This window comes from Geotrypetes seraphini, chromosome 4, assembly GCF_902459505.1.
Source record: "Geotrypetes seraphini chromosome 4, aGeoSer1.1, whole genome shotgun sequence".
Taxonomy (NCBI): domain Eukaryota; kingdom Metazoa; phylum Chordata; class Amphibia; order Gymnophiona; family Dermophiidae; genus Geotrypetes; species Geotrypetes seraphini.
In genome coordinates this window covers 7,904,565-8,026,460 of record NC_047087.1, presented here as the reverse complement: position 1 = coordinate 8,026,460, position 121,896 = coordinate 7,904,565, and the positions used below count along the sequence as shown (strand labels likewise).

The window sequence follows — 121,896 nt, the reverse complement described above, 5'->3', positions numbered from 1 at the left end:
TCTGCTGGTCCTGCTCTGCTCCGCCCCCTTAGCTCCCGGTGGATGCTGGGAGCGCGTCTGCTGCTGGTCCTCCTCTGCTCCGCCCCCTTCGTTCCCGGTGGATGCTGGGAGCGCGTCTGCTGCTGGTCCTGCTCTGCTCCGCCCCCTTCGTTCTCGGTGGATGTTGGGAGCGCGTCTGCTGCTGGTCCTCCTCTGCTCCGCCCCCTTCGTTCCCGGTGGATGCTGGGAGCGCGTCTGCTGCTGGTCCTGCTCTGCTCCGCCCCCTTAGTTCCCGGTGGATGCTGGGAGCGCGTCTGCTGCTGGTTCTCCTCTGCTCCGCCCCCTTAGTTCCCGGTGGATGCTGGGAGCGCGTCTGCTGCTGGTCCTCCTCTGCTCCGCCCCCTTAGCTCCCGGTGCATGCTGGGAGCGTGTCTTCCTCGGCTGTCCCGCCCACAGCCCCGGTGGACGCTGGGAGTCTGTTGCTGTCCCGGTGAGCGCGGGCAGGCGCAGTCGCTCCATGTCGCTCCTGGTGGCGCTTCGGCTCGCGGGTGCTGGGCTGCCGCTCTCCCGGCCCTGGCTGCGCTGCTGTTGCCGGGGGGCTGCGCTGAGGCCGCGCGGCGCTTTCCTGCAGGTAGGAGACGTCTGACGCTCGCGCTGAGCAGTCGCTGTCCTTGCTGTAACCAATAGAAACGTCCCGCTCCATGACGTCATCATTAAGTACAAAGTAGATGGTGCCATCGTCATCATCGTTGGACGGGAGCTGGTTCTAAGCAAGGCCAGGTCGTCTGACTTTCATATGTCTCATAGAAGCTGAACTTTTCTACTAGCTACATCTTACAGAGCTTGCATAGCAGTTTTTTTTTTTTTGTTTCTTTGTTTGTTTTATTGATTTTTTTTACAAAATCAGTTAGTAAAATTTACATAACAAGTGTTGTTAGAACGAGATAAACCTAAGACAATGTGGAAGACGTGAATGACACAAGGACACATTTGCCCCTCCCCCCCTTTTACAGGATTTGTCGCCTTCTCTCTCCATCCCTGCAAGCTCTGTCCTCATCTGCATAAGCCCTGGAACACTTTAAAATCATAGGTTTCTGTGGCTTGTGCAGATGGGGACAAAGCTCACAAGGATGGGGTAGGGATAGGGACAGAACTCGCAGGGACAAATTTGTCCCTGTGCCATTCTCTATATGTCCATATAAGTAGATAAAATAGACCATTTATTAGTGTTTTTGGAATGTAATAAGGAATTTTTTGTTAAGTAGGTTTCATATCTATAAAGTTAACCAAACTAAATTTCAGCATTGCATATAGTGTAATTTGGATAAATCTTAGTAGTTGCTATAGATGCTGAAACAGCTTTTGACCGGCTAAACTGGAAATATTTGTTTCACATTCTCCAAGTTTTTGATTTTCTTGAGACATACTGTATATAATTTTGGGCAAACTTTTATATACACTTCCCTCAGCAAGAATAGGTGCAAATGGTGAACTCATTTTTTCACTTTATATAGAGGTACCTGTCAAGGTTGCCCCATGTCTTCTTTACACTAGCTTTAGAACCTTTTCTGTTATTAGAAATTCTTCTCAAATTAAAGGCAAATAAATGAACTGTTTAGCATTCAAACTATCAGCATATGATATCTTACTCTCTCTATATAAGCTACAATATTCTATAATGGAGTTTGTCAAAGTAATTGCCCATTTTCCCAAATCTCTGGTTACAAGGTAAATTGGGATAAAGCAGAGTTAATACCATTAAATACTTTGTCTTCCATTTAGCATACCTAATTGTCCCTTTACATGGGTGAAAAATATTAAATACTTGGTCTCTGTTTCAATAATGATTTAATATCATAAGAACATAAGAATTGCCGCTGCTGGGTCAGACCAGTGGTCCATCATGCCCAGCAGTCCACTCATGCGGCGGCTCTCTGGTCTAAGACCAGCACCCTAACCGAGACTTCAAAATGGCTAAAATTACAGATAAAGTATGATCTATGACTGGTACATTGAGATTTTGCAAAAACTTGTTGCAGTTTAGAAAACTGCTTAAAACCTACCTCTTTGCACAGATGTTTTTCATCTAGGACAGTGCTATTAGTTTGAATTATATGCCCCTCTTTATGATGAATATGGTAAGGTGTCTTTAACCTTTGCCGTACCTTTGTCTGTTTTATATTCTGTTTGTTTTAACTGTATATGTTTAAAACTGTGTATGTAAATTGTAAGCCGCTTTGGTCTACTGCGGGTTATAAATGTTTTAAATAAATAAAGTGGTGATCAAGAGTTATTTATCGTGGTGAGAAAGATTAGACTCTTTAAAAATGACTATAATCCCCAAAATTCTATATATTCTGAATATGTTTCTAATATTATTTTCCTCTGCCTAATATAAATCCTTAGAAAAACTGATGATTAATTTTTTATCCTATATAATAAAAAGCTAGCCACGCATGCGCACTCCTATTTGTGTGTTCCGTGTGCTGTAGGTCTGTGGCCGCAGGAGTGCACATGCGCGAGTTCCCAGCCTTACTTCTCTCTGACTACGGACTAGAGAGCTGCACGGGAACGGGGATGACGGGAATCCCGCGGGGATCTCGCGGGTTCCCCCTTTGGGTCACGGGGATCCTGTGGGGACGCCCCCTAGGGTCGCGGGGATCCTGTGGGGACGCCCCCTAGGGTCGCGGGGATCCCGTGGGGACGCCTCCGAGGGTCGCGGGGTTCCTGCGGGGTTGGATCGCAGTGCACTCGAGCCGCGAGGGTAATCTCCTTCTCCTTACCTGCCCTGTCGCAGCACACAGCCGAACGGAAATCTTCCCAATGTCAGCGCTGACGTCGGAGGGAGGGCTTAAGCAAAGCCCTCCCTTCCTCCGACGTCAGCGCTGACATCAGGAAGACTTCCGGTCGGCTGTGTGCGGCAGGGCAGGTAGGGAGAAGGCAATGGCGTACGAAAGAGGGGGGAGGGGGCGGTCCGCCCCGGAGAATGTGCACAGCCGGTCAGGTCCCCCAATCGACCGACAACAGGCCCGGCCGACAAATCTCCCTGCCCTGTAGCCGCGAATCTAAATTACCTCTTACAGCAGCTTCACTACTCCAGCTGCTGTAAGAAGGTAATTTAGATTCGCGGCTACAGGACAGGGAGATTTGTTGTCGGTCGGGTGCAAAAGCGCCACAAAGGTGGAGGCAGGGAGGGAGGAAAGGTGGAGTGGAGAAGAAAAGACACTTAAGGGGGGAGAAGGCCGCTGAAAGCACTGGGGAAGACAAAGGGGTGGAGAATGCCACTGAAAGGACATGGGGAAAACAGGGGTGGAGAAGGCCGCTGAAAGGACATGGGGAAGACAGAGGGGGGAGAAGGCCGCTGAAAGGACATGGGGAAGACAGAGGGGGGAGAAGGCCGCTGAAAGCACTGGGGAAGACAAAGGGGTGGAAAAGAACGCTGAAAGGACATGGGGTAAACGGGAGGAGGGGGGGAAGGACCCTGAAAGCACTGGGGAAGACAAAGGGGTGGAGAATGCCACTGAAAGGACATGGGGAAAACAGGGGTGGAGAAGGCTGCTGAAAGGACATGGGGAAGACAGAGGGGGGAGAAGGCTGCTGAAAGGACATGGGGAAGGCAGAGGGGGGAGAAGGACGCTGAAAGGACATGGGGAAGTTGGTGGGGGAGAAGGACACTGAAAGGAAATGGGGAAGAGGAAATGGGAAGAAGACGCTGGCAGGGAAGAAGACAGAGGTGCCAGACTATGGGGGGAGCGGAGGGAAAAAGATGGGTGCCAGACCAATTTGGGAGGGGGGAGAAAGGGAGAGGCACAGTAACAGAGCAAATGGAAGACACAGAGAGAAGAGAGGCAGTGGATGGAAGGAATTGAATGAGAACATGAAGAAAGCAGAAACCAGGCAATAAAGGTAGGAAAAAAATTCTTTTTTTTTTGTTTTTGTTTAAGGATAAAGTAGTATATTAGTTGTGTTGATAAAAATTTATAAACATTAGAGGCTCTGGTAGAAACCCGTTTACAAAGTATGTATTCTTCCCAATTAATATTTCCAAATTAATAAAGTCTTTTTGCTTATTTTTAAATGGGTTTCTACCAGTAATTTAATTCAGTAGCATAATTAAATGAAATAACTATTTCTGTAGTTTATAGGGATGGGCGGGGACGTAGGGGATTCCTCGCGGGGACGTAGGGGGTTCCTCGCGGGGACGGGTGGGGACTCCTCGCGGGGACGGGTGGGAGTCCTCACGGGGACGGGTGGGGACGGGTGGGACTTTGGCGGGGACGGGTGGGATTTCAGTCCCCGCGCAACTCTCTACTACGGACCCACAAAGCCACCGCCGCGGCTCCTCTCTCATCTTCCGACGCAACTGCAGCGCATGAGAGGAGCCGCGGGGGCGCCTTTGAAAACGGCTCCCTTCTCCGAGTGCCCACCCCCTCCTCCTTTTTTTGCGATCCATCGAGCAGCTCCCCAGCCTTCTTCCACCACCTACCGAGCCCCCAGCCCTGTTTTCAGCTCCTCCTGCATGGGCCCAAACCAAAAAAGGAGCTGGGACTCTTCCCCACCCGAAACACTACTCCCGCTGCTCACAAAAACAAAACTCCCCCGACAGATATTCTCCGAGTGCCCACCCCCTTCTCCTTTTTTTGCGATCCATCCATAACCAGGTAACCGACAATAACCGACGCAACCGTCTGAAAGTCCAATTACACATTAAGACAGGGGAAACTCAGAAGAAAGCAGGTACAATTGAAAACATCAAGCGCTACTGTCCGACGAAACGATATAGCACTGTGTGTATTAAAGCCTGAAATGAGATACGATGATGTTTAATTAAAGATAGTATAATTAGCAGCTTTTTTTAAGGCCCTGGGGACTCAGTGTTCCCAAGAAGTTACATTACTTCTACGTTTCAAGTTGGGTTTTTTTTCCTCTTTCTTTATGCCACTTTGCTCTCTCTCTCTTTATTCTCACCTGTCAGCCCCCAGCTGCCTGAAATATCTTCGCCAGATGCTGCTGGGAGTTATTTATTTGCTCTTCTGCCTTCTCTGGAGCACCACCAGGATGGCTGGTGAGCGAGGCTTTGTCCAACCATCTCTTGAGATTAGACGCTGAAATGCTATTTTGTCTGCGACATGAAATCAGACGAGAAGGCCCCCAGTTCCCCCCACTTCCACTCCCAACCTTTTCTAATATAATAAAACGGTAAGCCGCGCATGCGCACTTCCTATGTGTGCGTCCGTTTTCCGTGAGCTGTAGCTAGGAAGTGCGCATGCGCAGCTTACGGTCTGGCCTTCCCTGCTCTCCACCTGCGGAGCAGCGGCTGCCGACCGCTAGCACCCCCTGCCCTCTCCGTCACCTGGCTCCCTTGCTGGGGTTTTTCGCGGTGGCGGCTCCTCTTGCGTCCGGCCCTGTGTACTTACCCGCCAAACAATTTCTGCCATTGCCGAAATTTGACCCACCGTTCCTTCCCTTACTCCATCAGGTACAGTTCAGCTCCGCCTATGTTAAAAGGAGCTGCTTTGAAATTGGAGTCCTGGCGCCACCGTAACACATTCCCTCTGCCACGGTCCCATATGTCAGAGAAGGGGCGAGACCAAGGCAGAGGGGAAAGTGCTACGGCAATGGCAGGCCTCCGATTTCGACACGGCTCCTTTTAACATTGGTGGAGCTGCACTGCACCTGATGGAGGGAGGGAAGGAAAGGTGGTTGTGCGCTGTTGAGGCCCTCTTTGCCCTCAGACCCTCTCCTAACTCACTATCTGCGCATTGTGGATGCTCCCTCCTGTCTCAGACCACTGGGGGGAGGTGCCTGTCTTCAGCTGCCGGGATGGATGGAGGGAAGAAGAAAGAAGGGGCCCTGGCAAGCGAGTTATCAAAAGCCAACCATAGCCTGGGACCCCTACATGATATGAATAATAACCAGACAACAAAAGGTAAGAAAAATAATTTTATTTTCTGTTTTGTGATTACAATATGTCAGATTTGAAATGTGTCTTGAGGGGGAGGGGCTGCCGCTGCGAAGGGCTTTGGTGGGTGAGCCAGCCAGACCGCGAGTGTGGGGCCGTTATAAGCGCGGATTGGTCAAGGAGCCGCCTGCAAACATCTTTGCTCTGGGGGGGGAGACAAAAGGGGCCATGGAGAGACAGGGAGAGGGTTAGGGGGGAGGGGTGTGCTGGGGGGGAGACAGAAGGGGCCATGGAGAGATAGGGAAAGGGGGCTGCTTTGGGGGGAGGGGTGCTGGGGACAGACAGCTTTGCTCGGGGGGGGGAAGACACAAGAGGGCCATGGAGAGACATTTGGGGGGGAGGTGGGTGCTGGGGGCAGACAGCTTTGCTCGGGGGGGAGGGGGAGACAGAAGGATACAGACAGCGGCCAAGGAGAGAGAGATAAAGAAATACAGACAGACAGACACATCTATTCTAGCACCCGTTAATGTAACGGGCTTAAAGACTAGTGGAACAATAAAACATCAAGAATATCCTTAATGAAACTGAAAAATTCAAAGTCGGTGGGTTGTTAATCTCCCCAACTTTCTTCAATATCACAAGGCCTATATATTAAGGCAAGTAGCAATATGGATTACATCTGCAAATAATGCTTCACTACAAAGATGGCTACAATTTGAACAATCGGTAATATTTCCTAAATCCTTATTCAGAATTCCAGGTATGAATCTACCATTACCATTTCTTATTAACCCCATACGTAAAGATACTTACAAAATACTTAGAGAGAGAGAATGATATATTGATTTAGACCAAGGAATTTGTAAAGTTTGATCTATCTAGCACAGGGGTGTCCAATGTCGGTCCTCGAGGGCCGCAGTCCAGTCGGATTTTCAGGATTTCCCCAATGAATATACATGAGGTCTATTTGCATGCACTGCTTTCATTGTATGCTAATAGATCTCATGCATATTCATTGGGGAAATCCTGAAAACCCGACTGGATTGCGGCCCTCGAGGACCGACATTGGACACCCCTGATCTAGCATAATCTTAATATACTAAGCCCCCCCTCCTCTTTTACAAAACCATAGCATGGTTTTTAGTTCCAGCCATGGCAGTAACAGCTCTGACGCTCATAGGAATTCTATGGCCATTGGAGTTGTTACCTCCGCATCCAGCGCTAAAAACGCTAGCGCTGTTTTGTAATTGGGGGGGGGGGGGTAATAGATTTTTTATAAAAATTCCTGGCTCATATGGCAATCCCATAATATATAGGACTTGAATGACCTACTTATTAAAAATTCTGCCACTAATACAAAACATGGAAATTTTTCGCTGACTTACGATCCAATTTCCAGTTTGCTTTGAATAAAAGTTTAACAGCTCTATTCTGAATAATTTGGAATCTTCTGAGTTCTTTTTGGCTTATTCTTTAATATAAGGCATTGCAGTAGTTCAGCTGAGAGATCACTAGAGAATGTATAAGGATATTTAAAGAAGAAGTTTCTAAGAGATAGTTGAAATCATACGAAGTCTATAGAAACCCTTAAGTTGTAATCCTGTTAGATTTTCAGAAAGTAAAGACTTCATTAACTTGTAAAATTGAGATGCTAAATGACCTGTAGCCATAAATTGTTTACAGTAAATGATTAATGAAGGAAAAGCGTATAAGGCTCTGATGCACCAAAGGTTTCCTTGCAAGTAAGATTGGTTTTAACCAGTCTTGTTTGCAAGGAAACTCTCCACCCATTAATACAAAATTCTCTGTGGCTGCCACCAAGAATCCTATGCAAATGCATTACAAAGAGCTCATTAGTATTTACTCCGTGTAACGGACAACAAGGTCTGAGCTGTCGTAGCCTTACTTTTCTGTCAATGCCTGAGCGCTGATTGGCTCAGGCACTGACAGGAAAGAGACAGCTGAACCTACTGCAGGCTTGAATTGGGTTTTCCTCTGTCATTTCCTGCTTTGGAGTTGGCAAGGGAATCTCCAAGCAGCTCAGTAGCCTCTCATTAGGAACTTTGTCAAAAGCTTTCTGAAAATCTAGATACTCTACATCAACTGCCTCACCTTTATCCACATGTTTATTCATATCTTCAAAGAAGTTAAGCAAATTGGTGAGACAAGATGGCCCTCGGCTGAACCCATCCTGACCATTAATCCTGATCCATTAAATCATGTTTGTCTAAGTAGTCCACAACTTTATTTTTTTCCCCTATTTTGCTGGCACTGAAGTCAAGCTTACCAGTCTTTAATTTCCCGGATCTCCCCTGAAACCCTTTTAAAAAAATTGCCATAACTTTGGCCACCCTCCAATCTTCAGGTACTACAGATGATTTTAGCGACAAGTTACAAATCACTAACAGCAGGTCAGCAATTTAACGTTTGAGTTCATTTAGTACCCTGGGATTTATCACTTTTTAACTTGTCAGTTTAGTATATCTTCCATATTCATCAAGATTTCTTTCAGGTCCTCGGCATCATCACCCTTGAAAACCATTTCTCGTTCAGTTAGATCTCTTACATCTTCTTCTATAAAGACCAAAGCACAGAATTCATCCAATCTCCCCGCTATGGCCTTATTCTCTCTGAGTGCCCCTTTTGCTCTTTGTTCATCCAGCGGTCTCATGGATTCCCTCACAGGTTTTCTGCTTTTGATGTACCTAAAAAAATTTTTTACCATGAGTTTTTGCCTCTTTGGTAAGTTTCTCATCATATTCTTTCTTAGCTTTCTTTACCAATGTTTTGCATCTAACTTACCAATATGTCTCTTCTTATTTTCTTCATTCGGATCCTTTTTCCATTCTTTAAAGGATGTTTTGTGGCTTTAACAGCCTCTTTCACCTCACCTTTTAAACATGTCAGCTATTTCATCAACTAATTTAATTATCTTACTAGTTTTGCCCATCCCTACATGATTGATAAATATGTTAAAAAGCAGCGGTCCCAGCACAGAACCCTGGTGAACCCTACTATTTATCTTTATCCCAGGACAAGCAGGCAGCATATTCTTAACGTATGGGTGACGTCACCGACGGAGCCCCGGTACGGACCTTTTTAACTAGAAAGTTCTAGTTGGCCGCACCGCGCATGCGCGAGTGCCTTCCCGCCCGACGGAGGAGTGCGTGGTCTCCAGTTTCTTCGTTTCCGCGGAGCGAAGAAGACGCATGTGGTATTCAACGGCTGTTGAACACTCCTTTTTTGCCTTCCCGCTCGCGTTATTCTGATTTTTTCTGCTTTTTTTCCTTCGGGTTTTTCTGTTTTCTTTCTAATCTAAAAAAAAAAAAAAAAAAAAACAACAAAACTTTATTTTTTCCTTTATTTTTCAACAGGCCCCGGCGGGGCCTGTTGCCATCATACAAGCCTCCGGCTTTGATTTCGCTGAGGCCGTATTCCCCTTCATGCCCCCTCAGCCGGGTTTTAAGAAGTGCCAGCGGTGTGCACGCCCGATTTCCCTTTCGGACCCACACAACTGGTGCCTACAGTGCTTGGGTCCGGAACATCGGGCTGACACCTGCACCCGCTGCGCGACTCTTCAAAAACGCACACTTAAAAATAGACAAATCCAGCAGAATCTCCTTTTCGGCACCGGTTCTGCTATGGATCCGACCCCGACGTCGACGGCACCGCCGAAATCGGCACCGTCAACATCGACACCACCTGATCCTTCTGCGGGGTCGATGGCGCCAGGTAAGCCGGCTAAGAAGCCTTCCACTTCCCTCGAGCGCCCTCCAGCCACGGCGGTGACACCGGTCCTTCCGACGTCCCGCAAGTCCCGTAAGCGCTCCGCTCCGATAACGGTGAGTGCCTCTTCATCGGCCTCCTCATCACCGGAGCGTAGAGCGGCACCTATGGTACCGAAGAAAAGTAAAACGGTACCGGTGCCCCCATTGGAGGACCGTATCTCGGCCATCCTCCAAACTAAATTACAGGAGCAACTCGAGCACCAGCTTCAGGAACTGCTTCCAACCCTGCTGGCACCACTCCTTCCGGTACCGGTCCGGCCCGAGCCTCGCACCACTACGCCAGTGGCCACCCCCTCGGTACCGATGAACACTTCGATGCCGGTCTTATCGGCACAGCCTACACTACAGACCTGCACGTCGGAGGACCCATCCCGTACCCAAGATCGACATCGATCGTCTCGGGACCGGGATCGACACCACTCCTCCCGGGACAGAGATCGGCACCGGTCTTCATCCCCCGGCACCGTATCCATGAGATCTGGCAAGTCCCTTTCTAAAACCCGCCATGCTGAGCCGGCCATCAGGGACCCTGACTTATGGGAGCAATCCCCACTCGGTACCGAGGAGGATGCCTCTTCCACTGATGAGGAACCCTCCATGGCTGAATCCACCTCCAAACCCGAGCAGTCCTCATTTACAAAATTCCTTCGGGAGATGTCTGGGGCTCTTTCCATCCCACTTGAGTCCGACTCCAAGAAGTCCCAGGCCTTTCTAGAAGCCTTGGATTTCGACCAACCCCCCAAGGAATTTCTCAAACTCCCCGTCCATGATATTCTGCGGGAGACGTTTTATAAAAACTTGGAGAACCCCCTTACTGTTCCAGGTGCCCCTAAGAAACTGGACAGTTTATACCGGGTCATCCCTATTCCGGGATTTGATAAACCCCAGTTGCCACATGAGAGCCTCCTGGTAGAATCCACTCTCAAGAAATCTCATGGTTCCAGTGTCTATGCCTCCACCCCTCCTGGCAGAGAGGGTAAAACAATGGATAAATTTGGAAAGCGCCTATACCAGAATGCCATGCTGGCTAGCAGAGCTAACAATTACTCATTTCATTTTTCTTTTTATATGAAATATCTGGTACAACAACTTTCTGCTCTGCAAAAGTACATCCCTGAACGCAAGGTCCCATTGTTTCAGCAACAAATTTCTACCCTCCTTCAGCTCAGGAAGTTCATGGTACGCTCAATCTATGACTCCTTCGAGCTCTCCTCCCGTGCCTCTGCTCTGGCAATTGCCATGCGACGCCTTGCCTGGCTGAGAGTATCTGACCTGGATGTCAACCACCAAGACCGCCTTGCCAACGCGCCCTGTCTTGGTGATGAACTTTTTGGGGAGTCTCTAGATACCACCACACAAAAACTTTCGGCTCATGAGACGAGATGGGACACCCTCATTAAGCCTAAAAAGAAGACTCCGCCGACACGACCATACAGACCTCAGTCTTCTTACCAACGTCGCTTTTCTGCTAGGCCACTGAATCCTCCTCAACAGCAATCTCGTCGGCCTCGCCAACAACAACAACAGCACTCTCAGGCTCGCTCGCAATCTCACCAGACAGCTAAGCCTCTCCCTCAAACTAAGCCTCCTCAGCCCTTTTGACTCCTTTCTCCAGGGCATAGCCAGTCTTCAACCCTCGCTGTCTCTGCCTCAACCTATCGGGGGCCGCCTCACCATCTTTCTACGGCGCTGGGAGGCCATCACATCAGACCTGTGGGTTCTAAACATCATCCGTCACGGATACTCACTAAGGTTTCAGACTCTTCCTCCAGATCATCCTCCCGTAGAGTCTGCTTCTCACTCCTCCCAGACTCCTCTCCTCCTCAGGGAGGTCCAATCCCTCCTCCTTCTCAATGCCATCGAAGAAGTTCCACCAGACCAAAGAGGTCAGGGATTTTACTCCCGCTACTTCTTGGTACCCAAGAAAACAGGGGATCTTCGTCCTATCCTCGATCTCAGGAACCTCAACAAGTGTTTGGTCAAGGAAAAATTCAGGATGCTCTCCCTTGCCACACTTTATCCTCTTCTGTCTCAACACGACTGGCTATGTTCCCTGGACCTCAAGGAGGCCTACACTCACATCCCAATCCATCAGGCCTCACGTCGCTACCTCCGATTCCAGATACTGAATCACCACTATCAGTACAAAGTGCTACCCTTTGGTCTCGCATCATCACCCAGGGTGTTCACCAAGTGCCTGATTGTGGTAGCGGCCTGTCTCAGGTCCCACAACCTTCAAGTGTTCCCCTACTTGGACGATTGGTTGGTGAAAGCAACAACCTCACCACTTGTGCTGCAATCAACTCACCACACCATCTCTTTCCTACATCTCTTGGGGTTCGAGATCAATTATCCCAAGTCGCATCTGATTCCCACGCAGCGCCTCCAGTTCATCGGAGCACTTCTCGATACCAACCTCATGAGAGCGTTCCTCCCTGCCGACCGGCACCGGACACTACTTCACCTCTGTCGACAGGTGCTCCTACAACCATCCATCCCTGCTCGCCAGATGATGATTCTTCTGGGTCACATGGCCTCGACAGTCCATGTAGTTCCTCTGGCGCGACTCCATCTGAGGATACCGCAATGGACCCTCGCCAACCAATGGTCACAGACCAGGGATCCTCTTTCTCATCCCATCTCTGTGACATCGTCTCTTCAGCAATCTCTTCAATGGTGGTTGAACTCCTCAAATCTTTCCAGGGGCCTCCTTTTGCATCCACCCCCTCATTCCATGATCATCACCACAGATGCCTCCCCCTATGCATGGGGAGCTCACATAGGGGATTTACGCACCCAGGGACTCTGGACCCCTCAGGAGCGCCAACATCACATCAATTTCCTGGAGCTCAGAGCCATGTTTTATGCTCTCAAAGCCTTCCAGCACCTTCTCTATCATAAGAACATAAGAACATAAGCAGTGCCTCTGCCGGTCAGACCATAGGTCCATCCTGCCCAGCAGTCCGCTCCCGCGGCGGCCCAAACAGGTCACGACCTGTCTGAATCACTAGAAGGGGCTCCCTTGCCACCTTGGTATCTCGTTTAAGTCCTGCCTTCCTATCGAAGTCCTAGCCCTCCAGTCTTGCGCATGCACGACCTGGTTGGTTTATACTCATTACCTGGTTAACATTCTATACTTGTGTTACATCCCAGCTCCTCCCTCAGTATCCCACGATCCCTTTATCCGTCAGGAATCCGTCCAATCCCTGTTTGAATCCCTGGACCGTACTCTGCTTGATCACTTCCTCTGGTAGTGCATTCCAAGTGTCCACGACCCTCTGGGTGAAAAAAAACTTCCTTGCATTTGTTTTGAACCTATCTCCCTTCAGTTTCTCAGAATGCCCCCTTGTATTTGCTGTCCCCTTTAGTCTGAAGAATCTGTCCCTATCCACCCTCTCTATGCCCCTCATGATCTTGAAGGTCTCTATCATATCTCCCCTGAGCCTCCTTTTCTCCAGAGAGAAGAGCCCCAGCCTTTCCAGCCTCTCGGCGTATGAGCAGTGTTCCAGCCCTCTTACCATTCTCGTTGCTCTCCTTTGGACTCTCTCAAGTACCGCCATGTCCTTCTTGAGGTGTGGCGACCAATACTGAACGCAGTATTCCAGATGCGGACGCACCATCGCTCGATACAATGGCATGATGACTTCCCGTGTTCTGGTTGTTATGCCCTTCTTTATGATGCCCAGCATCCTGTTGGCTTTTTTCGAGGCTGCTGCGCACTGTGCAGATGGCTTCAGTGATGCATCCACCAACACACCCAAGTCTCTCTCGAGTCTGCTGTCTCCCAACAATACCCCCCCCAATTTGTAGCTGAACAACGGGTTCTTTTTCCCTATATGCATGACCTTGCATTTGTCCACGTTGAAGCGCATTTGCCATTTGTTTGCCCAGTCTTCCAGCTTGTCCAGGTCCCTTTGTAGGTCCTCACACTCCTCCCTGGTCCTAACTCTGCCGCACAGTTTGGTATCGTCTGCAAATTTTATAACCTCACACTTTGCCTCCTTTTCCAGGTCATTTATGAATATGTTAAAAAGCAACGGCCCCAGCACCGATCCCTGTGGCACACCGCTCGTGACTCCCCGCCAGTCAGAAAATTGACCCTTTACTCCAACCCTCTGCAGTCTACCCGACAACCAGTGTTTGATCCATCTGTGCACATCCCCTCCCACCCCGTGGTTCCACAGCTTCTTAAGTAGCCTTTCATGTGGCACCTTGTCGAAAGCCTTCTGAAAATCAAGGTAAATGATGTCTATGGGCTCCCCATTGTCCACCCGACTGCTTATTCCCTCAAAGAAGTACAGAAGGTTCGTTAGGCACGACCTTCCCTTGCAGAATCCATGCTGGCTTGTTCTCAGTAGGCCATTCCTCTCGATGTGCTCGCAAATGGCGTCCTTGATCATAGCTTCCACCATCTTCCCTATAATTGAAGTTAGGCTCACCGGCCTGTAGTTCCCGGGGTCACCCCTCGATCCCTTCTTGAAGATGGGTGTGACATTTGCCAATTTCCAGTCCTCTGGTACCTCACCAGTTTTCAAGGATAGGTTGCAAACATGCTGGATTGTGCCCGCTATTTCCTGTCTTAGTTCCTTCAGAACCCTTGGGTGGATCCCGTCCGGGCCCGGTGATTTGCCACATTTTAACCTGTCTATCTGTTTGAGGGCATCCTCCTTACTTACCTCTATGTGCTCTAGTTTCTCAGCCTGTTCCCCACTCATGAGCTCCTCCGAGTCCGGTATATTAGATGTGTCTTCGCTCGTGAAAACCGACGAGAAGAACATGTTCAACCTCTCAGCTACCTCTTTATCCTCCTTAACCACTCCCTTCCTGTCCCCATCGTCCAACGGCCCCACTTCCTCTCTCGCTGGTCGCTTCCCCTTTACGTAACTGAAGAATGCCTTGAAGTTTTTCGCCTCCCTGGCCAGCCCCTCTTCGTATTTCCCCTTTGCTTTTCTAACCTCCCGGTGGCATTCCTTTTGGCATTTCTTGTGCGCCTGGTGATTTTCCTCTGTTGGATCCTTTTTCCATCTCCGGAAGGATACTTTTTTGTCCTTAATCGCCCTCTTTACTTCTATTGACATCCAAACCGGGTCTTTTGATCGCTTGTTCTTGCAGCCTTTCCTGAAATTGGGGACGTACATTCTCTGTGCTTCTTGCAGGGTGTCCCTGAATAGGGTCCAGGTGCTTTCCACAGTCTCCATCCTAAAGATGTTTCTTCTCCTGTGCACGGACAACCAGGTCGCCATGTACTACATCAACAAGCAAGGCGGCACCGGATCTCGTCTCCTTTGTCAGGAGGCCCTCCGAATTTGGACCTGGGCCACAGCCCGCAATCTTTACCTCAAAGCGGTCTATATCCAGGGCGAACAGAACTCCCTGGCCGACCAGCTCAGCCGCATCCTTCAACCTCACGAGTGGACCCTGGATCCTCCCACTCTCCACTCCATCTTTGCTCGCTGGGGCACTCCGCAAGTGGACCTCTTTGCAGCTCCTCACAACCATCAGCTGCCCCAGTTCTGCTCCAGACTCTTCTCTCCACATCGTCTGGCCCCGGATGCATTCCTGCTCGACTGGACGGATCGGTTCCTCTATGCCTTCCCTCCACTTCCTCTGATGTTGCGGACTCTGTTCAAACTCCGCAAGGACAGAGCCACCATGATTCTCATCGCCCCTCGGTGGCCCAGGCAACACTGGTTCTCCCTTCTACTTCAACTCAGCTCCAGGGAGCCCATTCCTCTTCCTGTATTTCCATCTCTGCTTACACAGCAACGTCAGTCTCTGCTACATCCCAATCTGTCTTCCCTCCACCTGACAGCTTGGTTTCTCTCGGGCTGACCTCTCCAGGAAACCTGTCTCAGCCTGTCCGTCGCATTTTGGAGGCCTCCAGGAAACCCTCCACACTCCAATGTTACCATCAGAAATGGACCCGGTTCTCCTCTTGGTGCCTCCTACATCATCACAATCCCACCTCATTGGCCGTGGAGACTGTACTGGACTATTTGCTCTCTCTGTCTAACGCTGGTCTCAAGTCTACCTCAATCAGAGTCCACCTCAGCGCTATCACTGCTTTTCACGAGCCTATCCTTGGAAAACCCCTCACGGCTCATCCTCTGGTTTCCCGGTTCATGAGAGGCCTCTTCAATATCAAACCACCTCTTCAGCCTCCCCCGGTTGTCTGGGACCTCAATGTGGTTTTGTCAGCCCTCATGAAACCCCCCTTTGAGCCGCTTGCTACTACCTCGCTCAAGCTTCTCACATGGAAGGTGCTTTTCCTCATTGCCATCACCTCTGCCAGGAGGGTTAGTGAGCTACATGCACTGGTCGCCGATCCACCGTTCACTGTCTTTCATCACGACAAGGTGGTTCTGCGTACCCATCCAAAATTCCTTCCTAAAGTGGTTTCAGCCTTTCACCTCAACCAGTCCATCGTGTTGCCTGTCTTCTTCCCTAAACCACATTCTCATCCTGGGGAACAGGCTCTGCACACGCTGGATTGTAAGCGTGCCCTGGCGTACTACCTTGACCGTACCAGGGCGCACCGCACCTCTCCTCAACTCTTTCTGACCTTCGATCCTAACCGTCGGGGTCACCCTGTATCTAAACGAACGCTGTCCAATTGGCTTGCTGCCTGTATTGCGTTCTGTTATGCTCGGGCCGGCCTGTCACTGGAAGGAGCTGTCACGGCCCATAAAGTCAGGGCTATGGCTGCCTCTGTGGCTTTCCTCCGTTCCACGCCCATTGAGGAAATCTGCAGGGCGGCCACTTGGTCTTCAGTTCACACATTCACTACTCACTACTGTCTGGATGCCTTCTCCAGACGGGATGGGCACTTCGGCCAATCTGTACTTCAGAATTTATTTTCCTAATGGCCAACCATCCCTCCTCCCTCTCTGTTAGCTTAGAGGTCACCCATACGTTAAGAATATGCTGCCTGCTTGTCCTGGGATAAAGCACAGTTACTTACCGTAACAGGTGTTATCCAGGGACAGCAGGCAGATATTCTTACGACCCACCCACCTCCCCGGGTTGGCTTCTTAGCTGGCTTATCCTAACTGGAGACCACGCACTCCTCCGTCGGGCGGGAAGGCACTCGCGCATGCGCGGTGCGGCCAACTAGAACTTTCTAGTTAAAAAGGTCCGTACCGGGGCTCCGTCGGTGACGTCACCCATACGTTAAGAATATCTGCCTGCTGTCCCTGGATAACACCTGTTACGGTAAGTAACTGTGCTTTCTCCATTGAGAACATTGACCATTTAAACCTATTGTCTGTTTTCTGTCTTTCAGTTGCCTCCTCTCCCATGACTTTCTAATTTCCTCAGAAGTCTTTCATGAGGTACTTGTCAAATGCCTTTTGAAAATCCAAATACACACTATCAACTGTACATGTTCATTCACCCCTTCAAGAAGTGCAGTAGATTGGTGAGGCAAGATTTCCATTGACTAAATTCATGCTTACGTATATGTTTTATCATGTTGTTCTTTATAATAGTCTCTACCGATCCCAGGGCAAGCAGTGACTTCTCCATGTCTGTCTCAATAGCAGACTTTGGACTTTTTCTTCAATAGCTTGTCCAACCCTTTTTTAGAACCAGCTATATTCCAGCTATATTAACCACTCTTACCACATCCTCTGGCAATGCTTTCCAGAGCTTAACTATTCTCTTGAGTGAAAAAATATTTCCTCATATTTGTTTTAAATGTTTTTCTCTGTAACTTCATTGAGTGTCCCCTAGTCTTTGTAATTTTTGGTGGAGTAGAAAATGGATTCACTTCATAGGCAGTGGAACCCTTTTTTTTTTTTGGGGGGGGGTCAAAAGCTCCACTCTAGACCTTTCTCTCCGGCTTCCAACTCCCCCACTTACCTCCTCCCCAGCTGCTGTCACCCCAAATCCTCAGGCAGCCATTAGCAGCAATGAGTGAGTCTGCTGATTCAAAATGACTCCAACTGGGGAGGAGGTGGCTGACCTCTGACCACAAAATTTTGGGGGGGCCATGGCTACCTCCGTTCCGACGACCATGCTCTTGTTAGATGAAAATGTACAAGTCATAGATCAAAGGAAGCGTTGTCAAGCTTTTTCCACCTTCATCCATCAATATGGGCTCTGCTTCTGCCACAATTTGACCAGTCTGTATGAGGCAATTGGAATCGCCTGTAACATGAAAGAGTGCTGTCTCTTCATTGACAGCTCATCCAGGAGCATCAAAGGCATGTTGCTCCATAATGGGAACAAATATCTGTCTCTTCCACGGACTCACTTAGTGCACCTCAAAAAGGATTATAACAGCATCTGAACCTTACTAGGTGCCTTGAAGTATGATGAGTAAGTTGATCATGAGCTCCTTCTGAATAAGCTTAGTGAGCTAGGTATTACTGGTACTGTTCCTAATTGGTTCCTAGAGTTCCTCATGAACAGAGAATACTGTGTCTACTTTGGAGGAAAGGCAGGAGACGGGAGATATGATAGAGATGTTTAAATACCTACATGGCATAAATGTGCATTAGATGAGCCTCCTGGAATGAGGGGGCATAGGATAAAGGTGAAATGTGATAGATTCAGAAGTAATGGTGAATACTTGGAATGGTCTCCCAGTGGAGGTGGTGGAGTGAATATCAATTCGAGACAGCTTGGGACAAATACGTTGGATCTCTAAAGGAGAGGAGGGAATAGTGACTGGTATGTTCGGGCAGACTAGATAAAGTAGGCCATATGGTCTTTATCTGTCTTCATTTTTCTCTGTTTCTATGGTGGGTTTTTAAAAAATAATTTTACATGTATTAATTTTAGATCTTGCTATTCATATGTTACATTACATTAGGGACTTCTATTCCGCCTATACCTTTCAGTTCAAGACGGATTACAAAAGAGCTAACTGGACATTTCCAGTGAAGTAACAACAGTTTTGGGGAGTTTTTTTTTTTGGTTACAAGGGAGGAGAGGTACCTGGATTAATTCCGGAAGAACTTGCAAATTGGATATTAAATTAACTGTACGTTACTGTGTGATATAACAAATAGATTACAGTTAGAGTACAATAAGATTACTAAACTAAACTAAACCTTGGGTTTATATACCGCACCATCTCCACGGATGCAGAGCTCGGCACGGTTTACAGGAAGAAGGATGAGAGGAACTACAGTGGAGAGATTAAGAGTTAGGTGTAAAAGGGTGGGGGAAGGGGGAGAGGCCTAAGAGGGGGGAAGTGTTACAGTTTTGAGAATAGCCAGGTTTTTAGGTGTTTACGGAAAAGTTGGAGGGAGCTTGAGGTTCGGAGCGGGGAGGTGAGGTTATTCCAGATCTCAGTGATTCTAAAGGGGAGGGATGAAATTACATTTCAGGGATCTGAATACTTGGTTGGTGTTTTGGGGAGGAAGAGATTATTTAAGTGGAGGTTTTGGGGGAGAATTTATCTAGGAGGAGGGGGAAGGGTTGGGTTAAGATATATGGATAAATTTTTTGAAAAGTAGGGTTTTGATTTCTTTTCGAAAAGTTTTGAAGTCGCCCGTTGCCATCAACAGGTTGGAGATGGAGTGGTTAAGTTTTGCTGCTTGCGTCGCCAGAAGGTTATCAAACATCTTTTTGCACTGAGTGCCCTTGAGTGGAAGGAAGGCAAAAGGGTTCGGAGTTCTTCTTTGTCTTGAGGTGAGGATCTGGTTTAGACGGTTGTTTAGATAGGGGGGGAGCCGTTTAATGCTTTGAATAATAGACAGTAGAATTTGAATTGAATTCATGCTTGCAGTGAGTAGCCAGTGAGAGTCTAGGAAGGCAGTTGTTATATGATCATATTTTCTCAGGGAGTAGATCAGTCTGAGGGCAGTGTTTTGTCATGTTGGCAGGACAAGGTAGATAGAGGGAATTGCAATAGTCCAGTAGACCTAAGACTAGGGATTGGACAATTAGTCTGAATTGTGCTGGGTCGAAGAATTTTCTTATTTTACGTAGATTTCTCATAATTAAAAAAGCTTTCTGGGATGTTTTATTGATTTGGGACTGCATAGTGCATTATCTGTCTATCGTTACTCCTAGGAGTTTGAGTTCGGGCTGTATTGGGTATTTGGTGTTTTTTAATTTTCAGTTCTGTAATGGTGGGAGTTTTGGCCTTTTCGAGCAGAAGGAATTTTGTTTTATCTGAGTTTAGTTTCAGTTTGTGGTCTACCATCCATTTTTCCACTGCATCTAGGGTTATTTCCAGTTTGTTACACATTTTGTAAAACTGCACTTTTGAGATAGTTTATCAATATTTTTTATTGTACAAATAAAACATACAACATCTCTACAAAAAATGTTCACATTTTGTACAGAATACTCATCTGATATGGTTTTAAACATCAGGGAAATAAGCACATTTGCCCACTCACTCCTTTAAAACCCAGCTCGAAACAAACATTTAGCTGACAGTTGTGTGTGCCTTGGGAAAGGTTTTTGAAGTGTACCTCTATTTCCATTGCAAGATTGCTAATACACACATTCTTTTGAAATCGGCCTAGAGCATGCTCCTTTGAAGTCTGTGTATGGTGTTAGCATGCTCATGTAATTATGGACTTTCCTAAAATTGTTGTTTACATATGTAAACCTGTTTTTCACATGTCTAACCCTTCTAATGTAAACTCTAAATTTCATTTGAGTAAATTCAATGCTATTTAAATACATTTTCCAGCAAGACTTGGGTGAGATTTATGCTGTGCTTTGGGCTCTTTTTCTATCAGTGTAGTAGGTAATATAACGCAGAGTAAAGACTGAAAATAAACATAGAAATATGATGGCAGATAAAAGCCAAATGGCCCATCCAGAGCATCCACTATCTCCTCCTCTCCTTATTGGCTAAGGCTCTTAACATTTGCATCTCCTCTTCCTATAGACTAAGGCTCTTTACACCTGCATTGTGAGGTCATAGAGCTTTATGGTTATAGAAATATGAAAGATAAAGGCCAAATGGCCCATCCACAGCATCCACTATCTCCTCCTCTCCCTATTGGCTAAGGCTCTTAACATTTGCATCTCCTCTTCCTATAGACTAAGGCTCTTTACACCTGCATTGTGAGGTCATAGAGCTTCTTGGTTATAGAAACATAGAAACATGATGGCAGATAAAGGCCAAATGGCCCATCCACAGCACCCACTATCTCCTCCTCTCCCTATTGGCTAAGGCTCTTTACACCTGCTTTGTGGCATCATAGAGCTTTATGGTTATAGAAACATGATGGCAGATAAAGGCCAAATGGCCCATCTGCAGCATCCACTATCTCCTCCTCTCCCTATTGGCTAAGGCTCTTAACATTTGCATCTCCTCTTCCTATAGACTAAGGCTCTTTACACCTGCATTGTGAGGTCATAGAGCTTCTTGGTTATAGAAACATAGAAACATGATGGCAGATAAAGGCTAAATGGCCCATCCACAGCATCCACTATCTCCTCCTCTCCCTATTGGCTAAGGCTCTTTACACCTGCTTTGTGGCATCATAGAGCTTTATGGTTATAGAAACATGATGGCAGATAAAGGCCAAATGGCCCATCTGCAGCATCCACTATCTCCTCCTCTCCCTATTGGCTAAGGCTCTTTACACCTGCTTTGTGGCATCATAGAGCTTTATGGTTATAGAAACATGATGGCAGATAAAGGCCAAATGGCCCATCCACAGCACCCACTATCTCCTCCTCTCCCTATTGGCTAAGGCTCTTTACACCTGCTTTGTGGCATCATAGAGCTTTATGGTTATAGAAACATGATGGCAGATAAAGGCCAAATGGCCCATCCACAGCACCCACTATCTCCTCCTCTCCCTATTGGCTAAGGCTCTTTACACCTGCTTTGTGGCATCATAGAGCTTTATGGTTATAGAAACATGATGGCAGATAAAGGCCAAATGGCCCATCTGCAGCATCCACTATCTCCTCCTCTCCCTATTGGCTAAGGCTCTTAACATTTGCATCTCCTCTTCCTATAGACTAAGGCTCTTTACACCTGCATTGTGAGGTCATAGAGCTTCTTGGTTATAGAAACATAGAAACATGATGGCAGATAAAGGCTAAATGGCCCATCCACAGCATCCACTATCTCCTCCTCTCCCTATTGGCTAAGGCTCTTTACACCTGCTTTGTGGCATCATAGAGCTTTATGGTTATAGAAACATGATGGCAGATAAAGGCCAAATGGCCCATCTGCAGCATCCACTATCTCCTCCTCTCCCTATTGGCTAAGGCTCTTAACATTTGCATCTCCTCTTCCTATAGACTAAGGCTCTTTACACCTGCATTGTGAGGTCATAGAGCTTCTTGGTTATAGAAACATAGAAACATGATGGCAGATAAAGGCCAAATGGCCCATCCACAGCACCCACTATCTCCTCCTCTCCCTATTGGCTAAGGCTCTTTACACCTGCATTGTGAGGTCATAGAGCTTTATGGTTATAGAAACATGATGGCAGATAAAGGCTAAATGGCCCATCCACAGCATCCACTATCTCCTCCTCTCCCTATTGGCTAAGGCTCTTTACACCTGCATTGTGAGGTCATAGAGCTTTATGGTTATAGAAACATGATGGCAGATAAAGGCTAAATGGCCCATCCACAGCATCCACTATCTCCTCCTCTCCCTATTGGCTAAGGCTCTTTACACCTGCATTGTGAGGTCATAGAGCTTTATGGTTATAGAAACATGATGGCAGATAAAGGCTAAATGGCCCATCCACAGCATCCACTATCTCCTCCTCTCCCTATTGGCTAAGGCTCTTTAACATTTGCATCTCCTCTTCCTATAGGCTAAGGCTCTTTACACCTGCATTGTGAGGTCATAGAGCTTTATGGTTATAGAAACATGATGGCAGATAAAGGCCAAAGGGCCCATCCAGAGCATCCACTATCTCCTCCTCTCCCTATTGGCTAAGGCTCTTAACATTTGCATCTCCTCTTCCTATAGACTAAGGCTCTTTACACCTGCATTGTGAGGTCATAGAGCTTCTTGGTTATAGAAACATAGAAACATGATGGCAGATAAAGGCCAAATGGCCCTTCCACAGCATCCACTATCTCCTCCTCTCCCTATTGGCTAAGGCTCTTAACATTTGCATCTCCTCTTCCTATAGGCTAAGGCTCTTTACACCTGCATTGTGGCATCATAGAGCTTTATGGTTATAGAAACATGATGGCAGATAAAGGCTAAATGGCCCATCCACAGCATCCACTATCTCCTCCTCTCCCTATTGGCTAAGGCTCTTAACAGTTGCATCTTCTCTTCCTATTAGCTAAGGCTCTTTACACCTGCATTGTGGCATCATAGAGCTTTATGGTTATAGAAACATGATGGCAGATAAAAGCCAAATGGCCCATCCGCAGCACCCACTATCTCCTCCTCTCCCTATTGGCTAAGGCTCTTTACACCTGCATTGTGAGGTCATAGAGCTTCTTGGTTATAGAAACATGATGGCAGATAATGGCCAAATGGCCCATCAAAGAGATCCCATGTGTCTGTCCCACACTTTCTTGAATTCAGACACCACCTCTATCATGAGACTATTCCACAAATTATCTACCCTTTCTGTATATTACTCCTGAGCCTGTCACCTCTTAACTTCATCCTATGCCTTCTCATTCTAGAGTTTTCCTTCATTTGAAAAAGACTCACCTCCTGTACTTTAATGCCACAGAGATATTTAAAATTCTCAATCATATCCCATCTCTCCTGCCTTTTTTCCAGAGTATACATATCGCGGCCTTTAAATGTCAGCAGTAGACAAAATGAAAAGAATTTTGGAACTGTAGCTAAAGTATCTTGATCCATTTTAGTTGTATTTTAGTTTCTTAGTACAGTAACTTATTTTAGAATATAAGGAGACCATAATTTTGAAAAATTTGGAAGACAGTGGATTTAGCTTAATTACAACTGTTTGATCTTCTTTTCACAGAACTTGCTGTCAAAACAGCTTTCTCCTACATTTCAAGGGTGTGGTACGCTGCTAATTAAACAGCATTTACTCCAGGACCCGGTTAGGCTATGGAGGATTCTGGGTATGTTTTTGTTTTCTAAAGTACAGTATAAGATTGTTAGACAGTTACCTTTCAGTTGAAATAATCAATCTTACCTTCCAAGAATTTTGAAGGAATGTTCCGACTACAGATTTGACAGTGTAGTGTCCAGTGCAAGGATAATCTTATGATTAAAAAAATCTGAATTCTGTATCTACTTTTGCTTTGGAGCTATAGCAGCTGATAAACTGGTCAAAATCTGTCACGGCAGATTGCGACAAGTTTTAAGGTACATTTTGAGCAAAAATTTTAAGCGGGCTTTTGCATCCATGATTCTCATACTAGCATCGTTGAAACTAGCGTAAGAAGTTGTGCTGGACTGCCAACAATTATTGTCAGCTTTATGAGCAGCTAAAAATGACATTTTATTAACTGATGTGCACGAGGGTCTAACTCATGGACTGTTGCAACTAAGGATCTGATATTTTGGGAAACTTTTTTTCAATGTTGTGCTGGTTCTGTATACAAATTTTGAACAAAATCTGAGACATATTGGTGGGGAGCTTTTTTTAAATTTTACACCATTTGTTATAGAATGACCCTGACATAACAATGAGCCAATGATGACCTCTTTGAACCTCTAACTATGACCCAACTGTATTAGTAACTGTTCTAGCAACTCTATTGAATGTCTGTGACAATCTGTCCATTGTAACTTCCTCGGTAACTGGCCCAACCTCTTGTAATGTAATCCAACCTTGAACTAAGAGCTAAATGCACTAAAGATACTGATTCGATTGCTATTGGTCGATTCTCTGGCCGATTCTCCAGCAGCGATATATGCGCTATCAAGTTTGCGTGCAAATCATTTACATGCAAATGCAACCGATCAATCGCTCAGCAATGTTTAACCATCTAGGAGAGAGTGATGAAATGGTTCCTTGATATTAAAACCAGGCAAGCACCCTATTAACTGTGGTTCACAAAGGCCTATCTCGCTGCTGGGGACAGATGATAAACTTTTTCACAAAAATTCTTGCGCATAGACTTCACCAGCACATGCCGCATCTGGTACGAGATGACCGGGGGACTTCATTGAGTGAAGACAGATTTTTGTCAATATTTGCAGGCTGTTACATTTAGGGCTTCTTTTACAAAGGTGCGTTAGGGCCTTAAAACGTAGAATAGCGCGCGCTAAATTGCCGCACGCTAGCCACTTGAGCAGGCGGTAGTTTTTTGGGTAGCACTAATCCGGTACGTGCGCTAAAAACGCTAGCGCACCTTTGTAAAAGGGAGCCCTTAATCTGGTCAAATCAAAAGGAGGGGTCTCCAGCTCTGCCACTGGGAACTGATGCGGAGAAAGCCTTCGACAGGGTGTATTGGCCATATTTGCTTAGCACTCTGTCGACCATGGGCATTGGAGGGTAGGTTTTCTCCTGGATAAAATTGTTATTTACTGAATATCAGGCTGCTCTATTGATCAATGGGGGGGGTTATACGGATAGTTTTGAATTAGGAAGGGGGACCAGACAGGGATGTGCCGTGTCCCCATTGCTCTAGCCATGGAGCCCTTTGCTCCCAACAGGGTTTTAATGGTATTGTTTGTGGGGAGACCTCTACTAAGCTACTGTTATTTGATGATGATGTCATACTCACGGTTACATGTCCTAGAACCTCTCTCCCGGTAATAATTGAGGAACTTGCCTGGTTTGGTCAGGCGTCTGGTTTAAGACCAACATGGACAAATCCGAGATACTAAATTTGTCAGTGAATCAGAGGGACAGCACTCGGTTAAAGAGTTGCTTTCCTTTTAAATGGGCAACTAATAGCATCAAATAACTGGACATTAACATTACAGCATGGCCTCAATCTTTATTTGAAAACAACGAACAGACTGCAGATAAAGTACAAGATGCAGGCGTTGTTTATTAGTAAATGCAGTAACATACACAACCTTATAGCCAACCAAGGGACCCGACACGGTCCGTGTTTCGGATAACACGCCTTCCTCAGGGGTCCTAATGAATTTAAGCATAAATACTTAAGATAATGTGTAAACATAAAAAGGTGAAGCAAGCAAATGGTAATATGACAAAGGTGATAGTGTCATACAAGAACTTATTAAAGAGAAATAAAGTGAAAATGTGCAAATAATATCGGGTGTCTCTAAGTGCGATTGAAATATATAATGATATAGTGCAAAAGGATGCAAAAAATTTTAATGACTAGAAAGCACAGTTACTTATCGTAACAGGTGTTATCCCAGGACAAGCAGGCAGGTATTCTCACTAGTGGGTGATGTCATCCGACAGAGCCCCGATACGGACGTCTCGCAAGCATGTCTTGCTTGAAGAAACTCAGAAGTTTCGAGATGCCCGCACCGCGCATGCGCCAGTGCCTTCCCGCCCGATGGTCCAGGCGTGTCTCCTCAGTTCTTTTTCTTCCGCGGAGCTGGGAAGTCTATCTTCAATTTGCGCCCATTGAATCTCTTTTTTGCCTTCTATTTTGCTGCGGGTTGAGTTCTTTTGGCTCTCCTGTGCATTTATTTCTTTCTTTGATTTCTTTTTTCAAAAAAAAAATTTTTCCTTCCGATACCGGGTCGGCCGCGGGGATGGGGCCCCGCGCCTTCAACCTTGTGGTGGAGCTTTTCCGGTCTATGTCCCGGCCGATTACCGGTTTTAAAAAGTGTAGCAAGTGCCAGCGCGCGATTTCGCTCACGGACCCTCATCGACGCTGCTTACAGTGTCTGGGACCGGATCACTTCCCGAAATTGTGCCGGCCTTGCTCCACTCTGACGGCGAGAGAGTTTAAGCGCCGCTGTCTACTGTGGGAGTCCATGTTCAAGATGGAAGCTTCATCGGATCCTGCAGCTTCGACATCGACATCGACGGGTGCTTCGACTCCTTCCGCGAAGCCCTCTGCCTCCCCGGCTGCTTCGGGCCTCCTGAAACCGGCATCGTTCACACCGGTTTCGGCCCCGGCTTCGGTGCCTTCCTCCGTCTCCTCGGAGCAGGTATCGACCCCGACAGTTCCACCGGTGGTGCTCAAGGTGCCGAAGACTGGCAAGCAGAAGCACGCAGCACCGAAGGAGTGCGGAGACCTTGCGGAAGGGCCCCCTTTTGGTGCGGATCCCTCCATATCGGCTTCATTGCGGTCCCTTCTGGAGGCTCAGTTCGTGGAGCTCATGCAGACCATGGGGCCTCGGCTGATTGCCACCATCCAGGGTGAATTCCCAGCTTCGGCTTCGAGGGGCGGACCGCCCCCTCCTCCTCCTCCTCGCCGCACGACCTCGTTGCTCGGCGAGGAGGAGCAGCGAGCGGTGTCCGGGTCCTCGAGGAGGTCCTCCGTTAGTGCTGTGCCTCCTTTGGAACCGATTCCCTCGAGGAGGGCCTCCCTTGGAGCCCATCCCCTCGAGGAAAGCCTCGTTTAGTGACCTGCCTCCCTTGGAACCGATTACTCCGCCCCATGACTCAGTGTGGCATCCACCTTCGGGGCCACCCAGTCCTGGGCATAGCAGGAAGCAGGACGAGTTCTTCCGAACCCCCTATCAAACCTGGGCGTCGTCGGGGGAGGCGCTGACTCTTCCGCCTCTTCGATCGACGGCATCGAGTCCGATCTGCTCCTTGGAGGCTTCTGACCCAGTTTCTCACAGACGGGCTCGATCCCCTTCCAGGCATCGATCCAGACACTCTTCGAGGCATTCCTCTCGACACTCAACCGTCTCGCCTCAGAAGAAATTGCCTCGGTTGGGGTATGCTGCTTCGACTGGGTCTCCTACTCCGGGCCCGGAGTTCGAGGACCCCGAGGTTTTCTACTCGTCCTGTTGCTCGCAGGCCTCTCTGGAGCCCGAAGCCTCTTCTTCTTCTAGCCCTTCTCGTAAACTGGCGACGGCGGACCAACTGTCTTTTTCCTCATTTCTCAGACAGATGGCGGATGACATGGACATTACTCTCGATGCTGGGTCTCGATACTCCAAGGAGTACCTCGACACCATGCACTTGCCTCGTCCTCCAGCCGAGTCCTTGCGCCTCCCTCTGCACAAGCTCCTCGACCAGACCTTCATGAGGTGCTTTGAGTCTCCTTACTCTATCCCTGCGGTCCCTGGAAAATTGGATGCTCGGTATCGCACGTTGCATCATAAGGGCTTCAAGGGTCCTCGGCTTTCTCACCAGTCCCTCCTGGTCGAATCCTCGCTCAAGCGGTCTCATTCTGACCAGGTCTATGCTTCAGTGCCTCCGGGACTCGAGGGCAGAACCATGGATAAGTTTGGTCGACGCATCTATCAGAATTCGATGATGATGTCCCGAGTCCTGAATTACAATTTCCACTTTGCTGCCTACTTGGAATTTTTTCTGCCTGTGCTTCGGAAATTCACACCATACATTGAGTCCCAGGCTCGGTTTGAGTTTGAGGAAGTGGTTGCTTTGCTGTCCCAGCTTCGTCTTCAGTTGATGCAATCTGCCTATGATGCTTTCGAGCTCTCGGCCCGAGCAGCGGCCTGCTCTGTGGCGATGCGCCGGTTGGCCTGGTTGCGGACCATTGACATGGATCCGAATCTTCAGGACCGCCTGGCAAACGTCCCGTGTGCTGGGGCGGATCTTTTTGACGAATCCATCGAGACAATCACGAAGAAATTGTCCGATCATGAAAAGTTCTTCCAGTCCATTCTTAGGCCGAAGCCTAAGCCTCAACAGTCTCGACCCTCTCGTCCATCGTTGATTTATCAGCGGCGTTATCAACCGAGGCAAACTCCGCCTGCGAGGCAACCGGCGAAGCGACAGCCTCCTCAGAAGGATCAGCCAAAGTCTCAGTCGCCTGCTGTCCCTAAGGCCACTCAGCCTTTTTGACTGTTTCGTCGGGGCATAACCATCCTCGTTCTGCCTCCCCCTGTTTTTCCCATCGGAGGGCGCCTCCATCATTTTTATCATCGCTGGGAGGCCATAACCTCCGACCTCTGGGTCCTTACTATCGTCAGGGAGGGATACTCTCTTCATTTCCATCGGGTCCCTACAGACCACCCTCCAAGAGAGTATCCTTCCAACTTGACACAGACTGCCCTTCTTCTTCAGGAAGCTCAGGCTTTGCTCCGGCTTCATGCCGTAGAGCTGGTCCCGTCGGACCAACTGAACCAGGGGTTTTACTCCCGGTACTTCCTTGTTCCGAAGAAGACGGGCGACCTGCAACCCATTTTGGACCTCAGTGTCCTCAACAAATTCCTAGTCAAAGAGAGGTTTCACATGCTGACGCTTGCTTCTCTCTACCCCTCCTCGAGCAGAACGACTGGTTATGCTCTCTGGATCTCAAGGAGGCCTACACTCATATTCCCATTCATCCGGCCTCTCGCAAATTCCTCGGATTTCGGGTGGGACATCTCCATCTACAGTATCGAGTGCTTCCATTCGGCCTGTCTTCGTCCCCCAGAGTCTTCACGAAGTGTCTGGTAGTAGTGGCCGCGGCACTCCAGAACCAAGGTCTTCAGGTATTCCCCTACCTCGACGACTGACTGATAAAGGCTCCCTCGGCCTCAGGGGTCATCTCGGCGACCCTGTCCACGATTCTGTTCCTGCAGAGCTTGGGATTCGAGATCAACTTTCCCAAATCTCATCTACAGCCTACACAGTCGCTCCCCTTCATCGGGGCGATCTTGGATACCATACGTCTCAGAGCATTCCTTCCTTCTCAGCGCATGGATGCTCTTCTTCATCTCTGCCAGTCTGTATCTTCTCGCCAGTCCATCACAGCGAGACACATGATGGTCCTCCTGGGCCACATGGCCTCTACAGTTCATGTGACGCCTTTGGCCAGACTCCATCTCAGAATTCCTCAGTGGACTCTGGCTTCTCAGTGGACTCAGGTGTCGGATCCGTTGACTCGACACGTCCTCGTCACTCCTGCCCTTCGGCAATCTCTGCTTTGATGGATGACCTCTTCAAATCTATCCAGAGGTTTGCTGTTTCACACTCCTCCCCACCAGAAGGTTCTCACAACCGATTCCTCAACCTATGCCTGGGGAGTGCATCTGGATGGGCTTCGCACTCAGGGATTCTGGACCAGTGCGGACCGACTCCATCAAATCAATCTTCTGGAGCTCAGAACCATATTCAATGCTCTTCACGCTTTTCAACATCTGCTTCACGACATGGTGGTCCTCATTCGCACCGACAATCAGGTCGCCGTGTATTATGTCAACAAGCAGGGGGGCACGGGCTCGGCCTCCCTCTGCCAGGAAGCTCTCAGAGTCTGGGATTGGGCAGTTCACCACAACACCTTCCTCAAAGCTGTCTATATTCAGGGGAGGGACAATGTCCTAGTGGACAACTTGAGTCGTCTCCTCCAGCCTCACGAATGGACTCTCCATTCCAACTCCCTTCATCAGATCTTTGCAAAATGGGGGACGCCTCAGATAGACCTCTTTGCGGCTCCCCACAACTTCAAACTGCCTCAGTTTTGCTCTAGGATCTACACTCCTCATCGCCTCGAGGCAGATGCCTTTCTACTGGATTGGGGGAATCGCTTCCTGTATGCGTTTCCCCCATTTCCTCTCATTCAAAAGACTCTGGTCAAGTTGAGATCAGACCATGCCACCATGATTCTGATTGCTCCTCGGTAGCCCAGACAACCTTTGTTCTCCCTTCTACTTCAACTCAGCAGCAGGGAGCCGGTGTTTCTTCCAGTGTTTCCATCACTACTTACTCAACATCAAGGTTCACTGCTTCATCCCAACCTACAGTCTCTCCACCTGACAGCTTGGTTCCTCTCAACGTAACCCCTCACCAGTTTTCCCAGGAGGTGAGGGATGTCTTGGAGGCTTCCAGGAAGCCTGCTACTCGTCAATGCTACTCCCAGAAGTGGACTAGATTTTCTTCTTGGTGTGTTTCCAATTCTAAGGAGCCTCAACGAGCCTCTCTATCCTCTGTATTGGACTATCTTCTACACCTGTCTCAGTCTGGTCTCAAGTCGACATCTATACGAGTCCACCTGAGTGCTATTGCGGCTTTTCATCAGCCTCTACAAGGGAAACCTCTCTCCTCTCATTCTGTGGTTTCCAGATTTATGAAAGGACTTTTTCATGTCAATCCTCCTCTCAAACCGCCTCCAGTGGTTTGGGATCTCAATGTTGTCCTTTCTCAGCTTATGAAACCTCCTTTTGAGTCTCTGAGAAAGGCTCCACTAAAGTTTCTCACTTGGAAAGTGGTTTTTCTGGTGGCCCTCACATCTGCTCGCAGGGTCAGTGAGCTTCAGGCCTTGGTGGCGGACCCACCTTTCACTGTATTCCATCATGACAAGGTGGTTCTCCGCACTCATCCGAAATTCCTACCTAAAGTGGTTTCTGAATTTCATCTCAACCAATCTATTGTACTTCCAGTGTTTTTTCCAAAGCCTCATTCTCATCCTGGAGAATCAGCTCTTCATACTCTGGACTGTAAACGTGCTTTGGCTTTCTACCTGGATCGCACCAAACCACACAGAACTGCTCCTCAACTTTTCGTCTCCTTTGATCCAAACAAGTTGGGACGACCTGTATCGAAGCGCACCATCTCCAACTGGATGGCGGCTTGTATCTCTTTCTGCTATGCCCAGGCTGGATTACCCCTTCCCTGTAGGGTCACAGCCCATAGGGTCAGAGCAATGGCAGCCTCTGTAGCCTTCCTCAGATCGACACCGATTGAGGAGATTTGTAAGGCTGCCACTTGGTCCTCGGTTCATACATTCACCTCTCATTATTGTCTGGATACTTTCTCCAGAAGGGATGGACAGTTTGGCCAAACAGTGTTACAAAATTTATTCTCCTAAGTTGCCAACTCTCCCTCCATCCCATTGAGGTTAGCTTGGAGGTCACCCACTAGTGACCGCGTAAGGGATCTCCAAGTTCCGAATGAAAGTCTGACGGAGCACCGGGTTCAAGGGAAGCCGAAGGGACTCCCGGGGCGGAGACGGGATGTCGAGCTCCTCTAGAAACTCCTTAGTATACTTGGAGTCGCTCTGGAGGTCCAGACGGAGGGCCCGCCCCATGTCCTGCACGTACCTCGTGAAAGAGGACAGACGAGTGGCACCCTGATCCTCAGGCGGGGTGGCTGAATGGGACCGCCGTGCGGCGGAAAAGGAGGGAAAAGCCTCCCTAGAATAGCGAGGTTCCCTCTCAGCTCCCCCGAACCCCAGGACACCGCACTCAGAGAGCGAGGCGGGGTCGAGGACCGACGGCGCCTCGAAGAGCTCCTCGGGGAAGACCCCGGTGTGCGAGGCACCGAAGACATCCGACGGCTCGGAGATGGGTCCGGGACCCCTCCGGAGAGCCGTGATGAGGTAGACCTCCCCGGCCCAGAGCCCTGGACTGAGAAGGAGTCAGCAGCAACTTGGGGTTGGAGAGAGACAACTCCGAAACCCGTAGAGGCCCCGCGGTGCATGCCGCTGGGGAATGACCCCGTCTCGAGGGAGAATCCCGGTTGCGCTTAGCCAGCCGCCTGGACGGGGTCGACGCAGGCTATGACCGCGCTTCGACCCCGGGCGTCCCGAGGGTGAGGAACGTCTCGAGGCCCGGGGCGAAGAATCCGAGGAGGAGAGACGCCGGGAACGCCTAACAGTTAATAAAACCCTAACTAAAATGTAATATACGAATGTTAAAATATTAAAATACATTACTGTATGTTAATGACAAAAAATGATTAAAAGACTTTATTAGAAAACAATGTTAAACAACAATAAGAAGAAAGTATATTAAAAACAATGTAAAAAATGATATTAAAACAATATATAAAAAAATCATAAAATATTGTTTGCTAAAACTTAAACCTGTTGCATGCCATGGACATACCATGGGTTCAATGTGAGTAGGTGGCAACCACAGAATTATAAGAAAAGACGATTAGCAGAGTAATGACTGAGTGCACAAAGCAAAGGTGGCCTAGATACTCTCTAACAATAGCTAAGAGCAAATAAATAAGCCTAACAGCGTTAGAACTGAAGATTAGATTATGTACTCAAACATACCATTCAGACATAAAAATACCATATATTTAAAAAAGGGGGGAGAGTAATGCACATGAGATATGAATCAAAACCAGCTATACTCTTGTGACAATGATGAGCATAAATAATACATGAACAAGGTAAAATAAATCATCGTGGATCTAAAATATGGAAATCTTTACTTACCACACGCCAATCACGATCAAATGGGGTCAAGCAAGTCTTGCACAATGGCAAAAAAGGTTATTATGAAGTGGGCTGAAGGCTGAAATAGAAATCTACCAGCGATGTGGGCGTAGCCGATTGGTTGGTGTGCTCAGAAACATGGCTGTAGCCGATTGGTGGATATGCTTAGGTGGAAATGCTAAACAAGCAAACGAATGAATAGTGGAATGAAAATGAGGCTTGGATTAGGCTGGAACTAAGGAAACCAAAAATGTGAAAAACTTGATGTGCTCATTAGGTTGGTGTGCTCAGAAACTGTCTAGGAAAATATTTGGAAGAGTAGGCCCCCGAGGGTACAGAGAAGTGTGCAGTACCAATTCCGTGGTCAGGGCAGTTCCTTATCTTAAGCGTTATTATATAGCGGTCCAACTAAAGTCCTTCCTGTCTTGGTGTAAAGATTGCTTTAAAAGTTGTGTCAAGCTTGAACAGCCGCATATAATTGATATTATCCCAGGACAAGCAGGCATGATATTCTCACATGTGGGTGACGTCATCTACGGAGCCCCAGCGCGGACAGCTTTTCAAGCAAACTTGATTGAAGTTTCAAGTTTGCTACACTGCACCACGCATGTGCATGCCTTCATGCCCACTAGAGGGCGCATCCCCACCTCGTGGTCCTCAGTTCAGTTTTTTCCGCGGAGCCAGAAGCCCTGTGGAAATTGAGCTCTGATAGCTTTGCCTTCTGACACTGCGTCTGGGTTATTTAGCTCGGTCGCTGTGCTTTATTTGTTGTTTTTCCTTCTTAGTCCGTCGTTTATCGTCGAAAAAAAAAAAAAAAAAGCTTTGTTTCTCCGTTCGGCTCCTGGGGCTCCCGGGAGCCACGGCCGCGGGATGTCGTTCGTTCCCGGCCCCTTTTCTTTTTCATGTCCCGTCCCTTGACGGGCTTTAAAAAATGCACCCGGTGTGATCGGTTGCTGTCAATTACCGATCCGCACCGGTGGTGCTTGATTTGCTTAGGTCCGGAGCACCCTACTGACTCCTGTGAGAGGTGCTCCACTTTTCAATCCAGAGCGCTCCGCCGACGCTGTGCCCGGATGGCGGAGCTCTTCTCTGTGGACCCCGCAGCGGGGAAGGCCTCGACGTCGGCCGCGGCTTCGGCCTCGGCCTCGGGTCCCTCGACCTCGCCGCGACCCTTTACTTCCTCGAAGCCTGCCGCCTCAACCAAGCCTGCCTCGGGTAAGTCCTCGCTTCCGTCCTCGACTCCAGGGTCAGCGAAGAAGCCATCCTCGGGCTCCTCAACAACGGGGGGGGGGGGGGGTCGTCTTCGGCCCCGCCCCGAGTGTCGAAGCCTGGTGCCCCGAGGGAATACTCGAGACCGAGGTCGCCCTCTAGGGGGCACCCCCCGGCCTCAGACCTACCGGCCATGATGGGGATTCCGACCTTCCAGGACTTGCTCCGAGCCCTCATTACCTCGGAGCTGTCCGGGGCCATTGAACACCTGCAGCAGGCCTCGGCCTCGTCTGCTCCGGCCTCAACTGCCCCGGCGTCGGCGGCCTCGGTCTCGGTGCCCTCGGCTTTGGCCCCCGGGGTGCTTCCAACCTCGACCCCGACCTTGCCCTCGGCCTCGACCTCGGTTGACCAGCCTGAGAGAAGTGTACGGCCTCGGGACAAGGTGCGTCGGGTTCGGAGGATCTCTTCCACGTCCTCTTCCTCGAGATCCTCCCGGGGCTCCTCGCCCTCGGGTCGGCCTCGGGCGAGGCGTCGGCCAAGGAAGCCCAAGCGTTCTCGGGGTTCTCCTCGGAGACGCGGTCGCTCCTCGCCGAGTGGAGGTGAGACGTTGCGTGTCTCGGAGCTCCGCCTTGACAATCCGAGGCTTTTCCGGTCCTCCGTTGGACGGGGTTCGAGAGACTCCTCGCCGAGACGTAGGGGGCGTGCCTCGGTGCCTCGTACCCCGGGGACTTCCCCTAAGGGCTCCTCGGGGCATAGGCGGTCCCCGACCCCTTCGAGGTCGCTGGGTGTGGCCTCTTGGGGATCGGGGTCTGGTAGGGAGCCTCGGTATTCCCGCGAGGCTTCCCCCTTCTGCTCGGCGGGGAGGTCTTCCCGGACTCCTTCCCCGCTTTCCCGGCCCTCTTCCTTCTCGAACTTCGTGCAGGATATGGCACGGGCTTTGGACCTGGACTTACTTGCTGGGTCTCAGTATACGAAGGAGTTTTTGGAGGAGCAAGACTTGCCCAATCCCCCGAGAGAAACTCCTCGTCTGCCTCTCAATAAGGTCCTTCACCAGACCTTCCTGAGAAATCTGGACTCCCCTCTTACAGTCACAGCGGTGCCATCTAAGATGGAGTCCAAGTACCGGACCATTCCATGTAAGGGCTTCGAGAAAGCACAACTGTCTCACCAGTCGTTGCTCGTGGAGTCGGCGCTCAAGAAGTCGCAGCCCTCCAAGGTCTCGGCGGCGGTCCCGCCCGGACGGAAGGGGCGGACCCTGGACAAGTTTGGTCGTCGCCTCTATTCCAATTCATTGATGGCTACCAGGGTCCTTAATTATGCCTTTACGTTTTCCTCCTATCTTCGAAGCATGGTCAAGGACTTGCCTCGATATCAAGGGGTCATGCCGGATTCCCATAAGGAGGGTTTTGCCACGTTCATGTCCAACCTCTCTCAGTTGCGTCTGTACCTGTTCCACGCAGTTTACGACGCATTTGAACTGGCCTCCAGGGTATCCGCCTTTGCAGTGGCAATGCGCCGGCTGGCATGGCTCCGTACACTTGATATGGACCCTAACTTGCAGGAACGTCTGGCCAATCTACCCTGTGTTGGCTCTGAATTATTTGACGAGTCCCTGGAGGCGGCGACCAAACGTTTGTCGGAACAGGAGCGCTCCCTTGCCTCCTTGGTCCGTTCTAAACCTCGGGCCCCGCTGCAGAAACCGTTTAGGCCTCCCCCGCGAAGATATCCGCAGAAGTCCACACCGGCCTTCTCTAGGCCCCCGCCGCAGCAGGGGAGAGGAGCCCAACAAAAACCGCAGGCGCCGGGGGCGTCCAAGCCGTCGCCGTCTTTTTGACGTGATGTGCGGATGGGGGCGGGCCCCCTCCGCACTCTCGCCGGACCCCCTTCCTATCGGGGGTCGACTCCGGGCCTTTTATCCGGCCTGGACCGGGATCACATCAGATACTTGGGTGCTCCGGATTATCTCCGAGGGCTACTCTCTAAATTTCTCAGCTACGCCGCCGGATCTTCCGCCGGGAGCTTGCCCATGCGACCGGACCCAGCTTCCCCTTCTCCTCGCGGAAGCCAGGGCCTTGTTGACCCTTCGGGCGGTGGAACCTGTACCCCCCGACCAGCGGGGACGGGGGTTTTACTCCCGTTACTTTTTGGTCCCAAAGAAGACCGGGGACTTACGCCCCATTTTGGACCTCAGAAAGCTCAACAAATTCCTGGTCCGGGAGAAGTTTCGTATGTTATCGCTTCCGGTTTTGTACCCTCTGTTGGAGGAAGGGGACTGGATGTGCTCCCTAGACTTGAAGGAAGCATATACTCATGTTCCGGTGCATCCCGCCTTCCGCAAATTCCTACGGTTTCAGGTGGGGGAGTTGCACCTCCAATATCGGGTCCTCCCCTTCGGACTGGCTTCGTCCCCTCGAGTCTTCACGAAGTGTATGGTGGTGGTCGCTGCAGCCCTGCGATCTCGGGGGTTGCAGGTCTTTCCCTATCTGGACGATTGGCTGATCAAGTCCCCGACCAGGGAGGGGGTTATCTCAGCGACCCGACAGACTATCACCTTCCTTCAACGTCTGGGGTTCGAAGTGAACTTCCCCAAGTCTCAGTTGTGTCCGGCTCAATCCCTTCAGTTTATAGGAGCCGTGCTGGACACGGTTCGCCTTCGTTCGTTCCTCCCTCCTCCTCGGTTGAAGGCTCTGCTTCGGTTGAGTCGCCAGGTTTCTCTCCTGCCCGCAGTATCGGCGCAGCGCATGATGATGCTTCTGGGCCATATGGCATCGACGGTCCATGTCACTCTGTTCGCCCGGTTGCACCTGAGGCTTCCTCAGTGGACCTTGGCCTCTCAGTGGCGCCAGGATTGCGATCCAGTCTCTTGTCCGATAACGGTGACTCCTTCTTTGAGACGCTCGCTCCGTTGGTGGACAAACTCTTCCAATCTTTCAGGGGGTTTGCTCTTTCTCGTTCCTCTGCACCGCAAGGTCCTGACCACGAACTCCTCGGAGTACGCGTGGGGGGCTCATCTCGACGGTCTGCGGACCCAGGGTCTATGGTCGGCAGAGGACCGCCTTTGTCACATCAATGTGTTGGAGCTTCGTGCCATTTTTCGGGCGGCTCGAGCGTTCGGCCACCTGCTCCACGATCAGGTAGTCCTCGTGCGAACGGACAACCAGGTGGCAATGTATTATGTGAACAAACAAGGGGGAACGGGTTCTTGGGCCCTGTGCCAGGAAGCCCTGCGCCTTTGGGAATGGGCGGTTTCCCAGAACATTTTCCTACGTGCGGTTTACATCCAGGGAGAGAAGAATTGCCTAGCGGACAAACTCAGTCGTCTTCTCCAGCTGCACGAGTGGTCGTTGAACTCCCGAGTTCTGCGCGAGGTCTTCGACCGCTGGGGGACGCCCCAGGTGGATCTGTTTGCCTCACCGGAGACCCGCAAACTACCTCTTTATTGTTCACGGATCTACTCCCCGGACCGTCTCGAGGCAGATGCCTTTCTTCTCGACTGGGGAGGGAGGTTCCTTTATGCGTTTCCTCCTTTTCCTCTGATCTTGAGGACGCTGGTGCATCTCAAATCGACCGGAGCCGCTATGATTCTCATTGCGCCTCGTTGGCCTCGTCAACATTGGTTCTCCCTATTCCTTCAACTCAGTGTCAGGGAACCTCTGCTTCTGCCTGTTTTTCCCTCTCTGCTGTCTCAGAGTCGGGGCTCGCTGTTACATCCCAATCTTCAGTCTTTACATCTGACCGCTTGGTTCCTTTCCCCTTGACTTCGGTTCCTGTTTCTCAGTCGGTGAGGGAGATTTTGGAAGCCTCGTGCAAGGTCTCGACTAGGCTTTGTTATTCCCAGAAGTGGACCAGATTCTCATTCTGGTGTTCCTCGAACCATCTGGACCCGAGTTCAGTTCCAGTGTCTTCGGTGCTGGAATATTTGTTGCATCTGTCTAAGTCTGGACTGAAGACGACTTCCATTCGGGTGCATCTCAGTGCCATTGCGGCATTCCATCGGCATCTCGAGGGTCGGTCTCTCTCTCTTCATCCTCTGGTAACTCGTTTCATGAGGGGTCTCGTGAATGTCCATCCTCCTCTGAAACCTCCTCCTGTAGTTTGGGATCTTAATGTGGTCTTAGCTCAACTGATGAAGCCTCCTTTTGAGCCTATCGACAAATCTCATCTTAAGTTTCTCACTTGGAAGGTGGTCTTTTTGATTGCGCTCACATCCGCTCGTCGGATTAGCGAGCTGCAGGCTTTGGTTGCGGATCCACCTTTTACTGTGTTTCATCATGACAAGGTGGTTCTTCGCACCCATTCTAAATTTTTGCCTAAGGTTGTGTCTGATTTCCACCTCAATCAGTCCATTGTTCTTCCGGTGTTCTTCCTGAAGCCCCACTCTCATCCTGGTGAGACGGCGCTTCACACGCTTGACTGTAAGAGGGCGTTGGCCTTTTATCTCCAACGTACCAAGTCTCATCGGAAGGTTCCTCAATTGTTTTTGTCCTTTGATCCTAATTGGTTGGGACATCCTGTTTCCAAGCGCACCTTGTCCAACTGGTTGGCTGCTTGTATTTCTTTTTGCTATGCTCATGCTGGTCTCACGCTCCATGGTCGAGTCACGGGGCATAAGGTCCGGGCTATGGCAGCTTCTGTTGCTTTCCTCCGGTCTACTCCTGTGGAGGACATATGTAAAGCTGCCACTTGGTCTTCAGTTCATACGTTCACCTCCCACTACTGTCTGGACACTTTGTCCAGAAGCGACGGCCGGTTTGGCCAGTCGGTGTTACGTAACCTGTTTTCCTAAATTGCCATCCTCCCACCTGCCCTTTGTTGGTTAGCTTGGAGGTCACCCACATGTGAGAATATCATGCCTGCTTGTCCTGGGATAAAGCACAGTTACTTACCGTAACAGGTGTTATCCAGGGACAGCAGGCATATATTCTCACAACCCGCCCTCCTCCCCGGGGATGGCTTCTTTGCTGGTTATGGAACTGAGGACCACGAGGTGGGGATGCGCCCTCTAGTGGGCATGAAGGCATGCACTTACGTGGTGCAGTGTAGCAAACTTGAAACTTCAATCAAGTTTGCTTGAAAAGCTGTCCGCGCTGGGGCTCTGTAGATGACGTCACCCACATGTGAGAATATATGCCTGCTGTCCCTGGATAACACCTGTTACGGTAAGTAACTGTGCTATTTGTGCCGAGTTCTCCCCTGGTTACCCTTAACAGAAGCACAGAGCCTAATGAAAGGCACTAATCCCTACTTGTATCATACTTATAATCTTTGGACTAGTTCTCGTTTACTTTGTAACAGACATTATTTCTTGAGCATACCATTGTGGGTGGCAGAGGGCTTTTTGCCGGGTAGGCTAGATCCCTTCTATAAGACTTGGGCACAGCAGGGTCTCATTGATTTGGGAGATTTTATCAAGGAGGGTAAGCTTCTACCCTCTTCTGATCTATTGGAGGCTTATGACTTGGAGGCCCTTGACTATTTCCATTTTAGGCAAGTACATGATTTTATTAAGCGTAAACTATTGGCAAGTTTCGACTACTGGAAACTCCGCTAGAGTGGGCCATAAGTGGTAACAGTGGTAGAGGATGCATTACCCGATTTTATAAGGCACATTCAACAAACTGCAAGCCCAATCAGATATATAAACATATGGGAGACCTTGTTGGGACAAGTTCAATCAACTCGGTGTTGGGAGAAACAGTTTCAGAATTAACTATACATATCTATTTTGAGCTCCTAGGTGGAAAACAGATATAAAATGCTATATCAGTACGATTACATAGAATATATCCACAGACCTCCAACTTGTGCTGGAGGCAGTGTGTGCAACAGGGCACATTTTTACATATATGGTGGGATTGCCCAAAAGTCATCCCCTATTGGGATATGGTATTTGAGGCACTATCTGATATTTTGCAAAAATGTGGGGACTGTTCTGTTACATATATTTTATGGGGTGCTGCCTCGCAGATCCCAGAAACTGGCTTTTCATGTGTTCACGACCAGCAGACTTTTGCTGGCAGCACACTGGAAACAGATTCGGCAACAATTTCTTGGTAAGCTAGACTTTATTTTTCGGATGTCTTAAGTTAACCGCAATGAGGCAAAATCGATTGTAACTATTCCTTAAAGTTTGGAACCCTTATACACTTACTTATTATTGATGGTTAGCTGGGGGGGGGGGGGTAGTCCATTGGGTTGAAATCTATGGCCTTACTGAAGAATTACGGTACAACCTATTGATTGTGCGGGACTGTGGGGGTTATGGCTGTTGTATATTTGCTTGCTTGTTTTGCTCTGTTCTTGACCTTTGGAAAAAACTAAATAAAAAATTATACCAGTAGGGTTTGGGTTTGCACTCTGTGGGTTCAAATCCCACACTGCTCCTTGTGACCCTGGGCAAGTCACTTAATCCCCCAGTGCCCCAGGTACATTAGATAGAGTGTGAGCCTGCCAGGACAGATAGGGTAAAATGCTTGAGTACCTGAATGTAAACCACTTAGACTATAAGTGGTATATAAATGCTTAAATAAAATAAATAAATATTTTGGAAGTGGCATATTGAAGCACCAGCATCTTTATATTGGTGATGTTATTGGAAAAGATCCGTTTCTCTACCTCCATCCGTAGACAGAGATAATAACCCAATTGTTTTGCCAGACGAAAGGAAAGGAACATCAAACTCCCAAGTACAGTATTTTAGATTAATGCTTTCTTCAGCTTTTCATTTAACCATCAACAACACTAAATTCACAGAAAACATATGGAAAATATAATGTGCATGGTGAAATTTAAATTGACCTGTTCTTTTCCTTTTTTTTTTTGTAGGTGGTACTTACTTTTTTAGTTCTTCTAGATCTCAGTGGAAGAGTAATAAAAATGAAGGTGCCAAAGGGAAACCAACTGAGGAGGATGATGGTATGATTGCTTTTTGTAAGGAGCTCATTCATAGCTGTTTATGCACATGACATCAGTGTTTTCCAGCTTTAGATTCCTTTAAAGGGAATTAATCTTTTATTTTGTTTGGCACCTTTCTCTTGCTCTTTTGGGCTTCCATCCCTACTTTCATTCATGGCAGCATTCCCTTCCATCAATTCTAGCCTGTTCAAGGGAAGCTGGGGCTTCCTCTCTACCTGAAACGGTGATTCAAGAGGTTGTAAAAGGTGACATTTTTCAACAGAAACTGGTATGATTTGAAAAAACGGGGGTGGGTGGCTCATTCTCTTTACGGGTCTTTTAATAAGTGTAAGAGTTCAGAGTCTTACTTCCTCCTTGAACTTTTATGAATAGCTGTTTGTTAGTACAGAGTACATTCAAGTTTCAAGTTTAATATATCTCTTGATTGATCGCTTAGTCAGATTTCAAAGCGATTAACAATTTAAAATACATTCATTAGCAATATAAACAATACAATACAAACTTTGAATACTGACATTAAGTTAAAAACTAAAACATCATTTAGGAAACATAGGGAAGAAAGGGATAGCAAAATACAACTAGGAATAGTAAAGCAATACAAGGAAAAGTATAAAAGGAAGATAAATTAAAACATAATTTAATAATATGTAATCTGTGGCCTAGGGGCTACTAAAAGCATCTTTAAAAAGGAAGGTTTTTAAATTACTTTTAAATTTACCAAGGTCCTGCTCCATACGTAAGTAAATTGGGAGAGAATTCCATGTCTGTGGGGCGGTCACAGAAAAGATGAATTGCCGTCTGGTATTAATGATTTTAAGCGATGGAATGGTTAAAAGATGTTGCTCATTGGATCTTAATGTTCTAGATGGATGGTACGGAATTAATGATTTATATATAAATGCTGGGGTTTTGTATAAAAGAGTTTTAAAGGTAAGTAAACAGAGTTTGTATGTTATCCAGTGATTGACTGGGAGCCAGTGCGCATTTTTCAGAAGTGGTGTAACGTGGTCCAATTTTTTTTGATTTGGTTATGAGTTTAATAGAGATATTTTGGATAATTTGAAGACGTTTAATTTCATTTAATGATATTCCTTTAAAAAGAGAGTTACAGTAATCTATTTTTGAAATCACCAGAGAATGAATAAGAATATTTAGTGATTTTGGGCATAAGAATTTTGAAATGGATCGAATCCTGCGAAATCTATAAAAAGTAGATTTAACAATGTTACTGATGTGGTCGTGAAAATTTAGTTTATTATCGAAAGTGACTCCTAGAATTTTTGTATTTTTAACTATTTGAAGGGGGACATTTTGATGCCAGATGAAGACCTGTGTGGTCCGTCCGGTCTGCCCAAACAGTCACATTCATTCTCAAGGCAACAAACTACTACTAATGACATATCACTTAGAGAGTGCTGAAAGGCGTACACAGCGCTATACATGTTGTCATTTACTGACGCTCCAGAAATTACCCATTTCACTTGCTAAGTTTCATTCTAAGATGTTTCCCCCTCCCCTCCACCAGAGATAGATAAGACCTGCACCCAGATGATTTGAATGTGGTATAAATGATAATTGCTCTTGAACCTCTTTGCTGCATATGGGACGTAGAAGTCTGTACGGCATCGGTTGCACTGCCCCATGTCTGGAGTTGCCGTAACGGCTAACTCCAGCCCCTCCCACCCCCCAATCTGTCTTGCTATATATGGGACACAGATTGAAGAAGTCCTTTTGGCATCATCTTCCTTCCCCACTGCTGGGCTTCATAAATGAAGATATAAAAGAGAAGCAAAATAGTTCTGTTTCATTCACCTCTTAAGTCACCACACATCCTTAAAATTACCGGTATTTCTCTGTCCCCAGTGGATGCTCACAGTAGTGCTGCCTGATTCAGGAAAAAAAAATTCGATTCAATTCGATTCAATCGATTTTCCAATTCGATTCGATTTTCCTGCCCAATTGGGTGTTTTTTTTAAATATCCTGGTGGGTTTATTTTATAGCCTCTTCACCCCCTTTGCCCTCTCCTAATCACACTGGTGCTGTGGTGTAAAAAAAATAAACAAATAAAAAAGACTTTTCCTCTCTGTTAAATCCTAACTCATGTTCACGGTCTAACACCAGCTCTGGCAGGATACACATTTCAAATCTGACATATTGTAATCACAAAACAGAAAATAAAATTAGTTTTTCTACCTTTTGTTGTCTGGTCATTATTCAAATCTTGTTGGTCCCAGGCTCTGGTTGCCTTCTGATAACTTGCTTGCTAGGGTCTCCTTCTTTCTTCTTTCTCCGTGCTAACCATCAATCTTCCATCTGTGTCCTCCCCTTCCATTTCCCTTCCCTCTCCCAGAGGTCTGGCATCTTTCCTTTTTTTCATCTCCATCCACAGATCCACCTTCTCTCAACTACCCTTTCATCCAGCATCGTTCCTTCCTTCCCCACCACCCCAGGGTCCACCATCTCTCCCTTTCTGTTCCTTTCATCCCTAAATCCCATTGTCCACCATATCTTTCCCTCTCCTCTGTTTTAGACCCATTATTTCTTCCCCCCAAAGTCCAGCATATTACATTACATTACATTAGGGATTTCTATTCCGCCTGTGCCTTGCGGTTCTAGGCGGATATGCACTTCTCTTTAAACCCCCCTTCCCTTCCTCCCTCCCTTCGTGTACTTCTACACCAGGGCCCCCTCCCCTGAATATCTGCACCCCCCAGAAGGCCTATACCCCACCCCTGAAGGCCTGCATGTCCCCCCCTGAAGGCCTACACCCCACCCTTGAAGACCAGCCTGTCCCCCCTGAAGGCCTGCATCTCCCCTGCACCTCCCCCCCCAGAAGGCATGTACCACCCCCCTGAAGGCCTACACCCCACCCTTGAAGACCAGCCTGTCCCCCCTGAAGGCCTGCACCCACCCTGGAAGGCATGTACCACCCCACCCCTGAAGGCCTGCATGTCCCCCCCTGAAAGCCTACACCCCACCCCTGAAGACCAGCCTGCATCCCCCCTGGAAGGCCTGCACCTCCCCCCCACGAAGGACTACACATCCCCTCCCCCCTGGAAGGCCTGCACCCCCCCCAAGAAGGACTACAACCCCCCACCCCCCCCTGAAGGCCTGCGTGTTTAATTTACCAAAATTCAGCAACCTTTCCCTGCAGAAGAAGATCCCTGGCTCTAGCGATCTTTGTAAGCTGCATAGATTGCCCAAGTTGTCTTCTCTCTGCCGCGGTCCCGCCCCTTCTCTGACGTCAGGGTTGGGAACCACTGGTGTACATTGTCAATTTGTTTAGGAGCCACCTGGACTTGAAAGAAGGGTTTCCTAGTTCAGGGGTAGGCAATTCCAGTCCTCGAGAGCCAGAGCCAGGTCAGGTTTTCAGGATATCCATAATAAATATGCATGAGATAGATTTGCATCTCAAGGAGGCAGTGCATGCAAATCCATCTCATACATATTCATGGTGGAGATCCTGAAAACCTGACCTGGCGCCGGCTCTCGAGGACTGGAATTGCCTACCCCTGTCCTAATTCTTAAATAGGGTATCTCTCATGACCCTATGTAAAGTCACCTTGATACAGTCATTTGATGGTGATTCATAACTCAAAAAGTTCTGAATAAGGTTCTTCCTCTATCTCCATTTTGATAGGAAGAGCTTGACCTATTTGTTTTACAAAGCCAGTAAAGGATATGCTCTCTGGAGTAGACTTACAGCTTTGAGGCAGAAGGGAAGGATCAGAGGGTATACCATAGGATTCTTCTGCTGACTACTTTGGTAAATCCTCATTTGAGTGATTTGAGGTATCTGAATCAGACTCCTCAAAACATTCCCTTCTAAGTGAATCATGGAGTGTGTGTTGAGGCATGGGTTGGTGCTTTAACCCAGAAGATAGCTCCTCTACTGATGACGACACATGTATCAAATGGGTCCGTGCCAACCCCTTGACATTGAGCAGAGTTGTGTGATCTTGACCACCACATAACCTTGGGCTGAGACTGGTATGGACGCCTTTAAAGCCTGTGTGGCACCAAAAGCTCTTGTTTGAGCAGAGCCCAGATGTCCTCCTGAAGAGTTGTCATTGCACTGAAAGAGACATTGGCATGGAAGCAGTCTCTGGTGTATGCTGTCTGGGCATGGGAGACTTCGATGTCAAGACGTGATCTGAAGCTTACTATGGGTTGAGGAGGTGGACACCTGGGATAATGCCTTGAAGGGGAAGAATGTTTATACTTCTTAGTTTTCTTAAGTGCTGTCTCCCCTGATGGGTAAGGCATGGAAGAAGACAACTATGAGTCCTGTATTTGATGCCAGTGTCGGTGCAGGATTTGTGTCGAGCCCCATATCTCCTGCTTTGTTCGATGTCTATGGCAAACAAAAAAATCTTTCACACTAACGTTGTCTGGCTTTACGTGACCTCTTTTTTACATATGTAGGTAGAGGTCATGATGAATGTCCCAATGATCATGGCTAGACTTTGAACACACCAATTATGGGTGTCAGAGCCAGAAATGGTTCAATTACATCAAATAATTTCTTGAAGCTGCTCAGCATCCTATTTGACATGGAAGGAAAAATGGCCAATGCAAAGTCAAAAGACTTGGCAGCTCGATTGAAAAGTATGCCGAAAACTGTTGTTGCTCCCTGGGGTGAAAAAGACCTCAAATGACCTGAATACAAAAAAATGAAAAACATTTAACCAAATTTGAGGGATTGACTAAAAAAAGAGAAAAATGAAGAATTATGAAGAAAACTACAATAAAACAAAAAACGGGAAGGCAGAAAAAGATTTCTAAAGGCTCCTTTTACAAAGCCGCGGTAGAGGTTTCTACTACGGGCTAGCGAAATAAATGCTCTGATGCTGATAGGAATTCTATGAGTGTCTGTACGTTTACCTTGCTGGCCTTTGGTAAAATCCTCTACTGCGGCTTTGTAAAAGTCAGTATAAGTTTGATGCATTGAAGATACAATTTCTTTGCTTCACGGAAAACTAAGAACTGATGGTCCTGTGAGTTGACATTGGGTGGGAAGGCACTCGCATTCTTGCAGTATGGGTACTGCCTAAAGATTTAAAGTGTTACAGAGACGCCGACACTGGAAGGCAATGCTGAGGAAGGCAATGCTGTCGTCGAAACTGGGTCCTAGTTGGGATTTCGTATGTTGTATGATTGGGATTTTGCATATTTTATGATTTTACTTCAATAAAGATTTGAGTCCCTACGCTGGTTGTGATGTCTCCAGTACCTCTTCTTGCCATTGCTCTACAGCACTTCGAGGCCTTGTCTCTTCTTTTTTGGTTCTTTGCTTGTTCTTGGATAAATATTTTTTTCCTAATTTTTTTGAAAAGTATTACTATGTACCGTATTTTCGCGGATATAACGCGCACCTGTGTAAAACGCGCACAGGGGTATAGCGCGCAGAAATCACGATGATATGTACCAAAACTTTTCTATACCGCGCTCAGGCATATAACGCGCATGATGCCCGACGCTCCTTTCGCCCGCCCTGACTTTCCGTGCGCTGTCCCGACTCTCCGTTCACCCCCCCTGACTTCCGTGCACTGTCCCCCCTTGAAGTCCTGTCCCCCCTTGAAGGTCTGTCCCCATCCTGAAAGCCTGATGCCCCCCCCGACGTCCGATACATCCCCCCCCCCCGGCAGGACCACTCGCACCCTCACCCCGAAGGACCGCCGACTCCCCAACAATATCGGGCCAGGAGGGAGCCCAAACCCTCCTGGCCACGGCGACCCCCTAACCCCACCCCGCACTACATTACGGGCAGGAGGGATCCCAGGCCCTCCTGCCCTCGACGCAAACCCCCCCCCCCCCCCCAACGACCGCCCCCCCCAAGAACCTCCGCCCGTCCCCCAGCCGACCCGCGACCCCCCTGGCCGACCCCCACGACCCCCCCACCCCCCTTCCCCGTACCTTTGGAAGTTGGCCGGACAGACGGGAGCCAAACCCGCCTGTCCGGCAGGCAGCCAACGAAGGAATGAGGCCGGATTGGCCCATCCGTCCTAAAGCTCCGCCTACTGGTGGGGCCTAAGGCGCGTGGGCCAATCAGAATAGGCCCTGGAGCCTTAGGTCCCACCTGGGGGCGCGGCCTGAGGCACATGGGCCAAACCCGACCATGTGTCTCAGGCCGCGCCCCCAGGTGGGACCTAAGGCTCCAGGGCCTATTCTGATTGGCCCACGCGCCTTAGGCCCCACCAGTAGGCGGAGCTTTAGGACGGATGGGCCAATCCGGCCTCATTCCTTCGTTGGCTGCCTGCCGGACAGGCGGGTTTGGCTCCCGTCTGTCCGGCCAACTTCCAAAGGTACGGGGAAGGGGGGTGGAGGGGTCGTGGGGGTCGGCCAGGGGGGTCGCGGGTCGGCTGGGGGGGCGGTCGGAGGTTCTTGGGGGGGGGCGGTCGTTGGAGGGAGGGGGGTTTGCGTCGAGGGCAGGAGGGCCTGGGATCCCTCCTGCCCGTAATGTAGTGCGGGGTGGGGGTAGGGGGTCGCCGTGGCCAGGAGGGTTTGGGCTCCCTCCTGGCCCGATATTGTCGGGAAGTCGGCGGTCCTTCGGGGGGGGGGGGGTGTATCGGACGTCGGGGAGTCGGCCGGGCAAGAGGGCTTGGGCTCCCTCTTGCTCCGATCGTGGATGCGGGTGCGGGTGGGAGCGCGTGCGAGCGGTCGTTCGGGGTGGGGGTGCGAGCGGTCCTGCTGGGGGGGTGAATCGTGCGTCGGGCGGGGTGGGAACTATGTTTAAAAACTTTTCTATACCGCGCTCAGGCATATAACGCGCGAGGGGTATGCGCGGTAGGTAAAATCGCGTATAACGCGCGCGTTATATCCGCGAAAATACGGTAATTTCATGGAGCGTCCCCTTGTCTTTGGAACATAACCAATCGAGTCATGTCCACCCGCTCAACTCAACTCAGAATTTTGTAAACCTTTATCTTATACTTCCTCAATCTTCTCTTCTTCAAGCTGAAAAGCCATAATCTTTTAAGCCTTTCCTCAAATGAGAGATGTTCCAACCCCATAATCATTTTGGTTGCCCTTCTTTGAGCCTTTTCTAATTCTGTGTATCGTTTTTAAGATATGGTAACTAGAATTGCACACGATATTCAAGGAAATTAACAGAAGAATGGCCAGAAAAGGAGGTAGATGTGTGGAATAGTCTTTTATAGAAGTGGTGGAGACAAAGACTGTGTCTAAATTCAAGAAAGCGTGGGACAGGCATGTGGGATCTCTTAGGGTAGAGGAGGAGATAGTGGAGGCTGTGGATGGGCCATTTGGACTTGATCTGCCATCATGTTTCTATGTTTCTAGTTAAAAAAGAGATATTGATGCCCTATATAAGATTTTGGTGAGACGTCATTTAGAATATTGTGTACAATTCTGGAGACTGCACCTTCAAAAAGATATAAACAGAATGGAGTCTGTATAGAGGAAGGCTACTAAAATGGTCTGTGGTCTTCGTCATAAGGCATGTGGGGACAGACTTAAAGATCTCAATCTGTATACTTTGGAGGAAAGGCAGGAAAGGGAAGATATGAAAGAGATGTTCAAATATTCCTGTGTATGTGACGTTCTCTTTTTCTTTGTTGTAAACCGTACAGAACTGCGAGGTTGTTACGGTATATAAGCCTATTGTTATGTTAGGTTACAAGGCAAATCTCGTTCAACTGAAAGGAAGCTCCAGAGTAAGAGGACATAGGATGACGTTAAAAGGTGATATACTTTTTTTTACACAAAGGGAGGTAGATGCATGGAATAGTCTCCAGGAGAGGTAGTGGAGACAAAGACTGTGTCTGAATTCAAGAACGTGTGGGACCTCTTAGGGAGAAGAGGAGATGGTAGATGCTGTGGATGTGCCATTTGGCCTTTATATATATAGTGCTCATAGATGTGTGCAGCGCTTTACACATTCTCTGTCCCTAGTGGGAGGGTTAAGTGACTTGGCCAGGGTCACAATTTGCTGCAGGGGGAATTGAACCCAGTTCATCAGGATCATAGTCCACTGCATTAACCATTAGGCTATTCCTCCACATACACAGACAGATATGTAAACACACCTCTCAACTTGAGCAGATAACCACATTTCTTGCAATTTGATTGAATAAACAAAAACATAATTAACTAGCATTTTTACAGCAAAAGTAAAATCAAGAAAAGAAAAGCCAAGGGACTAAAATCTAATCTACCCTCTTTACTTTCAGCATTGATGAACACTAAGAACATAAGAAGTTGCCTCCACTGGGTCAGACCAGAGGTCCATCTCGCCCAGCGGTCCGCTCCTGCAGCGGCCCATCAGGTCTATGACCTGTGAAGTGGTTTCTGACCACTTCTATAACCTACCTCTGGTTCTATCTGTACCCCTCAATCCCCTTATCCTCCAGGAACCTATCCAAACCTTTCTTGAACCCCTGTAAAGTGCTCTGGCCTATCACATCCTCTGGAAGCGTGTTCCATGTGTCCACCACCCTCTGGGTAAAAAAGAACTTCCTAGCATTTGTTCTAAACCTGTCCCCTTTCAATTTCTCCGAGTGACCCCTAGTGGTTGTGGGTCCCCACAGTTTGAAGAATCTGTCCTTATTCACTTTCTCAATGCCCTTTAGGATTTTGAAGGTTTCTGTCATGTCCCCTCTAAGTCTCCTCTTCTCTAGGGAGAACAGCCCCAGCATTTTTAACCTGTCAGCGTATGCAAAATTTTTCATACCTCTTATCAGTTTAGTCGCTCTTCTCTAGAGAATGGCACGGTGGTTGGTATCCGCAGCTTGTTGCGGATAACCACGGGTAACCCGCCGAAATGGGGGAGAGAAAAGAAGTGGTTGCCGCAGGTATGGGGAGAAGGCCATTCACCGCCCCATGGAGTAGTGAATGGCCTTGTCTCTGCAGTGAAGGGAGGGAACGCACACAGTCACCGATCGCACTCCCTCCCTCTATACTGATAGCCTCCGCCCGATTGCCACCGCCCTAGCATCTCCCTCCCTCCCTCCTGATCACCGCCTGAGCCCAATTGCCACCACCTGAGCATCTTTCTCTCTATTCCTTATCTTCGCGGCAGGCAATTTCTCTAGAAGTGCTTCCCACCAGCAGCCAGAGTGTTGAAATCACGTGTGGCCGCTGTAAAAGTCATCTCTGACACAACCGGAAGTTGCATCAGAGATGACCTTTCCTGCAGCTACACGCGATTTCAGCGCTCCAGCATTGCCTGCTGCGAAGGTAAGGAGCTGGGAGGGAGAAAAGGAGGAAAGTTGGGGTGGAAAGAACAGACGGTGAAGGGACCTGGGGAAAGTGGGGTGGGGAGGAACAGACGCTGAAGGGAACTGGAGAAGGTGGGGTGGAGAGGAACAGACACTGAAGGGAACTGGGGAAGGTAGGGTGCGGAGGAACAGGCGCTGAAGGGAACTGGGGAAGGTGGGGTGCGGAGGAACAGATGCTGAAGGGAAATGGAGAAGAGAGGGATTCCAGACTGAGGGGAGTGGAGGGAAGAAGATGGGTGGCAGACCAATTGGGAGGGGGGTTGGAGGGAGAAATGGAAGGGAGAGAGAAGGCAGACAGTGGATGGAAGGAAATGAATAAGGAGAAGATGAGGAAAGCACAAACCAGATAACAAAGGTAAAAAAAAAATTTATATTTATTTTATTTGTTTTAGGATAAAGTAGTATATTAGTTGTGTTGATAAAAATTTATAAACAAAGCCCTGCCAGCTGAACATCTCTTTCTCTAGTTCAGCAGCTAGAACTTTGATTTATAAGGAAGGAATAAGCTAAATATTGCAGTACTGAGGCTTGTATGGAGGGGATACGGCAGGGAGAGTGGTCGCAGGGATGGGGCAGTGACGGGGACAAATGTCATTCTCTAATGAACACCACACGTTTTCTTTTTCTACACTTCTAGAAACATTATTATTAAATCAATATACCTAATTACATTTTTTTTTGGGGGGGGGGTAGGAGGCAGGGAAAAATTATTCCTTAAGGATACACATTTGACAGCTGCCTGTATCTAAGGCCCTTTTCCTGAGAGCAGGTGCTTGGGTTGGTTTTTTTTTGGGGGGAAAGGGGGTTTACTTCATCTTTGTCTTAGAGATTGTGGAGCATGCTCCTCATCACCGACATCCCATGCCTACCTTTTGGACTATGGCCCAAACCTGCAGATAGATACCAGAAGCTGGATCTCAACAGGACAATTCTAAATAACAATGCACAATCAGAAAAGAAAAGGCCCAAGTACGCTAGCAGGCCATGGGCTTAATGTTAGCTCAGCTGGTTAATCTATTTAAGGAGTAAGCCCAAAAAGCTCAAACCTCACCCAACTCCTCGGGCTCCCTATCGCCTGCAGCCACTCCAGGGCTCAAACCAAACTAACAAAATGGTGATACCACCAGCGAGAAAGAGCTTGATCTGCCTTCATGTTTCTTCATGTTCAAGAAATTCAAACAAATGCTCAATCTCAGCAGAGAGCAGCAGCTTCAACAATAAAAAATGATGAAGCATATTAAATAAAACTAAATTTGAGTAGCCTTATGGTTAGAGCGGCAGGTTGTGAGCCAGAGAGACCAGGGTTTGAATCCCATGATACGTCTTGGGGCCTTGATCAAGCCCCTGAACTGTTCTTTTCTTCAGATACAAACTTAGATTGAAAGCTTTCCGGGACAGGGAAAGGTAATTTGCCTGGAACGACAGGAGCCAAATACTAAATAATAGTCCAACCCTGGTAACCCTAATCAATCCCACTTCACTTCTGCTACTCACCCCCCCAAAGAACTAAACCAGCCCCTAAAACATGAAGGAATCAAATGGCCAATCAGTTTACAAAATGGACCCAGTGGCCAACCCGGCTTGCAAGATTAGTGTTTTATTAACCTGCTAATTGTTACTGAATTTGTAAGAATTCAAATGCATTTTTCAGCAATTCTTCAGTCACATAGCTCACACATGCTATAGACTTCTATCTTCTAAAGAAATAATATTCTTGCATCTGTTTCCTTTTTAATTTAATTATCCTCTGTGCCATTTCTTCATGGTTATTGTGTTGGGTACATTTTAACTGGATTGTAGGTATTTCTTTAATTCATTTTTTTATCCCGTTCTCCCCAAAGAGCTCAGAAAGGGTTATAGAGTTATCAGATTACAATTTGCCATAGTTACGATACAAATTTTTATCCTAATTGAGCATATACTAAGGAACTAATACCTCTATGTACAGTTTAGGGTTTTTCAATACAAGTAAAGATGAGAACCTTGTATAATGCTGCTTCTAAAACGGTTTCCATTGTTTGTCCTTGCAGAAGAAAAAAAGCGTAAGGAACGGGAAGATCAGATGTACCGGGAGCGTCTGCGCACTCTTTTTATCATTGCTGTGGTGATGAGTCTGCTCAATTCCCTTAGTAGCAGCGGTGGGAACATCTCCTGGACTGACTTTGTGAATGAAATGCTGGCCAAGGGTGAAGTGCAGCGAGTTCAGGTGGTCCCAGAAAGTGATATTGTAGAGATCTACCTACACCCTGGAGCTGTTGTATTTGGGCGACCAGTGAGTGGCTTTGTTTCTGGATAGTAAGTGTGCCTCTGGGACCTGCCTAGGGAATCTTAAGTTCTGTTAGTGATTACCCTGTTTGGTCTCTCACTTCCTCACTGTCCCTCCATACTAGAGATGTGTACGGTTATGGGGATAAACAAAAGTCATTATGACTATGGGATGGATTGGAAGTGAATGGGAAGACCACATTATGTCCTCGTGCACACTTTGACTCGGAAACTTGACACCAGCATCTCGGATTAAAATAAAAACATTTGAAAGAGGAGTTCACACCTCTCACACCAAGCAGCATTATGGGGTAAAGATCTAGAACAATTGCTCACGCCTTCCACTTATTTAGGACACGCCTAAAAACATATCTGCTCCTGAAGTATCTAGACAACTGACCCGTTCAATTCTTCCTCTTGAACTATTAACCACTATCTTTGACCTCTGTTAAGTTCATTCAATTTGTACCATCTTTTAATCTTTGTAAACCGCATAGAACTTCACGGTCCTGCGGTACATAAAAAACTGTTATTATTATTCACCTTGATTCGAAGCATGTATTCAGCAATTTTGGTAGTGAGAGCGACCACTGATAAACTGGTGTCAATATTTGTTGATTGTTTCAAGCATTTGGGCAGCTATTTCATCAGTGTGACTGATATAATGCTGCTTTCCTATTAGCTTCCTTTTGAGATGAGGTCTGGATAGGTTGTGCAAGTCATAATCTCTCATCAAAAATGGAAGTTGTCTCACCTATCCTGAAGAAGCTTCACTAGCTGCCAGTTCAGGCTCTTCTCACTTTAAACTTTTGTATTGGATTATGTCCTGATTATTTAATTTCCCTATTTTCTTTTCCTTTGTCCCCTTGAACTAGAGAATTCTGTTTGATTTATTTACATGTTTTGTTAGTGAAATACAAAAAAACTCTATGACTACATCTTTTTCTTACCAAACTGTTACAGCCTGGATTTCTGTCATTTTGAAAGGCTTTAAAACTTGCTTGTTTAAAAACACTTACATTTTTGAGTAAGGGGTTGGAGGCAGAAGTAATAAATTAGGAGCTTCTGTTATTTATTGGAAGTCACTCTCTCTCCTGTGAGCCAAAATGTTTTGTTAGCTAAACTTGTAAGGTAAAAACTGCACACATAGAACTTTTAAACTACCAAATACACTGGCAGTGCAATTAAGGTTTAAAATTTCAAGTTTTTCAGTTAGACATGGGCAAGAAAAAAAAAAACCCTGAAAAATAAAACAAAGTTTACTGGATAGGTCGGGACTCTGACTGTGAAACAGCCTCTTTTGACCCAGCCTTGAAATAACAGGTTAGCACTAAAAGGACTGTGAATAATCCAGGGACAAGGTAGACACTTACCCTAAGAAGATAATGTATTTGGGATCTGAAGCTAGGCTGGCATCGATTGTTAGAGAGAGGAGCTGCGGGTTCAGCTGGGCTCTTGCCTCCTGGAGTTTGACTTAAAGTTTCAATTCCACAGCAGCCCATTGAGAAGCAATACAAGCCTGCCTGCCTGCACTGCAGCACGCACACCGTAGCCGACCGGAAGTGTTCCCCTGACATCAAAGCCGACGTCAGAAGAAAGGCTTCACGTCGGTCATATGCAGCGTGCATGTGACTGACGCCAAGCTTCCCCTCTGACGTCGGGGAACACTTCCGGTCGGCTACATGTGTGTGCTGCAGTGCAGGAAAAGAAGATGAGCCTCTCGGCTCGAGCTGCCTCCAACCCCGCGGGATCCCCAAGACCACGAGGGCCGTCCCCATGGGATCCCCGTGACCCTAGGGGCCGTCCCCACGGGATTCCCGCAACCCGAAGGGGGAACCCGCGGGATCCCCGTCGTCCCCATTCCCGTGCCAGCTCTTTACTTTGAACCTTGCTTGGGGAGTTGCAGAATACAAGCACCATTTCCACTGATTCAAATGACCTCTTCAGTGAGGAAAGCAAGCTTATGAAAACCGAAGGTCAACAATAGCCAATCCACTTTGCAAGTACCTGGCAAGATCCCAAAAGAGTACAACAGATTTTATTCTGCTTATCCTAGGAAAAGAACAGTGCATTTTCCCAAGTCTATCTTAATAATAGCTTATAAGAAATTATCCACACCCTGCTAAGCTAACTGCTTTCACTGTGTTCTCTGGTAATGAGTTCTAGAATTTAGTTAGACACTGAACGATGAAATGTTTCTATGTTTTGTTTTATGTTCAATCTGTTTTATTAAATTCAAGGAACAGATATGATATACAACAAAATATTGTAAGATCTGTTTATACAAATCAAGAAAGGAACCTACAAAACTCCCCTCCCCCCAATAACTTTTCCCTGTATCTGAACAACGGACAATTTGCCAGAGCATAAATAAAGTACATAAAGCTGACCATCAACAATGTATATAAAATAGTATAATTGACCTCCCTAATGCTCAATATGCACCACTTATATCTGCTTCTATCTCCTGGAGGGATTCGTTCCCTCCTGGAGATGTTTGTGTTTGAACTACCTTCAATAATACCTGTTTCTTTTTTATTAGGAATCTTTAATTTGGTTTTGGAGTGGGGGTGGGGATGGGTGAGGTTTTTCTTTAGGGAGATTCTGGGGGACGTAGAGGTAGGCGAGTTTCATTGGGCCCTATGCTGAAGAGTTACAGTGTATCTTTTGTTTGGTTGCTTCTCCCTTGAGGTTGCATCCTTGGGAATCGATTTGTATTGACTGTTGGTTTGTTTATTTGATAATACTAATAAAATCCATCTCCATGTTAATGCTCGATATGCACCACTAACAACAAAGACAAGAAATAAATGACAATAACAGTTATGGGTTAAATGTAATAACTCGTCTCAGTAAAACTGTCCCCAGCCAACTCCCAATGAACAACACAAAAAAGAAAACCATGAACACATGTCCACGACCAAGTACAGCTTAGCAATCCTTAGTTTGAAGGAGAACACTGAAAGCCTGAAGACTTCTAGCCCTCGAGGATAGAGATTGGATAGATTGCGAGAAATCGTTCTTTCCCCCTAGGAGAGGAACTTGCTTTATTGCTTTGCCCCCTAGTCCTGGGAAAGAGTAAAGAAGCAAAGGGTTTTGGAGATCTTATGGGATTCCGACATGGAAGTTTGTATAGATTGGACATTTCAGTGTCGTCGTAGATAACAATCATCGTCTGAGTCATGAGGGAAGACTGCAAAATAACTGATAAGTTTGATTGATTCTTCCTTCCTTTCAATTTTGGGAATTTTTTTGTTTTGTTCTTAGTGACTATGACATTTTGAATTTTTTGTTCTTCAGTATTGACTTGTTTTTTTGACTGGGAATGTTTTCTTCCTGTTGGGAGTTTTTTTCAGATGGCAACATGCTATCTGGCCTTTTTCTGGCTTTGGCCAATGAGAATATTTGTGACTCCTTTGAGAGACTGGAATACCTGATCCTCATGGAGCTTTGAGGCCTGTTTATTAATATTTTTAAAATGTTGTTCATGGTCACTAACTGCAAACCATATTTTTGGTACTAGATAAATTTTATACATGCTGTGAATTGTAGTTTACTAATTCTTTTGATATAAACTGAACAGAATTCAGTGTTGCTTGTGGTGCTTCTGATGTTCCCATTGAACATGGGTAGAAGATGATACATTTTTAAATCTTAATAATTCTATTTCTTCCTTATAGAGATTGGCTCTTATGTATAGAATGCAAGTAGCCAACATTGACAAGTTTGAAGAGAAGCTGCGAGCAGCAGAAGACGAGTTGAAGATTGATGGGAAGGACCGGATCCCTGTCTCCTACAAACGCACTGGCTTCTTTGGAAAGTACGGTTTATGGAGCTCTGAACACTTAAAAAAATTCTATAGCCTGCTGGTTGGGGGTGAGCAACACAGGCCGTTAAAATTTCCAGTGCAGTTATATTGTGATGACAACATGCTATCAGGCAAGAGAACAGATAAACACCAAATGCCACAATATAAAGATAGATAGATAGATATAGGATTTCTATGCCACTGAATAGTATACATAGCTGATCAACACACAGATTGTCATTTCTGTCCAGGAACTTAGAAAGGCTGGCTACCAAAAGACTGACAGAACAAATGAGTCTTAAGTGTCTTTTTGAATTCAGATAAAGTAGGAAGATGCCATATGTGCAGGGGAAGATGGTTCCAGAGTTTGGGTCCTATATAATGAATACCAATAACTGAGATGAATTTCAGATAAAGGTGGCAAAGACAGAAGGTTGTTATCAGCAGACTGGAGAACCCAAAGAGGAGTATATGGAATAATAAGTTTACTGAGGTATAAAAGGATGTGTGAAATATGAGATTTGTAGACCAGGGTCAGAGTTTGAAAGTGATATGTGCAGAGAATGGAAACCAGTGTTAAAATTTTAGAGGAGTTAATGATTGAATTGTTGCGCTGAGTGAAGTAATTTAACTGCAGTGGATTGTACAAATTGCAGTCTTTTTAGTGTGGTTAAGTAGAAGTCTGGCTTATAATAAGTTGCAGTAGTCCAGATAAGAGATCACCAAGGCATGAACCAGGGGCCAGAGCAGTGTAGGTGATAACAGAAACTGAACAGACCTGATACGCTGTAAAGCAAAAAAGGAAGAGTGAATGACCGAGTTAATTAGTTTATTGTCAAAGATTACACCCAGAATTTTGATAGAACATAAGCACACCCACCAGACATAGCCCTGAGCACAGGGAAAACAAGAGGAGGAGAGGTGCCGATGCCAGAAATGACACTCGGTATACGTCATGGGGCTCATAATCGAAAGAGAAAAACGTCCAAGCGCCAATAATCAAACCGGGTTTTGGACGTATTTCTAAATGACTTAGGCCCTCATAGTGCCACTCAACGTCCAAAGCTAAACGGGCCATTTCAGGAGTCGTGTTGAGGGCGAGACGTGGGCCAGCTTAGACTTAGTCGTACAGCATGTATAACCAAAAGTGATACAGCCCACGATCGACGGAACTTGGACGTTGTGACTTAGACCAGTGTTCTTCAACCTTTTTACACCTGTGGACCGGCGGAAATAAAATAATGATTTCGTGGACCGGCAAACTAATAAGACTGAAATTTTTAAAAACCCCATTGCCGCCCCATCCCCGCGAGCTTGGTCCCGTTAACCATCTGATCCCATCCGCACAAGCCTCGAATAGTTATGATTTTATATTGAACATATTTTATTAAAGTATAAAAAGAAACAATATTCTGTACAATTGTCATTTTATAAATATAAATAATACAGGGCAAGGATCAACAAAACCCCCATCTCCCCTCCCCTTCACATATATCCCCTCTACTATCAACAAAACTGAATAAGCCAAATTATTACAGAATGCTACACAAATATCATGCTAACAGAATACCATAGTCACACATGGCAGGAATGGTGTTAGGGGAGTGGAACTAGGGCAACTGCCTCCTGGTCAGAGAGAGCCCTAAGCCAGCTGGAAGCTAAAGACACACTGCCTGGGCTTTGCACTCCCCAGTTATGTCTAACATCAGCTCTAGCAAGATACATATTTTAAATCTGATATATTCTAATCACAAGATAGAAATAAAATTATTTTTTTCTACCTTTTGTCGTCTCTGGTTTCTGCTTTCAACTTCTTTTCATTCTCTTCCATCCACTGTCTGCCCTCTACCCCTCCCCCTTCCATATGGTATCTGCGTTCTTTCTATGCCCCTCTCTCCTACACCAGATCTAGCATCTTTGTCCCTCTTTCCTTATTTTTCATCTGATCCCCCTTCCCAGCATAAATCTCTTTCTACTTTGTCATTCCTCTGTCTCTCCCCTTTCCCTCATCTGATCTCTCCATTCCATTCTGACTCCTTCCCCTCCTCTAATCTCCCTGCCAGCTGTTTCTTTCCAGTGTTCCTCCTCCCCTGTCCAGCAGTACCTTCTCCCTTTCCTCCTCCTCCTCTTATCCAATAGTAACTCTCGTCTTTCCCTTTCCCTTCTCCCCTGTCAGCAGTAGCCCCTTCCCCTCCCTTGCCCCTTCTCCCTTCCTTCCTTCCCTCTCCAGCAAATGTTTCCTCTATGTAGGCTAGCAGCAGCTCTGTGTGCTTTTAACTTCGGCACACAACTGCCCCTAAGCAGTATTTTAGCCGCGGTTTCATGAGGCAGCCTCATGAAACCGCGGTTAAAATACTGCTTAGGGGCAGTTGTGTGCCGAAGTTAAAAGCACACAGAGCTGCCCCTGCTTGTCTGGGGGTGCGGAAACATACGCGGCAGGAGTAGGAGGTGGAAGGCAGGAGTGCCGGCATAGCGACGGCAACAGGAAGTTGCACGTCAGCTGACGCCGGCGGTTGAAGAACTGTGACTTAGACCATTTGAAACATGGTCTGAGTCACAAAAACCCACCTAAACTCACCAGATATGCACTGAAAACACATAAAACAGACCCCCCACACACTACCCCAGTGGTCACCCCCCCCCCATCCCTATAATAATTTTAATCACAACTTTAAAATTCAGCCTCCAGATCATCATCACCTGGCATAGAAAAGCCTAGTTGTCCAGCACAGAGGCAGCTTAAGTCGTCTTGTGGCTGGGTTAGGGTCCCATAGAGAGGAGAACCCATACCCATGAGCCCCTGTAATCACTGCATTGATACTTAAACATGTGCACTGCCCTATACACCCCCAAAACCCTTTTTTACTGGCATATAAGTGGCTCCTGCAGCCATAGGGGCTATTGGGGTGGTAGATAAGTGGGTCTAGGGGATTCTGGAGGTGGTTTGGGGGGCTCACCATCACCTATAAGGGAGCTGTAGTGAGGAGAAGCCATGGCACTCTATTTGTGCAGTTCACAGCAGTGCCCTGTAAGGTACCCCACTATTTAGGTGCCCTGTCTGGGTGTTCTGTCCATCACTTTGCAGGCCCCTCCCACGTCCAACAGGGCTTGTTCTAGACGTTTGAACTTGGACGGACAGTTGGACGAAAATGTGCTTAAAAGATCGACGTTTTAGCGGCTTGGACGATCAGATCTTCAGGACGTATAATTGGACGATTTTCGAAAGTCAAAAGACGTTGGACGTCTCTTTCGAAAATGGGACTTAGGCTCTTTTTGACTTTGGACGACTTGCGAAATGGACGTAAACGGACTTAGATGTCCCTTTTGATTATGCCCCTCCACGTGTTCAATCCTGGCAGCACACTTGGAATCTTGCATACCGCAGCACACAGTTTGCAATTCACTGCACTAAAAGAAAGCAAATTAGCAGGTAAGACCTAATCTACCCATTGGTTAACTGGACTGTAGAGACCCTTAGAGTGATACTTTATACCAGTCATTCGCAGTCTCCACCTGCAGGTAAGAGAGTGTAAATTCACATGTCTGGAGGGTCTCAGAAAGAAAATTAGCAGGTAAGCCCTACTTTCTTCAGACTTTTTCCTTCATGAGATTACTACCACTACTAGTATTTATTATTTCTATAGTGCTGAAAAGGTGTACGCAGCACTGTACATTTTGACATACAATAGACAGTCCCTGCTCAGAAGAGCTTGCAATCTAATTTAGACAGGACATTACAGGGTTGGGGAGATTATGGTAGAGGAAATGATACAGTGGGTATCCAGTTGTTGAGATGTTGAGTGAAGACAAACACATCTGTGAGGGCAGAGACTCACTGTTCTAGATGATCCATATACTTTTTAAAATGTGGTAGGCTGAGGATTTTACAGTGATTTTTGGTTGCACAGTATATGGTGACCTCTTTGCTTTTGTTTTGATTTGTAGTGCCCTTTACGCCCTGGGAATGGCAGCTGTGGGAGTAGCTATTCTGTGGTACATCTTCCGTCTGGCTGGAATGGCAGGAAGAGAAGGTGGCTTTAGCGCCTTTGTAAGTTGCGTCAGATTTGTTTCCTCTTTCCCTGGTGTGCAGTAACAGAGCTGCTGAGCTGGATAATCTGCAGCTAATCTTCCTTTCCAAATCTCTGAGTAAAGAAAATATACAGAATCATAAACGAGAATAAACAAGTTTCAAGTTTATTTATGGCTTGATATACCAACCATTCAATATAATTAGGGAGATAACCAATGTAACTCTGTGATGAATAACTCAAATCTTATTTACTTAATCACAGCTCTTAAATTAACTAATACTAGTATACATAATAAGTTTCATAAAAATTAGTGAAGTGCTCAGACCATATAACCAATGATTCAGTGTTGACACCAAACTGTGGTTAATAAAGGGACCATCATTGCCTTCACTGTCCCTCACCCAACCATTGAATCTTCTTAATAGTAATAATTAAATGAATCCTAAGTCTTATCTGAAATGGCTGGGAAGATGGATATTCAGTAACCAGAGCTGTATTAAAGTGTAGTGCTCTAGTGTGCTAAAACTTGCATGAAATATCAACTGTATCGCCATATTATAATCCCTGAACCCCCGACTCGAGTTTCGGCTCTTCATCAGGAGGGGACACTGTTAAAACAATCAAATATATGAAAAACGAAATAAATCATATAACTGAATCCTCTATCTTGTGACCTTTCTTATCTTATTCTAATTGTCTACTTAATCTCTTATAACATATCTATAATCCTCAATCTTTAACCTGTTATTGGCATTCTATGTCCAGAAGGCAGCGGAAATATGGCGATATAATGTCTCTAAGACCAGTCTTTGGTTTTTTATTCATAAATCCAGATATCAGTTTATACCACTGTGCGGCCTGGTGTCCCAAGAAACCTGCCTGAAAGCATAAGAATTCCAGACTATACTGATTGCTAAGATTTTTCCATTCAGGGAACCCCTCCTGAATAGCCTGCTTCAGCTGCAACCATTTAAAACTTTGTGATTTATTTAAACCATATTTATGTTGCAACTGTGACAAATCAAGCAGTTTACCATTTGAAATAACATCACCTAAGGTCCGTATACCTGCAAGAATCCAATGCTTCCATACGATTTTAAATCCGCCAATTTGAATCTTGGAGTTTAGCCAAATAGATTGATTTGTTGATTTGTGTATTGGGTTAGGTGTTAAATTACTTACATAACGTAATGTTTTCCATGTATCCATCAATATTCTGTTCTCTTTTTATATTCTAGGCATTTTTACACTGAGAACATGAGATAAATGTAAAGGAAACATGAGTCGCCATTCCAAATACAACCAATCTGGGGTATTTTCCATGAGCTCTGGGAGGACCCAATACATACCCTGACGTAAAATATAGGCTTTATGATACCAATAAAAGTTTGGAAAATTTACCCCACCCTCCGCAATTGGTTTTTGTAAAGATACTAAAGCAATTCTAGGCATTTTACCCAGCCAAACAAATTTTGTAAGACTACCATTAGCTTTTTATAAAAGGACCCTCATTCTCATTTGATAACAAACCACAGGCAACGGTAAAATCGTCCAACCCAGGCGACCTACCAAGCTTCATAGAACACAGCGCTCCACGAGCCTCAACCAACGTAAGAGGGCGGTCTAACCGTTCTACATCTGCCTGTGCAATCTGGGGCAACTCTGCAGAAGCTAGATAAGCGTCCTGGTCCTGTGAGGGCCCTGGTGCCTCCGGAGTGTAGAGTTGGGAATAATATTCCACAAAACGGGCGCGAATAGCATCTTCAGTCTGCAACAATTCCCCAGAGGCCGCCCGAAGCGCAAGAATCTGATTACGTGTCTGTCGCACCTTAAGACGATGGGCAACCAATCGACTAGCTTTGTTAGAAAACTCAAAATATCTCTGTTGGAGAAGCTGTAAGTTATGGTGTAATCTGTCCAAGTCTAAAGCCTGGAGATCCCGACGTACCTGAAATAATCTCTCCCGCAGCTCCGCATCCCAGGGACGACGCTTATGCATACACTCCAACCTACCAATCACACCCAACAGGGCCGCCGCATCCTCCCGTCGTTTACGCTGCCGGGCCGACGACAGGGCAATCAATCTGCCCCTAAGGGTAGCCTTCAACCCCTCCCAGACCGCCTCTAACGAGGCTCCACACTCCACATTCACACCCAAATATTCTTGTATCCACCCTTCAATCTGTGCTCCCACCTCCGGATCATCTAGCAGACTATCATTGAAACGCCAGAATTTCTGTCCCGAGCCTCCACCCACCCCCTGGATCCGCAACCACACCGGGGCATGGTCCGACCACGTGAGGGATTCAATCCCCGCAGACTCCACCCTCCGAAGTAATCCCCGCTCCACATAAACATAATCAATTCTAGAATATGAGGAATGTACTCCCGAAAAATAAGTATAGTCCTTAACCGAAGGGTGTAGCCACCTCCAGCAGTCCACCACATTCAGAGTAGCCAATGCCTCACGCAACAGTTTACGATCCCTTTTTCCATATTGATTCGCCCTCCCTGAGTTATCCAAATGAGGGGTCACTGTAAGATTAAAATCCCCACCAAAAACCAGGGCTCCCCCCTTAAATTTGAGGATACGAGGGACCAACTCACGGAAGAAGGTCCCCTGACCCTCATTAGGGGCATATACATTTACCAGGGAATACAAGACCCCCTCAATCAGAGCATCCAACATGATGTATCTGCCCTGAGGATCCCGCACCACCCTACGTACCTCACAATGAATCCCCTTACGAATAAGGATTCCCACCCCACCCCTCTTAGAAGTGCCCACCCGGGAAGCCCAAAAGGCCTGCGGGAACCTATGATCCCCGACCAAGGATTCATGGGACTGGAGTAGATGTGTTTCCTGGACAAAACAGACATCAGCTCTCAAACGGAGCAATTCCCTATAGAAAGCCCTTCTCTTATTGGGGGAATTGAGACCCCTAATATTATAGGAGACCAATCTAAACGCCCCCATATTCCAGATTAAACAAGAACCACACAGGCCCAACCCTAGCAAACATGTCCACACGTCCCCCCCTCTTCCCCCCATCCCTCCCCTCCACCCCACCTCCCCCAAAGTGAGAGTCCTCAGATCTCCCACCAGCATACAAAGAAGTGAACCATCCCCATGGCCTCTTACACACATCCCACAATCAAACATCAACTATCAAGTACAGTGCGTACAACAATCCCCCTTACCCCACCCACCAACCTCCCAAACTCCCACACCACAGGTCACAATCTCCCCTCCCCCATGCTTCAATACCCCCCATAGAACACCAACACAAAACTTTCAACTTCCCCCTCCCACCACATCCCAAACCTGACAGTGTGTTACCCCCACAAAACACCCTCCCAAGAAGCAAAATCCAACAATCCATTCCCAGGGAGGGGAGTCCAAAGACCCCCCACCGAGACATAAAAATGACAGTGGAAATAGGGAAGAAACAAGTACAGTCAATCAGCTCTCAGGGGGGAGCACTTGAAGAAGAAGCAGTGGCCTGAAGAGGGGGTCCGCCCCCTCGGCCACCCCTCCCGCTCCGGGATCTGTTCTCCACTCGTTGCCAGCGGGAGGAGGCAGGGCGCCCCACTTGGTTAGGCATCACACCCCCCGCCGGAGCAGCCTCCTCAGGAATCTCAATTCCCGCTTGTTGCAACAGCCCACGGGCCTCTCGAACAGTGGTAACTCTTGTGTGGACTCCATTGATGGTAATAACTCCAAAAGGGTAAGTCCAGCAATAGCGTATATTGCTGCGCTGCAAAGCCTTAGTCACTTCTTTGAACACCCGACGTTTCTGGAGCGTGCCAGCAGCTAGATCCTGATAAAACTCCAGCCGGTGACCCTCCCAGGTGACCGTGCCCATCTCCCGGGCTCTGCGGAAGATCCGCTCTTTAATAACAAAGCTCTGGAGGCACAACACTATATCTTTAGGTTGATCCAGTGTCCGGGGTCCCAGAGCACGATGAGCCCGTTCCAATCCCGGCTCCAGTGTATCATCCTGCAGGAGCCACCTGATCAGCTTGATTGTAGTAGCACGGACATCTTTAAACTCAGGCAGGTCCGGTAGGCCCCGCACCCTCAAATTATTACGCCGGGTGCGATTCTCCAGGTCCTCGACCTTATCCAGAAGAAGTTGGAAATCCGCAGACACCGTCTCCAGTGATCTCTGCATTCCAGTTACACTATCCTCACAACTATCCAAGCGCATCTCCACCACCTCGACCCTCGTGCCCACCTCCACCAGGTCAGTGCGTAGCTCCTGCACCGCCCCCCGTACCTGCACAGCCACCGCAGAGATATCAGATTTTACCTCTGCAATCCAGCGCTGCATATCCGCTTTAGTGAGCGGGTCCAGCGATGCGCTCTCCGGCACCGGGTCCACAACCATGTCCACCACAGCCGCTGGGGCTCCGCTCGATTTCGCCGCCTCCCCACTGCTCGGCTCGGGGCCCATACTGCCACGTGCAGCCCGGCTCAGCGCTTGTTCCAGCGTGCGCTGGCCGGGTTTGTCGCCAGGCAACTTTTTCCACGTTGCCATAGTGTGCACCGTAGCTTCACCCCCGGGGACAAAAAATTTGCGCCGTTTACACACCGAAATGATAGTTATTTCGCAGGCCCGAACGGAGCTCTCAGTTCAAGCTCCCATCTGCGGCGATGACGTCACTTCCTTCCCGATAAATTATTATTAATATACAATCTTGCAGAAGGGGAGCTATACAACGTCTGAATCATTTGTATAAATCCTGAACCTATACCAAACCAATCTAATGCTTGATACATGAAAGTCCATTCAACCCGATCAAAGGCTTTCTCCGCATCCAAAGAGACAGAGAAAGCCGGATCTTTTATGGCTTTTGTTAAATTTAACATATGAAAAGCCAATCTGGTATTATTAGAGAAATGTCTTTTAGCAACAAATCCCGTTTGGTGCATATCAATAATAAAAGGGAGAGCCTTAGCCAAGCGTAAAGCCAAAGTCTTAGCTAAAAGTTTTCCATCAACATTGATAAGCAAGATAGGCCTGTAGTTTGAAACCAAAGTGAAATCCTTGTTTGGCTTTGGCAAAACAATTGTTAATGATTCTGCCATAGTACATGTAATACAACCCTTAGTAAGTTGGGACTGATATAAATTTAATAAATGAGGCAATAGGGTAATTTGAAATGATTTATAAAACTCTACTATGTATACTATTATTAGTTAATTTAAGAGCTGTGATTAAGTAAATAAGATTTGATATACCAGCCATTACATGTATCTGGATGGTTTACAATATTAAAAATTAGAAAAATCTAATAAAATGTAATTGAAGTAAAATAAGAGGAGGGTAAAACTAAAACTATGACAAATTAAGACTTATTAGAAGCGAAAGGTACTAAGGGATAGGGAAGTTTTAATTACAATATGTAAATAAAAAGGAAGGATAGAGGAATAGGGAATAACGAGAGGAAGACAGGGATGGCGCACACAGTTTCAGAAAACAAAAGCCATCTCAGTTTTAAAATGAGGATCTTGTCAAACATAGTTTTATCAATACTAAGATGTGAATAAACGTGGATAAAGGTGAGCCAGAGCCGGCTGATGTAGTGTAGCTCGACGTTCAGAAAGCTTTTGACAAAGTTCCTCATGAGAGGCTCCTGAGAAAATTAAAGAGTTATAGGGTAGGAGGCAATGTTCAGTTGTGGATTAGGAACTGGTTATAGAAAACCGAGGGGAGGGTTAAATGGCCATTTTTCTCAACGGAGGAGGGTAAATAGTGGAGTGCTGCAGGGTTCTGTACTGGGACTGGTGCTATTTAACTTATTTATAAATGATCTGGAAATTAGAATGACGAGTGAGGTGATTAAATTTACAGAAGCCACTAGACAGGTCAAAGTTGTGAAATGCATGCAGATTGTGAAAAATTGCAGACAGACATTAGGAAATTGGAAGACTGGACGTCCAAGTGGCAGATGAAATTTAATGTGGACAAATGCAAAGTAATGCATTTTGGGAAGAATAATCCAAACTATAGTTACCAGGTGCTAGGGTTCACCTTGGGCATTAGTGCCTAAGAAAAGGATCTGGGTGTCATCATAGACAATATGATGAAACCTTCCGCCCAATGTGCGGCTGCGGCCAAAAAAGCAAATAGGATGCTAGGAATTATTAAAAAAGGGATGGTTGGTGTGACCTCACCTTGAGTATTTCGTTCAATTCTAATCGCCTTATCTCAAAAAATATAGTGGAACTAGAAAAGGTTCAAAGAGCAACCAAGATGATAAAAGAGATGGAACTCCTCCCGTATGAGGAAAAACTAAAAAGGTTAGGGCTCTTCAGCTTGGAAAAGAGACGGATGAGGGGAGATTTGATTGAAGTCTATAAAATCATAAGAATTGCTGCTGCTGGGTCAGACCAGTGGTCCATCATGCCCAGCAGTCCGCTCACGCGGCGGCTCTCTGGTCTAAGACCAGCGTCATAGCCGAGACTAGCCCTATCAGCGTGTGTCCTTGTTCAGCAGGAACTTGTCTAACTTTGTCTTGAATCCCTGGAGGGTGTTTTCCCCTATAACAGCCTCCGAAAGAGCGTTCCAGTTTTCTACCACTCTGGGTGAAGAACTTCCGTTTGTACGGAATCTATTCCTTTTTAACTTTAGAGAATGCCCTCTCGTTCTCCCTACCTTGGAGAGGGTGAACAACCTGTCTTTATCTACTAAGTCTATTCCCTTCAGTACCTTGAATGTTTCGATCATGTCCCCTCTCAGTCTCCTCTGTTTGAGGGAGAAGAGGTTCCACTGTATATATATTTTTAATAAACTTTTATAGTTTTATGCTTTTACTTTCCTTTGTCACCCTTGTACTGCGCTTACACGACTATTTTGTTTTGGACCATTTTTACTCCTTTGCTGTTTTTTGAACTCAGGTCAATGCCATAGATGTTGACTTTATTTATGTTTCTTCCTTGAAGGAGCATCTCCATAGCCCCTTGTTCATTGTTCCCACAGAACCAGTTGAAGATGGCTCGTTTCACAGTTGTCGATGGGAAATCTGGTAAAGGGATCAGCTTCAAGGATGTGGCTGGGATGTATGAAGCTAAAATGGAGGTCAAGGAATTTGTGGATTATCTGAAGGTAAAAGCACAAATGTGGTGAATATTAATAGAGAAGCACTGTGTGAGTTGTGTAAGCCATTGTAGGCTCGCTCTGAGTTGGGATAACAGATTCAGCATCAGGAATGTATTTTCAACCTCTGCCTGTGCCAGAATTTGTGGCGGCTTGTACGAGAGTGAAGGGGACATTGCTGTGGTCTTAGTGTCCCCCATGTAGTGTTTCACAGATCTTTGGCTGAAGTTGGAATCGGAATGACCATTAGAAGACCAAGTTGACCCAAATGAATAGACTGTTACCAAAATCTAAAACTATGCTTACAGCTCCCTATTGCACTCTGGGGGGAAAAAAGGCAGCAGCACCACATCAAAAAGAGAGGCAGGGCCAGCTTAACACTATCCCCCTCTTTTACAAAACCGCAAAAACGTTTTTTAGTGCAGAGCATTCAGCACGCCAGCCTGCGCTAAAAACCGCTATCACGGTTAGACACTAGGCAAACATATATTTGTGAGCCCCTCTCATCCTCCCTCTTAGTGGTAGAGGGGAAAAGTATTGAATCTAGTTGTGGGTCCAGAGGTGATAAAGACAGGTTGTTCACCCTCTCCAAGGTAGAGAGAACGAGAGGGCACTCTCTAAAGTTAAAAGGGGATAGATTCCATACAAACGTAAGGAAGTTCTTCTTCACCCAGAGAGTGGTGGAAATCTGAAATGCTCTTCCGGAGGCTGTTATTAGGGAATACACCCTCCAGGGATTCAAGACAACGTTAGACAAGTTCCTGCTAAACCGGAACGTACATAGGTAGGGCTAGTCTTAGTTAGGGCACTGGTCTTTGACCTAGGAGTTGCCACGTGAGCGGACTGCTGGACTCGATGGACCACTGGTCTGACCCAGCAGCAGCAATTCTTATGTTCTTAATAGTTTGTTTGGGAGTGAGCATGGGGACTAGGCTTTAAATGAAGTGACTTGATAGAGCTGCTAAGTTAACCAATTACAGGAGGAAGATTTTAGGCCAGTCCTGGATGTTTGACATCTTCATCATGATGCATTATGTGACCTGTAGTTCTGATTTCAGTGGGTAGAATCAGGGACCACAAGTAGTTCACTGAATTAGGATGCAAGTTCAACCTCCAGACTAGCCAAAGTGTTTCCCTCCTGAAACTGGATAACTTGGCAGCTTTGTAGTAATAGGCCTCTAGTTCAAACCAGAAATGCCAAAAGTAGACTGAAATGTTCTAAGGGAAGCTCTGTTTATATGTGACTTCCCACCAGAGCCACAGAAATGTACACAAATGCAGAAACATCCCCTCCCCGCTTTTATCAGGTACACACATGTACAGTCTGTCGCTTTCCAGAAAGGACCATGCCCTACTGGTGCTGTACTGCTTCTATAAGTCGGTGCCCTCCATCCACAACTAAGTCTGTCCATCATGTCCAGTTCTTGTATTTGCTGCCAGTTTTTTCTCAGCTTGCAATAGTCTTCTCACATTCCCCCCACCCTATTCTTGTTACATTTTTAGTCTTTCTCAATAGCCCTACTCATCCCTCCAAGATATTCAGTTGCTCTACTGCTGTCCTCCAAGGCCCTGTGTAGAGCTCGGTTCTCCCCACAGCACCTGTACCTCAGTTCCTACTTCCTGTGATTAGAGCAGCCTTTACATTACTTGGATTATACCAGTCTCTGCACTGCAAGGTTGAGAGCTAAACTGAAAAAATATCCAGATACTTTAGCTTTCATTCTGGCTTTGAGACAGTAAAGAGAGAAATTTTATAGTATCCTAAAAAAAAAAAAAAAAGTCCAGACAATTATGTTAAGAAGCCTAAGAAGCCTAGGATTGGCATCTAACAGGGTCCCCCTAAATTCTTGGGCCCCTTAACATGGTCCTGGAAATAATATTCCTTCTTAATCCTTGTTCCTTCCTATTTCAGTGAAGAGAAGTTAGCTTCTATAGCCCTATGTAAATACCCATATGTCTCGTTCTTTTCTGCTTCCAGAGCCCAGAACGCTATCTCCAGCTTGGTGCCAGAGTCCCTAAAGGAGCACTGTTACTGGGACCGCCAGGCTGTGGAAAGACTTTGTTAGCCAAGGCAGTGGCTACAGAAGCTCAGGTTCCATTCCTGGCCATGGCTGGCTCCGAATTTGTGGAGGTGATAGGAGGTATGTAGTAGAGAATGACATGGTGCCGGTTACCCGCGGCTAGCCGCGTTTAGCCGCAGGTAACCTGCCAAAACGGTGACCAAAAAAAATGGTCACCGCAAATTCGAGGACAAGGCCATTCACCGCCCCGTGGAGCGGTGAATGGTAGCACCGGGCGGTGAACAATCTTGAACGCGCGGTGACCGAGCGTTCGAACCGGCAGCCCACTCTCTCCCACTGGCCATCCATATATCTTCCTCCCTCCTTTTCCCTTACCTTTTCTTCTTAAAATGGCGATTTCTATAAGGCTACGAGCTGTATTACAGCCGGAGCCTTGAAGTCGCGTTGCGTTGCCTGCTGGTAAAAGTCTCCTCTGACGCAACTTCCTGTTTCTGGTTGCATCGGAGGAGACTTCTAGCAGGCAACCCGATGCGGCTTCAAGGCTCCGGCTGTAATACAGCTCGTAGCCTTATAGAAATCGCCAGTTTCAAGAAGAAAAGGTAAGGGAAAAGGAGGGAGGGAGGGAAATGCACGGCTTGCCAGCGGGAGGGAACTGCTGGACCGCATGAAGGGTGCTTGGGGTTGGGGGATGGAGAGGAGAAAACGCTGAAGACGGGGATGGTGCTGGGGCGGGTGAAAGAGACAGCGGGGTGGTGAAGGGGACGGGGCGGTGCAGAGGATGGTGGTCCAGGGACGGGGCAGTGACGGGGACAGAATTTTTCCCCGTGTCATTCTCTAGTATGTAGGATACTACATCCTCTCTTTCCTTACTCCATCAGTCTTCTACTGCATTTTGTGTGTCATTGGGATTACAGGGTGTCCCAGTTTACCTTGGAATTAAGATTCAGTGCTATTCTTTTCCAGGCCTCGGAGCTGCACGGGTACGTAGCCTTTTCAAAGAAGCCCGAACCAGGGCCCCCTGTATTGTCTACATTGATGAGATTGATGCTGTGGGCAAGAAACGGTCTACAAATATGTCCGGCTTCTCTAATACTGAGGAGGAGCAGACACTGAATCAGCTGCTGGTGGAAATGGATGGTGAATACATACAGTGATAGCTGCCTTCTGTTGCTCTTGCTTTCTGCCTCTGCCTCTGCTCATAGAGCCAGGGGGGAGATGCTGAGGCCAAGGACATGGTAACATTTCTCTATCTCTTCCCTTGATATGAAGAGAGGAGGTTTCAGTCATTCTATCATGACTTCAGTTTCTGTGATCATAATGTTGTCCCTGTGATCCTTGCAGGGATGGGGACTACGGACCATGTCATTGTACTGGCCTCCACCAACCGTGCTGATATCTTGGATAATGCACTAATGAGACCAGGAAGGCTTGACAGACACATCTTTATTGATCTCCCCACTCTGCAGGTAGGAGCACAATATATGAACAGAATAGATGGTAGAAATAGAGCCTGCACAACCTCAGCACCCTGGGCAAGTCATTTAATCCCTTCATTGCCCCAGGTACATTAGGTGATTATGAGCCCGCCGGGACAGACAGAAAAATGCTTGAGTACCTGAATAAATTCATGTAAACCGTTCTGAGCTCCTTTGGGAGAGCGGTATAGAAAATTGAATGAATAATTAAATAGATAACATGCATAAGAATAGCCTTACTGGGTCATACCAATGGATAAGATGTACAAGTGGTTAAATCTATGTTATTGTGTTGCAATTTTTGTACACTTGATGAAAGTTTTAAAATGAATAAAGAATTAAAAAAAAAAAAAAAGCCCAGTAGCCCGTTCTCATTGTGGCCAATCCAAGTCACTAGTACCTGGCCAAAACCCAAGTTGTAGCAATATTCCATGCTACTGATACAGGGCAGGCAGCTAGGATCAGCCCTTCGAAGATTCAAGTCACCAAGGTGGGTTGGACACAAGAAACCGCACTTAATCCAAATACTCCCTCTCCCACCTTATAGCTTAGAGAAGCTGTTGCTCAAACTGCTGGCTCCTTATCTGTTTGGTTTCTGGAACGTTGCAGCCTCTTGGTACTAAGCTGGCTTCTCCATGGCCTGAAGTATCATTGAGGCCATGGAAAAGCCTCAGCTTGTCCTTTCACCTCTCCCTTGTCTCGGCTCTTGAGGGAGTGAGTGGTAGGCTGTTTGCAATCCTTCAACCTCCCGATTCCTTCTACTCATAGAATATGGCCCATCTAGTCTGTCTCACCTTACTCCTAGTGCAACAACATAAGCCCCAGTGATGCCCAGCACATAAGGACTGTCCACCTATGCTAATTTAGTTAAAACGCTCTTTCATACAAGCTGAACGTTTAGCAGATTGTGTCATTATAATCAAGACAAATTTGTTTTCTCTCTCTGGTTCTCTACTGGAAGAATGGAAAGTGTTTCTGTAAAAGTTACAATATATTTGCAAATTGTTTTTCTAGAGATGTGCTCTGAGTTGTTCATAAGAATAGCCTTACTGGGTCAGACCAGTGGTCCATCAAGCCCAGTAGCCTTCTCTCACTGTGGACAATCCAGGTCCCTAGTACCTGACCAAAAACCAAGGAGTAGCAAAATTCCATCCAGAATCTCAAAGAATAGCAAGATTCCGGAATCCCAGAGAGTAACAAGATTCTAGGATCCCAAAGAGTAGCAACATTCCAGAATCTCAGAGTAGCAAGATTCCAGAACTCCAAATAGTAGCAACATTCTATGCAGAATCCCCAAAGAGTAGCAACATTCCATGCTACCGATCCAGGGCAAGCAGTGGCTTCCCCCCATGTTTTTCTCAAAAACAGACGATGAACTTTTCTTCCAGGAAATTGTCCAAACCTTTCTTAAAACCAGCAACGCTATCCGCTCTTACCATAACCTCTGGCAACACGTTCCAAAGCTTAACTATTCTGGAACACATTGCCAGAGGTTCTGGTAAGAGCATTTGCTTTCTGTGTGCAATCTTCAGTCTCTTCACTTGGCACTGATCTGTTTTCATATTATTGAGAGTTGTTCTTTAGAGTTCTGGGTAGACTGAGGACTTCAGGATCTAGTGCTCTGCAGTCAACAGAGAGGATGTGGTGTTGAATAGAGAATGACAAGGGGGGGGTGGTGGAATTTGTCCCCTTCCCTGTGAGCTCGGTCCCCTCCCCCACAAACCATCTGATCCCATCCATACAAGCCTCAAATAGTTTTGTACTGAACTTATTTTATTAAAGTATAAAAAGAAACAATATTCTATACAATTGTCATTTTATAAATCAAAGTTCTCTGGCTGCCGAACTAGAGGCAGAGATTTTCAGCTGGCAGGGCTTTGTTTATAAATGTTTATCAACACAACTAATATACTACTTTATCCTAAAGCAAAAAAAAGATAAATAAATATAATTTTTTTTCTACCTTTGTTGTCTGGTTTCTACTCCTCATTCAATTCCTTTCATCCACCGTCTGCCTTCTCTCTCCCTTCCATCTCTCCCTCCACACCTCCCCCTCCTATTGGTCTGACACCCATCTTCTTCCCTCCGCTCCCCCCATAGTCTGGCATCTCTCTCTTCTCCATTTCCTTTCAGCGTCTTCTCACCACTCTCTCTTTCCCAGTTCCCTTCAACGTCTTCTCCCCTCTCTCTCTTCCCCAGTTCCCTTCAGCGTCTTTCTCCTCTCTCTCTTCCCCAGTTCCCTTCAACGTCTTCTCCCCTCTCTCTCTTCCCCAGTTCCCTTCAGCGTCTTCTCCCCTCTCTCTCTTCCCCAGTTCCCTTCACCGTCTTTCTCCTCTCTCTCTTCCCCAGTTCCCTTCAACGTCTTCTCCCCTCTCTCTCTTCCCCAGTTCCCTTCAGCATCTTCTCACCACTCTCTCTTCCCCAGATCCCTTCAGTGTCCTCCTCTCCCCCCCTCCCCCTCCCCGCACACTTCGCACGGTCCAGCATCTCCCTCCCTCCCTTCCCCTTACCGTCGTAGCAATTTCTAATTTTGTTTCTACAAGCAGCTGGAGCCTTGAAGTTGCGTGTGGCTGCTGGAAAGTTCTCTGATGCAACCGAAAACAGGAAGTTGCATTAAAGGAGAATTTTCCGGCAGCCACATGCAACTTCAAGGCTCCCGGCTGCTTGTAGAAACAAAATTGAAATCACCATGAAGGTAAGGGGAAGGGAGGGAGATGCCCGAACAGATGGCAGCATCAATCGGTAGTAAGTCAGGGGGAGCTGCTGGACTGCACGCACTCCATCCCTTAACTGCGGAGATAAGCCCATTCACCACTCCATGGGGCGGTGAATGGCTTTCTCCCCGTACCCACGGCAACCTTTTTTTTTTTTTCCCACCATTTTGGCAGGTTACCCGCAGCTAGCCCCAGGTAACAGCCACTGTGTCATTCTCTAGTGTTGAAAACAATGAGCCCCTGTGAGCACTGGAAAGTCCCTTCCCGTGTTTCTCATTTCTGTTCTAGGAAAGAAGTGAGATCTATGAACAGCACTTGAAGAGCCTGAAACTGACACAGCCCAGTGGCGCTTATTCACAGCGAATGGCAGAGCTTACACCTGGATTTAGCGGTATGAGAAGCTGGTGTGAGGAGTTTTTGGTTTGTGGGTCAACTTCTTTCTTCCCGACTCCCTCAATGTCTGTCTGTTCTATAATATTCTTTCCCAGTACCCATTGCCAGTCAGGATTTCAGGATATCCACAATGAATATGCATGAACTTGATTTGCAAGCACTGCCTCCATTATATGCAAATCTTTCATGCATATTCATTGTGGATATTGTGAAAACCTGATTGGGAAAGGGCTCCTTCAGGGCCAACTTAGCAAACACTGCCCTGTAATATTTGGGTCTTGGGACTGTGCATCTGGTAGAGTTTTGCAATCATGAAACATTTCATTATTCTCACAGCTGAAATGCTCCTTATGCCTCATAATAGAGAACTGAGACGTTATGAAGCCATGATCAGGTCTTTTCTGGTTTCCCCTGTGGTTTTACATTTAGGTCAGAACAATTTACTTCTCTTGGGTGACCTTTTTTATTGTGCCTTCTGCTTTAATAGGAGTACAGTGGAATGCCGATTATCCAAACTCTAATTATCCAGATTGCTTTGGGGTGGGGGGGAAGTCTCAGTTTATATTTGAGTTTCTCCCAAAGTACTATTCCTATCACTCTTCCTCCCACTAGTGTTCCTTCTCCTGCCACTGCTACCGTCAGCCCAGCACCCCACCCCCTCCTCTCCCTGAACTGGAAAACTTTCTCCCACTGTCAGAACGCCCCCTGCAATGATTGGATGTTAATTTTTTTTCTTTTGTTTTTAATACAAAATATCTTCAGTTAGGCCTGAGGTCTTTCCTGTGGGTCTGGGAGGGGGTTGGCGGTACCTGTTCAGAGAGGGAGGGGGAATGCTGCCTTTTCTTGTTGGGGGAGTGCACTGAAGGTATTTTTTTATTAGAAACAAAAGAACAAAAATTAACATCCAATTATCTGGATATTTGATTATCCAGACTACCCTCTTCCAAGGATAGTCTGGATAATTGGCGTTCCTCTGAAGTTGCTTGAACATCCCCTGTATCCTGGGACTCAGAAGTGATGCTGCCATTGTAAGAATGATCCTCTCATGGCCTCCTTTGACAGTTTTGACTTTGAGGAAGTCAAAACCCCTTGTCTGGCACCACTAATAGAGGAAAAGGTGTTTCCTCCTCCCAGGCCTGGCAGAAGCTTGACTGTCTTTCCCTTATAACTCCACTTTGTGAGAGTCCAGCTGTAGCTCTGATCCTGGTTTCTCTCTGCAGGAGCTGACATTGCTAACCTCTGTAATGAAGCTGCTTTACATGCTGCCAGGGAGGGCCACAAATCTATCGATACGTCAAGCTTTGAGTATGCGGTGGAACGAGTTATTGCAGGTAAGCTGTACATTGACAGGTCCAGCTGGATCAGTGATCTCCAACTCAAACCCTTTGCAGGGCCACCTTTTGGATTTGTAGGTACTTGGAGGGCCTCAGAAAAAAAATAGTTAATGTCTTATTAAAGAAATGACAATTTTGCATGAGGTAAAACTCTTTATAGTTTATAAATCTTTCCTTTTGGCTAAGTCTTAATAATAATATTGTCATTTATAGCTGAAGAGACATATGATCAAGAAACTGTTTTTTCTTTAGCACTCTCCAGACCAGTAGAGGTTAATCTTTACGAATGGGTATATATCCAATCATGACCAGCAGGTGGAGACTGAAAACAAAACCATGGGACAGTATATAATATACTCCCTTCTCTATTTACATCAGTCTGTCTTCTTTCAGTCTCCAGCAGGTGTTGAGTGATCTGTACCCATCTCCCTTGGTAGGGCTGTTGGAATTTGTTTAGGGGGTTTATAATCCCTGTTTTTGGCCGGACGGAGCTTGGGCGGGCCTTGTTTGGGGGTCCGTCCGACCTCGGGGGGGTGTCATACCCGGCGGGTCTCGAGCGGGGTCCCTCCCCCCACTTCCTCCACCTCCCCACATTTTTTTAGAGGAGCCTCAGCAGTAAGCCTTGCCCCCTAAATCAAGCAAGGCATATTGCTTCGAGAGCCTGTGGAGTCTGTTTTGTAAAAAAAAAACAAAAAAAAACCTGAGGTAGTGCTGGTCTGGAGGGTTGTTTCCCTTTAAGAAAACTGTATTTTACTGTATTTTTTCATCTAACCGGCACTTTTTTATAGCTAGGTCGTGTATGGAGCAATTGTGCCCTTCTCCGGGGGAGTGGGACACAATTAGGTCCAGCTGCGAGGCACTCGCGGCCGGACTGAAATCGGTAGTTTGGCCCGGTGAGGTGGTGGAGCTCCGTCGGCAGCGGCTGCAGGCGCCCAGAGCTCCCCGCCGATGGTGCCTCGCGAGTCGGCTGGGAGCAGTGGGGAAGCCCGGTCTTCCCCAACAGCCCACGGAGGGATTCCCCGAAGGATTCCCTCTCAGCTGATTTTTTGACAGCTGATGCTGACTTGCCTGTTTTAGCGGCTGGGACTGTTCAACCTTCTCAGCCGCTACAGGCCATGGAGGGATCATTTTTGGCGGGAACTTCGCCATTTTCTCTGTCTGGCCCCTCCATTTTGTCTGCAACCTCAGGTGACCTTCCCCCTGTATTGCAAACACAGGGGCAGGTTTCAGCAGGGACCCCTGCTGGGGCAGGGAGTCCCTGGGGACCCCCAGGGGTTTTTTGTCCCCAATTTAATTTCTTTCTTTGTGCAGACAATTGGGGGTCCCACGTGCACCTGGGGGGTTTCGGGGGTGGTTTCCCTCTGCGCCCCCTATGGCTTTGCCTCCCTCTTTTCGTTTGGCGTCCCCTCTTCCTCCTCCCTCATCCAAGCGCCCGCGGGGGGGCTTGGGTTGCGATTGGTGGTCGGAGGAGCGTGTTGGCATGGTTGAGGACCTGGCTGCTTTGGCGGGCTTCCAGGATCCTCTAGAGGGGATGCCCGCTGGCAGCGGGGTGGCGGGTTTCCCGTCTTCCAGAGCAGATGCGTCCGTGGTGCACTTTTTATTCAGAGGGATGAGCTTTTAGACCTGATGTAGCAGGTCTCCTTGGTGCTGCATTTTTGAAGTTGCGCCACCGGAGACCCCGCGTATGGGGGCCCCTCTGCTTCAGGGGGTCTGTCCTGTTTCCCGCTCTTTTCCTGTGCGTCAGGATTTTCGGGATTTTGTGTTGGCGCAGTGGCCTACGGGCGCAGTTTCGTTTGGTGGGCACCTTGGCTCATGGGTATCCCATCCCGGAGGGGGATAGGGCTACCTTAATTTCGCCAATGGGGGATGCGGTGGTCTCGGCACTTCCTAAGCGGCATACCGTGCCTGTTATGGACGGTTCTGCTCTTAGGGTCTCTGAGGAGCGTACGTTAGAGACACTTCTTAAGTATAATTTTGATGTCTCTGCCTTGGGGGTCCCGGCAGCTATTTGTGTGGGGCTGGTGGCTCGCACCGTGTTTCGGTGGTCTGAGCATGTCCTGGATCGTGAGTCTGATGACTGGTCCTTAGTGGATCAGGAGGTGGTGAAGTTTGAGATGACTGCCTCGTTCCTCTCGGTTGTTCTTTGTGACTTGGTGCTGCTAAGTCTGGGACTTTTGGGGGCCGCACGCTGTACCTTGTGCTTCACGCTTGGTCGGCGGTTGCCGCGTCCAAAACTGAACTTCCCAAAATTTTCCTTTCGGGGGTTGTTTTTTGTTTAGAGAGGACTTAGATCCGGTGATTCAGACTCTGACGGACTCTGAGGTGCCCCGTCTGCCTGAGGACCGTGCCCGCCTGGCATCTCGGGTTGGCATTGCCCGGGGGCGTCTGCGGGAATTTCGCAAGTTTCGCCTGGGGCATGGGACTGCTTCTTTCCAGGCTTCCGGTTTTTCCCCGGGGTCGGTTGGCTTAGCGCATGCAGTCTTTTCAGGGGGCCCGTCGGGGGGCTGGGAGTTCCCCCCCCCGGTTCCCCTGCTGCCCGTTCTGCGCGATGTCTCTTTGCCGGCGCCCCCTTTGGTTCCCGTGGGTGCCCGGCTTCGCAACTTGTTTCCCAAGTGGGCCAAGATCACGTCCGATCAGTGGGTCCTGGTGGTGGTGCGGGACGGTTATGTACTTGAATTTTGCCCGCTCTCTGCCGGATCATATCTAGCCTCTCCATGTCAGGTGGCATGGGAGACGCTAGGCTTTCGCCAGACCCTTCAGCGCTTGCTAGATCTCAAAGCAGTTGTCCAGTATCCCCTCAGGAGTGCGGTATCGGCTGGTATGCCATTTCCTTTATGGAGCCCTAAAGGGAGGGGACCTTTCGGCCCATCCTTGGTTTAAACTGAGGTCAACAGGACTCTCGGAATTCCCTTTTATTCGCATGGACACACTGCAGTCTGTCCTTCTGGCGGTTCAGCCGGGGGAGTTCCTGACTTCTCTCGCTCTGGTGGAGGCCTACTTGCCTGTTTCCATTCGGGCCTCTCCTCAGCTCTTTCTTTGCTTTGCGATATTGGGTCTTCACTATCAGTTCTGTGTGCTTCCCTTGGGCCTGGCCACGACTCCCCGGACGTTCGCCAAGATGATGGTGGTCGTCACGGCGGCATTGCAGTCAGAGGGCATTCTGGTGCACCCCTTCTGGGATGACTGGTTGTTTCGGGCGAAGTCGTTGCAGGAGAGCGCCCGAGTTACGGCTCGGGTGGTTGAGTTTCTCCAGTCACTGGGCTGGGTGGTCAACCTTTCCAAGAGTCGGTTGGTCCCCGCTCAGCATCTGGAGTACCTTGGGGTTCTGTTCGACACCTCCTTGGGGAAGGTCTTCCTTCCAGAGGCCCGGGTAAGCAAATTGCAATCTCAGATTCGCCTTCTTTTGGCGTCCCGGTGTCCTCGGGCGCAGGATTTCCTCCAAGTCTTGGGGTCGATGGCAGCGTTCCTGGATGTTGTGAGGTGGGCGCGGGCCCACATGTGTCTCTTCAGTATGCTCTGCTCCGTAGATGGTCACCCCAGAGTCTCAGTTTGGAGGTCCCTGTACCTCTGTGAGGCTTGGCGCGCTGCAGTCTTCTTTGGTGGCTCCAGACCTCTCATCTGGTCCAGAGGATGAGTCTGGATCTATCGCAGTGGACGGTGCTTCTCACGGATGCCAGTCTCCTCGGTTGGGGGGGCTCAGTGTCTAGGTCACTCAGCTCAGGGCACCTGGTTCATGGAGGAGGCGTCCTGGTCGATCAACATGTTGGAGACCAGAGCCGTCCCTCTGGCGCTGTTAGCCTTCCACTCCTTCTTGATGGGCAAGTCGGTCAGAGTCCGGTCTGACAATGCCACAGCGGTGGCTTATGTCAATCGTTGAGGCACCAAGAGCGCTCAGGTGGCGGAGGAGGCGGCTCGGCTCATGCTTTGGGGCGGAGTCACGCCTTCTGGACCTCTCGGCCTCTCACATGGCCGGGGTGGAGAATGTTCAGGCGAACTTCCTCAGTCACATCTTAGATCACAGAGAGTGGTGTCTCAGCCCTGTGGCTTTTCAGTTGATAATGCAGGCTTGGGGTCAGTCCCTGATGGACCTGACGGCCACGAGTGGCAAGGCCGAGGTGTTCCGCTTCTTCAGTCGTCGCAGGGATGGACTGGACGAGGGTCTGGATGCTCTGGTTCAACCATGGCCAACAGAGGGGCTGTTGTGCATGTTCCCTCCGTGGCCATTAGTGGGCAGAGTTCTTCTCCGCATTGTTCGCCATCCGGGTCTGGTGGTTCTGGTGGCTCCAGATTGGCCTCGACATCCGTGATATGCAGATCTGGTGACACTCTGGTGGCGGATCCTCTTCCTCTGCCTCCCTTGGACGACCTTCTGACGCAGGGTCCCATTCCCATGTTCGACCCGTCTCCCTTCTGTCTTACGGCTTGGCTTTTGAAAGGGGTCGCCTTGGTAAGAAGGGGTATTCAGATAGGGTGATTTCTACACTCTTGGGGTCCTGGAGGCTTTCTACCTCTCAGGCTTCTGTGTGGATTTGGCACTTCTTTGAGGGGTGGTGCTAGGTGCGGGGAGTGGTCTCTCTTCGCGTTTCTGTGCCTAACATCCTAGAGTTCTTGCAAGATGGCCTGGATAGAGGCCTGGCTTCGGCTTCTCTCCGGGTTCAGCTTGTGGCCTTGTCAGCCTTTTGGGGGTTTGTGACGGGTCAGCGTTTGACAGCCATTCCTGATGTGATTCGCTTTTTGCGGGCGGCCAAGGTGCTCAGGCCTCCCGTGCAGTCCTCTATTCCCTCTTGGAATCTCAGTCTGGTTCTCTCTATTCTGATGCACCCGCCCTTCGAACCGTTGGGCGGCTGCTCTTTGAAGGATCTTACTCTGAAGACGGTCTTTTTGGTGGACATTTCTTCCACTAGGCGTGTTTCTGAGCTACAGGTTTTCTCTTGTAGGACTCCCTTCTTGGAGTTTTCTAGGGAGCAGGTTGTCTTGAGGCCTGTTCCTTCCTTTTCTGCCAAAAGTAGTTTTTCCTTTTCATGTCAATCAATCTGTGGTCCTCCCGGTCTTGGGTAGTTGGGAGGGCTCTTCTGAGCAAAGACAGCTGAGCAAGTTGGATGTTGGTCGGGTCCTTCGCTCTTATGTGCAACGGACCCAGGAGATCAGGAAATAAAATCATCTCTTTGTCCTTCTGACTGGTTCTCTTAGGGGGGCTGGCGCTTCTAGGGCTACTATTGCATGCTAGATCAAGGAGACTATTGCTTCCGCTTCTCTTCTGGGGCAGCAGCCTGTTCCGGAGTTTCTCAAAGCTCATTCTACTCGGGGTCAGGCGGCTTCTTGGGCTGAGTCGTCGCTCGTGCCTCCAGTGGACATTTGTAAGGCTGCGGTTTGGTCTTCCTTGTATTCCTTTGTCAGACTCTTTCGGGTAGATGTTCTGGCGCGTCAGGACGCGGTGTTCGGTGTGTGTGTTCTGGTGTCAGCCCTTCGGGGGTCCCGCCCATGTGAGGGACTGCTTTGGTACGTCCCATTCGTAAAGATTAACCTCTACTGGTCTGGAGAGTGCTAAAGAAGGAGAAATTAGGTTCTTACCTGCTAATTTACTTTCTTTTAGCTTCTCCAGACCAGTAGAGGTCCCCACCCTGTCTGTTGTTGTTGTTGTTGTTGGGGCTGTTTCGCGGGCAGTTTTTGTTTTTTGCTGCGGGTTCTAGTATTTTTCTAGGGCCGGGGAGAATTAAAGAACAGCGGCTGTGGCTCGGCTGGCTTAGCTGGCGAGCTGTGGGGACATTTTCCTTCTGGTATTTCTCCTCTGCATTTTCCAACAGCATTTGGGTATGTTATTTGTTACTCCTGTTCGGAGTATTGTTTTCTTTCTGTTTTCCAGTTCTTAGTTCTGCTTGGCTATTCGGCAGACTGATGTAAATAGAGAAGGGAGTATATTATATACTGTCCCACAGTTTTGTTTTCAGTCTCCACCTGCTGGTCATGATTGGATATATACCCATTCGTAAAGATTAACCTCTACTGGTCTGGAGAAGCTAAAAGAAAGTAAATTAGCAGGTAAGAACCTAATTTCTCCATTTTACTTTTGTGATTATGATAAACATACCGAGGGCCTCAAAATAGTACCTTGCGACCTGTGAGTTTGAGAACACTGAGCTGGATGGCCTGGCTGCTCCTGAGTTCATGTGCTCTGTGACCTTGGGCAAGTCACATTAACCCCTGCTAACTCGGTTTCCACACAGGAGTGGGGGAATCGTACATTTATGCTCTTCAGTTTGTGTTCTAATTCAGTCCTTAATGAATAAATCAGAAGCACCCAACTGTTATCCCTTATCAGCAGCAAATGAATCCAGAGACTTGTAGGTTATGATCATCTCCCAGCAGGTGGCGATAGAGAGCACTAAACTGAACTCTCCCTTATAGGACAGAATGCTCCTGAGCCAGTCAGTCTTTTCTCTGATCTCCAGCAGGTGGTGAACGGTCTCTCACAGTCTCCTGACTACTTCTGCTGTTTAAGCTCCTGTTCTGGGTTTCCCAGTTTAGTGCAGCACTTGGATGTGTAGGCTGATAGGTGCTTACTTTAGGGCTACACATGGTGGTGCCAGATCCCTTCCCTCTTCTCCTTCCTCACAGGAGTTAAAAAAAAAAAAAGGAGGGGGGTGCAAGTGGAAACACTTCGCCAAATATGTAACCTATCCTTAAAAACTGGGGAGATCCCAGAGGACTGGAAAATAGCAAATGTCACGCCTATCTTTAAGAAGGGATCAAGGGGGGACCCGGGAAACTACAGGCCGGTGAGCTTGACTTCAGTCCCAGGAAAAATGATGGAAGCACTGATCAAGGACACAATCTGCGAACACATAGAAAGCAAGGGACAACTGAAGACGAGCCAGCATGGCTTCTGCAAGGGAAGGTCGTGCCTCACGAACTTACTGTACTTCTTTGAAGGAATAAACAGCCAGATGGATAAGGGGGAATCCATAGACATCATTTACCTTGACTTTCAAAAAGCCTTCGACAAGGTACCTCACGAACGGCTACTTAAGAAGCTGTGGAGCCACGGGGTGCAAGGGGATGTCCACCGATGGATCAAACACTAGCTGGCAGGCAGGAAACAGAGGGTTGGAGTAAAGGGTCATTACTCAGACTGGCAATGGGTCACGAGTGGAGTTCCGCAGGGGTCGGTGCTGGGACCGCTCCTGTTCAATATATTTATCAACGACCTGGAGACGGGGACGAAATGTGAGGTTATCAAATTTGCTGATGACACCAAACTCTGCAGCAGGGTTAGAAACACGGAAGACTGTGAAGACCTGCAAAGGGACCTAACGAGACTGGAAGAATGGGCAAGAAAGTGGCAAATGAGCTTTAACATAGAGAAATGCAAGGTCATGCATGTAGGGAAAAAGAACCCGATGTTCAGCTACAAAATGGGGGGGATCATTGCTAGGGGTGAGCAACCTTGAAAGAGATCTGGGGGTGATGGTGGACTCAACATTGAAAGCATCGGCACAGTGTGCGACAGCATCTAAAAAAGCGAACAGAATGTTGGGTATCATTAAAAAGGGTATCACAACCAGGACGAAGGAAGTCATCATGCCGCTGAATCGTGCAATGGTGCGCCCACATCTGTAATATTGTGTCCAGTACTGGTCGCCGCACCTCAAGAAGGACATGGCAGTACTTGAGGGGGTCCAGAGAAGAGCGACTAAACTGATAAAAGGTATGGAAAACTTTTCATACGCTGACAGATTGAAAATGCTGGGGCTGTTCTCCTTGGAAAAGCGGAGACATGATAGAAACCTTCAAGATCCTGAAGGGCATAGAGAAGGTAGACAGGGACAGATTCTTCAGTCTGTGGGGAACCTCAGGTACTAGGGGTCACTCAGAGAAACTGAAAGGGGACAAGTTTAAAACAAATGCCAGGAAGTTCTTTTTTACCCAGAGGGTGGTGGACACATGGAACGCGCTTCCGGAGGTTGTGATAGGCCAGAACACGGTACAGGGGTTCAAGGAAGGTTTGGATAGGTTCCTAAAGGTTAAGGGGATTGAGGGGTACAGATAGAAGTAGAGGTAGGTTATAAAATGGTCAGGAACTACTTCACAGGTCATGGACCTGATGGGCCGTTGCGTGAGCGGACTGCTGGGCGCGATGGACCTCTGGTCTGACCCAGTGGAGGCAACTTCTTATGTTCTTATGCTATTGGTGTGGTTTCACCTCAGGAAGGGTTTCACTAAGTCAAACACATCTACAAAGGTACTTAACTTTAAGGGCACAAACTTCAAGAGCATGGGAGATTTTGTCTATGAGGCACTGCAAAACCGAGACAGAACATATAGTGTGGAGGTACTGTGGTCAGCTCTGAAATCTACCCTACAGGAAGCAACCAACCTCTATATAAAAACAATGAGTAAACAACGGAGAAATAATAAACCCCAGCGGTTCTCCGCGGAGATCTTGGAACTCGTAAAACAGAAGAAGAGAGCATTTGTATCCTACAAACAATCACAACGACTGGAAGCTAAAGAAGCCTATCTGGTGAAATCCAGAAATGTTAAAACAACAGTCAGAGATGCCAAACTCCGGATGGAAGAAAAAGAGGATAAATCCTTTTTCAGGTATGTTAGTGACAGAAAAAGGAATACAGATGGGATAGTGCGCCTAAGGAAACCCGACGGTAACTATGTAGAATCGGACTCCGATAAAGCTGAAGTACTCAATAAATACTTCTGTCCGCTTATGATAAGTTTTCCATACCCTTTATGAGTCCAGAGAAGAGCGACTAAACTGATAAAGGATATGGAAAACTTCTCATATGCGAACAGGTTGAAAAAGCTGGGGCTATTCTCCCTGGAAAAGCGGAGACTTAGAGGAGACATGATAGAAGCCTTCAAAATCCTGAAGGGCATAGAAAAGGTAGACAGGGCAGATTCTTCACACTGTGGGGAACCACAAGTACAAGGGGGCACTCAGAGAAATTAAAAGGGGGCAGGTTTAAAACAAACACTAGGTGTTTATTTGCACCAGCGGTAAAAAAGAAGGCAGGAGTTGCAATATTGATTAATAAAAAATGTCCAGCAACATTTAATATGGTTAAGGCAGATCCTCAAGGAAGGTGGTTACTTGTTGACATGAGCATGGGCAGTAATACAATGGCGTTACTAAATATATATGCACCTAATTTGAATCAAGTGAATTCTTTAAATCTCTACAACAATTAGTTTTACCACTGGCTACTACTAATTTAGTGGTGGCTGGGGATTTCAATGCTGTTATAGATCCAATAATGGATAAAAAGCCTAGTAGAATAATGAAATCAATGGGATTAGATAATTTGGTACAAGTATGTAATTTAAAAGATATATGGCGTATTCTTCATTTTAATGATCGGGAATTTACATTTTGTTCACATGTTCATCAATCGTTCTCAAGAATTGATTATATTTTTGTTTCAGATCAGATGGTACAGCAAGTTATAAAAGCTGACATAGAACCAATAGTAATATCTGATCATGGTGGTATATGGATAGAAGTTAATTTAGTAGATCCAGATAATTCCAAACCTGTATGGAGGTTTGATAATACATTGCTTGCTGATTCTAAATTTTGCACAGAATTTCAAAATAAAATAAATGAATATTTTAGACTTAATGGTTTAGAGGAAATTTCGATTGGAATTTTATGGGATGCTTTCAAAGCAACTATGAGAGGACAAATTATATCATATTCTGCATATAAAAAGAAACTGTTAAGAAAACAATGTGAATTTGGAAAAAGAAATTAAGAATTTGGAATTAAAATTGGTTAATAAATGGGAACAGGAGACATTTCAAATATTGTTAAAAATAAATGTGAATATAATGAAATTTCCTCTGGGTTGGTAAGGAAAGATATTTTTGCTCAGCAGGTGGTGTATTATGGTAGTGCAAATAAGGCTGGAAGATTATTGGCAAATTATTTAAAAGCAAAGAAAAGGAAGGAGAAAATAAGCATAATTAAAGATGAGTTAGGAAATTCTCATTCTCAAATTGGAAATATATTAAAACAATTTTTAAAATATTATAAGTCATTGTATTCTTCGGAGTCTTATTTAAATAAAGAGAAAGATGGGATGGATTTTTTGAGTTTAGTTGAAGGTCCTAAGGTTCCTGATCATATAAAAAGAAGTTTAGATAAACCTATATCATTAAAAGAGTTACAAATGGCATTGAAATCCCTTAGAGTTGGGACCGCTCCAGGTGGAGATGGATTTACAGTAGAGTTTTATAAAGAATTTCAAATTTCCCTATTACCGTATTTATTAAAATTATATCAGGATCAACTGAATAAAGGTTGTATATCAGGCACTATGGCAGAATCTTTAACTATTGTTTTGCCAAAGCCAAATAAAGATCCAACATTGGTTTCAAACTACAGGCCTATATCTTTAATAAATGTAGATGGTAAATTATTAGCTAAGATTTTAGCATTAAGATTGGCTAAAGCTCTTCCGCATATAATAGGAATGAATCAAACTGGATTTGTTGCTCAAAGACACTCTTCTAATAATACTAGACTGGCATTTCAGATGTATTATTTAACAAAACAAATTAATGATCCGGCTTTTTCGGTTTCACTAGATGCTGAGAAGGCTTTTGATCGTGTAGAATGGAGTTTCATGTATCAAGCTATGGAATGGTTTGGTATTGGATCCGGATTTATACAAATGATACAAGCATTGTACAGCTCCCCAACTGCTCGCTTATATATAAATAATAATTTTTCGGATGCTTTTAAGTTGCAGAGGGGAGTTAGACAAGGTTGTCCATTATCTCCTTTGCTCTTTGATATAGTTCTTGAACCCTTATTATTAGCTATTCGACAGGCAAAGGACATACAGGGTATTCCATGTGCTGGAGTGGAATATAAAGTATCTGCTTATGCAGATGACATCTTGCTTCATTTGAGGAATCCGGAAACAACAATCCCATGTCTACTGAAGGTCATAGATACATTTGGAAAATTCTCAGGATACAAAATAAATTGGACTAAATCAGAGATTTTACCTTTAAATGTGCATTGTACAAAAGGTATACTTAATTCTTTCCCTTTTATATGGAAAGAGGATGGAATAAAGTACTTAGGTATTTGGCTGAATAAAACACTTGAAGAGACAATGAGAATAAATGAAAAATTTTTATTACAAAAAGTTACAGAGTTGTGTGAGCAATGGAATCCTTTACATTTGTCATGGTGGGGAAGAGTTCAAACTGTTAAAATGATGATTTTGCCTGTGGTTTGCTATCAATTGGGAATGATACCAGTGTTTTTTCAGGGGTCTTTCTATAAAAAATTAAATAGTATTCTGGTTAAATTTATTTGGCTGGGTAAAATTGCAAGAGTGGCTTTAGTGTCTTTGCAAAGACCAATTGAGGAGGGTGGGGTAAATTTTCCCAATTTTTATAGGTATCATCAGGCCTATATCATGCGCCAAGGTATGTATTGGATCCTCCCAGAGCTTTTGGAACAATTACCAGAGTGGTTAAGGGTGGAGAGATCACTTATCTTTCCACTTAAGCTTGATCTTTTGCTTGGTATAAAAGTGCAATAGAGTATTAATGGATACTTGGAAAACATTAAGGTTTATAGACAAATTAACTACTGATTCTATTTTAAAATCAAAACAACAGACTATTTGGGTAAACTCCAAGATACAAATAGGCGGGTTTAAGGTTGTCTGGAAAGATTGGATTAAAGCAGGTATAAGATCATTAACGGAAGTAATTGATAATGGTAAGCTGCTTGAATTTTCACAATTGCAACATAAATATGGTCTGAATAAAAAACAAAGTTATAAGTGGTTGCAATTGAAGCAGGCTATTCAGGTGGGGTTCCCTGAATGGAAATCTTTAAATGATCATTACAGCTTAGAATTCTTATGTTTCCAGGCAGATTTTCTGGGTCACCGGGCCGCAAAGTGGTATAAAATTATATCTAATTATTTGAATAAAAAGCCTAAAAATGGATTAAGAGATATTTGGAGCATTGAGATTAAGCATCAGATTAATGCATCTCAATGGCCACGTATTTGGTCTTGGAGAATTAAAGGTACGATGTCAGCATCTATTAGGCAAACATGGTTCTTTTTGTTGCATAGAGCATTCTGGACCCCTACTAGATTACAAAAATTAGATTGCTCTAAGTCTAATAGATGCTGGCATTGTAAAATTGAAGTTGGAACGCTAGACCATCTTTTATTTTATTGTCCATGTATTCAGGCATTTTGGATATCAATATGGGATCAAGTTAATATGTTGATGGAGAGTCATGTGGCTTTATCCTATGACACAGTGATTTTTGGAATGTGTATGAGGGCCAAATGCCAAATATCTGCAGCAAACAATAAATTATTGTTGATTCTTACGGGAGTGAGAATTCAACAGATAACAACTAATTGGAAAGACTGTTCTAGATTGAATTGTAATTTTTGGTGGAACTCAGTTTGTCATATGTATAAGATGAAAAGATTTCTTGCGATACAGAGGGGGTATTTTAAAAGATTTCAAGAGGTTGGAGGCCATTAATTGAATATTATAACGAGTAAAGTTTATTCTTTTTCCTTAGGGGATAATATATAGAAATGGGATGGGATGGGAGGAATAGGAAGGGAAAAATATTGGAAATATGTTGTTATGAAAAATAAGGAGATATATGTAATATGATGGGATATTTATTGTTGTGCATTACTGGGTATAATAAAATGTTTAAAGTGTTTGAGGAAGAAGGATGGGGGGAGGGACAGATTTCATGTCAGATTAATTGTATTATGTTTAATAATCTTTATTCATTTTCTTTTGTTACAACAAGTGTTTCAAATATACTTATTAGAAATTTAAACATGTACACTTGATAAACACACTTATTATTATCAAGTTTAACATTTTTTAGAAAATTGATTTTATACAAAATTTATAATATTATGCAGTAATTCTAAATTTTTATCATTTCTTTTAAATGTATTAATCCCCCTTCCCTCCCTCCCGTTCAATCAATAATATTTAAAAACAACTTTATTGTAAATTCATTCAACATTGATATAGTGTGTAAAAACCAAAAATAAAATCCCACCCCATTCCCTTCTAATCAAATTTTTATCTTGGGAAAAGTTAATTATTCATTACAAAAATCTGTTAATGGTCTCCATATCTTTTGAAATTTATTAATATATCCTTTTTGTGTTGCTATGGTAAGTTCCATTTTATATATATGACAAACAGAATTCCACCAGAAAGTGTAATTTAATCTGTCATGTCTTTTCCAATTAAATGTAATTTGTTGTATTGCTATTCCAGTTAAAATAAACAATAGTTTGTTATTATTTGATGATATTTGACTTTTTTTTCTCATTGTTGTTCCAAATAATATAGTATCATATGTCAATGCTATTGGGTTTTCTAACATCCTATTAATTTGAGGCCAAATTGATTTCCAGAATTTTAAGATGAGTGGACAAAAGAATAAAAGATGGTCTAATGTCCCAATTTCAACATGACAGTGCCAGCATCTATTAGATTTAGAGCTATCAATTCTATGTAAACGTGTAGGGGTCCATAAAGCTCTATGTAAAAGAAAAAACCAAGTTTGTCTCATAGATGCTGACACTGTACATTTTAACCTCCAAGACCAAAGTCGTGGCCATTGAGATGCACTAATTTGGTGCTTTATCTCAATGCTCCAAATGTCTCTAAGACCATTTTTTGGTTTTTTATTTATATATCCGGATATTAATTTATACCACTGTGCGGCTTCATGTCCTATTGAGTTTATCTGGAAACACAAGAATTCCAAGCTGTGATAATTAGTAAGATTTTTCCATTCAGGGAACCCTACCTGAATGGATTGCTTCAATTGCAACCATCTAAAATATTGTGTTTTATTAAGATCAAATTTATGTTGCAATTGTGAAAACTCCAGCATTTTACCATTTTTTATTATGTCGTCTAGAATACGAATACCTGCTGTCATCCAGTTTTTCCAGATTATTTTGAAACCGCCTATTTTGATCTTGGGGTTTAACCAAATTGTTTGAGTTGTTGATTTACTAATTGGAATAGGAGTTAGATTACTTATATATCTTAAAGTTTTCCATGTATCCATGAATATTTTATGTTCTTTGTATAGCCTTGGCATTTTGATACTAACTACATGACTAAGACGTAATGGAAACATAAGTCTCCATTCTAGCCAAAACCAATCTGGGATATTTACAGTGGGCTCTGGGAGGATCCAATACATACCTTGACGTAAAATATAGGCTTGATGATACCTATAGAAGTTGGGAAAATTTACCCCTCCCTCCGCAATTGGTCTTTGTAGTGACACTAAAGCAACTCTGGGATTTTTCCCAAGCCAAATAAACTTTGTCAATATTTTATTTAATTTTTTATAAAAAGAATTTTGGAAGAAAACTGGTATCATTCCCATTTGGTAACAGACTACAGGTAATATCATCATTTTAACAGTTTGTATTCTTCCCCACCAAGATAAGTGTAAAGGGTTCCATTGCTCACACATCTCTGTTACTTTTTGTAATAAATTTTTTTCATTAATTTTCATTGTGTCATCTAAATTTTTTGTAATCCAAATTCCTAGATATTTAATAGCATCTTCTTTCCAAACAAAAGAGAATGATTTAAATAAACCTTTTGTGCAATGTATATTTAATGGGAGTACTTCTGATTTGTTCCAATTTATCTTATATCCTGAAAATTTACCAAATTTTTCAATCAGTTCAAGTAAATGTGGAATGGTAGATTCTGGGTTCCTCAAATATAATAATAAGTCGTCAGCATAAGCCGATATTTTATATTCTTTATCTGAATGAGGTATACCTTGTATCTCCCCTGCTTGTTGGATTGCTAATATTAAGGGTTCTAAAACAATATCAAACAGCAAAGGAGACAAAGGACATCCTTGTCTAACTCCTCTTTGTAGATTAAATTTTTCTGAAAACGTATTATTGATGTATAATCTAGCAGAAGGGGAGTTATATAGTGTTTGTATCATTTGTGTGAATCCAGGACCTATTCCAAACCAATTCAATGTCTGATACATAAATGTCCATTCTATTCTATCAAAAGCCTTTTCTGCATCTAAAGAAATAGCAAAGGTAGGTTCGTTCATTTTCTTTGTTAAGTATAACATATGGAAAGCTAATCTAGTATTATGAGATGAATGTCTTTGAGCAACAAATCCTGTTTGAGACATACTTATAATATGGGGAAGAGCTTTAGCTAATCTTAATGCAAGTATTTTTGCTAATAATTTTCCATCTACATTTATTAAAGAAATAGGTCTGTAGTCTGATACCAAAGTGGGATCTTTATTTGGCTTTGGTAAAACTATTGTTAATGATTCTGCCATAGTGCCTTTAGTACAACCTTGATTTAGTTGATATTGAAAAAGATTTAATAAATAGGGTAATAAAAAATTTTGAAAATGTTTATAAAATTCCACTGTATAACCATCACCACCTGGAGCGGATCCAACTCTAAGGGATTTCAAAGCTGTTCCTAATTCTTTTAGTGATATTTGTTCTTCTAAACTTCGTTTTATATGTTCAGGAACCTTTGGACCCTTTAATAATTTCAAGAATTCTAAACCTTCTTTTTCTTTATTTAAATAAGTCTCGGAAGAATAAAGAGATTTATAAAATTTTAGGAATTGTTTTAAGATTGGTTCAATTTTTGTTAATGTATCACCTTTTTCATCTTTTATAGCAATTATTTTTGTTTTCTTTTTTTTCGCTTTTAGGTAATTTGCTAGTATTCTTCCCGACTTATTTGAGTTCCCATAATACAGTGCCTGCTGAGAAAACAAATCTTTTCTTATCATTTTTGATGATATTTCATTGTATTTACCTTTAAGTTTTAATAGTTCTTGTTGTGTGGAATAATTCCATTTTTCTACAAGTTTTAATTCTAAATTTTTTATTTCTTTTTCTAAGTTAATATATTGTTTTTTATTTTGTTTATTAAGATAAGCCGAATATGAAATAATTTGTCCTCTTATTGATGCTTTAAATGCATCCCATAATATTTCTCTAGAAATCTCATCTTTATCATTTATTTGAAAAAATTCTTTCATTTTTATTTGAAAATTTTCACAGAATTTTGGATCAGCAAGCAATGTATTATCAAACTTCCATATTGGTCTATTTGTATTATGATCTGTGTTTTTAATTTCAATCCATACCCCACCATGATCAGATAAAATTATTGGATCAATGGCAGCTTTTGTTACTTGATGTGCTAGATGTTTTGATATAAAAATATAATCTATTCTTGAAAAAGAATTGTGAACATGAGAACAAAATGAAAATTCCCGTCCATTAAAATGAAGTATACGCCAAATATCTATTAAATCACAAGTTTGTATTAAATTATCTAGGCCCATTGATTTTATATATCTACTTGGGTTTTTATCCAATATAGGATCCATAACAGCATTGAAATCCCCCGCTACTATTAGATTTGAAGTAGCCAGTGGTAAGATCAATTGTTGAAGAGTTTTGAAAAATTCATTTTGGTTCGAATTAGGGGCGTATATATTAATCATCGTCATGGTAGTATTTCCCATATTCATTTCCACAATTATCCATCTTCCATTAATGTCTGTTGCCTTTAATTTGAATGTAGCATTACATTTTTTATTTACTAGAATAGCAACACCTGCTTTTTTCTTTGTAGCTGGTGAGAAAAAACAATGTTTGACCCATCCTCCTTGTAGTTTACTAGATTCAATATTTGAGAGGTGGGTCTCTTGTATAAAGCATATATCCGCCTCTTGCCTTTTTAAAAATAATAGTGCTTTTTTCTTTTTTATCATATGATTTAGACCATTAACGTTTAAGGATATTATTTTAAGATCCATTTATGTATTTTTGATATATTTTCTTTAAAATTATATGAATTGTTTTCTTAAAATTTTTTTTTTCCCCAATATTTAAAATATTTTTTAGAATAACTCTTTTTTTTTCTTTACTCCATTTTCTATTGTTTCCCCATTTTCCCTTCCCTCCCTTCCCTCCCCTCCCTTCCCATTTTAATATGACCACTTGGATACGTATATTGAGGTTAGGTGTATATAACTCCTACAAGCTATTTCAATGTATAACTATATTTACTACCATTTTTATTTATTTATTAAATTTTCCCTTTTATAGATGTTTTAATTTTATTCTATTTTAAGTTTAAATGGTATTAAAAATTGTTTTCTTATTTTAAATATTATGTATGAATTATTTTTATTTTATTTTATTTCTTTATTTTTTAAGGAATTATTGCATATGACATCAATGCCAATCTCAAGTTCAATCAGATATAAGTTCAAAGTGATAATTAATTATAATTGAAATATTATGTCTTATATTTTTAAGGCTTAGGTATATGTTTAAAGACATTCATAAAGGATTAGTATATATTTCCCCAGTCCGTTTAGAATGTTTTTGCATTTTAAATTATAATTATATGTTCTTCTAATTCTTTTCAATTAAAGTTGAAAGTTCCGCCTTTATATCGAACTCTATATTTGTGTTTCATATTAAATCTCTATGTTTTATTAAATTAAATATTAATTTAAATATTAATACATATATAGCATTCGATAATAAGTTCTTGTTTAAGATGTCATTGGCTGTTCATGTTGATCGAGGAAATCTTGAAGTTTTGTAGGATCTGAAAAGTTTTGAGTTTTGTTGGCTATGGTGATTTTCATTACTGCTGGATAAAGAAGGCCGAATCTTGCCCCTAGAGCTCGTAGTTGGGGTCTCATGTCTAGGAATTGTTTTCTTCGTGATGCAGTTTCTTTTGCAAAGTCAGGGACAATGTGGATTCTTGCATCCTGACATTTGAGGTTTTTATTTTCTTTTGCAAGTTGGCAGATTTCTACTGCTTGTTGGTGTCTCAAAAGTTTAAATATTAATGTTCTTGGTCTTGATTGAAGATTTTTATTCTGTGTTGGAATTCTGTGTGCTCTTTCTATTTCTAATGGAGCTTTGAATTTTAAAGGTAGTATTTTAGGTAGAAATTGTTCCAGGAATGTTATAGGGTCATTTTTTTCTACCCCTTCTGGAATCCCGATGATCCTTAAATTATTTCTTCTTTCTCTATTTCTGCTATCTTCCAAGTCTCTTTTAATTTCTTCAACTTCTTTCCATATTATTTTAGATTTTCTCATGTCTGTATTCAGTTGTTCTGTATTGTTTTCTAGATCATTTATTTTATCTTCAACTATATCCACTCTTTTGGTGAGTAGTGCGGCATCTTCAATTGCTTTTTTTAGTTTTTTATTGCTGTCTAATACTATTTCTTTAATTTGTCTCAATTCTTCCATGACGTCGGGGCTTTCATCTGATGGCAATGGAACTTTTGAGGGTGTGTTATTTGGCTCTGGTTTTGATCTTTTATTGCTGCTACCAATACCTGAACCACTTGCTTCTGAATCACATTTGTTTTGTTTTTTAGATGTCATCTTCTGTTATTTTTCTCTTCTCTTTATCTTTGCTTTTCTTCACTGTCTCTTTGTATCAGTTTCAATATTTTGTCTCTTATCTCTTTTCTTTTGAATCTTCAATTTATGTTTTTACTATTTGCTATATCAAAAAAATTTTTTTTTGTCCCAATCTTATATTTAGATCAGATTTAAAAATTTTTATAATATTCTTAGAGCAACTGTGAGTTATTTGACTCAAGTTCTATTGCTGTGAATACAAAAATTTTTGGTAGTCCTTCTCTTTGTTCTTTACCTTCAAGCCTTATCTCAGCCTCTATGAAGGCTTTAATATTCAAATTAGCAGTCTTTCTTTCCTTAGATTTTTAGATATAGCTGTTCAATCTTTTTACAGATTTATTTTAATAAATCCATTAGTCATTTTTTGTTGATACTTTTCTTCAGCGCTAAAAATCAGTATTTTTTTTCCTCTCCTTTTATTAGCCCAATCGCAGCTCTTATCAAGGAGAACAATATTCCATCCAGTATATTTTTAGTATTTTTGATGTAAATTTTCAGTTTTCAGCGTTTCTTAATTATCTCGATGTTACTTTTCTTCAAGTATTTTTTTTTTTTTTTTTTTTTTTGCTCTCCTCTTATAAGCCCAATCGCAGCTTCTATTGAGGAGAGCACTATTTCATTCAGTATATTTTCTTTTTTACTGATGTATATATTTTTCAGTTTTCTGCACCTCTCATTTCTTAAGGTAAAAAAACCGTTAAACCTTTATTCTGCCCAAGCGCTGAAAAAAAAAACCGACAATCTCCTATATCATAGGTTTCTTTCAATTTCAACAGTGGAGATCAGTATCTATATTATATTTATATTATATTATTTCAACCGCCGTTTTCCTCGTAAAATTGGCAGCAAGGCTCCTGTTCAAAGCTGCCTGCTGAGGAAATAATAAAACCGTTGCTAAGTAGGTTTTCACAGGATACTTCGCTTTATCTCTGGCAGATAAAACAGCCAATCTCTATAGTATGTCAGGAAGCAGCTATCCTACATATTAGTTAAAGAGGAAGATTTTATCTTTAAATAGCTCACCGGCAGTTTTCAAGTTCCGTTAATCTCCAGCCTTTTACATCTTTCTTCTCAGATATAAAAACGGGACTTTTACTTCCACTTTTTTATATTTAAAACGTTTCTACGTCTCATTTAATGAGTTAGATTTTAAGTTCTCTCTCTCAAGTTTGTAGGAAATTATTTTTTTTTGTAGTAATTTCTGTTAAATATGCTTGTTTATACGGAGCTTCTCCTTCACCCGACCGTCATCATCCGCGTCCAAGCCACGCCCCCCGATTAATTGTATTATCAGAAAGGGATGTATAATTATATATAAATTTGGAAGGAATATTTTATTGATATGGAAAAGGGTGGGAGGTGGGGGAGGGAATAAAAACATGTATAATAATATTGTTTAAGAATGCCAAGTGTGTTATGTAAATTAATTGTAATAATACTGTACACTTGTTGAAAGAAATAAAAAGGAATAAAGATTTTAATAAAAACAACAAAAAAAAAAACGGCTTGACCGATTTGAACGACACTTGGTATGCAGATCCCTCACTACCTGGGGTGATATGTTCTGGGGGTCTCGCGGCCCACCTGCACACGTGGGCGGAGCTACAAACAGAAATTCACATTTCTCCCATTCATGTCAATGGAAAAAATGTAAAAAGCTGCCATTCTCACAGTAATTCAAAAACGACTTGACCGATTTGAACGTAACTTGGTATGCAGATCCCTCACTACCTGGGGTGATATGTTCTGGGGGTCTCGCGGCCCACCTGCACACGTGGGCGGAGCTACAAACAGAAAATCTTATTTCACCCATTCATGTCAATGGAAAAAATGTAAAAACCTGCCATTCTCACTGTAATTCAAAACCGGCTTGACCGATTTGACCAAAACTTGGTATGCAGATCCCTCACTACCTGGGGTGATATGTTCTGGGGGTCTCGCGGCCCACCTGCACACGTGGGCGGAGCTACAAACAGAAAATCAGTTTTCACCCATTCATGTCAATGGAAAAAATGTAAAAAGCTGCCATTCTCACAGTAATTCCAACTATAAAAAATTTTCTATGACACTATAACCACTAGGGACATCGTTTCTATTCTACCACGGACACCATACATATAGAGTTTGTATGTTCTAACTGTGTTTGTTACTGTTTCCTTCATGCACCCCAGTTCATAATGTTATTACATTACATGAGTACTCATATATGCTGAACTAGGAACACAGGTTCCATTCTGAACCGGGAAAAAACTGCATGGAGTTTCTTTTCAACCTGAGTTTCCACATATTGAGTTGTTTAAATCAATACTGAAACTTTTGGATGCCACTTATTCCAACATATCTTCCTTTTCAGTTTAAGAGATTGCAAATTCCAGTGAGACTTGCATTCTCTATCACAATCAACAAATCACAGGGACAGACTATTACATACTGTGGAGTGGATTTAAGATCCCCCTGTTTTTCCCATGGACAACTCTATGTTGCTTGATCAAGGGTGGGTTCACCCAAGAATTTATATGTTCTTGCTCCTGGAGGTGAAACTAAAATTGTTGTTTATAATCAAGTTTTGTGTTAGTTGTATTGTATTCATTTTGTCAAATATTTCACATTATAATTTGATTATTGTACTTTTTATAAAGCTGTCAAAAAATAATTTCATTCACCACTATAAAGTATCTTTATTTCAATCCATTTACTGTGTTATTGCTATAATTAAATACCCATGCAACGCCGGGGCATCAGCTAGTATATATATATATATATATATATATATATATATATATATATATATATAGCAATTGTATGTAATCTGTAACTAGGTAGGGCTCTAGGCTACTGAACTAAAAGTATATAAATGGCATACCAGCTAACTTAACTTTAGGATGGATACATATCAGAGCAGGCCACTCTGTATGTTACCATTGGCTCAATGTGCTGTACTTTGTTGTTTCATGAAAGCTGACTTTTGTCTATTGCTAAAGTTAAGTCAGCCAGTATGCCACTTATATACTTTTCGTTCAGTAGCCTAGAGCCCTACCTAGTTACAGATTACATACTCCCTTTCTATTGGTTTGTCACATTTATCATTTCCATTGATTGTATTGTCTGCATACTTATCTCGGAGCCATATCAAATCTGACTTCTCTCTATTTTCTCTGACAATACATTCTTAATACTAAGGTGAATAATTTCTGAGAATAGGCCCCCTCCCTTCCTGAGCTTGATTGTTGATTGTCAGCATTTCTGATATCTTTTTGGTAGGACACTTTGTTTTGGTTTATCTTCTGGAAAGTCCCGAAATGCTGCTACCGTCAGCAGATATTTGCCAGTTACTGGGGCAAAGATGAACCTTTTACATAAGCATATTGTCTCTTGCTGACAGGGAGAGATATAATTGTCCAGAAACTAGAATTTGTAATTACTTAGATGGGATAGGTATAGGGCGTAGGAAGCCAAATTGCTCAAGCCTCCCGTATGACCCTCTGTTCCATCTTGGGATATGAATCTGGTTCTTTCAGTGCTAGTGCGCCCTCCTTTTGAACCATTGGGCGACTGCTCTTTGAAGGACCGTACTCTTAAAGCGGTCTTATTGGTGGCTATTACTTTTGCTAAATGTGTTTCTGAGCTGCAGGCTTTCCCTTCTTGGAGTTTTCTAGGGAGCAGGTTGACTTGAGGCCTGTTCCTTCCTTTCTGCCAAAAGTAGTTTCTCCTTTTCATGTCAATCAATCTGTAGTCCTCCCAGTGTTGGGTAGTCAGGAGGGCTCTTCTGAGCAACGACAGCTGCGCAAGTTAGATGTCGGTCGGATCCTTCGCTCTTATGTGCAGCAGACCTAGGAGATCAGGAAATCAGATCATCTCTTTGTCCTTCTAGCAGGTCCTCGTCGGGGGATGGCACTTCTAAGGCTACTATTGCGCGCTGGATCAAGGAGACTATTGCTTCTGCTTATCTTCTGAAGAAGAAGCCTGTTCCAGAATTTTTCAAGGCTCATTCCACTAGGGGTCAGGCAGCTTCTTGGGCTGAGTCATCACTAGTGTCTCCAGTGGATATTTGTAAGGCTGTGGTTTGGTCTTCCTTGCATACCTTTGTCAGACACTACCAGGTAGACGTCCTTGCGCGCTGGGATGCGGTGTTCGGTGAGCGTGTTCTGGTGTCAGTCCTTCAGGGGTCCCACCCATGATTGGGATTGGGATTAACCTCTACCGGTCTGAAGAGTGTAAAGAAGAGAAATTAGGTTCTTACCTGCTAATTTACTTTCTTTTAGCTTCTCCAGACCGGTAGAGGTCCCCACCCTGTCTATTGTCATATTGTTGTGGCTGTTGCGTGGACAGTTTTGGGGTTTTTTTTTGCTGCAGGTTCTAGTTATTTTCTAGGGCCGGGAAGAATTGAAGAACAGCAGCTGTGGCTCGGCTGGCTTAGCTGGTGAGCTGTAGGGACATTTTCTTTTTGGTATCTCTCCTGTGCATTTTCCAACAGCATTTGGGTATGTTAGTTATTACTCCTGTTCGGAGTATTGTTTATGTCTGTTTCCATTTCTTAGTTCTGCTTGTCTATTCGGCAGACTGATAGGAATAGGGGAAGGTATCTCTTTTGTACTATTCCACAGTTTTGTTTCAGTCTCCACCTGCTGGTCATGATGCTCGACTTTAAGAATAAATGGGACATCCACGTGGGATCTCTACGTGGGTCGAGCAGCACTCTGACTTAATGGGGTGGGACAGTAGAGTGGGCAGACTTGATGGGCTATAGCCCTTTTCTGCCGTCATCTTTCTATGTTTCTATGGTCTGGAGAAGCTAAAAGAAAGTAAATTAGCAGGTAAGAATCTAATTTCTTCTTCTCCTTTCCAAAGTAATCTTTTCATTGTGTATATTACAGGCACAGCTAAAAAAAGCAAAATAATGTCCAAGGAAGAGCGCAGGGTCGTGGCGTACCATGAGTCAGGACATGCATTGGTTGGATGGCTACTGGAGCACACAGAGGCAGTCTTGAAGGTAAATAGACCTGCATGAAATCAGATATAGTACTATTCATAGGGAGGGCCAAGCTGTCATTCTACATTTGGATTTCATTTATGGTTGGTTTTATCTTTTGGTGGAATTTGGATTTCATTAGTGGTTTGTTTTTCAGACTGTTTGCACATATTTTAATTGCTAACAATAAAGAAGGTTTTGAAGACCAGGCACACTCTGCTCCTTTTCTTGGATCTTGCTGCTGTGTGTGCAGAGGGAACTGCCTCCTTCGAGGTTGCTGGGATTTCTGTGACCCAGTGTGCAAAAGGGGTGGAAATGAGAGGAGGTTCTTTTTTTCTCCTAAAAACAAAGTAATTGCCATGCTGGGTCAGACTAATGATTCATTAAACTCCAGTCCAGGTCACTTGCGCGTCATGTCGGCACGAAAGACTCTATTTCATATTTCTTACTCAACAGAAATAAGAGATGGAGATGCTCAAATCTGTTTAGCAATAATTGTTTGGATGGCTTTAGAACCGGGGTGTCAAAGTCCCTCCTCGAGGGCCACATTCCAGTCGGGTTTTCAGGATTTCCCCAATGAATATGCATTGAAAGCAGTGCATGCACATAGATCTCATGCACTTGCCCAAACAGTTTTAAAAATCAACTATATCACTAGCTTTGAGTACATATTCTGGCAGCAAATTCCGTAAATCACTGCATGAAAGCACTGGACAAGCACATAGCAAACAAGGTAGGCCTTATGGTTCTGAATGATCTGTGTGTTATCAGAGATCTGACATAATTTGAGTTTGAGGGGTGTTAGACTCAAGAGCAATGTAAGGAAATATTGAAGAACTAAGGCAAGTACTGGGCAGACTTGCACGGTCTGTGTCTGTGTATGGCCTTTTGGTGGAGGATGGGCTGGGGAGGGTCAATGGCTGGGATGGTGCAGATTGTCTGGACTGAGTTTTGAAGGAGACTTCAGCAATTGGAACCTAAGCACTTGCCCAGAAATAGCTAAGAAGAAGAAAAAAAAAATTAAATTGAATCAGGATGGACCATTCGGGTCTTTATCTGCCGTCATCTACTATGTTATTATGTCTCAACACATCTTACTGTGCCAGGGAGAGAGGACCGTGAGCTAGTTTGTATTTTGAAAGCTACATGTTACTTCTGATGGAATTCTGCACAAAAAAATGTGAAAATCTTGCGCACAATATTTTAAAATTCTACAAAGTTTTTATTTGTAATTTGTTTCATAGAATTCCCCCATTATAAGGCCTGTAATCCTTTCCTACCCTCTCCTCACGTGCCCCTCTCCCTCTAAATGCTAACATGACCCATAATTCTGTCTGTTTCTAAAGTCTTCTTTCACATGCATTACCCTAACCTCTCATTCTTTCTCCTCACCTTCCCTCCCTAGCTATCACTGTATCTTCCCTCTCCTCCCCACACCTCATGCTCACCCCCCCCCCGACTCCCAAAGCACAACCCTTTATACTGACCTCTTCCTCAGTACATGATTCACCCATTTACTCTGCCCCCAGTCCCCTTTGCACACTCACCTTTTTCTGGTCCTTTTCATTTTCAGCCTTGGTAGTAGCTCTGCTCACTCTTTTCCCCTCTCCACTGAGTTGCAGCATGGAGGAAGTGACCTGCTGCACAATAGGTCACTTCCTCCTCCTCTTGTGCCGACTTTGATTCAGCTGTTTATGTGAACCGTGAGATTGAGGTTCACATAAACAGTCGGGGCTAAGCAGCGGTTCACTTCCGCTTCCTCCTCTTGCTGTGCGAGCTTAGCGCTGGAGGGGAAAAGAGAGTAAGCCAAGGCACTGCTGCCTGTGCCCCTGTGGGGGTGAGGAATTCGGTGCAAATTCTACGCTGCACAGTTGAGCAGATTTCCAATAATTTTGCGGTCACCGCCCCTTCTCTTTGGAATTTGCTGCCCAATCAGCTGCGCAATAAATCAATTTAAATCAAAATTAAAAACATTCTTGTTCCAGGATGCTTTTGGACAATAACTGTCCTCTTAAGGACAAAATCAAGCTTTATCGCTTTTTCCCCTAACCTATTGTCTTTTTCCCTTTCATTGTGCTCTTTCTCTCACGATTGTAGTTCTCTCATCTCTTCCCTACTGTTTGGTTAGTCCATACGTCTTATTATGCTTCTTTTGGTATTGTTTAGTATCCCTAACTTTTAAATTTGTTTTTATGTAATTTTTATATTGTATACCGCTTAGAAACCTTTTTAAGCGGTTTAAGGTTTTTTTTTATAAACTTGAAACTTAAACTTGGATCTTAATTTCTGCTAGGAGTAATATGTGTTGAGACAAGGCCACATTCTCTGGAGATAGAAGCGAGATGGCCAGGAAATAAGGAAGTGAATACCCAGTGCTGGGCAAGTAGAAGGAGAGAACAGGTTAGCGTGCTAGCCGTTAGCTGAGATGAGGGGGAAGAAGGCTAGAGCCAGGGGCCAGATATCCTTCAGTTGTAACGAGCTATGCTTAAAAGCATCCCCATGTTTCTTAAGCTGCTGCTGCTGCTCCTTCACTGCACTGAGCTGGCTCCTAGTCAGGTCTTGTGTAGAGAGTTGTGCGGGACAGAAATCCCACCCATCCCCACCCGTCCCCGCCAAAGTCTCACCCGTCCCCGCGAGGAATCCCCTCCGTCCCCGTGAGGAATCCCCTCCGTCCCCGCCCGTCCCTATAAACTTCAGAAATAGTTATTTCATTTAATTATGCTACTGAATTAAAGGCTCTGGTAGAAACCCATTTACAAATAAGCAAAAAGACTTTATTAATTTGGAAATATTAATTGGGAAGAATACATACTTTGTAAACAGGTTTCTACCAGAGCCTCTTTTGTTTATAAATTTTTATCAACACAACTAATATACTACTATATCCTGAAGCAAGCAAAAAAAAAAAAAAAGAAATAGAATTATTTTCCTACCTTTGTTGCCTGGTTTCTGCTTTCCTCATGTTCTCATTCAGTTCCTTCCATCCAGTGTCTCTCTTCCATTTGCTCTGTTACTGTGCCTCTCCCTTTCTTCCCCCTTCCAAATTGGTCTGGCACCCATCTTCTTCCCTCCGCTCCCCCCATAGTCTGGCATCTCTGTCTTCTTCCCTGCCAGCGTCTTCTCCCCACTCTCTCTTCCCCATTTCCTTCCAGTGTCCTTCTCCCCCCCATTTTCCCCATGTCCTGTCAGCGTCCTTCTCCCCCCTCTGTCTTCCCCATGTCCTTTCAGTGTCCTTCTCCCCCCTCTGTCTTCCCCATGTCCTTTCAGTGTCCTTCTCCCCCCTCTGTCTTCCCCATGTCCTTTCAGTGTCCTTCTCCCCCCTCTGTCTTCCCCATGTCCTTTCAGTGTCCTTCTCCCCCCTCTGTCTTCCCCATGTCCTTTCAGTGTCCTTCTCCCCCCTCTGTCTTCCCCATGTCCTTTCAGCGTCCTTCTCCCCCCTCTGTCTTCCCCATGTCCTTTCAGCGTCCTTCTCCCACCTCTGTCTTCCCCATGGCCTTTCAGCGTCCTTCTCCCTCTCTGTCTTCCCCATGACCTTTCAGCGTCCTTCTCCACCCCCCCCCGTCTTCCCCATGTCCTTTCAGCGTCCTTCCCCCCGTCTTCCCCATGTCCTGTCAGCGTCCTTCTCCCCCTTCTGTCTTCCACAAATGCTTTCAGTGTCCTTTCCCTCCCTCCCCCCCCCCCCCCGTTTTCCCCATGGCCTTTCAGCGTCCTTCTCCACCCCTTTGTCTTCCCCAGTGCATTCAGCGTCCTTCTCCCCCCCTCCTTCTCTCCCGCCCCGGGTGCAGCACAACTGGCCAGGTCCCCTTACTTTTGTGGCGCTTCCCCGACCGACCGACCGACAACAGCCCCGGTCTGACAAACCTCCCTGCCCTTAACCGCGAATCTAAATTTCCTTCTTATAGCTGCTGTAAGAAGGTAATTTAGATTTGCGGTTAAGGGCAGGGAGGTTTGTCGGATCAAGGCTGTTGTCGGTTGGTCAGGGAAGCGCCACAAAAGTAAGGGGACCTGGCCGGCTGTGCTGCACCCGGGGCGGAGCGGACCGCCCCCCTCCCTTGGTCTCCACTCGAGCCGCGAGGCTACTTCTCCTTACCTACCCTGCCTGCAGCACAGAGCCGAACGGAAGTCTTCCCGATGTCAGCGCTGACGTCGGGAAGACTTCCATTCGGCTCTGTGCTGCAAGCAGAGCAGGTAGGGAGAAAAGCCGCGCGACTTAATACATCCAGCCCCGCAGGAACCCCGCTACCCTCGGAGGCGTCCCCATGGGATTCCCGCGACCCTAGGGGGCGTCCCCATGGGATTCCCGTGACCCTAGGGGGCGTCCCCATGGGATTCCCGTGACCCTAGGGGGTGTCCCCACGGGATCCCTGTGACCCGAAGGGGGAACCCGTGGAATGCCCGCGGGTCCCGCGGGATTCCTGTCGTCCCCGTTCCCGTGCAGCTCTCAAGTCTTGTGTCCAAGTGGACTATAGCATCAGCTTCCCTTTCCTTTTCTTCTTCACCACAAGTCCAAATTCACGTTTCACCTTTAATTGATATACCACTAATGATTTTCAGTTATTGGTGCAAGCTTTTATGATTCTATACCTTGACTGTTTGTAACCCCTTATGCTCGGGAATATCAGATTAAGACCCAAACTTGAAACTCTGCAAATGGTTTAAACTACTGCTGCTGGAGCATACCACCGGGACCACCATTTTATGTGCATCACGGAACCTAACCTGAACAGATATGGACTGTGAAGACCTATATAATTCTGATTTTGTAGGGCTTAGGCTGGAAAACCATTTTGTCTGCATATGAGGCTTGAGCCACAAAGACAGGGAAAAATGCTTGAGTACCTGAATAAATTCTTGTAAACCCTTCTGAGCTCCCCTGGGAGAGCGGTATAGAAAATTGAATAAATAAAGTTTCAAGGTTTAGTCAAAATTCAATCTGTTATCAGCATACAATAGCACGAAAACAGAAGATTAAAAACAAAACCTAAATACATACACCAAGCAAACAAAGTAAAAACAAGAGGGAATATGAATTCTCTGCAGAACTTTGTAGTTTTTAAGAAGAGACATTGTTTAGAGAGATTTCTATTTCTCCTGTATTGTATTTACAGGTATCCATAGCTCCTCGGACTAATGCTGCGCTGGGCTTTGCTCAGATTCTCCCACGGGACCAACACCTGTACACCAAGGAGCAGCTCTTTCAGAGGATGTGCATGGCCCTGGGGGGTCGTGTAGCAGAGTCCGTCACATTTAACAAGGTCACCACAGGTACGGGCTGTATTTATTGGGCTTTAGCTCCTATATGAGTTCTTTGCTGGATTCTTGTGATCTCTATGCTGATAGACAGTATCTCAGGTAAACATAAAAAGATTACAGTCTTTACAGAATAAAGCAACCAAATACTGAGATCATGTTACTCCCCTATTCAATTTAGGATCCGCTTTAAGATTGCTATGCTCACTCAGTGACCAGACTAATACTTCCCGATGGTTCATAGACAGTAACGCGGAAGACAAAGGCGCGCGCCGACAACTGAGCGCATGATGGAGGTGCGCGCCGAAGAAAAAGACTGTTTTTAGGGGCTGCAACGGGGGTTTTTTGTTGGGGAGCCCCCCCCACTTTACTTAATACAGATCGCGGCGGCGTTGTGGGGGGCTTGGGGGGTTGAAACCCCCACATTTTCGTGAAAATGTAACTTTTTCCCTAAAAACAGTAAAATGTAGGGGGTTACAACCCCCCAAACCCCCCACAACGCGGTGCGATCTGTATAAAGCCTTTTTCTTCGGTGTGCACCTCCACACTGCGCTCAGTTGTCTGCTCGCGCCTTTGTCCCGGCGCACTTTTGACCTGACACCCTTCCCGATCACTCTTAAGCATACTGGGAGCCCACATGCAGTAATACATTTTTCTTTCTAGTTCCTAGCTCATAGAATAACCTGATTTATTACTGCATTTAGTGACTATTAATGCTGTTTTACTGATTAGCAGCAAGCGACCATTATAGCTTTTAGATAACTTTTACCCTTATTTTTCTTGTGTGGCTGGATCTGTAGTATTATGGAGGTTTTTTCGGGGGGGTGGGGGGGGTTGTATAGTTTATGTGTAAATATTATATTTTTGCTCAAGACAGTGCCAAAGAGAAGCATAACAAACAACTAACAGAAGACACGTTCAACCTGACCCATGATTTTCAAGTTTCAAGTTTTATTGGGATTTGTTATCTACGCAATATCATATATTTCAATGCGTATAACAATTGTTTTTAAAATAACAATTAACAAATTGGGGAGGGCAAAACAAGATAATATAGACAAATTTTGGCATTCTATTACAAACTGGTACAAAAGGCAAAAGGGGGTGAACTACAATGTTTAAGAAAAGAAAAAGAAACATTTAAGGAAAAAAAACACATATGGAGGGGTCATATAAAACATATATGGTAGAATCTCAAATCCAAGATATAAAGTAAAATAAAGAGTATTTTGGCGACCTACACATAACACTCATTGAAAGCGTCCTTGAACAAAAAGCTTTTAAGGAAACGCTTAAATTTTTCTAAAGAAGGTTCATTACGTAAAAATAGTGGTAAATTGTTCCAGAGCTGGGGTGCTATGACCCCCACCCACCAACTCCAATAATATAAGAAAACTTGTGCATTCCAATTTAAAAAAAAAGCCTCCAATAGAGAAATTACAAATTCAAAAGCCAACTCTGTACTAAGTGAGGTAGAGTTCCAAATCGGTTCCCAAATGGCACAAAATGATGATCCAAGTGAGGAGTCCATATTGCATTTGGCTTATGGCTCCATCTGAAGCAAATTAATCATGTTGGACCTCCATTTGACCATTGACGGAGGAGTAGGAGCCAGCCATTGTAGTATCATAGTCTTTTTGCCTGTTAAAGGAGCATGTTATATAATTCCTTTCAGTCCTTTGGAATTGGATGTATCAAGTGCAAAACAGAATTTTTGGAGTTAAAAGGCAATGTGTACTCCAGAGGTGAAATTGTGCAGTGATGAAACATGTGGCCTAGAGAGGCATCAGTAAGAAAAGACTTGGGGGCATTGAGAATCCAGTCTCAGGGAGATGGACAGATGCATGAACATTTGAATTGCATTTCCCACAGAAGAACACTTATATATTTTTAATTTCTAAATTGCCTTGACTTAGCTGCTCTCAAATTTGGCGATACAGTGAATTTTTAAATAAACCTAAACATAACACCAAATTAGCAAAAGAGAGAGAAAACATTCTTGTCTAGTAATACACTCCAAGACAAGGAGGTTGGTTTTTTTTTTTAATTCTTTATTCAGTTTTAACTCTTGCAACAAGTGTACAATATTCAATCAGATAATTCGTACAAATCACTTGACATTCTAACAATTATTGTCAAATGCATATAAAAAAGACCCCTCCACCACCCATCCCATTCATCAGGCATAAATCCATTAAATCACATAACATACCTCCCCTATACAAGGTCTAGATCACAGTCCTTCAACCGCTGGTCCGCGGACCGGTGCCAGTCCGCAAAAAAATCTTGCCGGTCCGCAAAGAATTCGGTCCCCGCCGCAACGAAAGGCCGGCGTCAGCTGATTTGCAACTTCCTGTTGCAGTCGCTGTGCCGGGACTCCTGCCTTCCACTGCGTTTGCCTCCTGCCTTGTCTCCACACCTCCAGACCAGCAGCGGCAGCTATGTGTACTTTTAACTTCGGCACAGAGCTGCCCGTAATCAATAGTTTAGCGCGGTTTCATAAGGCAGCCTCGGGGCCTTTGCTAGGCCGGCCCACATCGCATCATCGAAGCGGGCCGGCTATCAAAGGCCCCGAGGCTGCCTCATGAAATCGCGCTAAACTATTGATTAGGAGCAGCTCTGTGCCGAAATTAAAAGTACACAGAGCTGCCGCTGTTGGTCTGGACTCTTGGGCCGCTGAAGGAGGGCAAAGAGCAGCTGTCCTGGAGGTTTCCCTTCCTCTCGCCTTTGCAGGTCCCTTTTTTTTTTTTCTTCAAACGGCAACGGGCCCCAGCATCGACATCAATCAAGTAAGTTCAACTGTTCCTTGCAAGCAGTTCTGCTCGGCCAAAGCTTCCAAGGCATGTGAGCTCCTCCCCTATATCCCGTTTAAGAGATCAATCTACCTGCTTTAAATATCAGCAGCAGTAGAAAAACAACTGCTTTTACATACAAGCAGCAGCGAGACCTACCGCAACCACCATGAGCCCACAGACCCGATCCTGCCAGGAGTGTGAACTCCTCCCCCTGCAGTCCATTGGAGAGATCAATCTGCCTGCTTTTAAATATCAGCAGCAATGGAGATCAACTGCTTTTACACCTAAGCAGCAACGAGACCAGCCACAACCACCGAGAGCACACAGACCCGATCCTACCAAGAGTGTGAACTCTTCCCTTCTACTTCTATTCCTTTCTCTCCTCTCTTCTACCTTCCAAAGTATTTAGATCAATGCTGTCTTGTTAAAATGTTTATTTTATTTTTATTTTTCCTCTAACTCTACTTTTCACTTCTCTATTACCCTCCAGGTACTTTAGTTAGATTGTGAGCCTTCGGGACAGTAAGGAAATTTTTCAAGTACCTTTCTTATTTCTAATCTTAATGTATATTTTCTGTAAACCGCTTAGAACCTAACGGATGTAGCGGTATATAAGAAATAAATTACATTACATTACATTACATTCCCCTCTGACATGAGCCACCCTCAGGGGAAAGAAAGTGACCCACAAAGGTGAGGGGAAGGGGGGCAGATGATGGAAGTTGGGGGGGAGAGAGAGAGAGAGAGAGAGAAGGGGCAGATGATGGAATGGAGGAGATGAGAGAGAGAAGGGGACAGATGATGGAAGTGAGAAGAAGGGAGAGAGAGCAGAAGGCAGATGGATGTCAGTTGAGAGGGGAGAGCAGATGCTGAATGGAAGTGGGGAAAGAACACATACTGGATGGAAGGAGGAGATAAATAAAGGGGGAAGAAAATAGTAAGATAATGGAGGGGTGAGGAAAAGGGGTGACAAGCTGTGGGTAGACAAAGTGAAAAGAGGGAAACAGGACTAAATAGTAAGAAAGAATTTAATTTAGATGGAGGCAGAAAATAGAGAAGGAAGACCAGAGAAGAAAAGGGAAGAGAGAGCAGAGAATGATATCAGATCTGAGTGGAGGAAATGAGAAGAGAGAGATGCTAAAAACCACAGGGGGGAGAGAAGGACAGAGATGCCAGACCATGAGGGGAACAGAAGGAAGATGATGGATGCCAGACCAAATTGGTGGGGGGGGGGCAGGAGGCGAGATGGCAGGAAAAGACAGACAGTGAATGGAAGGGGCAGATGCTGGACTGAAGAGACAGAGAAGGTTATCATGCCGCTGTACTGGGCCATGGTATGCCCTTACCTGGAGTACTGCATCTAGCACTGGTCACCATACATGAAGAAGGACACGGTACTACTTGAAAGGGTCCAGAGAAGAGCGACTAAAATGGTTAAGGGGCTGGAGGAGTTGCCGTACAGCGAAAGATTAGAAAAACTGGGCCTCTTCTCCCTTGAGCAGAGGAGATTGAGAGGGGACATGATAGAAACATTCAAGGTACTGAAGGGAATAGACTTAGTAGCTAAGGACAGGTTGTTCACACTCTGCAAGGCAGGGAAAACGAGAGGGCACTCTCTAAAGTTGAAAAGGGATAGATTCCGTACAAACGTAAGGAAGTTATGTGGTAGAAAGCTGAAACGCTCTTCCAGAGGCTGTTATAGGGGAAAACACCCTCCAAGGATTCAAGTCAAAGTTAGACAAGTTCCTGCTGAACAAGAACGTGCGCTGGTAGGGCTAGTCTCAGTTAGGGTGCTGGTCTTAGACCAGAGGGCCGCCGCGTGAGCGGACTGCTGGTCATGATGGACCTCTGGTCTGACCCAGCAGTGGCAATTCTTATGTTCTTATGTTCTTAGGGCAGACACTGGCTGGAAGAAAGTGAAAAGGCAATGAAAGCAGAAACAAGAGACGACAAAAGGTAGAAAAAATAATTTTATTTCTATCTTGTGATTCAAATATATCAGATTTGAAATATGTATCTTGCTAGACATAACTGGGGAGTGCAAAGCCCAGGCAGTGCTTCTTTAGCTTCCAGCTGGCTTAGGGCTCTCTCTGACAAGGGGGCAGTTGCCCTAGTTCCACTCCCCTAACACCATTCCTGTCATGTGTGACTGTGGTATTCTGTTACTTGATATTTGTGTAGCATTCTGTAATAATTTGGCTTATTCAGTTTTCTTGATAGTAGAGGGGATATATGTGAAGGGGAGGGGAGACAGGGGTTTTGTTGATCTTTGCTCTGTATTATTTGTATTTATAAAATGACAATTGTATAGAATATTGGTTCTTTTTATACTTTAATAAAATATGTTCAATATAAAATCATAACTATTTGAGGTTTGTGCGGATGGGATCAGATGGTTTGGGGGACCGAGCTCGTGGGGACGGGGCAGCGATGGTTTTTAAAAAAAAATTTCAGTCTTAGTAGTTTGCCGGTGCACGAAATAATTATTTTATTTTTGCCGGTCCATAGGTGTAAAAAGGTTGAAGAACACTGGTCTAGATCATCTGTGTAAAATCCAGTTTACATTCCAATATTCAAAATATGTAGGGCCATTCAGCCATATCTATACATTTTTCCAGATCAAAATATAGGACAAAATTTGATGTGGCAATGTATGAATGGAAACAAAATCTTGTTTTGTGTGATGAGTGACTATTAGCCCTGTATTCCTTTTAATCTGGGTCTATCCTATCCTATCCTGGGAAGCACACACGTGCTTTAATTAAAAGAATATTCCAGACACTGAAAAAATTGAGACGGATGTGTCACTGCTTTAAAAGAGAAACCTACTGACTCCTAATCCAATCACTAATATTATCTCAGCTAGACTATTACAACACACTCTACATAGGCTGCAGAGTGGATATATGCAATAAAACCACAAGCCCTACAGAACATAGCAGCCAATCAAATACTTTCATCAACAAACTATGAGAATATAACACCTCTATTCCTCCCCACCGAAGCAAATGCCTCTTTATACTATGCACAGTGATCTTCCTGATCCTCCATGGTGAATACCTTGAATACCTAACAAACCTAGTAGAGTTACCACCAAACAAAACTACAATTGGATAAGTAACCACCTAAGACTAAAACGCCCTAACCCTAGAGGCATTAAATCCAACACAATACACTGTTCACCCCTCTTCCCTTTTGTATCGCTAATTACTTGTGTACATACATTGTATGTTTATGTGTACAAATTGTTTTATTTTGTCTCCCAATTTTAAATTGTCATACGCATTGAAGTATTTGATATTGCATGTACAACAAGCTTTTAATAAACTTGGAGCTTGAACAAACTTTCCATACCTAGCAGCAAAATGGCGGAGTTATCTCCAAACTGAATTAAGAACCTCTGCCTCTTACAAAATTTTCCATAAAGACCTGAAAACTTACTTACTTCATGAAATATCTAGCAAATTTACTCCTTTATCAGAAAAAAACTTACCACCCAATGAAAACTCAATATAATACCTTACTAACATACACAGTGATATCAAGACCCCAACTTAAGATTGTGATTCCTACAATTGCACAGAATGTTTCCACTATAATAAAACCCTTCAATCTCCGTGATCCATGGTGCCGTGCCACCACATGCGCAGTTGAAGGAGCCTGTGGCGATTTGCGACGCGTGCAGCGGTTTCCCCAGCTGAACATGGAGACTTATCAGATAAGAGCAGGGAAGGGGTACTGCTGGAAGGGGGAGGTAAAAGGAAGGGAGAAGGGCTACTGCTGGACAGGGGGAGCAGGAAAGGGGTGCTGCTGGACAGGGGGGAGATAAAAAGAAAGGGAGAAGGGCTACTGCTGGACAGGGAGAGCAGGGAAGGGGTGCTGCTGGACGGGGGAGGTAAAAGGAAGGGAGAAGGGCTACTGCTGGACAGGGGGAGCAGGGAAGGGGTGCTGCTGGACGGGGGAGGTAAAAGAAAGGGAGAAGGGCTACTGCTGGACAGCGGGAACAGGGAACATAGTAACATAGTAGATGACGGCAGATAAAGACCCGAATGGTCCATCCAGTCTGCCCAACCTGATTCAATTTAAATTTTTTAATTTTTTTCTTCTTAGCTATTTCTGGGCAAGAATCCAAAGCTTTACCCTATACTGTGCTTGGGTTCTAACTGCCGAAATCTCTGTTAAGACTTACTCCAGCCCATCTACACCCTTCCAGCCATTGAAGCTCTCCCCAGCCCATCCTCCACCAAACAGCCATATACAGACACAGACCATGCAAGTCTGCCCAGTACTGGCCTTAGTTCAATATTTAATATTATTTTTTGATTCTAAATCCTCTGTGTTCAGGGAAGGGAAGGGGTGCTGCTGGACAGGGGGGAGATAAAAAGAAAGGGAGAAGGGCTACTGCTGGACAGGGGGAGCAGGGAAGGGGTGCTGCTGGACAGGGGAGATAAAAGGAAGGGAGAAGGGCTACTGCTGGACAGGGAGAGCAGGAAAGGGGTGCTGCTGGACAGGAGGGAGGTAAAAGGAAGGGAGAAGGGCTACTGCTGGAAAGGGGGAGCAGGGAAGGGGTGCTGCTGGACAAGGGGGAGAGATAGAAAGAAAGACAGACAGCGGGCAGGGAGAAAGAAAAACAGGCAGGGAGCAGGGAGAGAGACAGAAAGAAAGAAAGATAGGCAGGGAGAGAGATAGAAAGAAATAAACGAAAGGGGCAGGGAGAGAGAAAGAAAGACATATAGAAAGAAAGAAATGCCTAAGTCTACACATCTATTCTAGCACCCGTTAATTTAATGGGCTAAAAAACTAGTGAGTAATAATGTAACTCCTGGATTATGATCAGTCTCTGCTTTCTGTAAATCACAACTCCTCCTGGGGAATATTAGTGATCCACAAATATTAATATAATGTATTAAGGTCTCCATGACTCTTGCTAGGCATATATTTTACAGTCTACATTTATGTTTGTTTATCTAGGTACTCGTATTCTGCACAATCTTGGAATTTTTGGCAGAGAACAGTAAAAACATACAGAATAAAAGAACACAGCATTCATTATATACATAAAACAAACTGACCAAAAGCTCCATCATGTCATGTCATTTACCCTCTGATATCTTATTAATAAATACAACAAGCCTCAATATACATATTAGTCCCATTATCATATTGAAGCTAATTCTTTTCAGTTTGTTCCATATGCTTGTTGGAATAACAAAGTTTTAATTCTTTTTTTGAACTACCCCAAGTTCTGCATTGATTTTATCTGATATGAAAGAGAGTTCCATAGTTTAAAACCGACATTGTAAAAGATTGAAGAACAATACTCTTCCTATCATGAAAGTTGGTACATCAAGCAGCATTTTATTTATCAGATCTAAGCATTCTTGAAGGATGATGTAATGGCTTGTTGATGGGGATTGTAATCAAAGCAAGGACAAATAATGCACAGCATCCCCATCCTAAATTTCCTAACTTCTTGTGGCTGCCATTAAAGAAGCTTCTTGGACCCCGCTTTGACTAGCAGAGCTTTGGTTGTTTGTCCATAGGAGCTGGCTCTACAGTGACTGCAGGACTTCTCTCTTTCAGGAGCACAAGATGACCTGCGCAAGGTCACCCAGGTGGCTTATTCCATGGTAAAGCAATATGGCATGATACCCAGCATCGGGCAGGTATCCTTCCCAGATTCACATGAGGATGTTGGTGTAAGACGGCGTCCTTTCAGTCAAGGCCTGCAGGCACTCATGGATCATGTAAGTAACAGCAAAGTAGCAGCTTTCTTAGTTTTCCAGATTCTGAGGTCCTGAAGAAACATAATATAACATACATTTTTATTTCTAATCCTCTTACTTGGCATGAATCCTCACATAGTGGGAATAAGCTAACATGGTGGTCCAGACACAGAGGTCTTCCCATATGAAAATGAGGAGAACTCACATGGATTTAAGGAGTGATTTGAAGAAACATAAAACTTTTTGGCCAAATCAGATCTGTCTAGCGCCAAAGGGTAGATGAAGTCAAACTCAAACGAGGAAGTTACAAAAGCAAGTAACAGACTTACAAAAAGCAAATGGAAAAAATGTAAACCAATGTGAAGATTTAGAAAATCTTACACCATAACAATTACCTGAGACTCTAGATTTTCAGGATTGGACATAAGGAACCACAAGGGCCTGCAGAGCTATCTTAGACAGTAGGTCAGAAGAATTTAGGTATGAACTCAAAAATGGATTGGGTGCATGGAAAACGAGGGCTGGTAAGAATAAAAACAAATGACTCTATGACTTAGCAACTTCACATTATCAACTAAGAGGTCCATGCTGGAATTTCAGGAGATCGCAAAGAAGATGAAGGGAGATATCGGGTCTAAGTGGCTATTTCTATTTGGATTTGCATTAGGTATTACATGGGAAGAGGTAATAGCAAGGGCAGTGCAGAAGGTAGACCTGAAATAACAAGCCAACACCCCTTTCAGTGTAAAGAGAACCATCTATCTATATGGCATTGCGTATCTCTACAATTCTTCAGTCCTTTTACGTGTCAGTATTCTCGTATAAATCATAACTCTGCTTTGCAAACTATTGAGCTAAAGATAAGACTTTCTTTAGCACTCTCCAGACTGGTAGAGGTTAATCTTTATGAGTGGGTATATATCCCAATCATGACCAGCAGGTAAAGATTGAAAACAAATCTGTGGAATAGTACATAAGAGATACCTTCCCCTATTCCTATCAGTCTTCTTTCAGTCTCCAGCAGGTGTTGAGTGAGCTGTACCCATCTCCCTTGGTAGGGCTGTTGGAATTTGTTTAGGGGTTTCTAGTCCCTGTTTTTGGCCGGATTGAGCTTGGGTGGGCCTTGTTTGGAGGTCTGTCTGACCTCGGGGGCGTCAAACCAGGCGGGTCTCGAGTGGGGTCCCTCCCCCCCATTTCCTCCACCTCCCCACATTTTTTTAGAGGAGCCTCAGCAGTAAGCCTTGCCCCCTAAATCAAGCAAGGCATATTGCTTTGAGAGCCTGCAGAGTCTGTTCTGTTAAAAATGCTGAGGTAATGCCGGTCTGAAGGGTTGCTTCCCTTTAAATTTATTGTATTTTACTGTATTTTTGCACTAACTGGCACTTTAAATCTAGCTAGGTCGCGTATGGAGCAATGAGCACTTCTCAGGGGAAAAAGTGCTCATTGTGCTCCAGACGCGAGGCACTCGCGGCCGGCCTGTGCAAGCGGTGTTCAGGCCAGTGCGGTGGAGGAGCTCCGTTGGCAGCGGCTGCAGGCACCCAGAGCTCCCCGCCAATAGTGCCTCGTGAGTCGGCTAGGAGCAGTGGGGAGGCCCGGTCTTCTTCCACCGCCCACGGAGGGATTTCCTTGACTGCCGATGGTCAGGGTACAAAGGATTCCCTCTCAGCTGATTTTTTAACAGCTGATGCCAGGTTGCCTGCTTTAGCGGCTGGGACTGTTCAGGCTTCCCAGCCACTACAGGCCCAAGAGGGGTTGTTTTTGGCGGGAACTTCATCATTTTCTCTGTCTGGCCTCTCCATTTTGTCTGCAACCTCAGGTGACCTTCTCCCTGTATTAGAAACACAGGGGCAGATTTCAGCTGGGTCCCCTGCTGTGGCAGGGAGTCCCATGGGACCGCTGGAGATCCCACGTGCATCCAGGGGGTTTCAGGGGGGGGTGGTTCCCTCCGCACCCCCTGTGTCTTTGTCTCCATCTTCTCCTTTGGCATCCCCTCTTCCTGTTCTCTTGTCCAAGCACCCATGGGTTGCGGATTCATGGTCAGAGGAACATGTTGGCCTGGCTGAGGACCTGGACCCTTTTTAGGAATTCCAGGATCCTCCCGAAGGGACGGCCGCTGGCGGCGGGGCGTTGGTTTTCCGCCTTCTAGCGACGAGGCATCCGTGGTGCACCTTTTTCAGAGGGATGAGCTCCCAGACCTGTTTAAACAGGTCTCGGTGCTGCATTTTGAGGAAGCGCCATCGGAGACCCCGCGTGTGTGGGACCCTCTTCTAAGGGGGATCCGTACTGTTTCTCGCTCTTTCCCTCTGCATCAGGATTTTCGGGATATTGTACTGGCGCAGTGGAATACGCTGGAGGCGCCGTTTCGATTAGCGTGCGCCATGGCTCGTTGGTATCCCATCCTGGAAAGAGATGGGGCTACTTTAAAGTTACCAGTAGTGGACGCAGTGGTCTCAGTGAATTCTAAGCAGCATACCGTGCCTGTTGAAGGCAGTTCTGCCTTACAGGACTCTGAGGAGCGTAAGTTGGAGACCATTCTTAAGCAGAATTTTAATGTCTCTGCCTTGAGGGTCCAGGCGGCTATTTGTGGGTGGCTGTTGGTTCGTGCCATGTTTCGGTGGGCCGAGTGCGTCCTGGATCGTGAGTCTGATGACTTTCTTAGTGGATCAGGAGGTGGCAAAGATTGAGATGGCTGCCTCATTCCTCTCGGATGCTCTCTATGACTTGGTGTGGATGTCGGCTAAGTCTCTGGCTTTTGGAGTGGCCGCGTGACATATCTTGTAGCTTTACTCTTGGTCGGCGGATGCCGTGTCCAAAACTCAGCTTACCATATTTCCCTTTCGGGGGGTCTTTTTTGTTTGGAGAGGACTTAAATAAGTTGGTTCAGACTCTGAAGGACTCTAAGGTGCCCCACCTGCCTGAGGACATTGCCCGGCGTTTCGGGGTGGCACTGCCCGCAGTCATCTGTGCCTGGGCATGGGGGCCTGGGCGTGGGGCTGCTACTTTCCAGGCTTCTGGGTTTTCCCAGGGTCGGTTTTATTAGCACAAGCAGTCCTTTCGGTGGGCCCATCGGGGGGGGGGGCTGGGAATCCCTCTGCCGGTTCCCCTGCTGCCCATCCTGCACAATGACTCGTTGCCGGCGCCCCCTTTGGTTCCGGTGGGTGCCCAGCTGCGCGATCTTTTTTCCCAAGTGGGCCGAGATCCCGTCTGATCAGTAGGTCCTGGAGGTGGTGCAGGACGGTTAACATAGAAACATAGAAAATGACGGCAGAAAAGGGCTACAGCCCATCAAGTCTGCCCACTCTGCTTACCCACCCCCTGTCTATGCCCTAATGACCCAATTTCCTTATCTTGACCCTCGTAGGGATCCCACATGGGTATCCCATTTATTCTTAAAGTCTGGCACGCTGTCTGCCTCGATCACCTGCACTGGAAGCTTGTTCCAATGATCAACCACTCTCTCTGTGAAGAAATACTTCCTGGTGTCGCCATGCTCTGGAGTTTGCCCACTCTCTTCCAGATTATATCTAGCCTCTCCGTATCAGGCGGCATGGAAGACGTTGGCCTTTCACCAGACCCTTCAACGCTTGCTGGATCTCAAAGCAATTGTTCCAGGGTCCCCTCAGGACACCATTTACTTTGTGGTGCCCAAGAAGGAGGAGACTATTGCTTCCGGTTATCTTCTTCTGAAAAAGCCTGTTCCGGAGTTTCTCAGGGCTCATTCCACTAGGGGTCAGGCAGCTTCTTGGGCTGAGTCTTCGCTCGTGCCTCCAGTGGACATTTGTAAGGCGACGGTTTGGTGTTTCTTGCATTCTTTTGTCAGACACTACCAGGTAAATGTTCAGGCGCGTCATGACATGGTGTTCGGTGAGCGTGTTCTGGTGTCGGCCCTTCGGGGGTCATGCCCATGATAGGGACTGCTTTGGTACGTCCCACTGGTAAAGATTAACCTCTACTGGTCTGGAGAGTGCTAAAGAAGGAGAAATTAGGTTCTTACCTGCTAATTTACTTAAGAACATAAGCAGTGCCTCTGCTGGGTCAGACCAGAGGTCCATCATGCCCAGCAGTCTGCTCATGCGGCGGCCCAACAGGTCCAGGACCTGTATAGTAATCCTCTATCTATACCCTTCTATCCCATTTTCCTTCAGGAAATCATCTAATCCCTTCTTGAACCCCAAAACCGTGCTCTGTCCTATCACACCCTTTGGGTGAAGAAGAACTTCCTAGCATTGGTTCTGAATCTTTCCCCTCTTAATTTTTCCGAATGCCCTCTCGTTCTTGTAGTTTTTGAAAGTTTGAAGAATCTGTCCCTCTCCACTTTCTCTTTGCCCTTCATGATCTTGTAACTCTCAATCATGTCCCCTCTAAGTCTCCGCTTTTCCAGTTTCTCTAACCTTTCAGCATATGAAAGGTTATTCATACCTTTTATCAATCGTGTCGCTCTCCTCTGAACCCTCTCGAATATTGCCATATCCTTCTTAAGGTACGATGACCAATATTGGACGCAGTACTCCAGATGCGGGCGCACCATTGCCCGATACAACAGCAGGATAACTTCTTTCGTTCTGGCTGTAATACCTTTCTTGATAATACCTAGCATTCTATTTGCCTTCTTTGAGGCTGCAGTGCACTGTGCCGACGGCTTCATTGTCTTGTCCATTATTACCCCCAAGTCCTTTTCTAGGGTACTTCCACCCATTACCAGCCCTCCCATCGTATAGCTGTACTTCGGGTTTCTATTTCCTACATGCAAGACTTTACATTTCTCTACATTAAACTTCATCTGCCATCTCGTCGCCCACTATTCTAGATTGTTCAAGTCCCTTTCTTTTAGCTTCTCCAGACCGGTAGAGGTCCCCACCCTGTCGGTTGTTGTGGCTGTTGTGCGGGCAGTTTGCTGCGGTTCTAGTATTTTTCTAGGGTCGGGGAAAATTGAAGAACAGCGGCTGTGGCTCAGCTGGCTTAGCTGGCGAGCTGTGGGGACATTTTTTTTTTTTCTGTTCTCTCTCCTCTGCATTTTCCAACAGCATTTGGGTATGCTAGTTATTACTCCTGTTCGGAGTATTGTTTATTTCTGTTTCCAGTTCTTAGTTCTGCTTGGCTATTTGGCATTCTGATAGGACTAGGGGAAGGTATCTCTTTTGTACTATTCTACAGTTTCAATTTCAGTCTCCACCTGCTGGTCATGTTTGGGATATATACCCACTCGTAAAGCTAAAAGAAAGTGAATTAGCAGGTAAGAACCTAATTTCTCCTTTTCTGTTATAATGAGATCACACGCAGGCCCCAAAATAATGTCATGGATCATTTTATGGGTGCCACTAATTGGATTGGACTCTATATGAGGTAAACCCAAGTGTACAAATGGGGTAGAATGACACTAAAATGGTCATCATCCTAACGAACTCTGCCTCATGTCCACAACAGCTGGCCAATCACGTTTATTCTTTATCTGGTAAGGAGAATAGGCCCCAGAGAAGGTCATCTGACTAGGGAAAACTTGGGCCTTCACTTCCCAGCCATCACTCATGTGCCAGATAGGAAAAGAAAACAGTATCCAATGAAAAAGAATGGCCTCTGAGGTAATTGTCCCTGGTATTAACATTTAGAAAAGGCACACATAATCTACTTAGAAAAGAGAATTGATGAGATCCAAGAGAATTAGGCCTAAGGTCTCATTTGCTAGGCCAATGTTTCTTGGTGCAGAATTTCAGTGAATTTTCTCCATCCAACTCCCTTTCTTTCTCTGTCTGTCCTAATTGCCTTCATTTCTTTTCACAGGAAGCCAAACTTCTAGTGGCTGGAGCCTACAAGCAGACAGAGAGCCTACTCTTGGAGAACCGTAACAAGCTGCAAACGGTACGACTTGTCTTTGTGTACTCTGGTATCCCAAACGGCTGTAATATGTGGAGATCCTACAGTGACCCTCCACTCAGTGCCTCAGAGAGACATCTTTCAGAAGGCAAATCCTAGTGCTGGTTTTAAGAAAGGTTTAGATAAGTTCCTGGAGGAAAAGTCCAGAGTCTGTTATTGAGACTGTTTGCTTTGGATCCACACAATGGAATGTTGCTACTGTTTGGGTTTTTGCCAGGTACTTTTTTCCTGGATTGGCCACCATGAAGAAATGGGCTAGATCAGGGGTGTCCAATCTGCGGCCCCGTGAACTATTTTGTGCAGCCCCAGTTGAGGGCAATGCAGTGTTTTCCTCTGCTGCCCCATGGTGTTTACTGGCTCCCTCCTCTGTCTTGCTGCAGCGTTTGTGCATTTGTGCGGCCCCAGAAACATTTTATTCGGCCAATGCGGCCCAGGGAAGCCAAAAGGTTGGACACCCCTGGGCTAGATGGACCATTGGTCTGACTCAGTAAGACTATTCTTAGGTTCTGGTGCTGATTGTGGACATGCTGTCTTTCCTAACCCATGCCCACAAGCAGTGCTGAGAAGATGATGGCTGAGGAGTAGAGAGAACAACTGGGTCTTGCAAGGATGTGCTGAGACTGGAATCGGTCCAGAGAATGGCCACCAGGATGGTCTCGGGACTCAAGGAGCTCCCATACGAGGAGCGGTTAGGGAAGTTGCAGCTCTACTCACTCGAGGAACGTAGAGAGAGGGGAGATATGATCGAGACATTCAAGTACCTCACAGGTCGCATTGAGGTGGAAGAGGATATCTTCTTTTTCAAGGGTCCCGCGGCAACAAGGGGGCATCAGTGGAAAATCAGGGGCGGGAAACTGCACGGTGACACTAGGAAGTTCTTCTTCACCGAAAGGGTGGTTGATCGCTGGAATAGTCTTCCACTTCAGGTTATTGAGGCCAGCAGCATGCCAGATTTTAAGGCCAGATGGGATAGACATGTGGGATCTATCCGCAAAGATAGATAGGGAGGGTCATTGGAGTTGGCAGACTTGATGGGCCGTGGCCCTTATCTGCCGTCTATTTCTATGTTTCTATGTTTCTATTTGAAGCATTGCAATGGTGGTGGGTGAAGTGCAGGGAAAGCAGCCATTTCTTATGTATGTTTGAAACAGGTAGCATTAAGTGGCATCTTTTTTGGTGGTGGGAGTCCATGAAGAGAGCCATCATCCATGTTGTATAACTGTAAATGAACTGATATAGTGCTGTTGCTTGGAGGGATTCCCTATTCAAGTGACTGGATTTCTAGACCAAATTTATTTTCAAATGTATTGGAGGCTCATGCCAGAGCAGACACTCTACCTTCCCCTACTAAGTTTTCAGTAGCTAAACTATTTCTAACAATTTCTTGCTCTTTCTAGCTGGCAGATGCACTGCTGGAGAGAGAGGTCATTAACTATGATGACATTGAAGACCTGATTGGGCCACCTCCCCATGGGCCGAAGAAAGTAATTGCTCCTCAGAGCTGGATTGAGGCAGAAAAAGACAAACAGGACACAGGCGATGAGGAGCCACCGCAGCAGACCAGACCCCAAGAGGAGGAAGGAATGCCCAACCTGAGACCTGGAGTTGGATAATGGAGTTGAGGAGGGACAAGAAAGAGTTAATATTCTATGGTCACACTGCTTCCTGCAGCAGAGGATTCTGCATAGTGATCCTGCCTCTTGCGAACTGTCCCGTCTGATTTGAGCCTTTTGTAAAAGGAGTAGGGGAACCATCCTCCATGTTGATAGTGATTGAATGGGGGACCTCTGTCTGTCAGTAGAAGTCGTTTCAACCTAAAACAGCACAAATGTTCTCTCAGAATCTTTGAAAGTTCACAACAGCATCGGCAATTGCCTGGCTAAAAGTTTGTTGCAGAACTGTGTAAAGAAAGCTAGCCGAAGCCCACATTCATATTCAACATGTTAGGAGAAGATTGCAACGAGTCCATTTAGCACTGTGGGTATATTTATAGACCAATTGTAAGAATTGTTTATATAATACTGTAGTTGTTCTGATTGTAAATATTAAAGATTGTATGCATTTTGCCAGCCTGATGTCTTGACTGAAACCGAAGGCTGCATAACTAGTGAGTGGCCTGGCAAGGTAGGAGGTTCTGTTCAGTTTAGAGGACAGAATTCAAGGAATAAAAGGAGAGGGGCGTGGCTTGGACACGCATGAAGAAAGTCGCATAATTGGAGAGCTCCGTTAAAAAGACCTTGAAAGAATAAATAATTCGCATAAAATTGAAGATATTTCAATGGTCATATGAATAATAAAGAAGAAAAAAGGATGGCAACTGGCAAACAGAATAAAAATGACTTCGCTGTATCAGGAAGTAATAAAAGAGCAAAACCGGAGCAGGAGAGCGGTTTAAAGCTGACAGATACCGAAGTTATGAAAGAACTAAAAGAAATTAAAGAAATGCTATCGATTATTACTAAAAAGGTTACAGATTTAACGGAAGAGGTTTCAAATATAAATAAGAAGATGGATGTGCTTGAACTGAAATCTAACAACTTAGAAGAAAGACTGTTGATAGTAGAAGAGGAAATCAGCTATAGCCAAACAGACAGAAAAAAAATTGAAATACTCATTAAAGACCTTGAAGATTATTCGAATCGTGAACGAAGAAGTAACATCCGTCTGATTGGCTTGCCGGAAGGTGCAGAAACAGGAAATCCTATCACTTTCATTGAAAAATTATTACCTAAGCTACTTCCGTTGCAAACGAAGTTTCCCATAGAAATAGAAAGAGCGCATAGAGTGCCGTTAAAAAGAGCAGTAAACCAACAAGGTCCAAGACCTTTTATTTTTAAGTTATTGCGACACCAGCAGGCCATAGAAATATTACAACTGGCTAAGAAAAATAAAGGTTTGAAGTATTAGGATGCATTTATACATCTAGTACCGGATTTCGCAAAGAATACAGCTGTAAAAAGAAAGAAGTTATTGGATTTAAGACCAAAGCTGAGAGAGTTAGGAGCGAAGTTCGGTTTGGTATACCCTGCTAATATGAAAGTGACTATTGGAAACAAAACTTTATCTTTCGATGATCCAGACAAATTAGAAAAATTTATTCAAAACTAGGATGTACCAATGACTTCCTAAAATGTTTTTCATACTTTGTTCATATACATAGATAAGGAATATAACTAAATTAATTAAAAGTTAATTGATTTAAAGAAAAGAAAGAAAGAAAAAAGAAAAGAAATATATAAATTGATTTGAAAAAAAAGATATAGAATGTATTCTTTTTAAATATTTTAAACTAACGATTTTTAGAATTGGAACTCAAATGAAATCAAAATTCTAAAAAAAAAAAAAAAAAAAAGGGAAAAACAAGCTTATTAAGGGAATTTATGAATGTATTAAGAGAAGGAAAGAAAGGAAAAAAAGGGAAAATAATATAAAAGAAAGATTCTATAAGGAAAATTGTTAAGGAA

The 121,896-nt window shown here is 45.4% G+C and overlaps 1 protein-coding gene across 2 annotated transcripts; it reads left to right on the top strand.

Moving 5' to 3' along the window:
• Window positions 1-341: 341 nt before the first annotated feature.
• On the top strand, window positions 342-120,496 carry SPG7 (SPG7 matrix AAA peptidase subunit, paraplegin). 2 transcript variants are annotated; one of them, XM_033941295.1, is made up of 17 exons: window positions 347-610; window positions 23,568-23,670; window positions 40,816-40,905; window positions 52,176-52,417; window positions 56,091-56,230; window positions 60,164-60,266; window positions 67,236-67,361; window positions 69,331-69,493; window positions 70,337-70,510; window positions 70,715-70,839; window positions 73,851-73,953; window positions 75,176-75,286; window positions 98,696-98,811; window positions 103,899-104,055; window positions 112,419-112,582; window positions 118,340-118,417; window positions 119,830-120,496. In XM_033941295.1, the coding sequence occupies exons 1-17, from the start codon at window positions 497-499 to the stop codon at window positions 120,043-120,045; spliced, it is 2,325 nt and encodes a 774-aa protein (XP_033797186.1). In that variant the 5' UTR covers window positions 347-496; the 3' UTR covers window positions 120,046-120,496. The 2 variants fall into 2 exon arrangements, with proteins under 2 accessions (XP_033797187.1, XP_033797186.1); XM_033941296.1 differs by lacking the exon at window positions 67,236-67,361 and having other exon boundaries at window positions 342-610.
• Window positions 120,497-121,896: the final 1,400 nt, after the last annotated feature.

Coding starts and splice junctions, on each gene's coding strand:
- SPG7 (XM_033941295.1), top strand. CDS start 497: ATGTCGCTCCTGGTGGCGCTTCGGCTCGCGGGTGCTGGGCTGCCGCTC. Junction 69,494..70,336: donor ATTTGTGGAGGTGATAGGAG/GTATGTAGTAGA, acceptor ATTCTTTTCCAG/GCCTCGGAGCTGCACGGGTA. Junction 75,287..98,695: donor GGTGGAACGAGTTATTGCAG/GTAAGCTGTACA, acceptor TGTATATTACAG/GCACAGCTAAAAAAAGCAAA.